General features: G+C 44.4%; 2 protein-coding genes and 1 pseudogene across 2 annotated transcripts; 1 reads left to right on the top strand and 2 right to left on the bottom strand.

Moving 5' to 3' along the window:
* Positions 1 to 1533: 1533 nt before the first annotated feature.
* Positions 1534 to 51272, top strand: MCM9 (minichromosome maintenance 9 homologous recombination repair factor). The gene is made up of 13 exons (XM_066611146.1): positions 1534 to 1621; positions 6738 to 7054; positions 11226 to 11542; positions 12797 to 12878; positions 14165 to 14365; positions 18501 to 18626; positions 21688 to 21807; positions 37932 to 38106; positions 41033 to 41235; positions 42699 to 42902; positions 43140 to 43222; positions 45597 to 45742; positions 49081 to 51272. Exons 2-13 carry the CDS (start codon positions 6745 to 6747, stop codon positions 50540 to 50542), a joined length of 3429 nt encoding a protein of 1142 aa, XP_066467243.1. The 5' UTR covers positions 1534 to 1621; positions 6738 to 6744; the 3' UTR covers positions 50543 to 51272.
* On the bottom strand, positions 24697 to 32091 carry ASF1A (anti-silencing function 1A histone chaperone). The gene is made up of 4 exons (XM_066611145.1): positions 31704 to 32091; positions 30029 to 30144; positions 27494 to 27670; positions 24697 to 25109 (listed from the first exon to the last, which is right to left on the bottom strand). Exons 1-4 carry the CDS (start codon positions 31810 to 31812, stop codon positions 24897 to 24899), a joined length of 615 nt encoding a protein of 204 aa, XP_066467242.1. The 5' UTR covers positions 31813 to 32091; the 3' UTR covers positions 24697 to 24896.
* A 23451-nt stretch (positions 51273 to 74723) lies between the features above and the next one.
* Positions 74724 to 74845, bottom strand: LOC136638129 (5S ribosomal RNA; annotated as a pseudogene).
* Positions 74846 to 106470: the final 31625 nt, after the last annotated feature.

Genomic DNA, 106470 nt, shown 5'->3' with positions numbered 1-106470 from the left:
AGACTCCTTAAAGTCAAACAGTAGCAAAACATGTATAATGTGATAGAAGGGGAAACACACTGAGATCAGGCAGGTAAACCAAAAGAGGTAATTATTATTATTAAAAGGCTTGAAAAAATGGAAAGGATAAAAATAAGGCACTGGTCAATTAGTAAAAAGAGAAAGGAGAGTAGCAAGGGGTGCCAAGGATGTTAAAAGGCAAGCAGAAAACACAAACACGGACAATTAACAGGCTACAATCCCTACCTCATTGACAATACAGGTGGAACCTTGTTATTCATGAGGGCTCCATTCCTGGATCCCTTGCAGATACCGAATTCCTCGTGAAACCAAATCACGTGGATTTCAGGGTCCACTGAGCTCTGAATATGACCATTCCTGGATCCCTTGCAGATGTCGAATTCCTCGTGAAACCAAATCATGTGGATTTCAGGGTCCACTGAGCTCTGAATGTGACCAGAGCCTTGCTCCAGTAGTGTTTGGAGCCATTCTGAGGCCCGTAGAGTTGTGTGGAGTCTCCATGGGCTTCAGAAAGGCCTCCGGAGGTCCTAGAAGAGCACTTCTGGATTTTGGCTGAAAACGAAATGTCTTTCTAGGACCTCCGGAGGCCATTCTGAGGCCCGTGGAGGCTATGTGTAGTTACGGAGGCAACCAGAGAACACCTCCTGTCTCCTCTGGAGGCTTCAGGTTGGGCTGAATCTGGCTCAACAGGGCTCTAAGAACGTGCATTGAGCCAAATTTGCAGATCCAAAATCCGTGGATAAGTAGGCTCAACCTGTACATTATTCTGAGGTCCTGGCACCCACACTTGCAGCAGGGCAGGTCCTCAGTGAAGCATCTGGCTTTCCCAGACCTGGGCAAGGGCACACAGTAAGGCAGCACAATTCTGCTTTATACATCCAAAGCGGCCATTAACCAGGTTTCACCCTTGGGATTTGGGTTAGGGGGGGGGGCGGCAAACACCTTACTTCCTGACATTTTCACTCTTGGAAATCAGGTGGGCTTAATTCAAATCCTGATCCTTTATTTGTCAGTTGGAGAGATGAACTTGCGCACATACTAAAGTGCATGGAGGGTGCCCGAAGCGCCGATGCTGAAGCATTCTAGAAGCCCCTGGGAGAATGCAAAGCTCCAAAACAGGCAAGAAGTGGGAGGAAAGCCAGGCCCAGGGATGGTCACCAACACATGCAGACTTCAGCGGAGGCTTCCCCAGCTGCATGAGGGGCCCTCCGCCTTGGGCTCCTTCCTGCTCTTTGCAGTGCCGGCCACCTCTGGGCAGCCTCTCCTCTTTCTCCGTCAGCCCCCACCCCCCTACAGGCTCCCTGGGCTTCAGCAAGCTGCCAGCCTTGCAAAGCACGCAGCCAGCGGGACTTTCCCCCGCGCGCAGCCTGCAGAAGGGACAGTGCGCAGCAGAGCTCGCCGGCCCCGCACCGCAGCCCCACTGCCGCCACGCAGCGAGGGCAATGCCCCCGGAGGGGTGGAGCCAAGCGTGGCTTGCTTCCTCCTCCTCCTCCTGCCCGCCTGGCTGGCTGGCAACTTCGCACAGCTGATGGCGCGCCGGGCGCGGGAAGCTGTCCTGGCTTCGACTAGCGCTGCAGCCCCCTGACCGTGCTGACCCGGGGTAAGTCTCCCCGCGCGGCGCGCCCTGCAGAGGTCTGCCTCTCGGCGCTGCAACGAGTGTCCTTCGCCCGCGCGCGCGCGCAGCAATCCAATCGCAGGGCTTTGGGCGCCATGAGCGCGCGGGGCGGGAACCTCCCGCCGCTGGAAGCGCGCGCCGTTCTGCACGGGGAGGGGGACGCCTCTCTCAAGACTGGGGCACTCCCAGCCGTGGGAACCTCCCCTTGCAGCTCCGCGCGCTCAGGGCGCCAAGTGCCCCTCCAGTGTGCTCGTGCTGCAGTGCGCGCTGCTCAAAGTTGGGGGTCCTCCTTTCTGAGGCTGAAAGCCTCTCCCTGCTTACCTAGGAGTAACCCCCATTGACTGTAATGTGACTGGCTTCTGAGTAGGCACACATAGGATTGGGCTCTGACCACCCACTCCTATCCAACTTTCCAGCACTGCTGCCCACTGGTGCCCATCTTGTAGTGGGGGGGGGGCAGCTATGGAGACCTCCTCAAGGTAAAGGAAGGTTCTCAAAAGTTCTCTTGCTTCAGGGCTGCATCAGCACTGGAAAGTTGGATAGGTTTGGGCCTGGAGGCTTTCAGTCAGGCTCAGTTTGTATTTGTTCCGGAAACTCTTGCTCAGACCCAGAAGCAGAGCTAGAGCTAGAGGGGGACAACACTGTACCTACAGCAAGCTCCACAACATGCTGTGCAAGCTTCTCACTCCCTTGACCTCAGAGCCGTTCGGGTCAGCAAGGGCAGACGTTAAGGTTTGTGGAGCCTTCTGTACTTACGGCGTTGTCCTCCTCCAGCTCCGCTTCTGCGCCCAGGCAAGAGTTTTCAGAATGAATACAAATCATGTGGTATTTATTGCACCACCACCACCCCTCTAGGTCAGCTTTTGCTCAGACCAGAGTCCAGCCAAGGAATGCGTGAAGGCATCTTTGACTGCACGCAATATGTCTTTCCTTCAGTGGTGGAACCGTAGTTGGCAACACCTTGCCGTGCCTTCTTCCATCATTATGGAGAAGAGGGGATTTGGACAAGTGTCACTCTTTCCATCCCTGCAGGCCCAGCTGTAGCTGCCCAGATTTTCTCGTCTGCATACTGTTAAAAGCAGAGGTGCTGCATTCTCCTTTGTGCCTGGTCCTTATAAAGTGCACATGAAGGGTGGGGGCAGTTGAGACTTCCTGGTTAGAAGGCAGTGTTTTTAGCTGAGGTTCTGTGCCTGGCAAAATGAATCTGTGCTTATTGGTCTGGTTGAGCCATATTGTAACTTGCACACATGCGCGTTAAAGCTAGGCAGCATCCCACCAACTGTAAATGATTGTTTCTCAAGGTTTGTCCTCTGCTGTACCACTTCACATGGTTCACCAATTCAAAGTACCACCAGCAGTAACTGGTGTTGACATCATCACCAGTTACTTATGGGTTAGGAGGCCAGATGCAACATAACACCAGTAAGAGGCTCAGGGTGGATGGGAGGGCTTTTTCAAGTGCAAAAAAGCATGCTTTGGAGCTCTGCCCACCAAGCCAAGCCTCTTATAGCTGTTTGTTGCATCATGTTCCTGGTCTCACTGCCAGGTGGCAGCTGTCCAGGGATCCTGCAATTACCATCAGACATCACATCTAGTACCACTGGTGGTACCCATACTAGTGGTTGAGAAACACTGCTGTAAACCAATTGCTTGTCTGTGTGCTGAGCCCCCTTTCTACATTTCCTGGCCATGCACTTTAAAACTTAAGAACCTACCTCTTAACTCACTATGTGCACTTCCCATTAGACAAGCCAAACTACTGGTACATGTTACATGGAACATGTGAGTTGGCCGAATTAAGAAAAGAACGTAAAAACAGCTCTCCTGGATCAAGCTTGAAGGTCCATCTAGTCTGCATTTAGTTTCCCACAGTGGGCCACCAGCTGCTCTGGGAACCCCACAGGTAAGAGAGGTACACCTCCCAGAGATAGTGCATGGCCATCATGAGCAGTAGCCAGTGATAGTCCTGTCCTCCTGGACCAATCCCAGGCCCAGACCAAACATGCAAAACCCCATGTGGCAAAGAGCATTTTCCACAGAACAAGCTCTCGTTAGAAAGCAGATCCCATGTGGATTTCCTGATCTGGTGGGTTTTGTGCCATGGAATATCCAAACATCTCTTCCCTGCTCTTTTCACCTCTTAATCCATAACTTTGGAACCCTCCATGCAGAAGCATAGCTGGGGGGGCATGCCTTGTAAGCAACCCCTTCACCTCGCTGATGGAGCCATTCCAGGCAGTGACAACAACATACAGGAGACACTTGGTTCCGTGAGCACCTGTGCATTGCCATTGCTTCCTGGAATGGCTATGATGGCGAGTGGGAGGGGCCACTTACATGGCAAGTTGCGGTGCCTGCCCCCTTCACTGGCTGTGTTACTGCCTGTATGGGTTTTTGAACCACCCATGTGGTACTTAGTATCCATGAGTTTGGCAAGTGAGACAGTATCCTAGACCTAGACTATCCTCCTAGGAAGCCCTTCCTTGCCACAATTCCTTCTTTGCATCTTTAAAGGGCAACCATCTCTCCCCCTTGCTTGTGGCAAGTAGGAGCGTCTGAAGTGGAAGCAGCTTTTGCTTGATGTTTTGTTCACTGTGCTTGGGATTGAAGAGAGAGCGGAGAAGGGGAAGGAAGCCAAGAGTACTTTGATCCCTGTTAGAAAGGGAAGGAGGTGCCGTTTATTGTTCCATGTGTGTCTACTCTAAAATAAGTCCCATTGTGTTCAGGGGGCATGCTCCCAGGAAAGTGTGTATAGAACAGAAGCCAAAGTCTCAGTGAAGGAGACTCACGGTTTTTCTTGCAAACCACCACTTCTTCACTTGCATTGATCTCCTTACTAAAAGCGCCTGCATTAAACACTGAGCTTCCTTCTTTTATCTGAGCAATTCGTTTTTCTTTCCCCAACTTGGTTCCCTTCAGAGAGAGAGCAAGCGTCTTCCAAAACATGGTTAAAGACATAGGACAGTGTGTGCGTTTTGCTCCTGCTCTTCAGGTTTCAGTCAGGAGCAGCACCCTGTGGTAGGAATGAGAATTGACAGAGGCATTGGGCTCCTTTGCTGCATAACAGACAAAACTGTTGCTGGACGAAACAGACAACTTCCAGCTCCTCCCCGCAACATGAAAGAAGGGACCAGAAAGAAAGTGATGGGAGTGGGCACAGAGGCAGGGAAAGGCACTTCAGACACCATCCGATCTGTGCATACTCAGAAGCAAGTTCCACTGTGTTCCTTAGGGCTCCATAAGGCGACAGCACAGGCAGAGAGAGCGAGGAGGAGGAGGTGATGGCACCTTTCCTGTTCCCATTCTCTATTTACTCTTAGCTTCCTCTGAGTCTGTGTGTGCTCTGCTCTCTCCACTGGTACTTCTGTTTGGTTCTTCTTCCAGGAGATCCACCCTGATCTCTTTGACGTGCCATGCACTTGAGTATGTTTGTGTGTTCCTCCCTTTGCTTCCCTTTTTCCCACCCAGAATTCCAACCTGATTTACAGAACAAGAGAGGTGACTTTTATCCCCAGGCAAGAAAATGGGCTTTCTGGCATGATCTTATGCATGCCTTCTTAGAAGTACAGCTGACTCTCAGTGTCCGTGGAGAATCTGTTCCAGAACCCCCTGCGGATACCGATTTTTGCAGATATAAGGGTCCCCAGAAAGCCCTCAAAGGACCTCCCAGATGCAACCGGAAGCAAGTGTTCTGAGGCTGTGCATAACCTCCCCAGGCCTCAGAAAGCTTCCCAGAGGTGGTAGAAAGGCACTTCTGGTTTTTGCCAAAGTCTAGAAGTACCTTTCTGACACTTCTAGGAGGTGTTCTGAGACCCATCAGATGCGGGCTCACACCTGCAGTGAGTCAAATCCATCGATGCCAAAGACATAGATGACAAGGGCCAACTGTAGTGTCTGCCTAGAAAGCACAGAAAAGAAGTAGCACGTGAATCCTGTCGTCACAGGCAAGAGCAGGACATTTACTGTCTGCAAAAGGGCAAATACTCAGAGGGAATCTCCCACCCATTTTTGACTGGCAAGTGCTACTGGGATACATACAGACACAGGGAGTCTGCTGAAGGATGATTGGCAGTACAGGAGGAGGAACAGGTACAGCTTTTGCCACAAAGAAAGCCCTGGATTACAATGAACGTGTGGTTGCAGACACTCCTATCTGAAGGCACCACATGTTTGGCGTAGCTAAGGAAGGAGTAGGGGGTACAGAGCACCAGGTACCCTTCTTTGAATCATGTCTGAAGGCCTCCTTGCCATTGCAGTGCAGTACCTTCTCCTGAATGCCCCCCCCATGGGCACCTGGAGAGGTTGCGAGCCGCTCTGAGTGGCCAACCCATTTTTCACTTTTTTTCTGCAAGGAAAGCATTTGGCTGCTCAGAGTGACGCACACGCACTCTGTCCATGACTCAGAATTGGTGGTGACTGCAATTACTACTGGGTTAGACACTTCTAGGGAGGGGTGGCATCGAGAGTCATGGTCCCAGATGCTGGAGGGACCAGCTATGTCACTGAATCACATGTTCTGAAATGACCTGTATAGCACTCTAAAAGTCAGCAATTTAGAAGAATCCTACAGCTTTGTTCCCTTTTGAATGGCAAAGCCATCCATCCGTCTAACCTCATTTTGAACCTGTGAAATGTAGCTGAAGACCTGGCTTAGTTATGAATTTGTCTGTATGCATATATAAATGTTTGTGAGGAAAACAGTGATAACATACCATCAGTTGTATTCACTGATGTAAATATTGACAATGTAACCCCTAACTGGGGCTGTAGCTTGTAAACTGCAGCTTGTAAAGTGGTGGCCCTCTTATATTTAACCCATTTCTGCCCAACCCACAGGTGTACACATTTGATCCCTCTTGCATATATGCAACATTGGGCAGCAATGGCTTAAGTGGAGGAGAGCAACTGACCTGGAACAGTGTCTGTCCCAGTTGCTGCTCTTACTGCTGTCTCCCTTGCATTTCTTTATAGACTGAGAGCCCTTTTGAGACAGGATACAACCTTTTCATTTATTTTGCCATGTAAACGACTTGGAGATTTTGTTGTCAACAATAAGCACTGTATAAATATTATTAATGTGTTTTTTCTTTTGTAATTGTAGCTTCACAATGCTTCTGAATACTGAACAGATAAACCTCATTGGAACGGTATTTGAGTCATATGTTTTGGAACACCACAAAAATGATCTTCTGCAGATTTTAAGAGAGAAGGATGAGGATGCCCATTACCCAGTCATTGTTGACGCCTTGACACTTTTTGAGACCAGCATGGAAATTGGAGATTATTTTAATGCATTTCCCAATGAAGTGCTCCCCATTTTTGATAATGCTTTGCGCAGGACGGCGGTGACCATTTTTCAGTCTGCTACTCAAGCTCATGACCTCACAATTAAGCAGCACCTTCATGCCAGAATAACAGGTCAGACATACTTCATGAGATTTCCTGTAGATTTTACGTAGCGTTATAGAGAACCTCTCTGTGTTGTAAATTCCTTGTTTTAAAATGTCGCTGAATTAAGAATAACAACAACAACAACAAATTAAGCAAAACTAGACCTGACTGGATTGCTGAAAAGGGCATGAAGTAGACTTATTTTCCTTCCATCTCTCTCCAAGATAATCAGGGGAAGTAAATTGTTATTTTTCCCACACTATGTTAAGGACTGTATTTTTTCTTTCCTCATAGGTGGCTCCTAATATTTATTTATTTATTTATTTATTTATTTATTAGGAGCCACCTATGAGGAAAGAAAAAATACAGTCCTTAACATAGTGTGTGTGTGTGTGTGTGTGTGTGTGTGTGTGTGTGTGTATAATTCTTAATTCTTGTGTTTTCAGCTGGCTTTTTCAAAATGTCTCTTCCTCTTCACTGCCTCTTTATATCAACTTGAAGCTTCCACTCCTCATTTAAAAGGCTCCATTCTTTTATACTGTTCTACATTTCCTCTCCTCTTCCTTGCACAGTCCTGTTCTCTTTCTATTAATGTTCTTGTTTTTAAGATTGAAGATTTCCTCTTCTGTTAACCCATTTTCTCCAGTTATGCCATACATGTGGAACTCATGTATACCATTAACTAATTGTAGGCACTTAACAAATGATGGGCACAATCCTAACCAGGACTACTCAGAAGTAAGTCCTATTGTGTTCAATGGGACTTACTCCCAGGAAAGTGAGGTTAGGATTGCAGCTGATAACAGTTATTACTGTTCAGGGTCTTCAAATTTCTCTTGTGCTTCATAACAAAGCAGTCATTCAAAAAGAAAACAACATAATTTGCTAACCCACTCTAATTTGCTCAGGGGCATGTGTGCATGTCAGAAAAATAGTTCTGCCAAAAATAATGAAACAAGGCAGATCTTCTAATTCTTCAGACTTATATTTTACTTTTGGATCCTAGCTTTCTGATGCTTTCTATGACAATCTTGCCAAAAAGATGTTCAGTAACTCACTGAAGTGCTGTGGTGCTCTCTGGCTGGAGAAATCCATGTTGTGCTCTAAGAAGGTCATATTGTTTAGGCCTATTAATAGTCAAAGAGATGCTGCATGCAAAATGATAGGGAAACAAAAAGCTTATCTTCATTTTTGTCTAGAATATTAATAGTGTATATCTAGAGTTACCTAAATTATAGGGGAGCGATATCTCCCAATTCCCAACAGTTCTTTTGAAGCGTCCCCCAAAATACTGGCTGTTGTGGGGTGTGATGCCTCTATTTTAAAATTTCTGGGTGTTAGTTGTATGTCTGAGGCATGATCTTCTCATTTTGTTTTCCCTGTTCTTAGGCTTGTACACTAACAGCATGATTTTAACTGCGCATTATGCTGCTGGAGTGCATGTTCTGGTGGTGTACGATGCTTTGTGGCTGTTGCAAATGCAACAGTGCTAGAGGGCATAACATGGCCGCTACTGCAAGTGTTGAGTGGCTAGGTCCACACAGCAACAGATGCCCACCACCTAAAGTAAGGATGAACGGGGGGGAGGGGGGGGAGAGGTGGAAAGTACAAATGCCATTCTCTAGCTAGCAACTTACCTTTTTATATTTCATTTTGATATCTTAATGAGGGCTGCTGATGCTCTAGCTCTGCAGCAGCCAGTGACAATCCTGTCAATAGCAAAGTTTCTCATTGTGGCTACCTACAGGCATCTCTACACAGGAACACAAAAAGTGCTCATCAATGGCAAAAGTCACTCCCAAGGACTGTGCATGACTCCATCTTGTTTTTTGCAAGAATCAAGGAATTGATACTTAAAGTCAAACAATTGATCTGGTGCTGCCTCACTGCTTACTGTCTTTATGTTTTTACTCCTGCTGAAGTCCTAAAGTGCTGCAAAGAGATCATTGCCACTGAGCTGCATGAAATCCTCTGCCTCTGCTGGAGAGAAGGTGGAGTACCTCAGGACATGAGGGATGCAAACATCATCACACTGTACAAGAACAAAGGCGACAGGGGTGACTGCAACAATTACTGTGGCATCTCTCTCCTTAGTGCTGTAGGAAAGCTGTTTGCCCGAGTTGCACTAAAGAGGCTCCAGGTACTTGCAGAGAGTGTTTAACCAGAATCGCAGTGCAGATTCCGAGCCAACAGGTCCACCACCGATACAGTATTCTCTCTTAGCTGCAGGAGAAATGCAGAGAACAATGACAGCCACTCTTTATAGCCTTCATAGATCTCACGAAGGCTTTCGACCTGGTCAGCAGGTACGGCCTCTTCAAGGTTCTCCCCGAGATCGGATGTCCACCCAGGCTCTTCAGCATCATCAGGTCCTTCCACAAGGACATGAAGGGCACTGTAGTCTTTGACAGCTCAACATCAGACCCCTTTGACATCCGAAGTGGAGTGAAGCAGGGCTGCGTTCTCGCACCCTCCTTGTTTGGGATTTTCTTCACTGTCCTGCTGAAGCATGCCTTTGGAACTGCAACAGAAGGCATCTATTTCCGGACCAGATCAGACGGAAAGCTCTTCAACCTCTCCAGACTAAGAGCAAAGTCCAAAGTCTAGCTGAAATGTCTGTGTGACTTCCTCTTTGCCGACAATGCAGCTGTCACTGCCCACTCTGCCAGAGATCTCCAGCAGCTCTTGAACTGTTTTAGCAAGGCCTGCCAAGACTTTGGACTGACGATCAGCCTGAAGAAAACACAGGTTATGGTTCAGGATGTGGACTCACCTCCCTGCATTGCAAGCTCTGCGCATGAGCTGGAGGTTGTCCATGACTTTGTGTACCTTGGCTCAGCGATCTCCGACACTCTTTCTCTGGATACCGAGCTAAACAAATGCATCGGTAAAGCAGCTACCACATTTTCCAGACTCACAAAGAGAGTCTGGTTCAACAAGAAGCTGACAGAACATACCAAGATCCAGGTCTACAGAGCTTGCATCTTGAGTACACTTCTGTACTGCAGCGAGTCATGGACTCTTCACTCACAACAGGAGAAGAAGCTGAATGCTTTCCACATGCGCTGCCTCCGATGCATCCTCGGTATCACCTGGCAGGACAAAATTCCAAACAACACAGTCCTGGAACGAGCTGGAATCCCCAGTATGTATACACTGCTGAAACAGAGACGCCTGCGTTGGCTTGGTCATGTCATGAGAATGGGCGATGGCCGGATCCCAAAGGATCTCCTCTATGGAGAACTCGTGCAGGGAAAGCGCCCTGCAGGTAGACCATAGCTGCGATACAAGGACATCTGCAAGAGGGATCTGAAGGCCTTAGGGATGGACCTCAACAGGTGGGAAACCCTGGCCTCTGAGCGACCCGCTTGGAGGCAGGCTGTGCAGCATGGTCTTTTCCAGTTTGAAGAGACACTATGCCAACAGACTGAGGCAAAGAGACAAAGAAGGAAGGCCCACAGCCAGGGAGACAGACCAGGGACGGATTACACTTGCTCCCAGTGTGGAAGGGATTGTCACTCCTGAATCGGCCTTTTCAGCCACACTAGACGCTGTTTCAGAACCACCATTCAAAGCACAATACCATAGTCTTTCGAGACTGAAGGTTGCCAACCTGTAATCTGGGTACTTTTATCTGCACTATTTGATTTCATATTTTACACTGCAGCTTACAATTATGAATTTTTATACCTGTTGGTTGGTGGGTGGGTTATGTATTTCATGTTTCACAGTTAAATAATTTATTACCATAAGTATCAAACCTGTTATCAATTGAATTATTGTTTTTTGTTGTTCTGTTAACGTTAATGCTTTTAAAGTAGTTCCCATTATTTGATTGTCTGTTGACCTAGTCTTTGTTGGAGGGGCAAATGCCTACCTATGAAAACTGTAAGTTCCTCTTTATAGCTGTATAGTATCTGCCCTACCTGTTTCTGTTATTAACTGTAAGACAGAGGGAATTTCCAGAAGGCTACTTTACCCTCTCTTTCATGAATGGATGTTGTAGTTTGAGGGATCAAGTGAGTGAAAGTCAGCAAATGTGAGACCCTGTCTCCTTTCTCTACTGAGAAATTACATGACTGCTGTGTACTGCTTGGATATGGAAAATTCAGCTTCACTAGCATTCATCAATTACAAAGCTGAAACCATGTCTTGTTGGAAGTTGTGAGATAAATATTTTGATGTGCTGATTTGCCAGGTCTACCTGTTTGCCCAGAGCTAACGAGAGAACACATCCCCAAAACCAGAGATGTCGGACACTTCCTGTCAGTCACTGGGACTGTTATTCGTACCAGTCTTGTGAAGGTCCTGGAGTTTGAACGGGATTACATGTGCAACAAATGCAAGCATGTTTTTGTGGTCAAGGCTGACTTTGAACAGTACTATGCTTTCTGCCGACCATCAGCTTGCCCTAACGAAGAAGGCTGCAACTCATCCAAGTTCTCTTGTTTATCTGGAACAACCCATGCTCCCAGCAGTTGCAGAGACTATCAAGAAATCAAGATTCAAGAGCAGGTTTAAAATCATTTAAATTAATTCCATTTATTTCTTGGGCCCTAATTTGCTGCAATGATTAATATATAAACTTCACTGAAGGGAAATAATTTTTAAAAAATGTTTGGCATTATCTATATATGTTTTTAATGGTTATGCACAGTTGAAGCTAAGTGGTTTCATGGATAAATTACGAAAGAGAAATGCATGCTTTTTTACACTGGAATTGTGCAGTTCTGTCCACCTATTCCACAATTAATTTCAGAGCTGCAGAACGGATCACTCACAGTTGAGTTTTCAAGTTGGCAAAATGTCTAAACAAATTTGGTGCATTAAAGGATTTCATATTTGCATTTAGTGTTACTTTGCAAGCAGAACAATGCGTTTCATAACAATTGTGGCACTTTGATGAGATTGTATTGAATTATCCCTAAAAGCAATTCTACAGTTACCAATGTACTTGCCAATACACATTTTCCCTGCTGTGTGCATTTTGATCTAATAGTTTTCCCTTTTCAAGACAGTGACATTTAGATAAAATTCTCATGATGCAGAAAAATCTAATTTCTGAATTGCTTTAAAAGTTTTTAAGCAGGCAACAACACCTGAAATAAACTGTGAGTTATCGGTTTAGGTGTGCTTGAAGTAAACCATCAATAACAGTACTATTCTGCAATACTGTTTAATTGCTGTTTTCTAGAAAATTTTCCAACAGATGTGAGAAATATGAATTGAAATGCTTAAGACCCAGAGTTAGGTTCATTGTTGTTGGTGGCCACTCTCTCGCTAAATCAGCCAAACTTTTCGGCTTTTTGGCCAAACTTTTTCTCCTCCCTCTAAAAAAGGCTGTTCCCCTGGTGTCTCATCACCAGTTTGTCTAGTGCTTATTGATCTGATTTATAAAGAAGCCTACATGGCTATAGTCTTATGGAGTAAGGCCCAAAAATATAGGGGCTTACTTCTGAGTACACTTATATAGGATCAGGTTGCACATGGCTTGAGAAAATGCCATTGTAGTGCATACTTAGGATCTGGCCAATGAAAATGTACATTGGCTTAAACCAGATTTATAAATAGGTAGTAAAGAATCCTTTCCAGATGAGCAAGCAAGAGAGCATTAGAATAGTTAGCCAAGAATGACTAACAAAGGTGTATATGAGCAGAAGGACTAGCTATTTCTGTAGATTTATTTGCAAGGCTGACAAGTATGATCTGCAGGCAAGACTTCTGAGCAATGTTTATCTTTAAATAAGAATTACACTTCTTGTTGTCTAGGTTCAAAGACTATCTGTTGGAAGTATTCCTCGTTCTATGATGGTTGTTCTTGAAGATGACTTAGTTGATAGTTGCAAATCTGGTGAGCTCTGTCTTGAATTGCCTTTTGAAAATGTCATCTTTTTGTGTATATTTAAAGTCGGAGAAAGCAGACTTGTGATTTTGTAAGGCTGTTACTGTTGAGAGCTTGTCTGAGAGCATAAATGTCTGTGTCTCATTGCTTTGTTGGTGTTAACATCATTACGGTCACATAACATGAAGATGTCATTGCCTTGTGTCAAAACATCAAGTCTTATAACTTCTGCTGTTTAAAGTTTCCAAGCCCTGAGAACCTATTCTGGGATATCTTTATATGAGAACAATGATACACCTTAGGCACTTCTGAATTTTTCCCCATTATTTGGATCCATATTCTAAGACCAATGGAGTGTTGCCTCTCTGGTCCTACAGCCATATTCTCTGTGTTCCCATATAGGATGAAAGACAAGTTAAAATGGCTTGCATGCAAATATTTTTTTATTGCTCTTAAGCAAACTCCTTGCAACATTATTTATAGGCTTATTCTGGAGTTAGGACCCATATTATAGGAATCTCTTAATTTCCTGACCTCTGCACAAGTCAAACCTCTATTGCTGGCACATGTCCTAGATATCTTGTGCCAGTGAATTCCCATGTACCAACTTATGTGCATGTCTCTAGGGCTTAAAAAACATTGGCCTTAATCTAAAGGCAAATCTGATCCTTTTAAAGAGTTTTGAAAAATAGCAGTTCTTACCACTGTATCTTTATTCTTCATTCCTTAGAATTTGGTTAATAGTTTGGACACTAGATTGCAATCCTATACTCTTACCTGGGTTTAGGTCCCACTGAACTCAATGAAACTTACTTCTGAGGAAACGTGCATAGAACTGAACTGTAATTTTGTTAATATTAAACTTTTTTAAAGGCAAGAATTGCATTTTAATTTTTGCTTGTATTTACTTCAGCCCTTTTAAATTTCTTATACACATAATTTTTTAAAGACAAATAATACGTACCTAAGGAAAAGGTGGGAAAACCGTTTTTGTTTTGAAGATTGTCTTGTTTATTTAGCTGTTAATTAGATGCCTACAAGCTTCAATGAGGAAAGGAACCAGAGCTCAGTAGTAGAGCAAAGATCCTGATTTTGGTCATTGGCATTTCCAGTTATAAAGAACTTGAGTAATCTGATGGGGATAGACCTTTGCTTGATCACTGAGGAGCTACTGCTAGTCAGAATAGCCAACATTTGGTTAGGCAGACAAATGGTCTGATGATATAATGCAACTTTCTATAATTAGTCTGTCAAAAGTTCAGAAGTATTGTGATCAGTCTGACTTTTATCGCCAGGTGATGACATCACAGTTTATGGTGTGGTAATGCAGAGGTGGAAATCTTTTCACCAAGACACGCGCTGTAATGTGGAGATAGTCCTGAAGGCCAATTACATTCAAGTGAACAATGAGCAGATGACCGGAGTTGTCATTGACGAAGATGTTCGGAAGGAATTTGAAGACTTTTGGACAAGACATAAGAGTGATCCCTTAGCAGGTTTGCAAACAAAGGCAAAATACATATGTGCACACAAATGTTGGTGGAAGAAGTACTGAATATGAACCCTCACCTGTTTAGCAGTCCCAGGCAAAAAGGAAATGCAGGAGGTTCAGCAAGCTCCTGATGGGCCACCATGCTTGATTGGTAGGCTGAGTTTAATCTGCAGGCCACAAGTTTTGTGGGCCTGGTCTACATTTAAAAGATTGTGGGCCTGATAGTATTAATAAGCATTTAGTATCTGTAAGATGTGGTTCCTGTAGCCTGTGCAACAGAAGAAAACTTGGTGCCTGAGCCTGGTTTCTAGAGATTCCCCCATCCCTCCTCCTTCCTGAGGGTTCTCTGGCTACCAGGAAAGCCTTTGGGGGAGCCCAGGAGGGTGCTTTAAGAGGACATTGACTATGGAGGAACCCTCAGATGAATGTCCTTGCACTTGTGCAAATTAGGAAGCAACCCACTGTTCTTTTTACAGAATTTTTATATTACTGAAAAAAAATGTAGTGATCCACTGATTTTCTACATTGTATAGTGTATTGTGCAGCATTGCATATTATTTTTTTCACTGCATCTTTACAACATTTTCTATGCTAAAAATGACAGGCAGTGTATCATTCTGAAATTCTGATCCCTGGTATGCATTTAGAGCCAGTACATCAGAGGCTGAGTTTATTCTGTCTTAACTCCTTGCCAGTCAAATTGGAATGATGAGACTACACAAGAAGGGACAGAGAGCGAAAGGGACTGTAAAACAAAGAAGATGACAAGATTTGTTTCGTTTTTACAGAGGCAAGCTAGTTCTGCGCTTAATGTGCAATATATGGTGTCTGGTTGATTTCGTAATAATGTTTAACTGATGGAGCAAAGATGGAGCAATGTTTAACTGATGGAGCTGTCCTGCTGAAGCAGGCCTTTGGAACTGCAACAGAAGGCATCTATCTCCGGACCAGATCAGACGGAAAGCTCTTCAACCTCTCCAGACTGAGAGCAAAGTTCAAAGTTCAGCTGAAATGTCTGCGTGACTTCCTCTTTGCCGACGATGCAGCTGTCACTACCCACTCTGCCAAAGATCTCCAGCAGCTCATGGATCATTTTAGCAAGGCCTGCCAAGATTTTGGACTGACAATCAGCCTGAAGAAAATACAGGTCATGGTTCAGGATTTGGACTCACCTCCCTGCATTACAATCTCTGCGCATGAACTGGAGGTTGTCCATGACTTTGTGTACCTTGGCTCAACGATCTCCGACACTCTTTCTCTCGATACCAAGCTAAACAAGCGCATCGGTAAAGCAGCTACCACGTTTTCCAGACTCACAAAGAGAGTCTGGTCCAACAAGAAGCTGACGGAACATACCAAGATCCAGGTCTACAGAGCTTGCGTCCTGAGTACACTTCTGTACTGCAGCGAGTCATGGACTCTTCACTCACAACAGGAGAGGAAACTGAACGCTTTCCACATGCGCTGCCTCCGATGCATACTCGGCATCACCTGGCAGGACAAAGTTCCAAACAACACAGTCCTGGAACGAGCTGGAATCCCTAGCATGTATGCACTGCTGAAACAGAGATGCCTGCGTTGGCTCGGTCATGTTGTGAGAATGGATGATGGCCAGATCCCAAAGGATCTCCTCTATGGAGAACTCGTGCAAGGAAAGCGCCCTACAGGTAGACTACAGCTGCGATACAAGGACATCTGCAAGAGGGATCTGAAGGCCTTAGGAGTGGACCTCAACAGGTGGGAAACCCTGGCCTCTGTGCGGCCCACTTGGAGGCAGGCTGTGCAGCATGGCCTTTCCCAGTTTGAAGAGACACTTGGCCAACAGTCTGAGGCAAAGAGGCAAAGAAGGAAGGCCCACAGCCAGGGAGACAGACCAGGGACAGACTGCACTTGCTCCCAGTGTGGAAGGGATTGTCACTCCCGAATCGGCCTTTTCAGCCACACTAGATGCTGTTCCAGAACCACCATTCAGAGTGCGATACCATAGTCTTTTGAGACTGAAGGTTGCCAACATGCATGGAGCAAAGATATGCCCATTCAGTTCAATGCCTAGGAGAGAGAGATTCGTCAGTTCTGCTGCTGTGTAAGAGCGAAGTAGATCTAGGTGCAGGCAAAGCAATGTTTCTTGGTCATATTTGTGTGATGGAATCCTGAATACATGATACATTAACTTTATATACTGTTGCTCCAGTTTAAAGTTCCATGTGTGTTCCAGTAGATACAAACTGCGTGCATATTCTCATTTTAAATGGAGAGACCTGATAAGTGCAAACTTTACTTCCAAGGCCAGCCCACCCATTGGACTCTGTGAAGATGATTTGAGCAGAAGGCTGGGGAGACAGCAAACTGGTGGGAATGCCCCACACCACGTCTGCCACCTTCCCCAGCCTTTTGCCTACCTGGCCACTCCACCTTGCCTTTGCCCCATTGTCTTCTGTGAGAATGTGGGGGTGGTTTGCCACCTCCTTCAGTGCCACTGCAAAAGATTGTAGCAGTGCAGTTGGAGCTGCTGAAAAGCTTCCAGAGGAAAGTTGGGAACAGGATCACTGCTGTCATCACTTCCTCTGCCACCGCCTGCTGCTGCTTTTAAATACTTTAGGCAGTGAGATTCCTGGGAGCCGTAGAGATTATGCTTCCAGAATTATCCCCATCCAGTCAGTCTGGAAAAAGTGACAGGCTGCAGAATTTGGGTAATGCTTTGACTTGAGCCAGACCTGTTCTAGCATATTCTTCCTTAATTTATGGGCTAGGATAATTAAACACCTACATCTGAGCTCCCACACCATAACAGGTCTCTGGATTCTGGGTTATAAATACTTCCTTTGGTTGTAGAAAAGGTTCCATATGCACAAGGGGGGGCAATTTTTTCATCTCTCCTTTCCTGTACAGCTGCCTGCACTGCCATCAGAAGCCCAGGGGAGTGTGAGGCCTGTGAGAGGTCATCCAAGAATTTAGAGTTGGGTGTCATCAGTTTACTCTATCTCAACTCTATTTCTCTTTTTCATGAAATATCAAGGGGATAGTCAAGGTTCAGGAGCATTGCCTGGAGGTAGTTGTGGTTAGGGATCAATAAGCTAAAATTAAATCCAGACAAGACAGAGGTCCCTCTTGTTCAGAAACCCACAGTGCAGGTACTGGACTACTGACCTGATCTGAATGGGGTTGGACTCCTTAAGTGCACAGCTTGGGAGTCCTCCTGGATCCACAGCTGCTCCTTGATTGCCAGGTGGCAGCTAATAGCCAATTGTCTTTGGTCAGCTTCAGCTGGTGCATCAGCTGCAGCCGCACCTGAGTCAGTCAGACTGGGCCATAGTGGTCCACACCTTAGTGACATCTTGGTTAGGTTACTGTAGTGTGCTCTGGACCTTGAAGATGGTCCAGAAACTGTAATCAGTGCAGCATGTGTGGCCACTTGTGTGGCCACTGGAGCTCAGCAGTTTTGATTTTTTGGGCCTCTGCTCTAGTGGCTACACTGGCTACTAATTTGTTTCCAGACCCAATTCAAGGTGCTGCTGTTATGTATGCAAGTTTAATGTATAAGTTTTGCAGGATTGAAATCCTGCATAACCAATTGGCCCAGTCTTATGACTGGCCAATCAAGAGATGGATCGAAATCCTACCCATCCGATTGGCCTTCTGGTTTAGTCTGCCAGTCAGGTGGACTGAGACTGATTCAACAGCATCAGTTGTAGGGAATCTGGGAAGAGCTAAGGGGTATAAAGCAAAGGGTGTTTGTCTTGTGTTTTTATTGCTAGGTTGTGTTCTGAAGATGGAATAAATGTGTTGAGCTGTGATCTCTTGGCCTTCATTTATTCACATGGACTTACTATTTAACAGCTGATATTAACTTTTAAAGCCCTTTATGACCTAGGACTGTGGTAGTTTAGGAACTATATGCTTCCGTGTAGTCCGTCCCATCCCCTGATAAGGGGCACTCTACTGCAGATATGTGGATTTGCATGTAGAAGGTCTGAAGTTCCTGGTACGTCCTGGTGGGACTGGGAAAGAGCCCTGTCTGAAAGTTGAGTCACTGCTAGTCAGTCTAGGGAACACCGAGCCCAAATGGACCAATGGTCTGACAAGAGCAGCTGCATATGTTCCTGTTTATCAACTAATTTGTCATTTTTCCTTCTCCTCAGGGCGGAATGAAATCTTAGCAAGCCTGTGCCCTCAGATTTTTGGGCTGTATCTTGTAAAGTTGGCTGTAGCCATGGTGCTTGCAGGAGGTGTGCAGAGAATAGATTCTTCAGGCACTCGCATAAGAGGTTAGTATATAAGTCCCGTTTCCATCTTAATGCACACCATAACAGACCTCTCCTTTCTTACTGTACTTGTAAGGCATCAGTCTCTATCGCACCACTATTCCCAAATGAAAACATTGCCATGAGGTGCCTTTTTCTCCCCTTAGTGAGAAAGTTTTTTCTCACTTGATGAAAGCAACCTTGTAAAAGGCACTCATGGTGAAGTTACATTGTCGTCGTCGCCCCCCCCCCCAAAAAAAAACTCTGTACGTCAAATATTCCATTATTGGTACTACCTTGCTTCTTCTTTTCCTTGTGAAAGCCACTACAGCGCTGAGAGCACAGCATTGAAAGTGACATACCATTTTGGATTTAAATCCACTATTTCATAGAACAGGTTCATGTTTTTTTCATAACAGTGTTGTGAAGTTTAAGTGAGAAAAGCATTTAACAATATAGCACTTTCAGAGTAAAAATACAAATTTTGAAGAGTTTCAAAGAAGAATTTAAATTTCACTTATATATTATTCAAGCACAGGAATTCTTAACCAGGGGTATCCATATCCTCTGTAAGCATGGAAACCAAATGATGGGTTGCTATGGGACTCAATCTCTGAACAATTAAAATGAAATTTTTTGTTAGATTATTATCACCATTATAAGTATGGATTGAAGCATTCTGTTTCTAGCTTGTGCAAAATAAAACCAAGCTGTTGACATCTTTTGAAGTCATAGTGGTACCTAATAGAACTGGTGGTGATGATTTTGACAATCTGGCGAAATGGACATATTGGGCAATCAGTTGGGGGCCTTTAATAATAACAAGGTTAAGAACCCCTGTTCTAGCAGTAAGTAGCATGTTAAAAGAGGTTTAACACGTATTTGGAGGGGAAAAAGCAGAATGTTAATGTTCTTACAGTCTGTAGTTTAACAGATATGTTTCCACAATGCCAACCTTTCCTTCCTGATTTGTTATCAATTTTCTCTTAAACCTGTTGAAATTATCTGATTATCAACCAACTACTTTTTTTGTTGGATGACAAAAGTGCTGCACGCCAGATGGTATGTAGTTTACTTTCTGAGTAGGTGGACATGATAATCCTAGAGCAGTGTTCTGTGTATACACATATAGACAGTTCTTATTATCGGCTAGGGTTCGGTTCCTGGAAACTCTAGTGCAGGGGTCTCCAAACCCTGGCCTGGGGGCCAGATGCGGCCTGCGACAAGCTTCTATCCCACCCGCGGCAAGTCTCTGGTCCCCGGCAAACCTCTGGCCCACTCAACTGAATGTGACCAGAGCTGCGCTCCAATTGTGTCTGGAGGGTGTTTTGAGGGTCGGGGAGGGCACGCACCTCCCCTCAGACCTTCTAAAGGTCTAAAAACACCACTTCTTGGTTTTCCTGACAAACCAGGTGATGTTTTTGGGCCATCTGAAGACCTTAGGCTTTCTAATGTATTTATTTAAATTTTATGTTTAAAATTTATTTATTTTTCTGGCCCTCGACACTGTGCCAGATATTTGATGTGGCCCTCTGGCCTAAAAGTTTAGAGACCCCTGCTCTAGTGGATAGCAAATTCAAAGCTAATGAACCACTGATCCTTTGGGGTCAGTGGGGTTAGGCGCAAGGAGTACCCTGGGGAGAAGGGGTACCTTACCTCCCATCAGAAGAATCTAGCAGAGACCTTCAGGAAGCCCACAAAGTGCAGCAGGAAGTGCCAAAAGATTTCTGAATGCTGCAGAGACTTTCCGAAGGCTGCAGGGACCTTCATAATTGTACCTGCTGCCATTTTAAAGGGGTCTGCACTGGTCACAAGGGCCATTCTGAAGGCCCCTGTAGACTCTAGAAGGTCTTTACTTAGCAGATAATGAGAACAGAGGCGCAGATAAAGGGAGGGAGGTAGCAATTCTGCCCCTCAAATAAGCGAATTCGCAGATAGCAAATTCACATATAAAAACTGAATTTGCATATAAAGAGAACTGACTTTATGCTTTAAGGGCACCAGAACAACATATCTTTGAAGTGTTGGGTATATTAAATTGGAATTATCTGAAATAAAGGGTATCCATGCTGTTCTTCCAGAAAGGCATATGTATTAGGGCCCAATCCTATCTAATTTTCCTGTGCCAGTGGGATGTGCACTCCACCCTGTGGTGGGGGGACAGTCACAGAGGCCTCCTCAAGATACATTTCCTTACCTAGGGGCTGCATTGTGGATGCACTGGTGCTGGAAAGTTGGATAGGATTGGGTCCTTAGTTTGTTGCAAAAAGAAACAGTCACTTTTAGCACCTTAAGAACTAACCAGCGTGTTTTAGTATCAGGTTTAATGAACTGCGGTATACTTTATCAAATGCGTGAAAATACTTTTATTAGCTTTCAAGATGCTGCCAGTAGTTTTTCCATTCTCTTATGTGGAGTAATAGTCTTGAGTAATGTCCATTTTCATCAGTTACTCTCCAATTACAGATGACTTTATACAAAAATATGTACATTAGGAAATAAAAATTCTAAATACTTTTGATGGAATCCCTTTTTCTTTAAACTCTTCTTTATATTATACAAGACGAATATGCAATATGTTATAGACAAGCTTAACAAGGTGTTCTTGTAATCAGAACAAAACTTACAGCCCTTACAGCAATGCATCTCAGGGCCATTTCAGTATACCTAGTAATTCCTCACCCCAAAAAGTGAGAGTTTATATAGTGCATGTGAATGAACCTGCACGTTGTATTCTATTCACACAAGAATTGCAGGCATTTGCAGTGTATGTAGGCAAGTATGATTCAGGGAACAGAATGGATAATGTGTACAGATAGGTGAATGATAGTAGGTGCCCCACTGTCTTTGAGTATACGTGCATTCCAAGTATTTATTTTTGTAAACAATTTTTATCTCTCTTTTCTCCTGGTGAGAGCAAGATGCTGCCAGACTCTTCGTTGTTTTTCTATTCTTATGCAGAGGGCAAAAAGTTCATGTGGGAAGGGTTTTAATTTGAATGAAATAATATAGATCTATAATGTTACTGCAGTTTTATTAATTTCATATATACTCTAACAACATTTTTTTTTAATTTCCCTGGAAGGTGAATCACATCTTTTATTGGTTGGAGATCCGGGAACAGGAAAGTCTCAGTTTCTGAAATATGCAGTAAAGATTACCCCACGATCTGTACTGACTGCAGGAATTGGATCTACAAGTGCAGGTAAATGGTCTTACTCAAATGTTAGGTGCATCCATAAGTTGGAGAGTCAAATTGCCCACCGAGCAGAAGCCCTAGAGCAGGGGTGTTAAACTCATTTCATGTCGAGGGCCGAATGGCATTCATGATGCCTGCTGAGGGCCGAAAGTGATGTCATTAGGCAGGAAGTGATGTCATTAAACAACTCATAACCAAAAATAAGCACTTTTTCTCACTCAGGAATTCATTAACTACAAATGACAGAAAACATGCAAATCTTTATCATATTTCAAGATATGGGAGAGCCCAATTTTCGTGGGGGCTGCCCTTTTAGCAGTAACACCTCAGCACTGCTCAGCAGCTGAGAGCCTGAGGGCCGGATCCAGCCCCCGGGCCTTATGTTTGACACCCCTGCCCTAGAGCCTTAGGCTGCAATTCTAACTACACTTTCCTGAGAGTAAACCCCATTGAACAAAATAGAACTTATTTCTGAATAGACCTGGTTAGGATTGTGCCCATACACATATTCCTACACCAAACATGTTACTTGTTTTGATGAAGAGGCTCAGTAGTTAGTGAAATATTTTTCCAGCCCTTTCAACCTCAGATTTTACCCTTCCACATCTTGACTGCCAGAATCCCTTCAGCAGAGGTACTCCTCCTCCCAGCTGCCAGCCCTCCCCCTCCATGTGTAGAGCTCACAACTCTTCTTCCCATATGCTGTGGCTAACTTTCACAATCCTTTCCCCAAACAGCTGCCCACACGCTGCCAAAACCCCTCCCATCCAGGTATCATTTCACAGACTCAAGGCCTCTTTCCCATAGTAATGACATTGTTCCCAGTTTAGTAACCTGTGTGGTGTGTGGAAATCCTCACAGGATGCAGTAGGACCCGTTTCTTAAGTTTGACGGCCGTGCTGTAAATGACTTCAAATTTACTCTTTGATCTTTTATGTTTTTGGTTAAGTTGTGTCTGTTAAGTGGTTTTGTACCTGAGTGATGCGGGTCTGCCTGGTAGTTTAGTGAGAGATTGCTGTAATAGGAAACAAGGTAAGTTGGCTTGAATCCCATCAGAGGGAGATGTTTAAATAACCTCAACTAGGCAAAACTTCCCTTCCCTCTAATCCACCACCCCCTCACAGGAAGGGGTTGTAGATCAGTAGTGGAGTACATGCTTCACTTGTGAAGGCCTCACCTTCACTTCTAATGACCTCAAACAAAAAAAGGATCTCAAACAAAAATTATGCCAAACTGGAAAAGACAGATGTCTGCCTGCAGTCCTGAAAAGCTGCTCCAGTTAGTGAGCATGGGGTTTGGGAAAACCAATGGTTTGACATGATATAAGGTAATTTATGAAAACATCAACCCTACTGCTAATCTTATTAACTCTCATGCGGTGTAGCCATGTTTGAATAGTGTGCAGTTCTAGTCATCATGCCTCAAGATATTGTAGAGATGGAGAATGTGCAGAAGGCAACCAAAATGATCAGAATGTTGGGAGTGCGTTCCTTGTGCAAAACTGCTACAATGTTTAGGGCTTTCTAACTTGGAAAACAGACGGGTACAGTTGAGACTTAAAAAATTTTGAGAGTACTTCTTCGTAACACTTGGGGTCATTGAATGAAATATTAACAAGTAATTCAGAGCAGACAAAAAAAACAGTATTCATATAACACAGCAATCTCCAAATTGGTCCCAAAAAAGCCATCCTCGTTCCAAGCAGTGCTTTCCATTCTGCTGTGTCGCTGCTTATCTTGCAAGCTGATCTTTGCACAGGTATGCTCTGGGCAGTCACATCTATTGTCCAGCGTCCCAGCCGACTATGCAGCAGGATGTCCAGGCACACGTGACTGCTCAGGGCATCATAAGAACAGCCCTGCTGGATCAGGCCCTTGGCCCATCTAGTCCAGCTTCCTGTATCTCACAGCGGCCCACCAAATGCCCCAAGTCAACTTCATTCCCAGCTAGTGATTCATTCGTTTCATGAGCAGTGAGCTTAAACTCACATAAACCAGAATGACACATTGGGATCCATTCAGTTGTTTTTTTCAGCATATTCGTGTGAGAGCTCAAACTACTTCTGTGGCTTTGTGTGTCAGCCTGTGCACAGATAGTCTTTCAAGATAAGTGGCAATGTGGCAGAATGGTAAGGGCAACTCAAGTGGAGGGCAAAGGCTTTTTCCAAACTCTGGATGCTGTCCAGGGTTTGGAGAACCCTGATATAACACATAATTTATGGAATTCATGGTTGCTAGCTTGTGACTTGGAGTCTACAGACCCAGAAGAACTTTACTACAATCTTACCAGAAGTTTGCCTACAGCAGCAAAATGACAACTTAGTGTTTTGTGTCCACCCCAAGCCTTCAAAGGCATGAATAGGGATTCTGTAAAGCTAGAACTCACTGGATTAGAAAGAATATAGAGACAGGGCTGCTTTAAAACTGGGAAAGATACTTGTCAGCACAAGCAGTGGATCTTGTCTATTGTTTTTGGACAATACTAACCTAGATAGACCAATGGTCTGGTTTGATATAAAGCAACTTCAGATGTTCATAATATAAATATTATTAGTTATTATATGTGGTTTGGTTTCTGTTTCTTGAACAGCTATTCATGCTTTTGTTTTAAGAGGGACTGCTGCTGAAAAGCTCCCAGTGCATGTATAAGAAACCACATAAGGTTTTTGAATTCTGGATTAGGTTGAGAAATGCCTTAAAGTAAAACAGATTATGCTGTACAGTCTGCTTCAGAGAAGCCATTTAGACTAATCCCATATGTATTATTGAAACAGTCTAGCAGCTGTTAATTTGCAAACACAGACTTAAATTTCTTATAGCCAACACCTCCGCTCTGCTATTTATGTTTACATAAACATACATGAAAAGTATGTTTCAGTAACAAAGCCTCAGAAAATTACTTAAAAATAGTTTTATTTATACATCCACTCAAATACTTTTTCCTTATAAACTTTCTACAGGATGTGGGTTTATTAAAACAAATTCTTCATATGTTATAGAATGTGTACTTCCAGGCAAATGGGTTCTGGTGATCATTGTGTTGTGGGTGTGTGCGGGTAGTTTACAGCATAACACATACAAAGGGGTGGTAGTCAGTCACATGCAGTCCATATGAGATTCTAACATAACATTTAGCGAATTTTCTGACGTTGACCACCCTTTTGAAGCAGAAGGCAATGCGTCCGTAGAAAGGAGTGACTGAAGGTTTGGGTTACTGCTCTCTGCATCTGTCAATTTTTCAGTATTGTCCTCCCAGTTAATGTGGAATCGTGTGACCCTGGGGTTAGATGCCAAAATATTTCTTTGGAGCTAGAAAACAAGAGTAAGAGGGAACATTTCAGATGCTTGCAACAGTCTTAAAAAAATTTCAGTACAAGATGGGGGCGATGTTATTTAGACCACTCAATTGACAGAATAGTTTAAATGCCAAACACAGAGAATTCTTCCTTAATGTTCTATATCAGAGGTGCCCAAATCCTGGCCCTGGGGCCACTTGCAGCCCTGGAGGACTCCCACTCTGGCCCTCAGAGGGACCCCAGTCTCCAATGAGCCTCTGGTCCTCTGGAGACTTGCTGAAGCCCATGCTAGCCCAACGCAACTACTCTCAGTGTGACGGTCAACCATTTGACCTCTCGCATGAGCTGTGGGATGAGGGCTCCCTCCACTGCTTGCTGTTTCACATTTGTGATGCAGCAGTAGCAGCAAAGGAAAGGCTGACCTTGCTTTGTGCATGGCCTTGAGCTATTGCAAGACATTCATTCATTCATGTAAGTTCCATCGCTAATATATTCATTTATGTAAATTTATACAAATTTGAAAGTAAATTAATTCTTTTTTTCCCTGGGCCCCCGACACAGTGTCAGAGAGATGATGTGGCCCTCCTGCCAAAAAGTTTGGACACCCCTGTTCTATATAATACAAAGCAAAGAAAGGAATCAAAAGCAAGCACTATTACCTACCAACCATTTTTCACTGAATACCCAATTTCTGGTTCAGATCTTTATACTCAAATAATTAAACTATTAGTGTTCCACAATATTACATACCAGTGTTAAAATAATGATAGGAGAACTCTGCACAGGACCTTAAAATGACTTTGTCTGAACAAATTCTGTCACTGCATAATTTGCTCTTCCCGAATTGACATAACCTTTCACAGTTCTCTTAACAGTTGAATGCAAACAGCACATTTTCACCACACAAGGGAAATATCTACATTTTGCTTAATTAAACAGGGAAAGAAAGATACTATTTGTATATAGTTTAGTAAATTACTGCTGCTGTTTTGAATGCAAACACAGGCTTCATTTTGAATAAAATTAAACCATACAACGGATGCACTCTTGCTTGGAGCAAACTGAATAAAACATAGATTTAGGAAGAGTAAGACAGGACAGGCACATTGCATGAATAAACTTTTACCAGATTTTCAAATGTTTTTATATAGACAAAGTTGGACATTTATTTCAACCAGCTAAAGTATTATGTTTTTGGAAGAGGAAGACACTGTTGGAACTGCCTTCAGTTATATTTCTGAAGTCATAAGAACCTGTGCTTAAACCTGCAAGAAAAATCACATTCTGAGCCTGGCAATACCTCCCCCCATAACCACAAATTCATGGAGACAGCTGCAAGGAAAACTTACTTTACACATGCTCAGTGGCACACATACATTCCTAGGCGGAAGCCAATGTTAAACACATGCCCTAGGGCTAGATTCTGACCACACTACTAGAATTATAATACTGATAGTGACACTTAGGATATGGAAGTGAGTGGGGGGCGGGGTGATATTAGCCTGGAGAGAAGATGCTGTGGTTCAGTGGCAGCTAGGCCATACTGCACTCAAAACATTCGTGTATATACAAACATTGTCATTCTATAAATTGAGATCCAAAATATAGCAGTGTGATGGACAAATAATAACCCGAAACTAATTCAGACTAACCGACAGAGAGCCTTTACCCAAACTGACCCCAAACACTGAATGTTGCATGTGCTCCTGGCCCACTCTCCTTTCGTTAAAACTACAGGTGAACATCATCTAGCAATGTTCCGACCAGCAACAGCCTGCATATGTGATGGTCAGCACTCATCCTGTCTCCCTCCCCAAGCCTCCAAAGCTGAAGAGAGCCACGCTCCCCTCACTTCCAGAGGCTTTTCCAAGCCCCACAGAGGCAGCACGCATCTGTGTGCTGCCTCTATGAGGCTCAAAATGGCTGAAATAGTCAATAAGATGCAACTTACGGTTTCCCCAAGGAAACTGGGAGTGACTTTTTTTACCTTATAAGATTTTTTTTTGCCTTATATTCCCAGGCCTCCAAATGCCTTATAAGGTGAAAAAACCATTATTTCCGGTTTTCCAATGGAAACCAGCAGTTGTGTCTTTTTGGCTGTTTTAGCTATTCTGAACCTTGCAGAGGCAGCGCGCACATGCACACTGGCTCTGTGGGGCTCAGAAAAACCTCCAGAAGCGAAGGGAGCACAGCGGCCCTCAGCTTTGGAGGCTTCGTTTAACGTTAAGCCTCACTTGACAACGAGGATGCTGGTCCACATCGCCATAGTTAAGTGATGCACGACTGTACTTTGTTCTTGATGCACCTAGTTTTATGTGCGTCATTATTTATTCCATTTCCCTACCATTTTAACTGATAACAAATTTAATTGCACTGCCAAGACTGAGCATATCCTACCTTAGAAAAGTCTGGTTTTACTGGAGGATTTTCTCTCAATTCTGTTTCAGTATATTCATTGTTTACATAATAGCCAACTCTAATAAATTCCTGTCCTCTGTAGGTGCAAGTGATTAAAACAACTGTTACTCCTACAGCATCTGCATCAGGAATAAGTCCTGGGTTGGGAGCATCTGCCTGCAAAAAGAAACAAAAAACATGCAATTAACAGGACTAATTAAACCTCACCCTCTCACACTTCAGCTAAAAGAGTGTAACTTTCAGATGAACAACAGTTGACATTAAATACTCACCTGGTCAACAATGGCAACCAAGAATTATATCTGGGCAAGTGAAGGTGGCAGGGATTCCACCTGAACTTTAAGACCAAACCTCTGCAGGCAAAGATGCCTTCAGCAGTACTTGAAGCACAGATTGCAAACCTGGTGGCCAGCTCCTGCAGGCTGCCATTGTTATCTTACTAGGATGACATTCCTGGTGCATCCTAGTTAAAGTTTTAAAATTTCAATTGGCAGGACCCCACTGTCAGATATACTTTACGCACTGCTGAAGTCACCACTGAATTGATACTTCAAGTTTCAATCAACACTACCCTCTTATTGTTTCAACCCTGAATCTAACTCAGTTCTCTTTCCCAGGACTTTTGGGGGGGTGTACAAAAAAAAGCAAATAAAAGCATGTGTATATTTAGCAAACATGTTATTTGAGCCCTGCCTGTCTCAATTCTTCATCTCAAAGTATTGCTGGGAATACAGTATGCGTCTACCCATTTCTCCCCACTACTCCCACCTACTTCTACATCACCTCCCAGCAGACAGACACTCAACAGATCCAGTCTGTACTGGGATCCTATGCCTCAATATGAATTTAGTTAGCCTCAATTGCCGTAAAGTCTTACAGCATTCTATGTCATGTTTTAATTTATATTTTCAACATGAATTATTACAGTGATTGTATTCTCCTTTTCATATAAATGGGGATCTTGCATTTTCTTTGTTTTATATCTTCTCAAGATAAGCAATATCACTTTTAAAGATTGTGCCTCATCATAGGTTTCAGATCAGACAAATTGTTCAATTAAGTTCTGAGTTTGCCTTAATTTGGTGCACTGGTTCCTTAAAAGCTCTTCTTGCCCCACTAAATCAGTATTTTTAAATAAGCCATAGAATAGCTGCATATGCTTTGACCAGCATGAGGGATACTGCTTCTGCAGCTGATCCTTGCTGGTAAAGGCTTCCATTCATATGGTGAATATGGTGTCATGTTTACATACGTGAACAATGTGAAGTGAGCAATGACTGGATCCTTAGGAATGGGTAGAAGCTTCCACATGCAGTTGTCTAGAGCAGTAGTTCCTAAACATTTTCAACCCTTAAACATAAAGAACCCTTTACACTTCTAGGTGCCTGTCACACATGTATATGGAGTCTTAGGGAGCCCCAGAACTCTGGTGCAGAGTGATGTAGCGCCAAGTAGGTGGCAGCCCCTGTGGCAGGGGTGTGTGTGTGGCAGGTGGCAGCAGTGTGTGCGTGGAGCCCCTGAAGGGGTCTCAGGGAGCCCCAGGGCTCCTAAGAGCACACTTTAAGAAACACTAGTCTAGAGCATTCACACATCCCTGGCTCATTCAAACCCTGTAAAGTTTTCCTTCTGAATTAGAAAGGTCTGCTGAGCTGTTACTTTTCATCAGCCACCTTTCTAGTTTGTCAGCAAGAAGCACTGCTTTTGTTCCAATTTTACTGGCGGCATGGGGAACACACATATGCACACATGGGCTAATCATGAAGCTCCGCATAAGCTATGTACAGCTAAGGTGCAAGTTGTTTGAGCAACAAATGGCTCCTGTTACTTCATACGTTTTTACTCCTCTTCTGTATAACTCTCCTTGAGTTAAAGTTTGTCTGTATCTTAGAACCATCCCAGCACAACACAGGTACATACTTCATAGCTGACCAGATGTACTGAGATGTGGCTAGAACTGACGCCAGCGGGCCCCATTAATAGACATAAGTGTGGAAGAGTCCTAAGGCTCCTCTGAAAATAGATGATAGAAGATAAGACAGTGGCTAAAATAAACACATGAAAAGCATTAAGGAAACTAACCATATAATTTTGGCTTACGCTTAGACAATGCCTGAAAAAGCACTAAAAGGAGAGTGACCATAGTTATTGCTTAAGCTTACTACTTCTACTGTTTGAAAGGGAAATGCTGTATGTCTTGAATTCCCATTGTTAAAATGATGAACATCTTTCTTAAGTAGCACCCTGTGTTCTAGTTCTAAACAGCTTATTCTTGCAGTGAGTGGCTGCATGCATACACACACTTGCACATGTACAAAAGTTCTTGGTTTAAAGCTGCATCGAGACAGAAAGAGGCCTTTCCAGTCTTTAGTTAAAAGTTTAGATTTACTAACTTCTCAAGCATATAGTAGCAGCAAGCTTCAGTATTTGTGGCTGCTTGTCATATAGGAATTTAAGAGCAGTACCTGAACACACACACAACCCTGGTGGCAGTTCCAAGGTAATTAACACACTTACCTGAAATACAAACATGTGTCTTCCTGCAGGAACAGGGCCCACCAACACGGAATCTAAAACTTGATCATACTCCTCGCTTTCTGCGGAGCCCACATATATAATTTTCCATTCCAAATCTACAACAGAAGAAAATGCAGTTTTGTTTAAAATTTTAAGTACTTCAGTTTTCCTAAAATGCACTAATAAAATTGCTTCTAACCTCCCCTCCCCCAGCCCCTGCTCATTCAGAGGAAATCAGCAGCCCAATTCTATGCATGTCTACTCAGAAGTAACTCCCACTCTGTTAATGAGACTTACTCCCAGGATAGGATTGCAGCCTCAGTCTACAATCCTAGCCACACTTATTTGAAAGTAAATCCCAATGCTTCTGCTCATTTTCAATACTTCCTTCAAATAAGTGTTTTTGCCACTGAAAGTTGTTAATTACAGTTTGCTCTTTAGTGACACCCTAGGTCAGTGGTTCTCACATTTTTAGCACCAGGACCCACTTTTTAGAATGAGAATCTGTCAGGGCCCACCAGAAGTGATGTCATGACCAGAAGTGACAAAATCAAGCAGGAAAAATTTTAACAATCCTAGGCTGTAATCTTACCCATACTTATCCAGGAGTAAGTCCCATTGACTGCCATTGTTAAAAGTATACACATAGCTGCCTGTTCAAAGTACAGATCTGTAACATTTCCCCAGATGAGATCACATACCATGGTAGCATCAAGTCTAATATATTAAAAATAAAATATTGAAATGAATGGGGACCCACCTGAAATTGGCTCATGACCCACCCAGTGGGTCCCAACCCACAGTTTGAGAAACACTGCCCTAGGAAGTTATTGTTACCTGATGATGCCATATTTCATGGTAAGTCCCTAGTCTTCCTCCACCTTACAACCTGGGTAGAGGCACTGCTAAGTGGCCAGAGCAGAAGTTCTCAGCAAACTTTCCTTCCCAGGGGTGGGACAGGCAGACCTCACTATCAGCACAAGCACATCACCCCCCCCCCCAAAAAAAAGGTTCCATGGGAAGAGAGTGAAGCTGGCCAACAATCTGCTACACCAGAGATGAACGCACTTATGAACAGTCTCCCATAAGAGTCAGCTCTGTTGCTAAAAGCAAAATATATCTTCTATAAAGGGATGTGGAAAATAACAGTTGGGCAAGCTTTAAAAAAGAAAGTAGCATCACAAATGTCTTTAAAAACCATACCCCAAAAGAATGTGCAGGGAAAATGCAGGCTCCCCCCTGGTTCTGTGCTCAGCACTTTCTCTTGTTCCAAACGCAAACCTCAGCATCATCTGCTCAGGTGCAAAGCCACTGGAGTGGCAGATGCCATTTCCTCCTGCTGGAGCATGCGAGCTGTTCCCGGGAAAGCCCTCCTCTCTACGCGCCCAGGAGCACCACAATGCTGGCAACAACATGGCTGCTACCACAGCACTCACTCACTCCCACAAGTTCCTTGCAACAACTTGCTGCTGCTTCCCCTTCTCGAATCTGGCGCCTCCTTGCACGGGGGAGGGTGGCTGGGCTTTCCCAGCGCCGGGAGCGTGCAGTGCAGCCAGCCAGCCCGGGAGAAAGTGCCCAGCAGTGGCAGCAGCAGCAGCAGGCCTTTTTGCAAAGTTTCAGCCTGGCAGGGCTCGCCCTGCGCCATCCCCACCACCCTGGGCGCAGAGCCACTCACCCTCGGAGAGGTCCTCTATGCACTCGAAGGTGATCTCGAACTGGAAGGGGTTGTAGAAGGGAGAGGGGTTGTCCAGCACCACCACGTTGTTCACCTGCACCTTTGCCATGTTGGCTGGCTGGCGGGGGGGGGGGAGACCCACAAACAATAGTCACAGCGTGTGAGCGCAGCAGCCCCACAAAGTCCCTGGGAGGCTCCCTCTTGCGCACCACCCACTCCAAGGTGGCAAAGGCTGGCACCCCTGCAGCAGGAGTTGGGAAACTTTGTTGCTCTGCCCTCCTTCCTCCCCTCCTCCTGCTGCTGCCCTCTTCCTTTTTTCCTCTTCCACCAAGAACACTCCACACTGTTTGCAGCTTTCCCCTTGCACTCAACTACAGCCCATTCTGCTCTGTTAACTGGCAGCAGCCGCGCCCGATTGGCTGCACACCGAGCTTGGACCCTCCTCCAGGAGCCGAGGCTTCCCTGCAAGAGCAAGACGGGCTTCCGTAGCTGGGATGGACTGGGAAATATGAGCTGGGGCTCCACCTGCTGGACCAGAGGAGGGCAAAGGGGGGTTCATTCATGCAGAGGGGGCTGCAAGGAGCAGAGCCCAGGAGGGAAAAGAAGTCTCAGGATGCATTTGTCTGTGCATGGCAGAAAGAAAGAAAGAAAGAAAGAAAGAAAGAAAGAAAGATGATGCAAAACTGTTTTCTCTGCTTGTTTTTTTTCTCTCTCTATGAACATATTGTGGGCTTCAGTCTATACCATATTTTCTGGATTAGAAAAATTGTATTTAAAGTGACTAGTTTTAAACAACCAAGGACCCAATCCTGTCCAACTTCCCAGTGCCGATGCAGCCCCAAGATAAGGAAACAAATGTTCTGTTACCTTGGGGTGGTCTCTGACTGTCCAACCACAGGATATAGCACATGTCCTATTGGCACAGCTGCATCCATGCTGGAAAGTTGGATATGATTCAACCCTAAGGCTACAATCCATTGCTGCCAGAATTAGCTTTCCAGCAGCATAAGGTCCTTTACTGGGGTAGTATGGGGCCGAGTGCAGCCTGGACAGGGGCAGTAGTGGTGGGGGTGGCGCTACTGATATCCTATGCCCCTGCCGAGCCTTGATCCACCTTGCCCAGGATGAGTGGATGTCATAACTACAAAAGAGGACAAGGCACCACAAAATGTAGGACATCTAAGAAAAATGTAGGATATGACAAAATAAAAGCTAAAAGCCCTTGTATATTGATTTCATATGGTTTATTTAAATCATATTATTAAACTATATTTCTTATTAAATTTAAAACTATTACTTATAACTTATTAATAAATAAATCTATATAATCATCTAATAAATATAATCTATTACCAGCAGGCTATGTGCTGCCTGCAGGTGCCTGCTCACAGAGAAAAGGAGGACATTTAAGTTCTTTAATCCTTAATTATTTCAGCTGCAAGTGTGTGAGAGGTTCCCCAAAAAGAGGGGGGCCCTCAGGGCATCATCTGGCAGGGTGCCGAGGGTTGGCTGGATGGTCTCATGGGACCCCTGGGTGGGGTGTCCACCTCCCTGGGGTTCCTTGCAGGGGAAGTCTCAGACTGGGGAGGAGGGGATCACAACACCCTTGTCCTCCCTGGAGGCAGGACCTGAGGCCCTTGGTTTTCAAGCAAGAGCTCCTGCCTTCCCTCTCCAGAACTGCCTGTCATCACAGGCCTCCCTGCTTTTATCCTCCCCAGCCACACCCTCAGCTCCTCCTCTTCTTCCCTCTCTAGGCTTAAAGGGGCCCTGACCCTGGCCTGCTTCCTTCCTCTTTGGTGGTTAATGGTGACTCGGCCCTGCTCACTGCTCAGGTCAGGTGAGCCCTGGGGGGACGGTCTCTCCCACCCAGCTGCCCTATATCTTACCTGGTTAGCTGGAGAGGTGGTGCTGGCTCTATGGCCAGGCAGTTCTGCCCCTGGTCTGCAGCCAGGTAAGGCAGGGGTCGGACAAGGGCTTGACCCCTGACAAAGTGTTTTTTGGGTTTTTAGTTTTTAGCTTGGTTTTACTTTTTAGTTTTAGCTTTTTAGGTTGAGTTCTAGTTGTTATTTTTAGTTTTCAGTTTTTAACTTAGTTTTAGTGTGGTGATAGCTAGCCTTCCCCTTTTAGGATTGGTTTAAGCTCATAAGGTAAAAAAGCTAGACCACAGCACCCAGCCCCAAAAACTGTCAAAGTTCAATAGCTGTTCAGTAAATTGGTCTGTGCTATATCCAGTGCAGGTTTGATACAGTCCAAGGTGCAACTCAGATTAAGAAGATTTCATCTCCTTATCCCAAGCAATGCCACAGGCAGTCTTATGGGGCTACTTGGATTTGTGCTCTCAATTTTGCAGGTGCAAATTCACGTGACCCAAGTAAAACCACTCGGGCCAGGGACAGGAGTTGGGATCTGGTCTGTGCTGCTGCAGCCAGCCCAACTCCCCTCCTGGGCCAATCTGCCCCCCCCCCCGGTTTCCCTACTCCTGCCCTGAAACGCCCCCTCCTTGCCTCTGTTCATCCGTCCCTCTGCCCTTTCCCACCCCTAGTTCCAATCTACTCAAACCAGCATAAACCTATCTCCTCTGGGCGCAGGGGTGGCTATCTCACACCCAAGTCATTGCAAACATGCTTTATGGCGTGTGCTTTATGGCACGTTTGCGACAGCTAGGAGCTGGCGCAAGGGACTTGTGCCAGCTCCCAGAGGGGTTAGGATTGTGCTGTTATTCTCACTCCCTTAAAACAGGACTCCCAACAAAATAACCTAGTGAGTACTAGGCCCTTCTATTAATAGTCCCTCCCCATCCTTAGCTAGGAGTACAACATTGAAGGAGCCATTATTTATTTTTATAGTTACCTCCCTTTTCAATGATGCTCCTACTCTTGTAGGCATTCTTTCTGGCTGTTGCTATCTTGCAACTTCTTTCATCTTTGCTCCACCTCAATTCTCCCTTTCCAATTCTGTTCTCCAGTTCTTATGTTCCTCTCCCAGTTCTCCTTGGTTGTGTAAGAAGCCCCTGCTGGAGGTCTTATTTGAGAAGCCAGTGGTTTTGTGCATATTGTCATCTGTTTTTCCCCAAATTTACCTAGGGCTACGGTGGCTAGGAGCTATTGTTTTGTCTGTCTGTTTTTAGATGCAGAGTTAAGAACATATGTAAGAACAGCCCCGCTGGATTAGGCCATAGGCCCATCTAATCCAGCTTCCTGTATCTCACAGTGGCCCACCAAATGCCTCAGGGAGCACACAAAACAGCAAGAGACCTGCATCCTGGTGCCCTCTCTTGCATCTGGCATTCTGATATAACCCATTTCTAAAATCAGGAGGTTGCACATACACATCATGTAACCCGTGATGGATTTTTCCTCCAGAAATTTGTCCTATCTCCTTTTAAATGCATCTAGGCCCAATGTCATCACCACATGCTGTGGCAAGGAGTTCCACAGACCAACTACCCGCTGAGTAAAGAAATATTTTCTTTTGTCTGTCCTAATTCTCCCAACACTCAGTTTTAGTGGATGTCCCCTGGTTCTGGTGTTGTGTGAAAGGGAAAAGAGCATCTCTGTATCCTCTCGATCCTTTCCGTGCATAATTTTTGTATGTCTCAATCATATCCCCCCTCAGGCGCCTCTTTTCTAGGCTGAAGAGGCCCAAACGCCGTAGCCTTTCCTCATAAGGAAGGTGACCCAGCCCAGAAATCATTGTAGTTACTCTCTTTTGCACCTTTTCCATTTCCACTATGTCCTTTTTGAGATGTGGCGACCAGAACTGGATGCAATAATCCTTACCATTGATTTGTACAACGGCATTGTAATGTTAGCTGTCTTACTGTCAATACCTTTTCTAATGATCCCAAGCATAGAACTGGCCTTCTTCACTGCTGCCGCACATTGGGTCAACACTTTCATCGAGTTGCCCACCACTCCCCCAAGATCTCTATCCTGATCTATTGTAGACATCTCAGAACCTGTTAGCCTATATGTGAAGTTTTGATTTTTTTGACCCAGTGTGCATTACTTTACACTTACTTACATTAATAATAATAATAATAATAATAATAATAACAACTTTATTTTTTATCCCGCCTTTCTCCCCGAAGGGACTCAAGGCGGCTTACAACATATTAAAAACATAATTTAAAAACAAATAAAAACATATTAATACATCATAAAAAACAGCAGTCAGAGTAAAAATAGGTAAAAAGAGCATAGAGCAGCAGCAAGTCATAAAAGAATCAGGCCTGTAAAAAATATTAAAAGATGTTAAAAAGATGTTAAAAGGCCGAGAACTCAGAAGGCCTGTTTAAACAGAAGGGTCTTCAGGCCTCGCCGAAAGGACTCAAGAGAGGGAGCCATTCTTAAGTCAGGGGGAAGGGAGTTCCATAGCGTTGGTGCCACTACTGAGAAGGCCCTATTTCTTGCAGCCGCCCCACGTACCTCCCTAAGCGGCGGCACTTGTAAAAAGGCCTTCTCTGATGACCTGAGAGGACGGGCCGGATTGTACGGGAGCAGGCGATCTCTAAGATACATTGAAATAATAATGTAAGTAAGTTAATAATGATGAAGCTGTAGAATGGAAAGTTGGACTCTGCCAATTTGAATATGCTCATAACAATATTTACTATGTGCAAAGGGACCTAAGCCTTAGCTGGTACAATCAGGCCCAGCCCAAGAACTCCCAATACCTGAGGTGATGTGTCAAATGCCCTCCCCACTTACTGGTGACATACCAGCACCCGCCTTTGCTGTTCCTTCTTATCCTGTTCTCTGAATTTGTAAAGGAAGAGAGGAACAGAATGGAAGAGGAAACAGAGAAGAAAAGAATAGTGTGCTAGAACAGTGGTTCCCAAACTTTTTAGGGGGAGCTGCCTTCTGAAGCATTTGTTGAGCTCCACATTCATCAGATTGGGACCATTCTGGTGGCCTTGTGTTCCCCTTTGCTTGGCCTTCAATAAGAGCTGAGGCACATTTGCCTACTCACAAGAAAACGTGCACATGTGTTCCCCTCGGCCAGCAATGAAAGGGGCCCAGGCATAGTCACCTACTCATGAGTAAATGCACAAGTGCAGCTCTGTTTTTATTTTCATAGGGCTCAATACCTTTTCTTTATCAGCAATCAGCTTGTCAGTTTCATGACCCACCAAAAATGAGGTCCTGACCTACAGTTTAGGAACCACTGTGCTAGAGCAGGGGTCTCCAAACCCCAGCCCGGGGGCCATATCTGGCCCACAGCCAGCCTCTTGTCCCCTGAAAGCCTCTGACCCACTCGAATGAACATGACCCGAGCTGTGCTCTGATTACATCTGGAAGGTGTTGGAGAGGCTGAGTGAATGAGCCCATTTATTCATTTATCTAAGTACCATCTCTAATTTATTTATTTAAATTTTATATTTAAATTTTTTTCCAGCCCTCAGCACTGCACCAGATATTTCATGCAGCCCTCTGGCCAAAAAGTTTGGAGACCCCTGTGCTAGAGCATCAGGGACATTCAGACTACCATGTTCACCTCCACCATATTCATCTCCACACCTGAGACAACTGCCTCATTTGGCCACATGAATGAGCTGGATATGCATCCAGTTCTAGTAGTACCATTTGCATCCCCAAGTTTGCATGTTCCATAAGTGTCCTGACTAGAAGTAGCATTGTTCAAAACCATACAAATCATTCTCTGCTACTAACTAGCAGACAGGAAGATGGTGTGGGGGGAGGTTTGAAGTCACATTGTATTAGAGATGTGAGAGTTTTTTTTGTTAAGTCTGTCTCTATCCATGTCTAATGGCACAGTCTCACATGTTCTAAGGCAGGGATGGCCAAACATGCTTACATAAAAGTCACAATAAACATACAATAAACTTAAGATGTTTGAGGGCCACAGGAGAGATGTGTGAGCCACAATATTTAAGAAGCCTTTGAATTCTTAAATATATTTCCTCACCATGAACATTAAACTTATGTTTTAGTCCAGTGGATTCTCGGTTTTATACCCAATAAATAATTATCAAGCTTGAAAACTTCTTATTTGCCTTTTCTATTAATTGTGATGCATGAAGGAGCTCAGCCAACATACTTCTGAGAGCCTCACATTATATGTCAGAGAGCCATGGTTTGATGACCCCTGTTTTAAAGCAATGACTTGGTAAGCCCTGCTCAAATGAAATTCTGAGAAAGAGTGGTATGCCTTAAGATCATTCACTACTTTATTTTCAAGCTTAAATTTTTTATTTTAATTTTACAGGTTTGACAGTGACTGCTGTGAAAGACTCTGGAGAATGGAATTTGGAGGCTGGAGCGCTGGTGCTGGCTGATGGAGGCCTTTGCTGTATTGATGAGTTTAACAGCATCAAGGAACATGATAGAACCAGTATTCATGAAGCAATGGAGCAACAAACCATCAGTGTGGCCAAAGCTGGGTAGGACTAAATGGTTTGTTTTCAGTAGGAGTGATGAACAGCTATTTCCTATTTTTTTTATCTCTTCACCCCTATACAAAACTTAAGAAAAAAAGGCCAGTCAGTAGTTTTACAGAAAAGTTTTCTGAGTCATGTTATCCCAAAGATGTTACAAATCTTATCCTTCTGCGAGTCAAAATGCACTGAAAAGCTCTCCCAGCCCGACACAGGACTGCTATAATCTACACCTGCTTAGCCGGCACAGACCTGAGTAGCCCCATTGTAGGACCTGCTCCCTTAACCGGGGGAAGGGGATGAATGGCGGCTGCCTGGCACACTCATTTTGGCGATCGCTGTGAGTGTGCCTGTGCCTCTAACAATCAATAGTCTTTAAGGCTCAAATCCTATCCAACTTTCCAGCACCAATGCAGTCACAGTGCTGTCCTGAGGTAAAACAAACATTTTCTTACATTGAAGAGGCCTCTGTGATTACCTGCTCACTGCAGGATGCTGTGTGCACCCCCATAAGCACAGATGCATCAGCACTGGAATGTTGGATAGGATTGGGCCCTAAGAGTTTGAATCATTTCATTTCCCATGATATACAGAGCACATTGGTGCTTCTGGCCAACAGGGTTTGCAGGGTTTTTTTCCCCCCACATAGTACACCCCCTGCAAAACCTGTCCGGCAGAGGCAAAAGTGGGGGGGGGGGGAATGTATGCACCATGTATGCACCATTTAATTCATCTTTTAAATCACCTTCAAATTTTTCTCTATGTGTGAATGCATGTATGCATGCACCCACAATGCATAGCATTGACAGCATAAGGCATGGCTGTTGGCAACCTTCAGTCTCGAAAGACTATGGTATTGCGCTCTGAATGGTGGTTCTGGAACAGCGTCTAGTGTGGCTGAAAAGGCCAATTCAGGAGTGACAATCCCTTCCACACTGGGAGCAAGTGTAATCCGTCCCTGGTCTGTCTCCCTAGCTATGGGCCTTCCTTCTTTGCCTCTTTGCCTCAGACTGTTGGCCAAGTGTCTCTTCAAACTGGGAAAGGCCATGCTGCACAGCCTGCCTCCAAGCGGGCTGCTCAGAGGCCAGGGTTTCCCACCTGTTGAGGTCCACTCCTAAGGCCTTCAGATCCCTCTTGCAGATGTCCTTGTATCGCAGCTGTGGTCTACCTGAAGGGTGCTTTTCCTGCACGAGTTCTCCATAGAGGAGATCCTTTGGGATCCGGCCATCATCCATTCTAACGACATGACCGAGCCAACGCAGGAGTCTCAGTTTCAGCAGTGCATAAAATGAACTCTCTGGATCATATTCTCCTTCTCTGTTCCCAGCTACCCCACATATATATTCAGCTGCCACCAGCTGTGTGTGAAGGTTTTACCTTATTGCAGTGGTAAGAAAGACCAGCATATCCTTCCAGCAGTTTCCAGATCTGCCACGGGGGAAAGACTTGTTTATTTGCCCTGCTTTGTTTCACCACCTTCCCAATATACAGCAGTGCAGAGGTGGAACTGTTACCTACAATGAAAATGCAAGAGCTAATATGCTGTGTAGTTTTTATTATTCTGAATATGATCAAGCAACATGGATGGAAACAAACCATATTATTTTATCTTCTGTGTAATGAACATAAACATGGCCTTAAAACGGGTACTTTTTGGGTACATTTTTAGTCCGGAGGGCTACAAAACAGTTGTTTTTGTATTGCAGAAAGAATGTTAGACCCTTCTTGCTTTCCAAGTTTGTGTTCTAGGATTTCAACCTTTCATTTCCATATTTAGAAATCCTTTAGGCTTTATGGGATTGGGGTCAACATGCATTTCTTTTTTGAATCTCTGTTGTTACTGGCTCAGAGTCAAAAATACTTTTCCCGTGTGACGTACTACAAATATGAAAGCTAAGATTCTTGGTGCTATACTTGTTGCCTCTCAATACATGAAGTAATCGCTAAGATGGCACCAACTAGAAATAGATCACTTATAAGTCAGATTTAGAACAGCTGTCTAGATGTCTGTGTTGAAAGGGTTATGCTATGACTCCTTGGACAAAAACACCCTTCTGGAACTCTAAAAACAAATATCAGGTCAAGGTCAAATGAATTAAGGAAGGAGGAAAAATGTACACCCTGCCAAATGTTATCACAGATACCCTTCCTCAGAGCAGGTCTGTTTGTACAGGACAATTTGTATATGTGTACCTGTGCGTTTTGAGCACATCTATATATTTGTGGATGTGTATCTGTTGGGGCAAGGGTGTAAGAGAAATTTTGCATATGTGCTTACTTTTGAAATTTAGTTACATTTATAAATATTCAATTAAAAAGTATTCAGGAGGCCAGTGAGTGAGGCCTGGGGTGTGGACCTAGTAACCTGGTGGTTATGGTGAAATAAGCATAGGGAATGATAAATTATAGGTAGGAAAGTCCCCTTCCCCCAGAGAGACTCCTGATGGCTTCCCAGAGCCCACTGGATACAGCAGTAGCCAGTTTGGTGCCACTGCTCCAGTGGGCACTAGAAAACTCAGGATTGGGCTGTAAGTCTAATTAAACTTACACTTGTAAGTGTGCATAAGATTTGCAGCCCAAGACAATTCCTCTTATGTTTAAATCAGTAATATATTGGCTAGTTGACAATTCTTGTACCAGTTTCAGACTGGCACATTCTGTTTCCAAACCATTTTCCTTGTCCTGATCTTGGCCTTTGCATAAATCAGTAGTTCTCTGCATGCATACAGACCACAGTGTACAACAGTATATTATTTACTAAAAGCCTTTCCAACTAGTTGTCATTTATTGTCTCAGCTATTCAGCCTGTATGCACTTTTTGAAGTGATTTGGGAAGTCCAAAACTGTATGCCGTGCTGCATACTTATAAGGTTCAATAATTATGCTCAGGATTTAACTCCATGGAATTAATGTTGATCATCTTTCTTTTCAGCTTAGTGTGCAAGCTGAATACAAGGACCACTATATTGGCAGCAACCAATCCAAAGGGCCAATATGACCCTAATGAATCCGTCTCAGTTAACATAGCCCTTGGCAGTCCTCTTCTTAGCAGGTTTGACCTTGTCTTGGTATTGCTGGATAAAAGAAATGAAGAATGGGATCGTATCATTTCTTCGTTCATATTGGAAAATAAAAGTAAGGGTGTTTTTGTTTATTTATGTACTAACAAGGCTGTTTCTTTGTTGTGTTCAAAGGGAACATTCTCTAAATAAGCACACCAAGCTATCAGAACTAGAGAACAGATTAAAAGCAAATTTTTATATAACCAACCAAGAAGTTCTAGTTGGCTCGCAAATGCTTAGGAATTTCCCTGAGCTATCTCTATTTTAAAATAACACTTGCTAAGAAACATATTTTAGCAACTGGCTTCTATTCCTTGGAAACAGAATACACAAGATTACATGTCCTTTTAAAGCACTCTGGTTTTCAGCTTGGTAGACTTTCTGCCATCAGTCAGTGTGCTGCCTTCTACATTTCAATAGTGAAAGAATTTCTGACAGCAAAAACTTATACAAATGTATGATTTAATTTGATTCTAAGATTTAGACCACACCAGATGATAGCTTCTAGAAGGCTCTCTTTAAGTAATTACATTGACTAACTAATTTTCCCTGCATACTCAGAAAATTGATTCGCTACTCACAGTCTGTGCTAACATTCTGAAAACAAGTTGTCAGGCTGCATAACAGTGTTTGATCTTTATAGTATTTAGAAGATATTACTTTAATTATGGACTTCAGCAAGGAGCTGCCCAACCTCACAAACAGATGTCATTGCACAGCCCACTGCTGCAGGCAAAGATCTTCTGAGCATTTGAGTGTTCACTTACAAAGAAGGGCTTCCTTTGGGCTACCAGGGGGTCTATAGTACCTGAAATACTTTTATGGATTAAAGGCCCAATCCTATCCAATTTTCCAGTGCCAGTGCAGCCATGCCAATGGGGCATGTACTACATCCTGCGCTGGGGAGGCCATCCCAGAGGCCTCCTTAAAGTATGGGAACATTTGTTCCCTTACCTTGGGGTTGCATTGTGGCTACACCAGTGCTGGAAAATTGGATAGGATTGGGCCCTTAATATGGACAAGGATTGTATTGTATCTAATCCTGTTCCCTCTCAAATTGGGCTTTAGCTCAGTGATAGAGCACATGCTTTGCATGCAGAAGACCTTAGGTTTAATAACTAGCAGCTCCAAAATGTGGCAGAGAGAAATTCTTGTCTGAAACCTTGGAGAGCTGCTACTCTTCACTGTTGACAATGTGTTATGTGGACCAGTGGTCTGACTTAGTAGAAGACAGCTTCATAAGTTCATTCACCAACAGTATCCTGTGGACCATGAAGTGCTGCACCTAGAATTCAGTACAGAATAATTGAAATATGTTTCTGACAAGACCACACCAATTTAAATTTAGGTAAAGGAAGACACTGCTAAATAGAATGTGTGTAGCTGGATTTTGGTCACATGGAACACATTGTCAGAGATTATCTAAGAAACTCTATACAGTAAAATATAATACTTATTTTTATATTGACTTACATTTTTACTTTCTTCCATGGTGTATCATTTATGTTGATGCTTTTGAAAACGGTTCTTATGCAGGCTACCCAAGTGTGTCTGAAAAGTTTTGGACCATGGAAAAAATGAAAACTTACTTCTGCCTTGTAAAAAGTCTACAGCCGACATTAACTGATGAAAGCAACCTGATCCTTGTCCGCTATTACCAGATGCAGCGGCAAAGTGATTGCAGGAATGCTGCCCGAACAACCATCCGCTTATTAGAGAGTTTGATACGGTTAGCCGAAGGTAAGGACTTGGCATTTCTGTCTTCCTCTTCCAGTGGGGTACATCACACAAAATAAATTACAAGTCGTTTAAAGAAATTGTGGAATCACAGTTCATGGAGCCCCTTGGAATTCTCTCCTAAATACAAGTTGATACAACTGAGTTTGAATGTTATGAATTCAAATATTCAATCTAATTGCATCTCAGCCAGACTCATCAACTACACTAACCTTTGTTGTTTATTTTTAATTCTGTTAGCACATGCTCGGTTGATGTTTAGGGACACTGTGACTGTAGAAGATGCAGTGACTGTTGTTTCAGTGATGGAATCTTCTATGCAAGTAAGTTTCCTTCTAGAGATTATAGTTAAATGTGGCACGTGTGACAAGAACGCCAAGTCACCATGCCGTGACTTCTTAAGATTTAATTTCCATGAATCAGACCTAATGTTTGCCTAAAGGTCCACAACTGTTGGATGATTTTGCTTGCCAGCCCTCAGGTGTGGTCATCTCCAAGGTCATTTCTCCCCCTTCCCCCGCACACCTCCCTCTTCTGCTCTGGAGATCATATATGATGGGCTCTCGTGACCTTTTTTAAAAAAAATTTAAAAGCAGCTGTGCATCACGCGAAGGATTTTGGATCAAGGAAGAAGTGCTGGCAGAAGGGTATTGCACCCTTTTGTCTCACACCCTTTTCTGATTTAAAAAAAAATTATCCTCCCTCACCCTCAAGCTGTTGCTGGCTCTCCAGGGAAAAATACAAGCACCTGTATTGTGCCTGTCTTATATTACCCACTTTAAGGGAGAGGGACTTGCTGTTCCAATGCAGGTCTAACCCCTTCCCTGTCCTGCTTCCATGCTTTTAGGATTTTTTAAAAAAATTGTCAGCTGGGTGACTGAGCTGAGAATCAAGACTTGCCCAGTTCAAATCTCAGATCTGCCATAAAACTTGCCAGTTGGCCTCTAGAGCGGTGTTTCTCAAACTGTGGTTCGCAAACCAATTTCAGGTGGATCCCCATTCATTTAAATATATTTTTTTAATATATTAGACTTGATGCTATCATGGTATGTGACTGCATTTAGGGAAATGTTACAGACCTGTACTTTGAACAAGCTACTCTGTATATGCTTTTAACAATGACAGTCAATGGGGCTTACTCCTGGGTAAGTGTGGGTAGGATTGCCACCTAGGATTGTTAAAAATTTTCCTGCTTGATGATGTCACTTCCAGTCATGACATCACTTCTGGTGGGTCCTGACAGATTCTCATTCTAAAAAGTGGGTCCTGGGGCTAAAAGTGTGAGAACCACTGCTCCAGAGAGTCCCTCCCTCTCAGCCGCAGCTGCCCAGCTCCAACATGGAACAGTAGTACTGACTTTTCTAACCAGGTTGTTGTAAGGATTACTTCAAGATAATACATATGAAGCACTTTGCCAACGGGCAGCCCAATCCTGAGCTGCCCGGGGCGCTGAGGTTCGGTGGCACCGAGAACGGCTGCCGCTGGATCCTGCGCACCCCGGGCTACCGCAAGAGGTGCCTTGGGAGAAGGGGACTTTCGTCCCCTTCCCCTGGGTAAGGTAAGCAGCCCCACAATGGGGCTACTCACTTTACCCCCGACCAAAAGGTCGGTGTGGAGCCCTCCACAAGTGCCTTGGATCCTGCAGAGCTCCATGGACCTGTCTTCCTCGCTCCCCTCGGCATGCCTACAGCCCACCCCCCTCCCCGCGTCATGCTTTCCTCCTGCCCTCTCTCTGCCCCCCGCTGGCCTCCCCCCTCCCCATCTTCGCCCCCACTCACCATGCCGTGGCTTGGCGGTCCATGAGACTGCTGAACCGCAGAGGGCTAGCACAGGCGGGAGCCCGGCAGAGAGGCTCAATAGCATGAAGCCATACTGCCCAGCACAGGATTGGGCTCTCAGAAAGCACCATATAAATGTTGAGCACTATTATTAAAAATACAGTATTTATATACTGCTTTTCAACAAAAAGTAGTTCACAAAATGGTTTACATAGCAAAATAAATCAGTAAATGGTTCTCTGTTCCCAAAGGGCTCATAGACTAAAAAAGGATGCAGAAGAGACACCAGGAACAGCCACTCTAAAAGATTCCATGCTGGGATGAAGAGGGACAGTTGCTCTTCCTTAAATATAACAGGATACTACTTTGAAAAATGCCACTTTCCCCAGCTAGTAGGGGTTAACTAATAGCAGGGCTATTATTTTTGTGTTGCTTCACCTTTAATTATTTATACCTTTTAATTCTAAATATTTTTATGTGCAAGGAATTCCTGCTAGGTTTCTTTGAAATAACATTCAAATTAGTATGCTTAGGTACATCTTAACATGTAGACAGATATTATTATCACAGCATTACAGGGAGAGAAAATTAATTACAGAAAAACATTTGATAGACAGCATAGAAACTGCCTGCCTTTCATTCCTATGATTTTGCTGAAAGCTTTTTGTAAAACATTTTCATAAAAGAGCAAGAATTTCTTCAAGGCGTTCAGAAACCTTCTGTATTAATATGTAAGCTAAAGATACAATCTCATCTTAAAACCTCATGCAATTGAATAATTTTATTCAGTGCTAGAAAACCTGCAGTTCCTCACCTTGTACAGATACTGTGCAGCTACTGAAATTAACTCATGAAGTTTACACAGATGCACCCAAAGAAATTGCTTAGCGCTGTTTTTCTTTGTTTTCTTTGTCTGTAGGGAGGGGCACTCCTTGGAGGTGTCAATGCACTGCACACTTCATTTCCTGAAACACCAATGGAGCAGTACCGAACGCAGTGTGAACTCATCCTGAAGAAACTGGAACTTCAGAGTCTTTTGCACGAAGAACTCAAAAGACTTGACAGGTGAAAAATGTTATATGGGAGGAAAAATGAGAGTTTGAGATTGAAGGGAGTCAGACAACACACACCACAGACAGTGCCACTAATCAGGATGTCCAGTTGCTGCTGACTCCGTAGTTAAGCCCAGACTGTGCCCCAGAAACACCAACAACACTGTGAGGTGGAAGAGGAGAATTCTGTTTTTAATGACAGTTTTCAGCATATGCAAAACCTGTCCAAGAGAGGGCTTGGATCCAATCCAATAATGGTACTGCCTTATCAAAACTGAATTCCTTATATCCTACACAGTCTCTTCTTGCTGTCTTGTCCCACAGCTCCTACGGCCAGCCCTGCTCAGACTACAGTCTCACAGGGTTGTTGTGCAAACACAAGAGGTAGGGGGAAATGGGGAAGGGGTGAGCAGATCAGGTCCCAGGAGGGGATCAGGGTCAGCGGTGGGTCCCCAGTCTCCTACTGTTTATTGGGATTGTGGCATGAAAAGGTTGAAGACCACTGAACTAGGGTATTTAAAGAACACTGATTTTCCTGGGTGGAGAATGAAGAGAAGGAGGAGAAAGGAAAGCTAGCGAGAGTGAAAACCACCATCAGCATTTCCACCTCTGGTGCTCCCTTAAGTTTGGGTTGTGTCCCTCCCCTCTCACAGTGGTCATAGACATACTAGCTGTTGTCTGAGGAGGAGAAGAGATGCAGCCTTTATTCCTTTACAACAGAATTTCCCATTGCTTGATTTTATATAAGCTGTTGTGGAAGTTTTGTCAGCTGAAGAGTAGGGTACAAATGCTTTTTAAATGAATAAATATTCCTCTCCTAGGAATCTACCCATTCTGGGGGATCCTGCTCTGTGCTCCTGCCCTCTGGAGTTAAACAGGGATATTATTTGCTTTACAAATTAAATCCTGCCTTTGTTCAAGAAGGACTCAAAGTGGCACCAATTTAAACTAATTAAAAGTTATAATAAACAATAATAAGCAACAAAAATTTCTAAGATAGGACATCTTTGGTAATGGCAACCTTAGTTGTGGGATGACACTGGATGCCCAATGGATGATCATGCCAGTGGCATTCAAGTCAAAACAGTTTTATTCACCTGATAATTTCGTTGATGCCGGGCAGCCCAATCCTGAGCTGCCCGGAGTGCCCAGGCTTGGCGGCACCGAGAAGGACTGCTGCAGAATCCTGCGCCTCCCGCGCTGCCTCGGGAGAAGGGGACATTCGTCCTCCCCCGAGTAAGGTAAGCAGCCCTGCAATGGGACTACTCACTTTAAAAAGGAGAAGGTGCTCGTGTAGGGCGCAGTCCTATACAAGCGCCCTGGATCCTGCGGAGCAGAGCTCTGCAGATCCTCCTCCCTCCCTTCCCCCGACATGTCTCCTGCCCGCCCCCTGGCACGCCTCTTTCTGCCCCCCACTGGCCTCCCCCCTCGCCGGAACGCCTCCTCCTCACCCCCATCCATGCCCCTGCCTCCTGTTCCATTGCTCTGCGGTCTGGGAGACCACCAAGCCGTGGAAGCTGGGCGACCGCCCTGCTGGGCTAGCACCGGTGGGAGCCCGGCAGTGAGCCCTGCAAACGTGCCTTACGGCACATTTGTGACTGTGGTCGGCGGCACAGCTCCATGCCACCGACCACAGGATTGGCCTCTTAGCTGCTTTCTGTTGTTGTTTAGGGTTTTTTTTTTTAATCTTCAGCTGTTTTTAACTGGGGGGAAAAGTGTATGTATTTTTTGATATTTATTTGATGTATTTAAGCTGCCTTCAAGACTGATAAGTTGGAAAGGGAGGATACGCATATTTAAAATAAATAATACATTTCTTACCCCTTGTCTTTTCTGAACTGAAAGAAACATTTGGTTTACACCCTGTTGTACTGGGTTAATAGAGTAATATCTGGCCAGTCCCTACATCATATCTACAATAATTATTCAATACATGCACAATTTCTAATTTACTAGCCTTCTAATACCTTATTTTTAAACAAGGTGAACAAAACTGTGACTAATTCACTTCACGTAAAAAACACTAAGGGCGCAATCCTAACTGCACCTTGGGCTGATGCAAGTTCCTTGCGCCGGCCCCGCGAGGATCGCAAATGTGCCATAAGGCACATTTGCACCTCCTTACGAGGAAGCCACGTTGGCGCAAGGAGATGCGCAGACACACGGAGGCTCCAGCCAAGTCTTGCATTGGCCCAGCTAGGCCAACGCAAGAGTAAAGGGTAGGTGGGGAGGAGGCAGGAGGGAGGCGTTCTTGGGCAGAGGTAGGGCGGGTGGTGGGCTGCCCCGGGGGCAGGCAAGCAGGGAGAGGGAGGCGGGGCTGGGATCCAGCATAACCCAACCCTCGTTCCAGGGGAGAACAGAGCAGCTTGAAGATGCTCCACTCTCCTCAGACTTGTGCCACCTACAGAGGTGGTGCAAGTCCAAGGAGGCCCATGGGGCAAGCAGCCCTTACACAGGGGTAAGTGGAAAAGTTTCCCCTTGCCTCTGGCTAAGCCACTTCTGGCCACAATCATGCGCTGGATACAGTGCAAGCCTCCTGGCTTGCCTTTTCCAGTGCAAGATAGGATCGCGCCCTTAAATACTTAATTCTATGTATGTGACATTCTGAAATACTGTACAATTAAGAACAAATATGGTAAACCTGGGTCCATAACTAAGAGGCAGCCCAATCCTGCGCTGCCTGACACCCAGGGCTGCAGCGCTGCCAAAAATGGCTGCTGCAGCATCCTGCACGCTCAGCAGGCAGCGCCAGAGGCTCCTCGGGAGAAGGGAATTGTCAGGCTGTTATTTACTTTTTATAATACAAAATGTATTATTTATTATTTGAAGTGTCTGCTGTTGACAGTTTTTGTAAGGAAGTAGCTTTCAGCCATCCATATTTCACACAGTTAAAAAAGTAAATTCATAATATTAAAGTAACTATGTAAACAATTTAGGGCGCAATCCTAACCAACTTTCCATCACTGGCATAGCTGTGCCAGTGGGGCATGTGCTGCATCCTGCAGTTGGGGGGCAGTCACAGAGGCCTCCTCAAGGTAAGGCAATGTTTGTTCCCTTACCTCAGAGTTGCACTGCCCTTCTGTCAGTGCTGGAAAGTGGGTTAGGACTGCAGCCTTAAATATGTAATTGTAACCAAAATCAACATATATAACCAAAAGAATGTTTGAGTAAGAGTTAACTCCTTTGTGCGCTTAATGTAAAACAAGCATGCTGGTTTTAACTCTCAAATGTATGAAATAATGGAGTTCCCATTTTCTGCATGTCCTAAATGCAGCATGCTCTGCATTGTGGTGGTTCTGAAAATTGCAACTTGGTTTTGTAAAAATATATCTTGTTTGTTTTTATTCATAGATTACAGAATGAAAATACCTGTCCATCTTTACAGTCCCGAGAGAGCTGCAGTAATGCTCCTGAAGGATGTTTACACCATAACACACTTGGGCAATCAGAGGAAATGTCTCAGCCACAAGTGGACAAGGAGGACAATAATGGTCATTTGCAGCTTCCCTCAGCCAAAAGCAAAACTGAAGGTAATGCATGTCCAATGGTCTTAAATAGACAAATATCTGCTGAAAACAGAGTAACTGAGCAGCACAGCAAGCACAATGAGAAGAGCAATGATGGCAGCTTGAATTGGTTTGATAGTATAGTGAGTGGCAACAGTGAAACTGAGAAGAGCATTTATTCAGGATCTCAAGAGAGTTTGAAGTTGAAAACACCAAGCAACTGTTCTAAAGAAAAAAATGAATTAAGACAAACCAAGCAACTCAAAATGGGGGAATCACTGGCAAGAATAACTCCAGGGGGTCCTGGTAGACAAGCAGTTGTTTCTGGTTTTCAGAGGCAAAGGGCAGAGAAGCCTACAAGTTCTTGTTCAGGAGCAAACAAGAAAGGCCCAAATGCACCCTGTCCTACCTCGCCTGACTCAGTGATTACTGAAAGAGCTTCTAAGAAATGGCAGAGGGAGAACATCAAAAGGGTTCATGGATTTTGTACAAGTACACCAGATCCAAAAGCTGGGGGTCCTCTGGCGTCGTTATCTCCCCATCCATCAAATCCCCCACAGTTGCCTGCAAGAGACTTGCATGCTTGTTCATCTCACAGTGAAAATTCAGCCAGGAAGCGAAGTAGAGACCAAACAAAGGAAGGAGAAATGGCAGGAAGTTCCAATGAGCCTGAAATCTTTGAGAACTCAGGACCTACAGTTCCAAAACTAGCCAAGTTTTCATTTAGGCAGAAGCCCAGACTTGCTCATTATGTTGAAAAAAATGATCATGCCAAACTTTCCAAGACTCTTTGCGTCCCTCACAGTTGTACCAGTAATATATCAAAAGGAGAAAGGACAAGGGAAGAATGTACCGAGAAAAACCAGTTAGAACAAAGTAAGAATGTAGGAAACAAGAGAAAGGAGAAGCAACCTCGGGATAACAAAGGAGAGGAGCAGCAGCAAAACCAAGTTTTATCTTCATCACCCACAAAAAAGACAAGACTGGGAGAAGAAACATTGAGCAGCCTGAACTCAGATAATGTGTGCTCCAGCACATTAGCAAAATTAGCTAGATTTTCCTTTGTGCCACGTCTTGAATCAAAACCAGACAGCCCAGCTTCCTTTAGTGTCAACAGTAAGGATGAGGAAAGGCAGGGACAACCATTGAGGACCCAGACTGAAAGCGCAGGCCGCAGAAGGAAGTGTTTTGAGCTGGGGAAAGCCAGCACAGTTACAGGGAAATCTTTGTTCTCAATAACGGAGTTTGATGATTCCATGCTAGACCTTGATTTGGATGAAGAGATCAAGAAAAAATCCAAGCCATAAAGCATACCTTCTGTTATCTTCTCAAAACAATGCTGCAAGAGTTTTATTTCCATGAATAAAATTAATCTAATTTGCCTAAAATAAGAAGCTGTATATAGAAAACATACAAATTATGAGCTGCATCCTAGGTAGTGTGAGGGCAATAGCACTTATCCAAGCAGTCTTCCCTGCCTCTCCTCCCTAGGACATTTCCTCGAGCCCTAGAGCAGAAAAAAGGTCATGTTCACCCTCTCCATTTTCCTTCAAATGTCTACTCCATCGATGCAACAAGGTCACAGTCCTTATAGGGCTCGTTTCAGTTACAGAATGTGGCTTTAAACTTGTGGCTTTAATGATTTTTTTCTTCATACTGTGTTAATATTTTGTGCTATAAATAACAACCATTTTACTTTGTCTGTTGTTGCTGTGCAGCCTTTCATTCAGAGGATGTGAGTGGGCTATGTTATGTAATGTAATGTAACCCAAGATTTCTTATTCAGGGTATTTTACCACAGAATTTCATTTTCTACTCCGAGGCCCACCCAATATAAATTATTTCTTTCTTTATTGCATTATATAAGAAAACTGATGATCCTCATATATAGATTCAGTTGAAAATGTGCATTATGTGTCCAGTCCAAAGAAATTGGACTCTTTAGGCCATTGTGGGATGTAAAATGATGGAAGGTAATGTTCTTTGCTAATCTTCATAAATTAAATGATGTGATTTTTTTTTCCTCGTCTAGTAAAATATTGGCTAGTAGGTTCTTCCATGTCCTCCATCCAGTTATTTATTGGGTGCAACTAATTTCATACTTGGGTGTGTGAGTGAAACACTAAATAAATATTACATGGGTTCATTAAAGAAAAGAGAATAACTTTTGTTTACATTAACAAACAAGTATTGCTCAAATAATTACATATGCACCTGCTTTCATTAAAATTGTGTGAGGGTCTATTCATTTTCATTACTTTGAGAACAGTAAACGGATCCTATACAGCGCTCTGTAGTGACTGCAAAGCAAGGAACACATCTGGAAGTGGGACCCAGCCACACAGTGCACTGGGTGTTATTACTTAAATAGTGGGCTGTATGCACAAAATGCTTTACACAGGGATAACATCAGCCATTTATCTATTTTTGCGGAGAAGCTGGGGAGAGGGGAATTGTGAACACCTGGGCTGAGCTTGTTGCCCCACCCCCTCAGTTCTGCAAGTACTTGAGCCTCTGCTTGCCCTTGGTTTTTAGTCCAGGTTCATGGCCCCACTAGCTCCACAGGGCAGCACCAGAGGGGCCCCTTCCCCCATCAGTTGAATCATCCATCTGCTTGTGAAGAGAAAGAAAGTCAGAGCTGGCAGCAGTAACAACTGCAGCAGTGGCACAGCTGTGGCACAGCTAGACCTGTTACTAACGGCCAAAACAGCTCCCCCCCACGCACACAGTTGGACACTGGTAGAGATCTCCAAATTCACTCTGTGCCTCTTGCTGTGGGAGGGGAGCAGTAGTACAATTTGAGTAGGAGCAATATTTGGGAGACAGTACCAGATTGTCCCCCCCCCAGCCCTTTTTGTCACTTGCAAAAGGCTTGGATTGGGCCTTCTGCCTTGCTGGGTCAGTGGTGGTGGCGGCACTGACATCTGGCTAACTAGTAACTCCTGCTCCTTGGACGATATTATTATTATTATTAACAGTATATATATACCACTTTTCAACTAAAAGTTCACAAAGCGGTTTACAGAGAAATAACTAAATGGCTCCCTGTCCCAAAAGGGCTCACAATCTAAAAAGATGCAAATGAATACCAGCAGACAGCTACTAGAACAGACAGTGCCGGGCTGAGGTGGGCCAGCTACTCTCCCCCTGCTAAAAAAAGGAGCACCCACTTGAAAAAGGGCCTCTTGCCCAATTAGCAGGGGTTATATCTTCTCAGGGTGGAATAATTTAAACCAGTCTGACCTGTGTGGCAGGTAGCCACCAGAAGGGAGTCATCCCTTCAGGCCTTTGTAAGGGCCGAGGTCACCACCATTTTCTGATCCCTCAGGGGGGTTGGGTGGTGCAGTGGTAGAGTATGTAGGATTGGAGGATAGTTGGTACCAAAATCCAAGTGAGAGCTAGACCCAGTGCAGAGTGAGGGACCTATTGTTGGGTTCTGCCTGTTTTTACTTGATTTCCTTGTTAGATCTGTTTTCCATCTGTTGGATGCGTTTGCGTCGGCCGGGCCTGGAAGAGATTCCTCAAGCGCTTGTGCAAATTCCTCCACTTTTCTCTGATCCCGGGTCTTGTTGGTATCAATGCGAGGTCTTCCTTCCTTCCTTCCTTCCTTCCTTCCTTGCGTCGGCCCGGCCGACGCAAACGCATCCAACAGATGGGAACATTTCAAGGATGCTGTTTACAACACTGCCTTGTCCATATTTGGCAAGAAGACCAACAAGACGGCAGACTGGTTTGAAGCCCACTCTGAGGAGTTGACACCAGTCATTGAGGAAAAGAGGAGAGCTCAAGCAGCATACAAGGCCTGTCCCAGTGAGCGCAACCTGCAGGTCCTCCAAGGTGCTCGCAGCAAAGTCCAACAGACTGCCAGGAGATGTGCTAACGACTACTGGCTCCAGCTCTGTTCCGAGATACAGATAGCAGCTGACACGGGCAACATCAAGGGGATGTATGATGGTATCAAGCAGGCCCTAGGTCCAACACAGAGGAAAATTGCCCCTCTGAAGTCTGCCACAGGCGAGGTCATCCAGGATCGGGCGCAGCAGATGGAACGCTGGGTGCAGCACTACTCTGAGCTATATTCCAGAGAAAATGTAGTCACCGAAGAAGCGCTGAACAACATTGAGTGCCTGCCTGTGCTGGAGGAGCTTGACAGTGAACCAACCCTAGAAGAACTTCACGTGGCCCTGGACTCCCTTGCCTTTGGCAAGGCACCTGGAAAAGACAGCATCCCTGCTGAAGTCCTAAAGTGCTGCAAAGAGATCATCATCACTGAGCTGCATGAAATCCTTTGTCTCTGCTGGAGAGAAGGTGGAGTACCTCAAGACATGAGGGATGCAAACATCATCACGCTGTACAAGAACAAAGGCGACAGGGGTGACTGCAACAACTACCGTGGCATCTCTCTCCTTAGCGTTGTAGGAAAGTTGTTTGCCCGAGTTGCACTAAAGAGGCTCCAGGTACTTGCAGAGAGCGTTTATCCAGAATCGCAGTGTGGATTCCGAGCCAACAGGTCCACCACTGATATGGTATTCACCCTTAGACAACTGCAGGAGAAATGCAGGGAACAACGACAGCCACTCTTTATAGCCTTCATAGATCTCACGAAGGCTTTCGACCTGGTCAGCAGGGATGGCCTCTTCAAGATTCTCCCCAAGATTGGATGTCCACCCAGGCTCCTCAGCATCATCAGATCCTTCCACAAGGACATGAAGGGCACTGTTGTCTTTGATGGCTCCACATCACACCCCTTTGACATCCGAAGCGGCGTGAAGCAGGGCTGTGTTCTTGCACCAACCTTGTTTGGGATCTTCTTCGCTGTCCTGCTGAAGCAGGCCTTTGGAACTACAACAGAAGGCATCTATCTCCGGACCAGATCAGACGGAAAGCTCTTCAACCTCTCCAGACTGAGAGCAAAATCCAAAGTCCAGTTGAAATGTCTGCGTGACTTCCTCTTTGCCGACGATGCAGCTATCACTACCCACTCTGCCAAAGATCTCCAGCAGCTCATGGATCGTTTTAGCAAGGCCTGCCAAGATTTTGGACTGACAATCAGCCTGAAGAAAACACAGGTCATGGTTCAGGATGTGGACTCACCTCCCTGCATTACAATCTCTGCACATGAACTGGAGGTTGTCCATGACTTTGTGTACCTTGGCTCAACGATCTCCGACACTCTTTCTCTCGATACCGAGCTAAACAAACGCATCGGTAAAGCAGCTACCACTTTTCCAGACTCACAAAGAGAGTCTGGTCCAACAAGAAGCTGACGGAACATACCAAGATCCAGGTCTACAGAGCTTGCGTCCTGAGTACACTTCTGTACTGCAGCGAGTCATGGACTCTTCACTCACAACAGGAGAGGAAACTGAATGCTTTCCACATGTGCTGCCTCCGACGTATTCTCGGCATCACCTGGCAGGACAAAGTTTCAAACAACACAGTCCTGGAACGTGTCGGAATCCCTAGCATGTATGCACTACTGAAACAGAGATGCCTGCGTTGGCTCGGTCATGTTGTGAGAATGGATGATGGCCAGATCCCAAAGGATCTCCTCTATGGAGAACTCGTGCAAGGAAAGCGCCCTACAGGTAGACCACAGCTGCGATACAAGGACATCTGCAAGAGGGATCTGAAGGCCTTAGGAGTGGACCTCAACAAGTGGGAAACTCTGGCCTCTGAGCGGTCCGCTTGGAGGCAGGCTGTGCAACTTGGCCTTTCCCTGTTTGAAGAGACACTTGGCCAACAGTCTGAGGCTAAGAGGCAAAGAAGGAAGGCCCATAGCCAGGGAGACAGGCCAGGGACAGACTGCACTTGCTCCTGGTGTGGAAGGGATTGTCACTCCCGAATCGGCCTTTTCAGCCACACTAGACGCTGTTCCAGAACCACCTTTCAGAGCGCGATACCATAGTCTTTCGAGACTGAAGGTTGCCAACTAGTACAGGTGGATCTTATATGAACAAATGAATTATACTGAACTTTATAATGCAAATACACACGAGAACTATAATACAGGCAAAACACATAAGCACTATGAACATTGAGCAATATGAACTTTTAGCAATATAAACTATGGACTTTGAGCACTAGGAACTTGCAATGAGAGTGGTGGAGCTGTTGTCTTGATCTCAATAGTTCATTGTAATCTGGTACTAGTTTGGAGGAGCCAACGATCAGTAATGACTTCAAATGCTCATCAGTTAATGTGGACCTGTATTTTGATTTTACGTATTTCATTCTTGAAAATGTCTGCTCGCAGAGGTATGTTGTCCCAAAAATAGAGAGATCCACGAGCAAATTCTTTCAAAATTGGGAATTTCTCAGGCTGCAGAGACTTATAGAAATGTGCCAGGTCTCCTTCCTTGTGCCTTGCTCTCAGCAGATCATTTGACTGCAATTCAATTATTTCCATTTGGAACCGACCTGGCAGCCTGTCCACAGTCAGAGGGATTCTGAAACATTTTTATTTCCTCTGCGTGAGCATCCAGGTCAGAGAAGCGTCCTGTGAATTGTTTGTGTAGCTCCCTGACTTTTTCTGCAGCAAATGATGGAAATGCTGCTCCACTCTCAGCATGCAATTTTGCACAGGTGGGTAAGTGCTCCAAGTTCTGGTGTTGTACATTCCTTCCAAGGAGCAGCAATTTGGATCTGAATGTCTTCACAAGTGAGAAGACATCACTGATTAGATTGCTTTCTCTTTGCATACTGATATTGAGTTGGTTCACATGGGATATCAAACCTACCAAAAAAGCCAGTCTCATAAGCCAGTCAGTGTTATACAGGACTGGTACATGGTGATTCTTCTGTAGCAGAAATAATTTTATTTCCTCTCTGAGCTGGAAAAAGCGTGAGAGGACCTTCCTGCAACTGAGCCATCTGACTGTTGTATAGAAGGGCAAGAACTCACAAAACTGGCAATGAATCAGCCTATGAAATCTTATGTAATTGATTGAATCTACCACAGGTTTCAGAATACAAGTCATGTCCACATATTTTACACACAGTGCTTGCTGATGGATGATACAATGCAGAAACATGGGCTTTGATAGTCCACTTCTTGTTATTTGTCCAACCAACCCTTTCTTCACCCCAGACATGTTCTTTCCTCCATCAATTGTCACACATTTCAGCTTACTCCAGTCCAGTTTGTATTCTAATAAAGACTTTTCTAATTCTTTGAAGATGTCTTCCCTAGTTGTTGTGCCATGCATGCTGTGCACTGATGCCAATTCTTGAGTCACATTAAATTTGCTGTCGACACCATGGAAGAACACCAGGAACTGTGAGGTGTCACACACATGTGTCAACTCGTCGAGAGCCAGAGAGTATATCTGAAAATGTCTTGCCTTGTCTACAATTTGCTGGACAATGTTGTTTCCAATATCTTCTAATCTTCGAGTTACAGTACTTCATGACAGACTCACCATGTTGAAAACACTTTCATAACCTGGGGTTATATCTTCCACCATATCCATTGCACAGCCTTTGATTAGTTCTGCATCTGTGAATGGCTTCCCCCTTCTAGACAATCTGTATGTCACCTTGTAACTGGCCTTGGTCACAGCTTCATTCTCTGTTCTCTTGTGCGTGAACACAGCATGCTGTGACTCCAATTTGTTTGAGTTGCTCCAGTTTCTCAGAACGCTGTGCTCCTGTGTACTGCGAGTATGTCCTCTCATGCTTGGTTTCATAGTGGTGGCGCAGATTATATTGCTTGAGAACAGCAATGTTCTCATTGCAGATAAGGTACAGGGCTTTCTCGTTGCAGTGTGTGAAAAAGTACTTGGTACCCCATTCTGGGTTGAAAAGAGGGCCCTCATTGTCCACTTTTCTCCTTTATATCCATACCTGAGGGAAGTAATGAGACAGCAGTATTAGTAATGTCACTGATGTGTGTGTGCGCTCTCTCTCTCTCTCTCTCTCTCTCTCTCTCTCTCTCACACACACACACACACACACACACACACACACACAAGAACCTACCTCTTGGCCAGGAAAAAGCATACAGACAAAGCCAGAGATACATGGAAACATAAGCTGACTCTGAGACAGGATGCCCCCACAGATATAACTTGTTCCGAAACAGGCAGGATGTGCCCTGAAGCACTCCTTTTGGCAAGGAAGAAAAAAGGAAAAAGTCAAGGAACACATGGAAACATCAGTGACAGAGAAGTGGAGCTAAATACACGTTTTGCTGCACAAAGCCCCACCCCAAAAGAAAAAGGAGAATTTTAAAAAAATTATAAAAGCAGATATACCTGAGGGACGAAATGGGAAACACCAGCGTGGGGTGTTGCCCACCGCACGTGGCCACAGCAACAGAGCAAGCATTTTAAAAATCAGAGGCAGACAATGCAGGGCAGGTGTGCATCTTTTTATCCAGGAAAAGGGAGGTGGGCAGAGGAGGGGGAACCACAGGAAAAGTTCCACCACAGAGCAAGCACATATTTTGGGCGGGAAGGTTGCGGGCAGCAGCAAAAAAGGAATAAAGTTTTTTTTAAATAGAGACTCACTCTTTGCTTCGCACCAAAGTTATTTAGGGAGGGAGCCTTGTAGGTGAGGGTGGTAGCTGCTGCTCTTCTATGGTGGCGCTCGCCCGCTCCCCCTGGCACGTGTTGCTGCTGTGCCGTGGTGGCGGAGCAGTCTCTCACCTGCTCTCCCCGGTACCTGCTGCTGCTGGGCAGCGGCGGTGGCAGCAGCGTTGCTTGCCCACTCTCGTGCTTTGCTCGTGCTTTGCTGGCGAAGCGACTGCCTGCCTGCTCGCACACCCGCCCAACCTCCCTCGTGGAGGTGCCAATGCAGGCGCTCTGTCTCTCCCTGCTGCTTCAGGCTCCACGTGTTGCCCGGGAGCCTGGCAGGGAAAGACTAGCCCAGCGCATGCGCACGCAAGGGCTTTCAGCAATAAGGTAACACAAGACCTGCAAGTCTCACGTTACTTTAAGGCTATAAAAGGCCCTGCATAGATGCTGGGCTGGTCTTTCCGTCGTTGCCGGCAGCAAGGGAAAGACATACCGGGAGCTCGCATGCTGGGTCAGTGCAGGCCATGGTGATTCTTCCGCGGGCTGTGTGCCCATTGCAGGCACACGACCCACTTGGGGGCCGGATGGGGACCCACCGCGGGCTGCAAGTGGCCTGCAGGCCGGGTTTGGGTACCCCTGGGCTAGATAAAAAACTTCTGAGAGCCACACAGTGGATTAGAGGATATTGGCCTCTACCAAGGGAAGGGAAGATGGTATATCAAGCAGGGAGGGTTTGGGAGAGAGGAATGGTGCCACTGGCAGCGTAATGGGTTGGGGAAGATATGTTGGGCTGCTTCCGAACAAGGATGGTGATACAGTCCCTCTTTCTGATTCTTCCAGCCTGCAGACCATGGGTGGCCCTGGCAGTAACTGCTGTATTCTAAAGCTTCTGTTGATGAATGCCATCAGTTTAAAAAAAACACCAGCCTGATCCTGGACAAAGACACTAGCTCTTGAGATGCAGGGCATCCCAGAGTTTTATCCTATCTCCTGTGTTAACTTTTATATTAAACATCAGCAGAGATCATCCAGAGTTTTTGAAGCAGGGAATTACCAGCATACAGAAGACACCAAGCTCTGTCATGGCCTGGGCCACCTGGAAGCCCTTGGGATTTTGCCCCCTGCCCCCTCTCTCCTCGGGCTTGAGCATTCACCTGTTGATGATGATGATGAAGAACAGTATTTACATACCACTTTTCAAAGTTCACAAAGCAGTTTGTGAAAAATGATGCAGAGCATTTGTGCATGCAGAGGCGATCTCACAAGCCTTCCCCCCACTTCACATGCACATACACCATCACGATATCTGTGTTTCCTGTTCTTACCAGCTTTGCTATCATTTACATCTTGAGGTTGCTGAAGCACAACCTACCAAACCCAGCTGCAAAAAAAAAACAAAACCGCCCTTTATTCACGTCAATGTCAGGACCCCATCAATGTCCTGTTGAAATGAAAGGTGCTGCAGCAAGCCCTTGGGGGATTATATACTGCTAACCAACACATTCAAGATTCTCCCCAAGATTGGATGTCCACCCAGGCTCCTCAGCATCATCAGATCCTTCCACAAGGACATGAAGGGCACTGTTGTCTTCGATGGCTCCACATCAGACCCTTTTGACATCCGAAGCGGAGTGAAGCAGGGCTGTGTTCTTGCACCAACCTTGTTTGGGATTTTCTTCGCTGTCCTGCTGAAGCAGGCCTTTGGAACTGCAACAGAAGGCATCTATCTCCGGACCAGATCAGACGGAAAGCTCTTCAACCTCTCCAGACTGAGAGCAAAATCCAAAGTCCAGCTGAAATGTCTGCGTGACTTCCTCTTTGCCGACGATGCAGCTGTCACTACCCACTCTGCCAAAGATCTCCAGCAGCTCATGGATCGTTTTAGCAAGGCCTGCCAAGATTTTGGACTGACAATCAGCCTGAAGAAAACACAGGTCATGGTTCAGGATGTGGACTCACCTCCCTGCATTACAATCTCTGAGCATGAACTGGAGGTTGTCCATGACTTTGTGTACCTTGGCTCAACGATCTCCGACACTCTTTCTCTCGATACCGAGCTAAACAAGCGCATTGGTAAAGCAGCTACCACGTTTTCCAGACTCACAAAGAGAGTCTGGTCCAACAAGAAGCTGACGGAACATACCAAGATCCAGGTCTACAGAGCTTGCATCCTGAGTACACTTCTGTACTGCAGCGAGTCATGGACTCTTCGCTCACAACAGGAGAGGAAACTGAGCGCTTTCCACATGCGCTGCCTCCGACGCATCCTCGGCATCACCTGGCAGGACAAAGTTCCAAACAACACAGTCCTGGAACGTGCTGGAATCCCTAGCATGTATGCACTGCTGAAACAGAGACGTCTGCGTTGGCTTGGTCATGTCGTGAGAATGGATGATGGCCGGATCCCAAAGGATCTCCTCTATGGAGAACTCGTGCAAGGAAAGCGCCCTACAGGTAGACCACAGCTGTGATACAAGGACATCTGCAAGAGGGATCTGAAGGCCTTAGGAGTGGACCTCAACAAGTGGGAAACCCTGGCCTCTGAGCGGCCCGCTTGGAGGCAGGCTGTGCAGCATGGCCTTTCCCAGTTTGAAGAGACACTTAGCCAACAGTCTGAGGCAAAGAGGCAAAGAAGGAAGGCCCATAGCCAGGGAGACAGACCAGGGACAGACTGCACTTGCTCCCGGTGTGGAAGGGATTGTCACTCCCGGATTGGCCTTTTCAGCCACACTAGACGCTGTGCCAGAACCACCTTTCAGAGCGCGATACCATAGTCTTTCGAGACTGAAGGTTGCCAATACAACCAACACATCCAGAGATGAAATAATTAAGGCATTAATGCACAGTAGTCTGAATATATAGCAGAACGTCTGTCTCATAAATCCTGTCAGTGTGCTTCTCGTTTGTTATTCATGCAATTCTGCTATTAATGCTAGAAACCAATGGGTGAAAACATACAACAGGATGAAGTGAAAGAGTGTCCTTGTTCCAGCAGAGAGCATGGCAAGTAAAGTTGCTCACTGCCACGAGGATGGGGTGAGCGCAATCATATTGACTGGAATGTACTTTAGAATATTGGCTTTGATTGCTAAGGCACCCAGTGCTTTAACTGGAAGCTCAGCATTTTTGGTGCTCCATCTTAAAATTCTTGGGATAGATACAGTACTTGTAAAGAATTTGCCCTTTAGAGAACTTTTAACATTTTTAGGGCAACAGAAATTAAACTTAGGGTGTAATCCTAACCCACTTTCCAGAATCGACATAAAGGCAATGCAGCTCCAACGGAATAAACATTCCCTTACTTTGAGGAGGCCTCCGTGAGTGCCCCCCAACTGCAGGATGCAGCACTCGCCCCATTGGCACCACTATGCCAGTGCTGGAAAGTGGGTTAGGATTTGGGCCGTAATGACCTTCAGCGCCCAAATAGGGCAGACGTCCCAAATACTTTACCAAGCCTGTCCTATCATTGAAAGTTTCGCCTAAATCAAATGATGACAGCACCAGAAATTCTCCTGGTTAAGCAGCTACCTGAGATAAGAAGAGCATTTGCCCTTCATACAACAAATGCACTGGAGGTGCACAAAGCAAGAAGGTATTTGTATTCCTGCTGTACTCAAAGCTATCCAGATTGAAGACCAAGAACCAGGGATAATGCATTTGTGGTAGAACAGGGTTGTGGCCTTTTGAAGAGGCAGCCTCATTAAATACTGTTAATAATAATAATAATAATAATAATAATAATAATAATAATAATAAAGTACCAGGTCATTTCATCCAGTTTCCCTTTGTTGTACTTACTTCAGGAGGTCAGCCATGTGCCTTTGTCTCCTGTTGGATATGATACCAGAAGGGACCTCAAAGTCATCTCATGTCCCACTTTCCTGACTTGAAAACATTTGCTATTAGAATTAGGGCTGCTATTTTGGAATGTTGGTCTCTTATAAGAAAGACTTTTGTAGAAGGCATCTTGGTCATTGTGATTGTTCAGAAGTTCAGACCGGGATATTGCACGAGGCAGCCCTGATAACCAAACAGAGGGAGCTGCTTCCCTCTGAGTCGAACCTTTGGTTCATTCAGGTCAGTGCTGTCAACATAGACTGGCAGGGGCTCTCCAGAGTTTCTGTAAGGCACATTTCTAGCCTCAACTACAGCTGCAAAGGACTAAACCTCAACTTTCCACTGAGCTTCAGCCCAGCCCAGTCTAAATTGGTATAACTGCTCTCCTGATACATGCACAAATATATTGCTGCCCCCTCCCCAAATGAGTTCAGTGAATCCAGGCTTTGTGACCCCACATAGTCTAGACACCTCATGAATGGCAGCATTTGCCCTTGTTCTTCTTTGACTTCCATTTGAATGCCCTGGTGGGTTTTGTGAAATACAGTATCAAAAGGTAGCCTTGTTGTTAATTACAAAATAAATCAAGACATTCTGGTTGCACCCAATGGAGTCTCAAAGCATTTGATCAGCAAGTGTTCCATTTATGAACTTGAGATGCCTGTAAATGAAGAACAGTGTGCAGCTAGCTTGCAAGGCAAAGCTAAAATTCGGAGTGGATTAATAAAACATTAACTGGGTCTCCCAAGTGATACTAAACAATATTGCGTATCACTGGAGATGCATTTAGTGATGGAACAATGAGGAATTTAAAGACTCAGGATTTGATGCCATGGAATTACTTGTTTCATTAATAATAAATACCAACTGCTTTTTTTTAACCCACTGGGAAGTGATATTACCTGCCTCCATTATCACTTTTCAGAGCCAATAACTTTCTGTTGCATGTGAGAACTGCAACTATTCTCTTTGGAGTTATCCTGTTCTAACACAAGTTTCACTCCTCGAAATGGGCTTGCTATGTCTTTGCATCCACTTTGCCAAGCAAATGCTTACCTGAGCTGTTTCTGTATCCACTGACTCTTTCTTCACGCCTTCCCCAGAACATTATTTTGAGTGTGTACCAGCACAATTAAAGCTGCAGTCCTCTGCTTGGCCATAACAAAGAAGACTTACTTTGGAGGAAATACCGATGGGATCGGGATGCACAGTTTTGGCCTAGGCTAGGGAGAACAGTGTGAGTGCATCTTTCCCTGTCATCCACCTAGGACCGCCCAAGACCTCCTGACGGCTAAGGTGGCCTGCTAAATACTCCCCATTCCATGTTTGGTCAGCCTCTGCTTCTCCCACTCTCTCAGCATTTTCCTCCCCAATTTCCTCTTCCTTTCTATCTCCCCCTTCTTTTTCCAGTCCAGGAAATGGAAGAGCAGTGGAGGCAAGTAGGTGAGCAGAGCTGGGTGCCCCCCCCTCCCAAATATGCTGCCTGAGGCGACTGCTCCAGCTGACCTCATGGATGGGCGGGCCCTGCATCCAATTCCCAAAAAGTAATGGAAAAGCATGCAAACTGATTTCTCCCTTCCATGCAGTTAAAAAAAAACACAAGAACTTTTTGGGGGTCACACAATGGCACTGTCACCCTGTCTCTGATGTTCCCTTGAGCATTCAGCAGTTAAAAATGGAAACAAACGCCTTAATCCTTCTCTCCATCCCATGACCTCACTCTCCCCATATTTCTACATAGGAGTAGACTTTTCAGCTTGCTGCGTCTTTGAAGTATAGAGGTTCTATCCCTCTAACGGTTGTATAATAGGCAGAAAACAGGAAGTGAAGTTTTTCCCCAGAATGGTGTTACAGTGCAATGCTTGGTTGCTCATTTGCAACAGTTAAAAGCATGGAGCTTCTGGACTTAAAAAAAGAGGCAGTCTTACTTCTTGTAGGCTGCAGTCCTAAACATACTTTCCTCAGAGTAAATCCCATCGACTACAATGGAAGTTTCTTCTGAGTATAGGCATGTGCTGCTAGTGACTGGGAAGAAGCAGCATAGCTTGCAGATAAGAGAATTTCAGAACATAATTTGACAAAGATGAGCCACAGCCTTTATCCCAAGCTTGGCCAAAAGCCATTCTTTATAAGTTGCTCCATTCTTAGACAAGCTGTTAACAACCATTCCTTAAATCTGACAAAAAAGAAAATATGCGGAACAAAAAATCCTGACCTATGTGACCCAATAGGACTTCACTAAGTAATATGTTCCACCAAGAAATAAATTGTTGTCACTACTGACAACTGGTACTGAACTGAGGCCACTTGCAAACTGAAATGCAAACAGGCTAAAGGAGAACTTTCAGGGCCCAATCCCACAGGTCCATAGCACCTGTGCTGAGCTCCAGAGTCGGTGCTAGGTGTCATAAACGTGCTGTAAAGCATGTTTACGGCACCATAGCAGGAGAGAGCACTGGGCCAGTATCAGTCAGTGCTGGGCCCAGAGCCAGAAGGACACCAGCCAGAGGTAAGTTTCTAGTGGAACATAAGAACATAAGAACATAAGAACATAAGAACAGCCCCACTGGATCAGGCCATAGGCCCATCTAGTCCAGCTTCCTGTATCTCACAGCGGCCCACCAAATGCCCCAGGGAGCACACCAGATAACAAGAGACCTCATCCTGGTGCTCTCCCCTACATCTGGCATTCTGACTTAACCCATTCCTAAAATCAGGAGGTTGCGCATACACATCATGGCTTGTACCCCATAAGTTTCTAAGGAACAGCATCTAGTGTGGCTGAAAAGGCCGATTCGGGAGTGACAATCACTTCCACACTGGGAGCAAGTGTAGTCTGTCCCTAGTCTGTCTCCCTGGCTATGGGCCTTCCATCTTTGCCTCTTTGCCTCAGACTGCTGGCCAAGTGTCTCTTCAAACTGGGAAAGGCCATGCTGCACAGCCTGCCTCCAAGCGGGACGCTCAGAAGCCAAGATTTCCCATCTGTTGAGGTCTGTTCCTAAGGCCTTCAGATCCCTCTTGCAGATGTCCTTGTATCACAGCTGTGGTCTACCTGTAGGGCGCTTTCCCTGCACAAGTTCTCCATAGAGGAGATCCTTTGGGATCCGGCCATCATCCATTCTCACAGCATGACCAAGCCAATGCAGGCGTCTCTGTTTCAGCAGTGTATACATACCGGGGATTCCAGCTCGTTCCAGGACTGTGTAGTTTGGAACTTTGTCCTGCCAGGTGATGCCGAGAATGTGTCGGAGGCAGCGCATGTGGAAAGCGCTGTTTCCTCTCCTGTTGTGAGCGAAGAGTCCATGACTCGCTGCAGTACAGAAGTGTACTCAAGATGCAAGCTCTGTAGACCTGGATCTTGGTATGTTCCGTCAGCTGTACAGTATTGCTTAAAAGTATTACTTTCTGGCCACCAGAGGGAGCTCTGATGTTGGCAGTTTCTCTACATTTCAGTTCCTTTAGAGTACTTGTTAAGGTGAGAAGTAGTTCATCTGTTAAATTCAAGCTGAACGTTTTGTTCATTTCTGTCCCATTCTTTTTCTTTCAAGGTTCATAATTCAATTTTTTTTCCAAAAATAGTTCCAGGCAGCCCTTCAAAGCTCATTGCTAATTTGTCTTTACAATTGTGCCAAAGTGCTGTAACATACAAAAATTGGCTCCCCCCATATCTTAGTAAGATTTTTCTGAGCTGGGTTTTATTCTGGCCACACTTATAATAGTATCTGAATACCTTCAAGTATTACCTTGTCAAAACATTTCTATCTGTAAGCTTTTAAAAAAATCTATGTTTTGCCCATGAAAATCCGCCAAAAATAAAAAAAAAAACCAAGCTGTTACCCAAATTTTGTTTCTGAGTAAGAGGCAGTAAAAGGCATGTCCTGCTTTTACAAATGGGTGACTTGTTTTCCCCCTTCAGTGGCAAATAAAGGCAGTTGACTGAGTTAGACCTCCTCCTCCCCTCCCCTCCCCTCTCTGGTTGATTCTTTATCTCTCCCCCTTAAGATATTTTGGGTTGTTCAGAACTCCTGGCAACAGCCTGCTTCTCAGACATGCTACTTAAAAGCCCACTGAGCTGCAAGAGAATGCTATTTCCAGAAGGAACATCTCAAGGCTGCCAATAAACCCAGGTATTCTCACACCATACACACCGCACAGAGAAGGCAGAGCTGCCCAACACACATAACCAACCACTGCTACTCACTCAGTCTGGAACTGGCTGACCTAGAAAGACCAGAGCCAATGAAAAGCAGTGCCCTGGTAGATATTTTAAGAATTATGATGTTTTCTTTGTTTCTACCCTGTGCCTTATAAAGGACTCATTTGTTCTAACGCTAGAGGTAAACCCAAATAACTATTTAGTGCTGCTATTTTTAGCAAAAGCACCCTTAGAATCTCGGTTGTTGCTTTGCCACAATACACTTTGGTGCAGCTTCAGATCCTTTGACCTTGCTCAAATTAGCAGAACCATCACACACTGCAAATAAGCTGTATGAACTCATATAACATTTTCCATAGTTCTTCCCCCCCTTCCCAATTTTATTGCTTGTTCAACTTCCTGCCTGAGGAAGAATTCTGTGAAACTTAGAAGCTAGTTCATTACTTTGAGACTTGATGATGGTCCTTATGAAGACACTACATTTCTGTGACGCTCTGGTTAGTGCTCCTTTAAGGACTACTACAGAGATGGCAGAGCCAAAGAGATAAAATGGAGCTTCAGCTGGTGAAATGCCAAAGAACAAAAAGAGCTCTTTGCCAATTCTGGCAGGATGTGCTGCTAGTCTCAACCATCTGATCAAGCATACAAATTAGTGGAACTTGCATCTTTCCAAGCAAAGCTGTTCAAAGACAAAAGAACCATTCTTCCCCCCTCCCCACTTTGTCAAGGAGAAAGTGTCATTGAATGGTATTTACTTTGCTAGTGTAAAAAGATCCTACTTGTTAAAGAGCAGAAACTGCTGAGGCAAGTCTTTTGTGTAGCACTTCCTCCAGCATCAGATCACTTTCAGCTCTCCTTGTATTTATGTCATCACAGACCTTGAAAAATTCCCACTCCCCAAGAAGGGAGGGAGGAATGGAGGAGGGGCACAAAAAAAAACAACTGTTGAAGGGAGGGCAATGAAAGCCAGTTTCTAGACACCTAAAGAATCCAAACTGTGGCATCAGAGGCAGTTCAAACAATGTAGCCGAGCTTCTGGCTTGATGTATGACCAGAAGGTGCCTCTTTTTCCACCGGTGCCAAACTCCTCCTTGCCCTTTCTGTATGACACTGACACTCCTTACAGATCTAGGCAGTAACAGCCCTGCACCAGCACAGATCCAAAGACACTGTCCTTGTAGTCTGTAGCCCTTGCTAACTGGACAAAGATGCTCCTCATCAGTGGTGATTCTCTGATATTTAACCAGGGGAGAACAACTCTTCCTGTTCACTTCAGTACAGTGGCTTCCTGGGGCTATTTGCTGGTCTCTTGTTTTGCATGATTTTTTAGACTGAACCTTCTTTATTTCGCTGCATCAACCTCCTTGTGAATTTTTTAATGTAGAAAAGCAGTACAGTATATAAATAAGTTTTAAACTTTCTGTCTGTCTTGATATTAATGTCTGCCTATTGGGAAAAAGAACACCATCACATCAGATTGACCCCCTTCCCTGGACAGCCACATTTCTAGCAAGTACATGCTTTTTCGTGCTAGGTCATTTTGATTTAAAAGCTATTATCAGGGCACAAACTAATGCTCACTAGAGCAAAAGCAAAGTCATTCCTTTTCATAAAGGAATACCTTCTTAGTGCCTCTGGCAGGGGGCTAGTAATGTAGCCTCGTTTTCAGGCTAGCTCTCTCTTTCCCTTTAGAAATTGAAAAGCGGAATCAAACCAGAGTTGACATGAATAAGTGCAGTAGGATAAGATGAAGCATCTCTTCTATTGTGCACAGTAAGGAAGCAATATGCTATGAGGCCTCTGGTGGGCTGCATTTCCACACACACACACACACACACCCCAATTGTCTAATTACCTAAAGGTTTTAAAGCATGCACTTTTTCACCTTTTGGGCAGTGATCCAGAAACCTTGGAGGTGTCTTTGCTCCTGATGTTGGCTTTGAGGGCTGCTTTATACATTATGACGCAAATACTTGGCAGGTCTACAGTGGCGGGTCTACAGTGAGGACTATAATGCTGAAAAACGGCTTCCTAATAATATATGCCAGTAGGAGCCACTCTTTATGCCAGTAGGAGCCACTGTTGCTAGCTGACAAGAAAAAAAATGGTCTAACAGCCCAGTCCTAACTCGAGCTAGGCTGGCTTACTCTAGTTTACAACCAAAAACAATGCATAATAAAATCAAAGAACACATAACAACATCACAAAACAATATCCAAAACAACATCATAAAAAAGCCTAAAACATAGGCCATAAGACATGTGATGAGTGAGAATTGGAACCCAGATCTCCTGATCCTAGTTTAACCATCACAGCATACTAGAATACTCTGGCTGTCATTTTTTTTTTTTCAAACTTTTGAAATATGGAATTGATACTATTTCCTATCACAATGTTCTGTATGACAAGTAGTTGATGGGAAGCAGATGATGTTAATCTAATGAATGCATGAGTTAAGGCATTTATAGCTGAATATGTAACATAAAAAAAATCACTCAACTTCCCTCACTGTCATTGCAGATCTTACATTCCTTTGAGGAAAATTTAGCTTTGCCTCTCTGATATAGTATAAATCTTAAATTCCATGCACAGCTTTATATCCCATAGACCTGCTTCCATAAAATACAGTTCCCTGTCATGCTGGCTTACTATTAGAATACATTTTGTCATAGAGCCACTTTGAGGAACTATGATATTCTGTTACTTCTGATCTGGGAGTCTTTCTTTGAAAGGAAGTTTCACTAAAATAAAGAACCAAAATGTGTTTAGGTTTAGGATCAAGGCAACAGTCAGGCACTTTTGAAATGAGCCCCCCCCCCCGCCCCACCCCCTCCAAGTCTTTCTCCATGCCAATATCTTGTATATATATATATATATTTGTCACTGACATTTAAAGCAGGCAAACAGATGGATAAAAGAAAAGGGAAGGTTTTGGAAAATACTCAGACATTATATGCTTCCTGTAGACCTCAAGCAGAAGATTCTGGGTGTAAGAAGTTGTCTTTAGCAAATATGGGCAGCTAATAATAATCCCAGAACTATTTCACTGGATCTTTACCAGAGCTCACCTGTATCCAGTTTGTTTACACAGAAAGATGAGTGGTGTCATATACTAGGGCAGTGGTTCCCAAATTTTTTGGGGGGGGAAAAAAAACAACATGTTTTAAACACTTCTGTAAATGTAGCAAAAAGATTTGCTCTGTTCCTTTAAAGACCAGAGAAACGGATTGACTGAACCCCCAGTGTGGAATTCTCTTGGCTTCTTTGCTGCAAGTGGCTTGAGTGGAGCTAGCAGCCTGGGTGTCTTGTTAGCTAGTGGTCATTGGATGGCTGCAGGATGTGTAAAGATAATTCCTCAGCTCCCACCCACTCAAATCAAACTGAGCAAGTATACTTACCTATGACTCAGCCACTGCAAACTCTGATTCAGCCTTCAAAGTGTCCTGCTGCTGAGTTTAGTTTTTATCATTTACAAAAGGACTAATTTGCATCTGATAAGGGAACCACACAAGGTTCTCCAGCCTTACTGGCTGAAATAATCTTCTCAGGCCTCCTATTTTCTAATCCAGGGCAGAAGGGCCACACAATCTCTCTGACACGATATCAGGGGCCGGGAAGAAAATTAATTTATATTTCAGAATTGAATAAATTTACATAAATCTGTGGTTTTCAAACTTGCAGGGAGTTTGAATCTCGCAGTAAGTCTTTGCGGGGGTAGGGGGAGGCACTTGCCCAACCCCCCTGCAGCCCCCCGTGGGTGTGGGGAGCCCTGAGCGACCTTCGACAGGGCTCCCTGAATCAGGGAAGGTGACAGCAGAGTGATCGTGCTCCGCCTCCGCAAAACGGGAAGCTGAGTGCGATCGCCCCACTCTCACTTTCCCTGTCCCGAGGAACCCTGCAGGCACACGCACCCGGCTCCCCACAGCATAATGTAGTGTGTGAAAACAGTCACAGAAAAGCATAAATGTAAGGGGCAGAAACAGCAAACTATTACCTGAATCTGAGCTCTGTTTCCCGCAGTAATATTAGAAACTGTCCAGCATGCTTCTTTCCGAATAGATTCCTTGGGACTACTCAGCAAATGTAAGAGACAGGGTAATGCAGAGCAATTAAGAATTACCTAAAATAATTTGAAAGATGAAAAGTTCTGCCTAAACAATGTAAAATAAAGATAGTCCATAGAGCTGAAATAAATAGGGTATTCATATGCATAGTTTATAACCTTAGTACTCTTTGTAGCTGTTATAATCCGTTTTCAACGTATGTGCAAGAATGACAACTGTATACTTCAGGGAAAAAGTTAGATCCCAATAAAAATATGAAGACACAGGAGCAAGTACACAAGTTGGGCTTCTAATGGACATGATGACATGATGAAAAAGAGGAAGGAGTGAAGTTGCTTATATATACATAAATTTAAAGGGCCAGATCCAAAGGCTGGTGAGCAAAAGGAAAGCAACTACTAGCACTATTCTACAAACACTTGCAGAAGAATTGGGCAATGCTCCATTGGTCCTTTAGCAGTTCCCACACAAGATCACCTCCTACAAGAAAATATTTGAATTTACAGGTGGGGCCTCTGTATCTGCAGATCTGGCTCAATGTGAGTCCCCCAGACCCATGTTGAGTCCAAATTTGCCCAACCTAAGTCCTCTGGAGGCAACCAGAGCTACACTCTGATCGCCTCCAGGCTTTCTTGGATGAAAAAATGCTACTTCTCAAGGGAAACCAGAAGTGACTTTTTATGCCATATAAGGCATTCTGAGGCCCTGGGAAACCCCTGGAGGCATTTTTCAGTTTTAACACAAACTGGATCAATGGTGATTAAGAATGCAATGTTTGTTTAAAAGCTGTGAGATCTACACTGGATATACATCTACTTCTCCCTTTTCATATGTGCATGCGTTGCTTGTGTGCTCGCACACAGAGCTTCACTATTGGCACTAGGTTATTGGGGATGCTGGGGAAAGGTCTGTACCGGCCCCTTATAGCATCCCCTGCTAGGCTGCCATTTACAAATTGGTACTACCACTGCCATGGATACTGAAGGTTCAGGGGTTGGCCTGGCCAGGTGGGTCTTATCAGCTCAGGCCATTGGCAAGTATTCCACCTGGGCAACCTCTGATGCCACCCCTGCACTACACCGTCGCATCATGGTGGACCTCAGGGCAGGTCCAAGACCTCTCATGCCAAACACTGCCCCCCTGACCGGATGATGTGCCAGCCTCTGCTCCTCATATTGTCCAAAGTTCTAGTTCAGCACTCTCCTCCCCTCCACATTTCTTCTTTCTCTCTGTCCCCCTCCTACTTTTCCAATCCTAGGAGTGGAAGGAGGAGGAGCAGTAAAGGTAATGGAGTGCCCCCCATCAATCAGCTGCTTGAGGACAGGGTGACCAGATACAATGGAGGACAAAGTGCCTGTACCTTTAACCATGGTACAGAAGAGGGGATTTGGGCAAGTGAAACATTTTAAACCCTTCCATGATGAGCTGCACCTGTCCAAATTCCCTCTTCTATACCATGGTTAAAGGTACAGCCAGGCTCTGTGTCCTCCATTACATCTGGTCACCCTGCCTGAGGAGACTGCTTTACTTGGCCGCACGATAGGCCAGCCCTGGTGGAAGTATCTGTGCTCATTGTTCCAGTCACGTTTCTTTGGAACGGACATAGGATTGCAGCCTTAGCTTAGTGGAGAGGAATCATTTGACAGTCTTCTTAGATCCACTATAAAAAGCTTTGGGGGTGCTTGTAAAAATCTACCAAATCCCATAGCAAAATGTACGCACTCCTACACCCTCTACTCACAGAAATCCATTTTTAATTGTAGCACCTTATGACCATCGTGTACTGGCTGGATTGCATGTTGACCGCAGCATCAAATTATCCCTGGGTTTCACAACAACAACAACAGTATTTATATACCGCTTTTCAACAAAAAGTTCACAAAGTGGTTTACAGAGAAAATCAAATATCTAATGGTTCCCTGTCCCAAAAGGGCTCACAATCTAAAAAGATGCAACACCAGCAGACAGCCACTAGAAAAGACACTGCTGGGGTGAGGAGGGCCAGTTACTCTCCCCCTGCTAAATAAAAGAGGAGCACCCACTTGAAAAAGTGCCCCTTAACCAGTTAGCAGGGGTTAAACTACAGGGTTTTGCAGTTTTCTAGTAATCTGTATGAGAAATTGATTAGAAATTACTGGTATGCAGGTTCCAAGAATACACACTGGTTCCTTCTTGGGAAAGGCAGATCTGCAATAGTGGATACTTTTGTTACCTTTCAAAAAAAGCTTTGGCTCATGAAGATGGCTGATGAACGAATTAATTCAGGTCGAGCACCAATATGTCCTGCTTCTCAGGGACGCCAAGAGTCTTCTGCCAAGGGGAAGGCAGAATGCTCTGGATTTCGTCCCTCGTTAGTTAAGGTTGCACAAAGGACACCGCAAGAGGGATGGCAATGATTTCCAAGTAGTGTAACGGCAGCAGAAGGTGCCATTTCCGTGCTTGCTTTCGCAAACCAAAGCACAACGCAGCAGGGAAGGCAAATCTGACAGGTCGCATTTGCTGTCACTTGAGTGAAAAGATTAATATTAATGGAGGAGAAATATCAAATTAGCCAGCCAGCCTTCTTTTTGTAGATGCTGGTGTGTCAAGAGCTATTCCCTCTCCTGAGGATAATGGGGCTCAGGTGGCTGAAAAACCTGTCATGACTTCATACGAAACCAAACCAAAATAACCCAGAAAACATTGGCAGTAGCATTCTCCACCCCCCCCCGCCTTTATATATATATATATATATATATATTCATGCGTGCATGCTCCGAGTATCTTCTCTTCTAAGAGAGAAATCCTCTCTCTGAGTAGCTGTTCATCCTTCACTGCAGCCAATTCCATCTGGAATGATGATCTTTCCTTTTTAATTGAACAGATTTCTTGGCCCCGATTGGGTAGTCACCTCCCAGACCGCTTCATGTGACTGTCAACAAAGAGATTTCAAAACAGCATTACAGATATTCAAATGAAACCTCTTTCGTATTCATTTTTTATTCCTTTTCAAAAGCTGCCAAGTCCCCCATGGGGAACGGGGGGGGGGGCTCAAGGACAGTCTTTGGAATGGGCAAAAAGTATTGTGCGTTTCTCATTAATATGGGGATTTATTTGTTGTGGTGGCGGCTGGCTGAAGGATCACCCTGGTTCCACTCCTAGATGTACCAGTTCTACTTTCTTTTTGTCAATTGCTGCTTCTTCGTTCAGGAAGCATTTGGCTGTATCTTTTAGTGAATTATTCTGAACTTTGCATTTTCACTGTCTCTATTTTAGATCACTTGTTGTCTCCTCAGCAATTGCTCCTTCAGAAGAATTAATGGGTTTTTCAATTGACCCCCTCCTCTCTTTCCCTGGGCTATAGCATTCCCCAGGATTTGTCAAACTGGATTAGCCTATAAATCCAGTGATCCTGCTTCTCAGTGCCTCCGGGGGAAATTGAATATTTCCTGCAATAACCACATCAGTGGATACTTTCTACACAACTGGCCCTGCCCAGGCAGGAAGCTACACCTGCCCACATGAGTATTTTTACACATGACTCTAAACAAAATCTTTTAACCCTCTTGTGCGAATGCTGTTACTGCAGGATAGTAGGTGGATAAGAGCCAGTCCAGATATATTACCTAGCTAGCTAATGAAGATTTACATTAGTGGGAGATGCAAAAATGGCCTCCCGTTCAGACCCACATGGCCCGCAGTTCCTTAAGAAAGCTGTGAAGAACCTTCCATTTCAAGGGGCCTTCCTATGATCAGCATAAGAACCCTGCTGGATCAGGCTAAGGGCACATCTAGTCCAGCTTCCTGTATCTCACATTGGCAAACCAGACACCTCAGAGAGCACACAAGAGACATACTGCATCCTGTTGCCACTCCCTTGTATTTGGCATTCAGAAATAGCCACTTCTAAAATCAGGACTATGTGTATACCATCATGGTCTGTAACTTGTGAAATGGACTTTTCATCCATAAATCTGTCCAATTCCCTTTTAAAGGCTCCTAGGCCAGACATCATCCCCACATCCTGTGGCAAGGAGTTCCACAGATTAATTACACACTGGGTAAACAAATATTTTCTTTTGTCTGTTCTAACTATCTCGTCACTCAATTGCAGTGGATGTCTCCTGGTCCTGGTGTTGTACAAGAGGGAAAAGAACATCCCTGTATCCCAGTGGTTCCCAAACTATGACCCTATTGGTGGGTCATGACCTGATTTTTGGTGGGTCACCAAAGGGTGATTAATAATTTCTTCCTAGATCTCCTTTTTTAAAAGTCTGGTAAACCTAGGTGGGTTCCAATAGGTTGCCATTTTAAAAAGTAGGTCCTGGTGCTAAAAATTTGGGAACCACTGCTCTATCCAGTCTATCCATCCCATGCATAACTGTATACATCTCAATCATATCCCATTTCTAGATAACATTACCAGATACAAAGACCCAACTAGCTTTATGAGACAAAAAAAGTTTTGCTTTACCAGTTGCTCAAGCCTCTATTTTTATCCTTATTAATGTGATGGGGGGAGCACCTTCTGGAGTGTTTGTTGAGCACCGCATTCATCAGATCGAAACCATCCTTGGCCTTTTGTTCCCATTCGTCTGGCCTTGGATAAGAGTGGACACAGTTACCTGCTCATGAAAAGGCATGCACTAGTGGCTCAGTTTTGCTTTCCTAGGGCTCAGTACATTTCCTAGTAAGCTTGGAGGGGAGGGGGACTTCTTTCTCCATAGTGTTTTGGGGCCTATGTTGATTAGATTGGGACCATTCTGGTGGTGTTGCGTTTCTTGGCTTGTCCTTCAGAGTGGACCAAAGCACAATCATCTACTCATGGGTAGACATGCACATACTGCACCTTCCAGTTTCCATAGGGCTCAATACATTTTCTTTGTCAGCTACATGGCTTGGTTGGCAACCTTCAGTCTCGAAAGACTATGGTATAAACCTACAGCACCCGGTATTCCCAGGTGGTCTCCCATCCAAGTACTAACCAGGCCTGACCCTGCTTAGCTTCCGAGATCAGATGAGATCAGGCATGTGCAGGGTAACAGCATGTCTGTTTCGTGACCCACCAAAAATTGCGACCTACTAGTGGGTCCCTGCCAAGATTTTGGACTGACAATCAGCCTGAAGAAAACACAGGTCATGGTTCAGGATGTGGATTTACCTCCCTGCATTACAATCTCTGCACATGAACTGGAGGTTGTCCATGACTTTGTGTACCTTGGTTCAACGATCTCCGACACTCTTTCTCTCGATACCGAGCTAAACAAACGCATCGGTAAAGCAGCTACCACGTTTTCCAGACTCACAAAGAGAGTCTGGTCAAACAAGAAGCTGACGGAACATACCAAGATCCAGGTCTACAGAGCTTGCGTCCTGAGTACACTTCTGTACTGCAGCGAGTCATGGACTCTTCACTCACAACAGGAGAGGAAACTGAATGCTTTCCACATGCGCTGCCTCCGACGTATTCTCGGCATCACCTGGCAGGACAAAGTTCCAAACAACACAGTCCTGGAACGTGCTGGAATCCCTAGCATGTATGCACTACTGAAACAGAGACGCCTGCGTTGGCTCGGTCATGTCGTGAGAATGGATGATGGCCGGATTCCAAAGGATCTCCTCTATGGAGAACTCGTGCAAGGAAAGCGCCCTACAGGTAGACCACAGCTGCGATACAAGGACATCTGCAAGAGGGATCTGAAGGCCTTAGGAGTGGACCTCAACAAGTGGGAAACCCTGGCCTCTGAGCGGTCCACTTGGAGGCAGGCTGTGCAACATGGCCTTTCCCAGTTTGAAGGGACACTTGGCCAACAGTCTGAGGCAAAGAGGCAAAGAAGGAAGGCCCATAGCCAGGGAGACAGGCCAGGGACAGACTGCACTTGCTCCCAGTGTGGAAGGGATTGTCACTCCCGAATCGGCCTTTTCAGCCACACTAGACACTGTTCCAGAACCACCTTTCAGAGCGCGATACCATAGTCTTTCGAGACTGAAGGTTGCCAACTAACTAACTAGTGGGTCCTGACCCACAGTTTTGGAACCACTGTTCTAATCTAGACGAAAGTGCCTCAAACACTGTAGTTCTGTTGAAGGAGCTTGGTAAAATTCTGATGAGAACACTAACATTGTACTAACTGCAGTGTCTCTCCAGTTGTATTGACTGAAAATTTCTTATTTTTGAATTTTGGTTACTTACAGGCCTAATTTGTGTCCAAATGACAAGCGAGAAATATAAAAATCGAAATCAAAATTGATGTGTACCAACGCTGCATCCAGAAGATTGGCTGCCAGGAAAGGTAAGAAATGTGCCAGGTGGCAGCAAGCGGCAGGAGTGTGAATCGGAGGCAGGGAGCAGGTGTTTCTGGGCAGAACAGGCATGGATCAGGTCCAGGAGGGGATGAGAAGAGCAAAACAAGCTCCTGGAGTATCCTAACCCTCCTCGTAGGCCTGCCTACTCTACCTGGGGCTGCTTGGACTTGCCCCTGCTATTTAGCAGGTGCAGATCTGCATAGCCCCATAGGGCATATTGGGGTATTACCAGGGATGGGAACTTGTCAAGTGACTCAAGTCTGAGTCGCAAAAACATGTGTTTTATTCAGGGTAAGGGGAATAACATTCACTTACCCCGAGGAGACGTCCAGCCTGCTCCTAAGCTGCACTGGATACAGCAGAGGCCATGCAGCCTGGCTGTGCCAGCACAGCTTACAATTGGGCTTTCTGTGGCATGTCTAAAAAAGATTTAATTCAGTTGTATCTGTCATAGATTGCAAACATCCTTAACACCTATACTCCATTTCCAGGCACTTCTCTCTAATGCGCATACCACACTGTTCAGCTATTGATTTTTATTTTCAATAAGCACTGTGAATCCCCCTCCTAAGGAGAATATTAGGCATAACACTTGCTTACTATGTGCTTATTGGCATTCCTTCTTTTGTGATCAATACAGCGCAACTGGAACAAAATTAAGCAGCAACAAATCTAATCAACAGCTGGATTCTCTCTCCCCACTACTTGTATGTGGCTCTGAACATATAAAACTTAATAGAATAAAACGTGGCCACTAGTGTCATGCTCAGCTCGCTCCCCTAAAGCTTGTTGCCTGGTGCAACTGCCACCCCCTGTACCCCGTTAGCTATGCCACTGCTCCCACCACAGCAGCGACAGTTCTCAGTAGCGCCAGGACAAGGCAGCCACACACCAGTCTCCAGCAATCTCCACCAGTCTTTAGCAATTTCCAGCAATCTTCAACAGTCTCAGTTCCTGAGTTATGTCACCCACCCCCTCAACCTACCTCTCTCCTTCTGCTCCCACACCTATCTGGCAGTTATTCTTTCATCTTTATTCCAAAGGTTCTCCTTATCTCTACAAGGTTGCAGCTGTGAACCACAGCCTTTGCAAGGCAAAAATCAGGTTTTAACTTTATACTTCCCAGACCTGTCAAAACAAAGGGCCACTGCTCCTGGGGGGCGGGGTGGGAAGGGAATCTTCAGCATTTCCACAGAGACTGATCCAGATAGAACACCCCTCCTTCCCCACTGTGGTCCCTATCCAGATTGGAATCTTACATGGCTGATAGGGATGGACATAGGGCAGGGGAAGTGTGCATCGGGTCTGGGAAGGGGCAGGTTTGGTGGTAGCGGTGGCTAACAAATACTAGCTCCCTTCCCGGATTTGATCTAGCAATGCAGGTTCATGCAGACCTGTGCCAGCAAATTTGCTAGTGCAGGCCCAAGTAGATCCCTCCATATTACAGAGGCTTACCCCCAGTAAGGGAATGAAACCCTCCCTTCTGCCCTGCAGGATGCAGTAATAGCCATTTTGTTTTTATGGCTTCAGTGGGAGGGGACAGAATAGGATTGGGCTGTTACACTAGAACAGGGGTGTCCAAACATTTTGGCAGGAGGGCCACATCATCTCTCTGACACTGTGTCGGGGGCCAGGAAAAAAGAATGAATTTACATTTAAAATTTGAATAAATTTACATAAATGAATTTATTAGAGATGGAACTTATATGAACAAATGAAGGTTTTGCAGTAGCTCAGGCCTATAAAAGGTCTTGCACAAAACAAGGTTGACCTTTCCTTCGCTGCCACTGCTGCATCACAGATATGAAACAGCAAGCAGTGGAGGGAACCCTAGTCCCACAGCTCACACAAGCGGTCAAACAGTCGCCTTCACACTGAGAGCAGCTGTGTCAGGCCAGCATGGGCTCCAGCAAGTCTCTGGAGGGCCAGAGGCTCATTGGAGACTGGGAGCTCCCCATGGGCCGGATTGGAAGCCCCTGAGGGCCGCAAGTAGCCCCAGGGCCGGTGTTTGGGCACCCCTGCACTAGAATAATCTATGTGAGCTCAAAGTTATGTACTTTTTAAGTCCCATTGTTTTTAGTGACATTAATGAGATTTAATGGTGCTTAACGTAGGCAAGAACAGCCCACAAATAAATGATCTCTAAAAAGACATCATGATGATGATTTATTTAGAACATTATTATTAAAGGTTTGCCTTTAATTTTTAATTTCAGCATTTGTTTTTGAGTATTTCTGCCATGAGGGAGCTCTCTAGCTTCTACTTCCCAGGAAGTAGTTCTTTCTACTGACCTGCACCATGGCAGAGGAAGTAAAGGGAAATTTGGAAGAAAGTTTCATAAGAAACTCATAAGACAACTGCCTTTGACTGGATGTTAGCAGAATACATTTTCGAATAATATTCTGTCAACAACCTGGTACATAGATCATTAAATATTTTCAGTCAAGTTCATTCCACAGTCTTTTCTGCACAAATACCAGTCACTGTTTCCCAGTCTAATAGCTGCTTCTACCTATATGTATTGATGTGTGTCTGGGCAGGTGAGTAGATGTACTTTCTGGGAGTAGATGCACTATTGGTCTCTTCTAGTCTTCTGATTATAGTTTAATAACTGCTTGTTTTTACTGAAGTTCAGTGTTGTATCTTGAGTTTTTCTTCTTCAAATACAAGCACTTAGCTGATCCCCCTCTTCCCTTTGTAGCCACCTACCCCCCCCCATCAGCTAGTCTGCATCTCCAAAGCAAAATAATATTTATTATGTGTTTGCACAAAGAAACCTTAGGAGGAATCAGTCATGCCCTAATAATTTCTCTGTTGTTGAATACAACCTATAGTGGATATACTGTAAGTATGGCTGGCTGGGATTCAGCAAATGGTTAACGATATGCAGAAGAGAATGGAATTCCGAGTTCCATCTGCTCTAGCTGTGGGTCAAGGCCAACAAACCCCTTTGCAGTTTTCTCATGATGGGAAATAATAGAAGCAGAGGATGATGTTAACACTTACTTCATTTATACTGTGTATATACACACTTTCATTCATTCCCACTCTCCCAGGATGAAGTCATAGCACTCTGAATCTTTGGACTTCAATCCTGTGCCGAGTTTGGTGCGTCGACACTAATTTATTTTAGGGGAATTAGGTATACCTAACTCTACTGAGGATAGAGCTACAAATGCTTGCATTATGTTGCTAACTCACAGTCTCAAGGAGCTATTGCACAATTAGCATATCCTGCAAGGAGAGTTTCTACTGTCGCATCTGGAGTGTTGTCTGTTCAATTAGTATTCCTTCAAAAAGTTGAAGAGCATCTGTTTGTACTAATTATCACATGAAAAAAAATCTTCTCACGGAAATGTTATATTGGAACAGGGATGGAGAGCTGAGCAGTGCTATAGCTAATGATCGTGTAGCCCGGTGCTTAGTTCAGAATGATGCCCCAGAAGTGATGTCACAACCAGTTGTGACATCATGCCTGGGCTTTTAAAAAAGTGAAAATTGGGGAGTAAACCTGCCTCCTCTCTCCAGCAGCTCACCACCCACTTGCTCTGCCACCTTCCCCCAGCCAGTGGCATAGCTAAGACATCTATCTGCTGCATGGGGTCAAAGAAGATTTTGTAGGGCCCTCTTCACAACACAATCAAATTTAATCAATTAAGTAACTAAATAAAAAGTGTACCCTTTAACCAATAAGGGGCACACTTTTCATTTATTTACTTAATTGATTAAGTGCGCAATCCTATCCTGCTCTGGAACAGGAAAGCCAAGAGGCTTGTGCTGAATCCAGCAAGGATAGCAGCCAGAAGCGTCTTAGCCAGAGGCAAGGGGAAACTTTTCCTAGGCCCAGGGACTCTGAGAGGAGTTTTATTAGGGGGTTATGAAGTTTCTTTTTGGCCCTTTTACAAAGGGGGAGAGGTGAAACAGAGTGTGCGTAGAGTGGTCACAAGCGAGCAGAATGTAAGCAGGGAAGGGTGAAACAGGGTGGGGGGAGGGTAAAGACAGCTGGAAAAGTCTTTGGAGCCCAGGGCCACCCACCCATATGGCATCAGCAGCTAATTGCAGTAATATGGAAAACTAAACACACTCCTAAGTCTCTCTAAAAGCTTTTAAGTATAGAAAATCATGCAGAAAATTGGCATCATCATATTTAGGCTCACACTAGAATGCAAAGTGTCCTGTGTGTCCCAAAACTTGCATCTGCACCAGCTGTGTCCCTGAACTCCTGTATATTCCTTCAGGGTAAGTTGATCCACAAGCCAAAAAGCTCCTGTAGCAGGCCAGTTTCCTCCCAGATTGAACACTGTGTTAAGGAGTGCCATATATGCATTCCTCTGCCCAACATAAATGGGTTGCCAGCAGCTGCATGCTCACAGTAATATCCCCAGCATCCCATGTGAGCAATGTCTGAGTAGATAGGCTTTTTGACCCTGGGCCTGGGTACAAATTACCCCTTTACACCCCCCGTCCTAGGTCCTGCGCTGGTCCCTATGAGTCTCCTCAGACTTGCACCATCTCTTGAGGTGGCACAAGTCCGAGGAGAGTGGAGCAGTTTGAAGGCACTCCATTCTCCCTGGGAACAGGGGTTGGGATTTGGCATAACTGCTGGATCCCAGCCCCACCTCCTGCACCTCACCTGCCTGCCGCCAAGGCCACCCATCGCCCGCCCTCCCCCCACCCAGGAACGCCTCCACCTGCCTCCTCCCCACCTCCCCCCGCCTACCTTTGCTGTTTACATTGGCCCAGGAAGCCACCACAGAGTCTGGATTGAGCCTCTGTGAGTCGGCACACCTCTGTGTCTTACAGCACATTTGTGACCCTCCTGGGCCGGCGCAAGGGACTTGCGCCAACTCATTTCTAGGATCGTGCCCTAAGTTTGATTTAGATTGATTAATTTTGACACTGTGCTAGGATGAAGAGGGATGGCTATTCTGCCCTGCTAAATATAAGAGGAGCGCCACTTGAAACAGTGCTTCTTTTTCCAGTTAGCAGGGATAACTGTATTATGAAACACAGAAATGAGAGCTCATTCATACTAACACCTTATTGGTTCCATGCAATTTCATAACAACCTCTCATTGGTTCAGAACAATCAGTCTTATAGGTCAGTTTTGAGTTAAGAAAATCCTTTTTGTTCCATAAGACAGTTTTGTTTTCATTTTCTGATTAACTGTCCATAACTTTTTAAAAATACTTTTTAGTTTTATTAAAAGCAAACACACACATATACAAAAATTAAAAAGTAAAAACATTGCAAATTATGTAGCAAGTGTGAAGATCTTGAACTACATTTCTTTGTTCTACTACAAAATCATACAAAAAATTAATTATCAAATCTTAGTCTACACTTACTATAGAGTACATTTTCCACACAAAAAGAAAAATGAGAAAAACATAAAAGTTAACTCCCCTTTCTACTCAACAAATCTACAGATTATTTGACCTGTTTTCTCCTCAATGCTCAGGAAGTCCGTTAATGGTTTCCGGTTTCCAATTCCATAACTTTCGATAAAACACAGATATTCCAATGCAGGTTGTTTCACTGCATACTACATTAAATTATCTTTCCAATGACATATAACCTGATGGTATTATTCATATATACCAATTTTGGCCACTGGTGTCAAGCTCAGTTTGTTGCCCCTCCCGAAAGCAGTGTATTTGCTACCCCTTGCACCTTCTTAACTATGCCATTGGGGCCGAGACTTTTTCCAGCACTATACTCTCTGTGTCAGAAGGAGCATATGCATGTACTGTATATGTGGCAATGTGGGCGTGACCATGGGGACACAGATTGGAAGGCTGTTAACAGTTCCCCCATCCATAACTGGTGATGGTATATTTAGTATGCACTTCTACAAGTTGAGCACAATATTGATTCCTATTTAAGTGAAAATCTTTACCTTCTGTCTCTTTAATCACATTTTCTAAAACACAGTTAGGAAATCTGGTGCCTATTGTTTATCCATGTTCTGAAACAAAAACTATGTTGTTCTTGTGAAGAAGTATCTAATATGGGTTTTTAGTTCCTTGTGCTGGAAAGTATTCTATAGCTTACCAATGGACCAATCCTATTCAGGCCTTGCACTGATGGAACTCACATTCCGTTAGCACAAGGCTGGCCCAGTGGCATCACAGACACAGAAATGGCGGGTGGACTGCAGCTGCCAACATGAATGGCCAGCAGTCCCAGGTGCACGCCAACAGAGTGCCCATCCCCCACTGGAGCAGGTAAGTTAGCGAGGGGGGGTGTTCCGGGGAGGATCAGGGTGAGAACTGGAGCCAGCTAGGGTCATGCTGAGGGCAGATATCAGCAACAATAGTACTGCCAGTATCCTATGTCTCTGGCCCAGACTTGCACCCCCTAGACCCAAATGTGTGCCAGCCAAAGACCTGGTACAGATCCAAGTAGGCCCATTGAGGGCCATGGGACAGCAGAGACTGTACTACTGCACATTATGAGTTGGCCTGGAATTGGACTGGGTTGTAAGTAAACTTCTCTGGTTGGATTCAGACAAGGCATGATGGAGAGGCACAAGACCTAGAATAAATGTGCAGTTATTGAATGGGAATTTTTTTTTCATTTGGAACTTGTTCTGTGGTGGTTCAGCACTTCAAAGAGCATTCCAACATTCAGAGAATACTACCTGTAGGAAATCTCAGTCAGGTCCCACCCCTCTCTGTGTCAATCATCCTGCAGAGGTATTCAGGTCTACTTCTTAACAAATACACAAAACAGATGGGCCGCAAGTATCAAACATTACTTGAACCAGCTGGAAAGAAATGTACTGTAATCACAGTTTGGAAGACGGTGGGGGGAAAGGAAAAGAACTCTGACTGTGGTGTGGAAAAACAAAACATGGGTTAGAAGACCCACACAAAATTGCAATCAGACAACCATCAGGACCACATGAAACCAACAAAACCATGTGATAAAAGTAACATTTGTTCTGGTTCATTCATTTGTACTGTTACCTCTTGTCTGAAGCCCAAAGATATGTTTCCCTGGTTTTGGGTGGGACTATGTGACCTCCTGGGGAAGAGAATGTGAGTTTCAAATGAAATGTAGTGAGAGGAAGCTGGACTCATTCATGCTTTCACATCATATTCCAACCATCCTCAGGCAGTGGAAACTGGAAGGGACAAGGATTTGAGGGGAGGCCATTCTGTTTCAGACAAACAGTTGTGCAAAAGATCATTTCTGAGATGAAAATCTCCTGGCGTGGACTCTCCTCCACCTGGAGTACATTTGCTGTACAAGTTGTTGTCTGTTTCTACTTTCTGCACAGCATACTATACATGAAAGAATCAACTAACATGTGATGTCATCTTAGAAAAATGCTTGGAAGCATCTTGGCCCTAAACACTGGAGTACTGAAAAGCAACTGGAGTGGGACTGGTGGCAACACATGCTTTGAGATCCTAACAAAACCCCAGTCACTATAAACAACAGAAATAGCATTTCATGGCCCTCTGTTAAGACCATGGCTCAGTTAACAAACTAATTGCCAATTCATTAGCAATTAACATAGAGTCAATTGGCTCTATGTAAGTGTTAATCAGAAAAGCAGCTGTTGCAAGTCCAAATTGTGGTCAGTCATTTCATGTGTCAGAGGGAAGGAATGTTGGGTGATAGAATCATGTACTGGGCTAGACAGACCTAAGGCCAGACCAAGGCCTCCTGATGCTTGAGGTGTCATGCCAAATGCTGCCCCCCTGACCTGGTGATGAGCCAGCTTACTGTTCTAATCTAGCCCATTGCTTTCCTCCCCTGCACATTTCTCCTCTGTACCCTTATTCCTTTCCAAATTCAGAGAGTGGGAGGAGGAGGAAGAGGATTAGTGGGAGAAAGAGCAGACAGAAGTGAGTGTTCCCTGCCAATCTACTGCCTGAAGTGACAGCTTCAGTTGGCCTCATGGATGGGCCAGCCCTGGACAGAACCATAGACTATGTAAAGGCAACATACAATTTCATGAGTACATTTTTGTCGACCCTCTCCTAACCAAGCAGACAGCGGTTAATAATCACCACCTCTTACTCCAGTGGAGTCATTCTTACAATTTAGAGTCATTTTTGCATATCTGTTAGCTAGTAAATAAGGCTAACCAGCAAGTGCTTAGATAAGTGTTTATCAGACTGTGGGTCGGGACCCACTAGGTGAGTTGTGAGCCAGTTTCAGGCGGGTCCCCATGCATTTCAATATTTTATTTTTAATATACTAGATCTGATGCTACCATATGTAACTGCATTTGGGGAAATGTCACAGATCTGTACTTTTAACATGCTACTATTAAGATGCTTTTAACAATGATAGTAAATGGAACTCCTGGGTAAGTGTGGGTAGGATTGCAGCCTGGGATTGTTAAAAAAATTTCTTGATGATGATGTCACTTCCAGTCATGACAACACTTCTGGTGGGTCCTGACAGATTCTCATTCTAAAAAGTGGGTCCCTGTGCTAAAGGAGTGAGAACCATTGGCTTAGATGGCTTCCCCATCCCAGCCTCGTAAGAGAAAAAGAAGAAAAAGAATTTGTGAAACTGCACAACTGGTTCATTTTAAGAATCTAAACATGCTTTTGGCTTTGTCCTTCTCCTTGTCCCAATACATGCTTTCAGCAAGCAACACCATATTTGCAGAAATGTGGTGGCTATGTAACTGAAGAAATATTAACCCATCCAGTCCCATGTGGTGCTATCTATATAGTGCTTGGTTCTAGGGTGGAGGAGGGGATAATAATCTCATGGTAGCATGGAAATACAGTACAGTAGTCATTTTCATATTGGGTAAAAGCAATCCTTATAACTAATTTAGAGACTTGTTTGCCTAGTGTTTAATCATCATCATCATGCTATACAGCTGTGGTTTTTGTTGTGTGCAAATACATTATTTTGAAGGAATTCTTGCAAAAAACCCTTTTAGTATATAGTATTAGTTCCATCTTGCAGATAGGGAGCTGAGGTGGCGAGGGAGTGTCTTGCCTAAAACAAGCAAGTGAGTTCATGTTACAAGAGAGATTTGAACAGAAAAGTCTTGATGTACAGGTCAGTAGTCATTACATTACACTAATTTCAATTATTCTTCTAAAGGACAGAGATTAACCTGGCTCTGTCAAACTGATGTTTGTGAGGCAGAGGAAGGGATTATAATATTTTATGGAAATATGAAAACATAGAAACTTTCAGATAAGACAGATCATAAATCCTTGTGCTTATTATCCAATAAGTGTATGATGATTTTCATATGTAGATCTCTTAGACTATAGTCTGTTAACACTGCAGACAGCTACATGTGTTGTCTCTTTTCAGTAGATTTGCATATAAATTGCAAGCAAAGCACTATAGCAGAAACTTAGTAGTTCCCCAGCTCAGCCTTGATTTGCGCCTCTAAATTGCTGGGAGTGGTTTGAACTTTTTGATGTGTTCATAACCTGCACACGCATACCACCATTTCCTGTTAATAGCATTTCAGCTAAGCATGTTCCAGAGGAAGTTATTCAGACAAGTAAGGTTCGGCCTGTATTTTGTTCTTCCCGCTTTGCTCTGTTTGTTGCAATTGATTCAAGTTTGAGTTTTTTCCTTTTGATTTGTTAAAGCTCAGATGTGGATCAAATGAATATACATTCTTGGTTTTAAATATAAAGTCCACCCCACCCCCAAAGACAGCATGACATTCTCAACATTCAGTTACATTTAAATGAGGGAAATGCTTTGGTTCACTGGTTTGGTGAAGTGGTTTTCTTAAAATTGGCTGTAAAATGTTTCTGCAGCTAGAATATTGGATAAGCAAACTGAGCTCTTTGCAGGTGGGGGATCACATTTTTGAATGCTCCTCTACATTAAAAAAAACACAACATTATTTGCAAGCAAAGAACTGGTTAGGAAGTGGGTTGGTCTAGAACCCATCTCCTTGATAAATGAGGTTTTTATTTGTTTTTTTTTTTAACTTGCAGGCAGTTATTTCCATGCAGAAGTTTTTTTTTAAAAGAGGCATTTCTATTCTCAGCCTGAAGGGAAACAAACCACACTATCTCCTCAAAATTGTAGGTGATAAAAACATCTTTATCAGCAGCAACTAAAGCATGACAAGGGGTCAAACAGCAAGTGCCCACCTAAAACGCACAGGTTCCCTTGAAGGCAAGATCAGGAAAGAACAGAGCCCTTGTATTTCAGGTGAGCACTGAAGGCTGCATTGAGTTAACTTGCAGCACTTATATTTCCAGAATGTGATGGGGAAGGGTCACACCTTTTCCCCAACTTGCTTCCTTTGTCTAAACAGACTTATGTGTGTGCTGAAACCACCTTATATGTTTCAGAGGCTGATTCAAGTCTATGTGAAAACCACTTGAACTCCTTCTTTTGATTTTACAAAGTGCCTGTTGAAGAATCCAATAGGATTCAAAAGCTTGCTGCCTGACATCTGGTGACTTTTTTGTTGGTCCTCATAAAGGCATGGCCTTGCTTTGAACTGTGGATTTTTCTACCACCTCAGTATTTTATCCTGACATTCTGCTGCTTATGTAGACCAGGCCCTAGTGAAACTCCATGACAAGAATTATTTATGCCTCTTAATGAGACCTTTAGGTGCGGTTGGAGCACAAGCCTCTCCTAACAGTAATCATAAAACAGGTCATTTAGTATGAAGACTATTATTTATTTGTAACTTTTGCTTAATGGTAATGGTTTCCTGACTTGGCAACAGGAAATGGGCTGGAGGGGAAAAGCAAGCAGGCCCGCTGTCTGACCTGTTCAGATAACCTGTTCCATATATACTGAATTATGGTGTTCTTCAGGGGAGACACTGTCAATACAACCCATTTAGAGACGGATCTCACTGCTATTGCAGTTCGATTCCATAAATGCACTTTGATGATAACCATATTTCAAAAAACAAACGGCTGAACAACAGCAGGTCAATCCAAAGAGAATGCATTTGTTTTCTTCTGTGTAAGGAAATGTTGTGAGAAAGTGTGGGTTGCCGTGCAGCTGTTTCACTGGCAAGGAGGGAGATGAGCCAAATAAGCGAGCTGTAAACGCTATTTTCCTTGGCTTTTTGTAACACAAGTCCCCAACAGTTTACTCAGCAGCACCCGTAAACTTTGAATGTCTGCACACTTTATAAATTGCAGCTCTTTCCTTGTCATACAAGTGCTAGAGGTTGAATAAAAAACCTGGTGAACAAACCAATGTCCATAGTTTCTTACTGGTAGTCTCTACTCTTCCCAGCAATATTCATTTCAAGGCCAATCTTGATCATTACATAGTTTCCTTTCCAGGTCAGATTGGATCTGTGGCATGGGCAGAGGGGGCTTAAACATTTCTCCTGTGCCACAGCTCCAATCTAAATCTCTCCTCTCCCCCCACAAGAGTTGCTCTTCGCTCTGAAGGGGAAACCATACAGGTGCAATATAGCAGTGGTTCCCTATTATTTTATTTTATTTTATTTTTTTTGAGTGGTGGCTCCCTTGACCTTCTGGATCATTGGCCATGCTCCCCTTTATGGCTATAATCCTATATATTGTGTATGGCAGCAGGTTTTTTGTGAAGGTTCTGTGACTCCCTTGACCTTCTGGATCATTGGCCATGCTCCCCTTTATGGCTATAATCCTATATATTGTGTATGGCAGCAGGTTTTTTGTGAAGGTTCTGTGACTCCCCTGGCTAGTTTCCATGGCTCCCCAGGGAGCCACAGTTTGGGAACCACTGCAGTATAGCTTTGTGTGTGTTTCACCCTCTGCACCAGAGATTAACTTTGAGGAAAGCATTTGCACAGAATGCAGAGGGGAAAAACTCTACTCCCATACTACATACTTGAATGCATTGGGAGATCCAATCAGGCTTTTCTCTCACAATGTTTTGTTTGGCCCTGAGGCTGGCAACTTTTCAACAGGTCCTTTATCTGCAGCCATTAGCAAGGTAATAGTGTTTGTCTTTGTTCAAGCTAGTTAAAATGTTCTTTAGATGTTGTTTTAAACTCTAACATAAAAAAATTTCAAAAAGCTTCAATGTTCTTTTTGCAATATCATCATTACTCAGCCTGAGCCAACTGACCTCAGGAGCCAAAAGCAGTATGTAACTTTTGCTGCTAAGGACTCCTGCACACTATAAATACTATAATAAAGCACAGCTCAACTGCATTTTTCTCCTTTGCACAAGCACACTTTTGAACACGTTTCTACCCCTATGTCCAAGTCCAGTTCTTAGACAGTCTATAAATGGATGTCTTGTTGCAAAACTTTGCCAATTTTATTTGCTATCCATTCCACAGCAAGAAGCGAGATTGATTTTTTTAATATAGGTTGAATTTATCAGACATACAGGTTTATAATAAACTAGAACCATGTGTGGGAGAAGGTAGCTTTCCTTTTTTCCTTTTCCTTTTTTGGCTGAAGCATTTGGCCTCTAAAGATTTTTTACAAGTAAACATTTAAATAAAACATAAAATGGAGCATAAAATGGCACGAGCATGGAAATAAAGAGTTGTCACTCATTCCTAGTAATGTCCCAGGCACTATCCAGTAGATGACATTGACATCGACAGGCACAGCTCATGCATCACCCTTTATTGTAAGTGAAGCATACAGGACAGGCTGTCACATTTTCCCAGCACTTTTGTTTGCATAGAAAAACATGTAATTTTTCTTATAATTTAAGAGGGTTTAAATTGGTAGAATGATAGTTGGTATTAACCAACCAGATTTTTTAAAAAAAATTTACTGCTCTAAATAAAACAATTTTGTGATTTTGAAGGCATATATAGCATAGCTAGACCAAGAAAGATGCCCTTTGTGTCACATTTTTAATTTACAATGATAATCTGGTAATAGATTGTCCATGTAATCCATGGGTTTACCTGCAGAGGGCACTATTTTGTAGATAGTGCACTTTATATAAGCAAGGTATCCACCAGTTTCATTTATTACTGCAGTTACTATTGTTATCAAAATATCTGTTAGTGATATGTGATGCTTAAAAGCTCACGCTTGTGGGTTCAAATATAGATGTCAGGGGTCAAACTATTTATTTTTTTCATTCATACAGATAACTGCTGTTCCACAAATTTCTCCAGGTCCTTTAACATGCCAAGTGTACTATGGCTGCAATTCTATACACACTTACCTGGGAGTAAGCCCACTGAACTCAATGGGACTTAATTCTGAGTAGACATGCATAGAATTAAGCTTTTTCATTCATACTGCAACTGTGGTTATAGCATAGTTAAAGGGCAGCTTTCCCCCATTTTCCAGAGCCTACCCATGGGGAGAGGAGCATTCTCATAATATCACATTTCTTATTACAAACAAATCAGACTTTGAATAATCATTATAAATTAACACTATATATTAAAATGAAAATAATCTAGTATTTATCACATTTCAAGAATTTGGAAAGTAACAAGTCATTTTTAAAGACTTGTTGCACCAGTGCATGAATGTTTAGGTTTGTATGGATAGCAATATCAGCAAACCAAAAAGGGTACAAAAGTTGTGGAAGTGTAATAATTCACCTCAGAGCAAGCGTTTGGGGTTGTAGGTTCTGCTGTCTTTTTGTCCTTGCCAAATCATCTTGACAAGATCATCTAAAATGGTGGACAAAAGATACAATATATATATTATCATGTATTACATGTTGTTGGCATCCTTCAGTCTCGGACGACTATGGTATTGTGCTCTGAATGGTGGTTCTGGAACAGAGTGTCCTTTCCAGTGCGCGAAGCCTGGGTAAAGTAGATATGGAGGATAGACTGTTTCCCATGCAGCAAATTCCCCTTCTCCACGTCGCTGAAATGGTCCAATGGAAAGGCAGAGGCCAATACGGTTGGTTCCAGCGGCGTCACAGGAGTTGCCAGAATGTGACTGTGTTCAGCCATGAACTGCCTCAGGGACTCCAGCTCCTGATTTTGCCTCGAGGTTGACTCCTGAAGCCTCTTCCTCTAACCCCTGGGGGCTGGGGGATAAGAATAGGCCCTCAGTTTGGCTGTACTTGTCGTAAGAGGCGACTAAACAGCCAACGGGTAGATGGGACTCGTTAGCCTGGGAAGGCAGCTCATCTAAGATCTCCTAACTCTGATCCCAAAGCTCCACTGCCATGTATTATAATATATCAAAATATCATATATCCATATATCATATCATATAAATGGTATTATTATAATATTACTATTATTATTATATTGCTTTTTAGCAACAACAAACAGCTCTCAAAGTAGCTTACATAGCATGAAAAGGTGGTTCTTTGTTCCAGATTGGCTCACCAATGTGAACAAAGGCACAAGGGAGTCAACAGCACATGGAAATGGTCTTGGAAAAGATGCCATGCTGGAGGGAAGAGGCTTTTGTCTGCTGAATATAAGAGAACTTCCACTTTAAAAGGAGCCCCTTCACTTATCTGTCAGGGGTGTAACATGGAAGGCTGTGATCAAATACAGTATCTGTTGTTATACTGTAGGTGGCTAAGTGGATTTTGCCATTGTGGATTTTATTTTCTTTCAGAAAAGGCAAAGCAGTGTTTTGTAAAATCCCAGTTGGGTTCATTTCTTGTCTGCTGAAACAGTATCTTATCATTTCGCTTGGCAGTTGCCTTCATGTCTCTTTAACAGGAACAACTTCCTTATTGCTACACAGAGGTGCAATTTGCATATTACATCGAGACAGTTCTCAAAATGCACCTTCTGGGTTTTGAAAGCTGCTGCACACAGATGTTTAGCCCGGTTTATGAAACTAGATGTCAGTTATTTTTGGATTGTAGCAACCTGCAAGTGAGAAATTGGTTGATTTCTTAAGACTGCACTTAAGACTTCCCTTACTTGACACTTCCTCCCTTGTATTTGTTTAAACAAGTTGGAATTAATATACTTCCCCAATACACCATAGCATTTTGTAATACCTATTTTTGGATTACATGGTAAACCAAAATCAATTACTGTTGATACACTGTGCACAATGAGCATATATACTAGAAAACACAGTGATGGTCACAAACTTACACACTTAATCCACACATGTAGCTGAAAGGACTGTTCCCTTTCAGTCTGCAGATATGGGATCCCATTTTAGGTGCTTCCTCAGATCTGCTGCTCTGAAATAACACTGCCTCACTTCTACTTCTTCTGGCTTCCTTTATTTCAAAGCATAGAAGGGCAGAGAGAGGGGGAAGAGGTCAGGAGGTAAATGGGAGCTTGGTCACATGGAAGTGTAGGAGGCCACTGCACCAATTCACTGCCTGAAGCAACCTACCTCAGCTTGCCTCATGGCTGGGCCAGCCCTGGTTCCCCTAAATAAGAATTGTCACCTCACCCCAGCAAGTTAATCCATTTCTACCTTGCCCACTGGTGTAGACATTTGAACCCTGTTGTGTATATGCAACGTTGGGCAGAAATGGCTTTTAAAAAAAAGAAAAGAAAGAAAGAAAGAACAGGGAACAGGTTGGGTTACAACTGCTTTCCCAGAGGTGCTATTGATTCCTTACAGGGAGTTTATTACTTAGGTTGCTACTTGGGGAACATTTAAAAATGATGTCCTTCAAGGTTCACCTGCCTCCCTCACTTCTCTTTCTGTTTCCCTTAAGAAGAAAGAGGAACAGAGCAAAAGTGTGGAGAAGACCATGGAGGCACTCTTGTTCACCACTCTTCTACCCTCCACACTTCCTCTTCCATTAAGTGTCAGCTTGAGTTCTGAGTGATACAGAACCACAGCTTACATGTTGGTTCAGGGAGCAGGTGCAGAGCAATGATTCAGCAGAATCAGCAAGCACCTGGGACAGGCACACCCTGAGTGTGACCAAGCCAAATACTGATTGGCTGAGCTGACTATATGAAGATAGTCAGGAGGAGCCTCAAGTGCAGCAGTAGGGGAGTTGATGGAGTAACTGTGAGACTGCTGCCAGTGACTGAAGAGGCTGGATACTGTATGTGATATTACTGACTTATGGACTGAACCTTTGACTGTGTATTATACTGGAACTGACTGCTCTCTCAGTCCAACTGACTCTTGGACTGTTAAATGACTACTCTATATGTGATATCCCTTGACCAATACAACTGCTGAAAGTACTCTGCTGTAGTTGAAGTGTTGTTCTTGCAACCTGCTCATATTGGGACAAGACTGGGAACCTACACCAATCCTCTTATAATTTTATACAAGCCCCCCTTAAACCTTAAAAGTTCCCCACTTTTAAATACAAGGAGCAGCAAGAGAAGGAGTGGTTATAGCGGATGTTGGCAGATAAGAGGAGCAGCTTTTGGCATGCCAGTTCAGGTGTCTGGGGGTCTTGGGCTGGCCTCGATCTGTTCACATGGTATGTTCTAGCAAAGTGGTTTGCTTTCTGCATATCTTTCCTACCACTGGCTGGCTGTTCCTCTTGCCTTGCCTGCTACAACACACTTCTGTTGTCTGCAGTCAGGCTGCAATCCTATAGGCACTTCCCCAGGAGTGCCCCATTGAACTCAATGGGACTTACTTCTGAGTAGACATGCATAGGTTTGTGCTTTCTGTATGTTTACTGACAGCACAAGTACAATGAAGTACATGTCTTCACTGAATTCAATGGGACTTACTCCCAGGGAAGTGCATATAGCAGAGGTTCCCAAACTGGGGCATCGAAATGCCCCAGTCAGGGAACCTCTGTTGCTGCCCCCTTAAGGAGCAGGGCAGCAATGTCAGCAGCAACATGATTGCACCACCACTGGGGACAAAGGTTTTTTTTTTTTTACATGCCTGGGGTTGCTATGGTACTCTGGAGAGTCCAGGGAGTGCACAACCCTCTCTGCAGGCCTCCTTGCACCTCTGAACTGCAGTACAAAGCAAAAAGAAACAAAAAAAAACTTGTTTCAGTTTTCATCGTGAAACTTGGATGCACCTCTGAATTGCCCCCAACCTGGCCCACTCCCCACCCCAAACTACCAACCTCTCCCATTCCACTACCCCTGCTAACTTACTTGCAGCAGTGTGGGATGGAGGAGTTTCAGTGAGCTTCTGTCACCTGTGTGCAGCCTCCAGCGCTTTGCCCTGGAGGCTGCAACCCACTGAAAAACAGAATGACTTTCACACTGTTGTTCCAGCAGTGGCATCGCTAGGGCGATGCGGAGGGGTGCGGGCCGCACCGGGTGATGCGCATGGAGGGGTGACACGCACTGGGGGGGGGTGGCATGCTAAAATCGCGGTGGTTAGGAGTAATCCCATCATATTATATGGGATTATATGGGATATGCGAAATTTTGAGCAGAATGCAATGCAAAAAAACCAGAGTGAAATATCTCCTTTCTATCAAAGGTTATGGCCAAAAAACCAGAGAACAAAAAATGCATGGAACCCTATGGAAAGTTAAAGTGAATCGTATCACGCATTTACTTGCAAGTAGGCGAACTTGCCTTAGTCCGTCAGAAACGGCAGGCTGAGAGAAATCCAACAACACCAGAATGGTCCTGATCCAATGAATGCAGCCCCCAAAAACACCTGAGAAGGAAGTCCCTCCCTCCAAGCAGATGAATGTATTGTGCCCTATCAGTGGCGTCACTAGGGTTCGCGTCACCCGGTGCAGGACACCAGCACGTCACCCCCATGCAGTGGGCAGGGCATCACCCCAGGTAGTGGGCATGGTAATGTAACATCACTCTGCCCCACTGGTTTTTTGGCTGTACCTTTTGACAGACAAAAGATAGAACACATTCTGCATGAAATTATGCATTGATTGATATATAACATGATGGTATTATTCTTCCAAATTGTGATTTTGGTCACTAGTGGTGTCACACACACACACACACACACACACACACACACCCCGGGTGTCAACTTACTAACACCTTATTACAGCTCTCAAACAGTTCTCATCAGTCCTCAAACCTTTAGCACTGGGACCCACTTTTGAGAATGACACTCTGTCCAAGACCCACCAGAAGTGATGTCGTGGTGGAAGTGACATCATCAGGCAAACTAAAATAAATCAGTATAAATAATTAAAGTAAAACAAATAATTAAATAAGTAGAAGTCAGCCCTGGTCCACCAAGTGAATTTCTTCTGTAGCCTGCCTGAAATAACACCCCCCTCCAAAACCAGTAAGGTTTTCAACCCTACCCAGTGCCCAGTTCAGTTTAACAACTTCTGTTTAAACCAGATCACTGTCAGGATCCACCTGGCTTTGCAAGTCTCAAAAAAGTTCACCTTATCAGCTGAAGTCTCTGTTTTGATCCTTTGTAGTTGGGGGGGGGGGGAAGGTTGCATTTTGGAGCATTTGTTGAGCTCCAGTCCGATCAGATCAGGACCATTCTGGTGGTTTCACATTCCCTTTGCCTAGCCTGACCACCAGCCAAGGCACGTTTGCTTACTTGCGAGTAAAGTCGATCTTCTGGCTTAGTTTCGCTTTCCATAGGGCTCAATACATTCATCTGCTTGGAGGGAGGGACTTCCTTCTTAGGTGTTTTTGGGGGCTGCATTCATTGGATCAGGACCATTCTGGTGTTGTTGGATTCCTCTGATGTTGTTGGATTACATGGCTTCTGTAAGGGTAAGTCTTGCCTCACGAACCTTATAGAATTCTTTGAAAAGGTCAACAGGCATGTGGATGTGGGAGAACCCGTGGACATTATATATCTGGACTTTCAGAAGGCATTTGACACGGTCCCTCACCAAAGGCTACTGAAAAAACTCCACAGTCAGGGAATTAGAGGACAGGTCCTCTCGTGGATTGAGAACTGGTTGGAGGCCAGGAAGCAGAGAGTGGGTGTCAATGGGCAATTTTCACAATGGAAAGAGGTGAAAAGCGGTGTGCCCCAAGGATCTGTCCTGGGACCGGTGCTTTTCAACCTCTTCATAAATGACCTGGAGACAGGGTTGAGCAGTAAAGTGGCTAAGTTTGCAGACAACACCAAACTTTTCCGAGTGGTGAAGACCAGAAGTGATTGTGAGGAGCTCCAGAAGGATCTCTCCAGACTGGCAGAATGGGCAGCAAAATGGCAGATGTGCTTCAATGTCAGTAAGTGTAAAGTCATGCACATTGGGGCAAAAAATCAAAACTTTAAATATAGGCTGATGGGTTCTGAGCTGTCTGTGACAGATCAGGAGAGAGATCTTGGGGTGGTGGTGGACAGGTCGAGGAAAGTGTCGACCCAATGTGCGGCGGCAGTGAAGAAGGCCAATTCTATGCTTGGGATCATTAGGAAGGGTATTGAGAACAAAACGGCTAGTATTATAATGCCGTTGTACAAATCGATGGTAAGGCCACACCTGGAGTATTGTGTCCAGTTCTGGTCACCACATCTCAAAAAAGACATAGTGGAAATGGAAAAGGTGCAAAAGAGAGCGACTAAGATGATTATGGGGCTGGGGCACCTTCCTTATGAGGAAAGGCTACGGCGTTTGGGCCTCTTCAGCCTAGAAAAGAGACGCCTGAGGGGGGACATGATTGAGACATACAAAATTATGCAGGGGATGGACAGAGTGGATAGGGAGATGCTCTTTACAGTCTCACATAATACCAGAACCAGGGGACATCCACTAAAATTGAGTGTTGGGCGGGTTAGGACAGACAAAAGAAAATATTTCTTTACTCAGCGTGTGGTCGGTCTGTGGAACTCCTTGCCACAGGATGTGGTGCTGGCGTCTAGCCTAGACGCCTTTAAAAGGGGATTGGACAAGTTTCTGGAGGAAAAATCCATTACGGGTTACAAGCCTTGATGTGCAGGTACAACCTCCTGATTTTAGAAATGGGCTCTGTCAGAATGCCAGATGCAAGGGAGGGCACTAGGATGAGGTCCCTTGTTATCTGGTGTGCTCCCTGGGGCATTTGGTGGGCCGCTGTGAGATACATGAAGCTGGACTAGATGGGCCTATGGCCTGATCCAGTGGGGCTGTTCTTATGTTCTTATGTTCTCTCAGCCTGCCCTTTCCAACGGACTAAGGCAAGTTCGCCTACTTGCGAGTAAACACGTGACATGGCTCACTTTCCATAGAGATCCATGCATTTTTTGTTCTCTGGTTTTTTGGCCATAACCTTTGATAGAAAGTAGATATTTCACTCTGGTTTTTTGCATTGCATTCCGCTTGAAATTCCACATCCAACTGTATATAATATAACGGGGTTACTCCTAACCACCGTGATTTTAATGCGTCACCCCAAGTGTGTGTCACCCCCCTGTGCGGGTCACCCGGTGCGGACCGCACCCCCCCACCCCTAGCAACGCCACTGCACCGTATGAAAAGCCAAACTAAACCTCACAGTTGGGTTTACTTGTGAGTAAGCAAACGTGCCTTTGCTGGTGTGGACGATCAGGTGAAGGAGAGTGCAGGGCTACCAGAATGGTCCTGATCCTATGCACCTGCAGCTAAACAAGTGCTCCAGAAGGCAGCCTCCCCCCTTACTAAAAAGGATCAAAACAGAGGCTTCAGCTGATAAGGTGAACCTTTTTGAGACTTGCAAAGCCAGGTGGATCCTGACAGTGATCTGGTTTAAATAGAAGTTCTTAAATTGAACTGGGCACCAGGTAGGGCTGAAAACCTTACTGGTTTTGGAGGGGGGGGGGATGTTATTGCAGGCAGGCTACAGAGGAAATTCACTTGGTGGACCAGGGCTGGCTTCTGCTTATTTAATTATTTGTTTTACTATAATTATTTATACTTATTTTAATTTGCTTGATGATGTCACTTCCATCATGACATCACTTCTGGTGGGTTTTGGACAGATTGTCATTCTAAAAAGTGGGTCCCAGTGCTAAAGGTTTGAGAACTGCTGCAATAAGGTGTTAGTAAGTTGACACCCGGGGTGTGTGTGTGTGTGTGTGTGACACCACTAGTGACCAAGATCACTAAAATCATAATTTGGAAGAATAACACCATCATGTTATATATCAATCAATGCATAATTTCATGCAGAATGTGTTCTATCTTTTGTCTGTCAAAAGGTACAGCCAATAAACCAGTGGGGGCAGAGTGATAGTACATCACCACGCCCACTACCTGGGGTGTTGCCCTGCCCACTGCATGGGGGGGGTGACACGCTGGCATCCTGCATTGGGTGACGCGAACCCTAGTGACGCCACTGTGTTCCAGAACTTAGGCTGACAAATTTTGAGATCCGTCAGCATAGGATTTACAGAGTTATGTTATGTACAGGACTAGTAAGTGAAGCCAGACCATAGGCTTTTGTTTCATATTTGCTTAGGATTTACAGAGTTACATACAGATCTCTGGAAGGGGATCAAGGAATGGCAGCTCTCTTGTCTAAGGAAGGAGAGGGAGGGTGGAATCTAGATGTCCTTGATCCAGTGGTGGTATTGATCAGGCTGTGCACTGGCTAAGGTCCCTTCACCAGAGGACCCACCTGGCCAGCTCAACCCCTGAATGCTCAGTACTAGTGAGAGCATAGCAACCCACGTGCCTTTAGGGCTGCCTAAAGGGTATCTTGGGGCCTTTGTGCAGAGCTTTGCCCCAGGGGCCCAGCCATCTGGTGCCAACACTAAAGGGGCACCACAATGAATTCATTGTGCCTGAATACAATATAGGCTTGACCTTTGATCCAAACTAGCAGGCTCTTTATATGTTAACCCTTCAATATGTTTCAGTTTTGTACTTTTAATAAAGTATTTTTTTTAAATAGAAGTTTTTTAAAAATAGAAGTTTTTAAAAACTGCATTAGTCTTACAGATAAGACCAAAAATGTACCAACCCATTTATTGATTTAAGAAATATATTAGCCGCATCCTTTCCACCAAGAGGCACCTGAGGTACTGTGCACTCCATCATAAAACTGTGCTAGCAATCAACTGCCTATCACATGTGCCTGAATTCTACAGAGTGGCTTGAACAGTAGACCAAATTACTCAGCCAGAAGGAACAGAGACTCACACATCCTGGGCCGTGTGCCAGGCTGCAGGGGAAAACTGCAACAGAATAGAAGCAGAGAGAGAGAGAATAATAAGCAAGTATGAAACAAAAGCCCATGGTCTCGCTTCACTTACTAGTCCTGTACATAACAATAGCTGTAAGAAAACTGTTCCAAAAATAATGGTTAAGTGTAGAAATTATAAATGGCACCTGCAATCTGGAGACCTCCCTCTGGGCTGAAGTCTATGCTCCGATGCATTTAGCTTGATGAACAATCTGGCCCTGATCCACACTAACCACTTTCATCATCACCCCTTACAATAACTTTTAATTTTCTCTGAAACGTGATTCAGTTAAAATTATTCAGTAAGCCCTGAGTGTATGATCTCTTTTGGAATGGGATGTTGGTGCTCTATGTGAGCAAGGAGCACAGAATGTTGTGTTTCATATAACCCTAAAAGAGGCAGACAAAACACAAGAACAAACTGGCAAAGAACAGTAGCATTGTTTGTTTGAGGTCCTGAGTAATTGTGTTGCAATCAAAGAAAACCATGGGGTGTGTGTGGTGAGAGACTTGGAAGGAAAAGCACCAGCCACAATAGTTCTTCCTAACAACAGAACAAGGTTTGTGTAGAGCAAAAAATAGAGCAGAGTGTTAGACTTCTGGGACATGCTGTCTTTCCTTGAGATAGTGGGGAAAATATAGTTTAAAGTAGAGTTATGTTAAGATCTGTCCACATGGGATGAGCCATGGGGAAGCACTTCCCACACTACTCCCAGCGAGGCCTTTGCAGTCATATAAAACTTGGTAAGTGCTCAGAGGCATTTTACTAATTAGTTTGCTTGTTGCCAAGACAGAGATCAGTCTTCAGAACAGCTGGGCTGAGATGCAAACTAAATCATGAACTCACAAGTCAGAAAAAGATGTTATTTTGACTCTGATCAATTATTAAACATAAGAGTACAGCTATGATTTTTTTTTTTAAAAAGCTTTATTTCAAATAAATTAGAAACTGTGCCTACTATTTTCAACCAACCCTCCAAGATGAACAGTGAAATAAAATTGGCGCATGTTGCCTTCAAATTGATCCCACTGGTTTCTTCTGTATGTTTTATTTTGGTTCTTTTATTCTGCTTCTCCCTCTGATCTTTCCTGTACATAGTTTATCTCAGATAATTGGATGTTGGGGCCATGGTACCTCTAATATTTGTATTTTTTTCCTAGAGATTGTATTTACTGCAGAGCTGATGTTAAAATCAGCCATACCCACACACGAGTGAAAATTTCTTTTCACATTTGCTTAAGCAAGTGTTTCAAGAGCCCTGCTTGGTCAGACCAACAATTCTTCCTCAGTGAAGAAGTTTCTCGGTGACTTTGGAGATGTCCCAAGCAGTTGCCAGGGTGAGGTTGACTCTGAAACAATGCACCAAATAAGTAAGCTTGTCTCTGAGTCCAGTCCATTCTTTTCTCCTGCCAACTTTGTTAGATGCAAGGAGGAGGAATCAGGCTGGATGAGCAAAAAGGATCCTATTTTCCTGTCCTTCTAGAAAGGAAAACTAGTGGAGAGACATGGGTGAGTCAGGATTACAGTACCTTAGAGAGCCCCAAGTAAGTAACTTGCCTGAGGTTCCAAGTGTGGTTCTAAGCCTAGAATACCCTTAGCAAGCTTTGCCTCCCTGCCTGGACAGTGGACTCCCTCTGTCCTGGAGTCTTGAACTTCTTGCATTTCTCCTGGCTTACTGCTTGCCCTGATGTACAGGATCAGGAGAGCATGAGGTTCTGTACACAGAAGGGGCTTGTTCATTAATGGGCTCTAACTCAGTGAGTATTGGCTCTGAAATCTCTACGTCTGAAGACTCCAGTGTCCGCACTTGGGGTTTTCCTAATGTCAGACGCTGATTCAGGGTCGGCCCTTCTGACTCAACCGCTCCCCCATCTTCAGGATTGGAGTGTGAACTCCAAGCAGGGGTTGCAACAGTTGTGCTTGCTTCCTGCTGAGCTGGAACAACTCCTCTACCAATAGAGATCCAGCACCTGCATGTTGACCCGCCAAGGTGCATGTGTGACACAGTTGTCACCTGGAGCCAATTTAAGAGGTTAAGAGGGAGGCATTAGTTATTCTGCTATTTTTCTGCAATAATAAGATATTTGGAATCCAACTGCACCCAACTTTTCAGTGTTGATGCAGCCATGCCAATGGGGCATGCACCTCATCCTGTTGTAGGATAGCAGTCACAGAGGCCTCCTCAAAATAATGGAACCCAATCAGGACTGAATTGTGCTGTAAAGTTGGCTGGGATTGGGCCCTTAGAAACCACCTCTTACTGTGTACTCTACCCCATTTAGGCCCGTGGATTGTCCACATCTCATTTTGCAAATACAGGACGTGATAGTCTCTAGCTGCATTTACTCTCATAACTTTCATGCATGGTATGACAAGTGAGGGGATATTAAATACAGGTTAGCCAATGGAAGCTCCACACCTCTTGAAGTCTTTGCCACCTCTTCCTACCAGAAAAGACTCACTATAATTAGAAAGTTGTTTACTCCCTCCAGGCCCTGCTTGTGTTTCTTGAGCGTTCCTTTGCATTGGAAGCCATGTGAAACAACACTGCCCCATGCCAAGCACATGTTGTGGAACGTGCTATGTGTGACAATCATTAATGGAGTGCAATGTGAGCTTCGCTTCGTGAAAAGGAGGGGGGGATGAGGACAGACCTTCCCCTTCTCCTGGCTTCCTTTCATGTCAGTAGCCAATTCATTTGGGATTCTAGTAAAATGAGCCTTCTCTCTCTCTCTCTCAAACACACACACACACACACACACACACACACACACACGTGTCTCAGTGCAGGCTACACAGAGGAGTTTCAGCCTATTCTTAAGATATGCTGTTTGTGCTGGCTTGGAACATGTCTGTGAGGTCTCATCTAGACAAACCTGGATTTTTCCCCTTCAAGTAATCCTAGAATGCTGGAATTGATTCGGCAGCATTTGCATGATGCTTTGCCCCTTTGTAATTAATGAAAGTGGAGTTTCGTCCTGTTGTGTGCATATAAAGTAGCCCATAAGTGGAATGGCATAGGTCACATATCCCCAACCAAAATTATTTACAAGAAAAATATTATAAAATGACAGGACAGTGTTGTGGGGGAGGGGTACCGGCATTTTGCTGCTGTTTGTCATTTTTTAAAATTCTTTTTAGAGAGTTAGAATATAGTTTTTCCCTCTTGAGTGTTACAGAAAAGGAAGTACTTATTGAAAAGGTCACAGAACGGCCTGGACATTTGTAGCAGGAGTTGTGCAATGCTTGTGACTGGTGATGTTGCAGGCACTCTTTGTCTGTGACACCAGTGTTGATTGCAAAAGCAACAGCTGTGCTATTTAGATGTAGAATTTCATTGGCTCACAGATGACATGTTATGGCTTGAATGTTGGTAAAAGGTAATTTCCTGGGTTCCAGGGATTTTTGTTTATCCCCCTCGCCGTGGGGAATAGAGTGCTGCCCCCTGGCAAGAAGGGCAAGTGAACCCCAGTTTTCTTCACTACCTTGAAATTGCAGAAGTGGGCAGAAGTCATCTGTATGGCGACCCTGGCCCCTTCCCCAGCTTCAAAGCAGGGAGGAAGTCTGGTATTATTTGGCACTGTATGTGCTACGCAAGGCCTCACAAGCAAGTGAACATGCTTCAACTTTCACTACAGTGCAAGAAAGGGAGGGATTGGAGAACGTGGCTGCACCTTGCTTGTGATGTACACTGGTGTGCCACGATTGAGCCGTGGCTAAGCAACCTGCCCCCCACCTCTTGTTCCTGCTCTTGAGTAGTAACAGGAGGTGCACAGGGGTGTATCTGTGTGTGTAGGAGTCTGGCCACTGCCCAGTCATGGGGCTCTGGAGCAGAACAACCAAGCAGCTGCCAAACAACACACACACATACACGCCTCTCATTTCTGCTCAAAAGCAGGAACAAGAGGTGCATGTGGAGACTTGTTTGGCAGGCAACCACCATTTTGTCTTGGCAACCACAAGCAAGGCACTGATATCTGTAGCTACTCCTGTTACTTAGCTCTGTGTAGTCTGCTCCTGAAATTCTCTTTTCCGCTCATACAGATTCCCCCATCCCTCTCCCATTACAGAAGTGAGCAGGACAGGCATTTGTACAACAAACATGCTTCCCCCCCATCACATGTAGCCTGATCTTGAGTCCTATGCATGCTTGCTTAAGAATAAGCCAACTGAACATAGTGGGGCTCACTTATTGCAAATAACATTAATGCTACATATTTCTGATCATAGGTACCAGGTGCATTCTGGGTTTTCATGCTAAAGAAGATCCTGCAAAACTGAGTGAGTTACAAAAAAAGAGTAAGAATTCCAAGGTGAACTGCTATCTGATCAACAGCATTCTTCTGTTCCCTCCTCAACCGCCCTTCAGTACCAGACAATATAAGCAATGGTTGAATGTGGTTCCATTTAATTCACAGAAGGTTTCAGTTAGCCTTTCTTGGGTAGGGAGCCCTGTTTTTGCCTAAGGCGTATGCGTGAATGGATCTGGGTTTATTTTTTTCAACCCCCTTGCAATTCTAGAGTTAGGGACTACAGTATTAAATTCAGAAAGCCTCATTCAGCCACACTGCCTTTCCACACGCTGACTGCTGAATACAAGTCTTAGAAAATGGGTGAAACTTTCTTGCAATGGTTTGTGCACAAAACTCCCATTGGCTGTCAAATGCCAAACGCAGCATTTATTTTCAGTGGTAAATGTCATGCACACAATAGGAATGTTGTGGGTGTGAAGGCTCATGGCCTATCATAACCGATGATACGGCAACTGAAACTATGTGTCTCAAGTGTCTTTTGTACAGGCCTTTGGGTGAGCAGAAGAAATGTGCTCAGGTCATGATTTGTTTAACTTGCTGGGAGTGAATGTACTGTACACCATTTTTTCTGCATTGGGGGGATGGTATGTTGCTTCTGCCCCTTTTATCATTACATTGTGGATCTCTTCCAATAATTTTTAACATGGTTGGTCACAATGTCTGCAAGTAACTTCAGACTCCTCAGCTGGCTGGGCGCAAACATTGGCTTTAGCTCTGTGCCTTTATGTGTGGGCATAAGTAGGACGTTTTGCAGACCACTTTTAATCTAATATCCTTGGCTTCCAAAATCCACCCAAAAGAAAGTATTTTGAAAGGCAATGTTAGTCTGTAAAACGCTGCCATTTGTTTCCTCCAAATTAAATAGCTTCTGCTTGGAGCCTTCCAAGCTTTTGTGTTGAGCTAGGTTTTTCTTTGTCACTAGCTAGCTACGTTCTGTCTTCCTCAAAACTGTTTTCTCTCTGCCTCATTAATTTCTGTCCCATTCTGGCTGGTAGCAGCAACTAACCATCAAAGGGCACTGGGGAAAATAAATCAAAAACCTGTGTTTGGCCGTTTGCCCGTCTGGAAGAAGCATTAGTTGATCATCACTGACTACAAGCAAGCCAGCGAGTACACAAAAAAGGTAGTAACTGAGGGTCCAATACTATCCAGTTTTCCAGCACCAGTGCAACCGCAATGCAGCCCCAAGGTAAGGCAACCAATGTTCCCATACCTTAATTACTCTGTAATTACTTCCCCACCACAGGATACAGTGCTTGCCCCATTGGCACAGCTGCACCGGCACTGGAAAATTGGATAGGATTGGACCCTTAGATGTTAAATATGCTGTTACATTTGAAAAATGTATGCCTCTTGTTATCCTATGAAGGGCTGGCTTTTAGGCAATTGGGCAGATTTGCCCCCAATTGGGCCCCACGCGTGGTGTGGGTCCTGCACTGCCCTTCCGCCCACTGTTGCTTCTACTTGGCCCAAAATTGAGTCACTACGGAAGCAGCTCCCACCCACCACTGCTTCCAGTCGGCCCGAAACTGGTGCCATGCACGTGGCAGCATGCGCACCTCGCTCGTTCCCTGCACCATCCTCTCCCCTGTCTCACTCCAGAGCAGGCTGCTGCAGATGGGGTAGTGACAGGTGAGAGTCAGGGAGCACTGCGGGCTGGATACACGCTCCCTCCGGTTCTGCACAACCAGTAACGGTACAGGAGTCCTAACCACTTGCACAGAAGTAACAGATTTTTTTTGGTCTGGTTTGATTCAAGCTGAAGGCAAACAAAAAAAAATTACTAGAGGGGGCCCCACAAAATTAGAGGGGGCCTCACAAAAGTGTTTCCATTTGGGCCCCGCAGCTCCTAAGGCCGGCCCTGATTCTATGCAAAGGCAGTAGAAGCTTTCCCATTTGTTGTTACCCTTTGCGTGCCACGATGTAGTGTGTAAAAAGATTTCCATTATAACACACTAATGAACTAGAAGTCTGGCAGGCAGATGTGCCAGTCTAGATTCAGTCTTCCCCCCACAAAAATAAAAGTCCAAAGCAATCTACAACTAACCCAGCCAAAGCCAGTCCCCAGTGGTCTTTCACCTAGAAGGATTCCCAACCCAATTGTGAAATGTTCAATCAGCTGGCAAGGAGGTTGTTTTTTACCCATGCAAAAAAAAGACACCCCCCCAAAAAAAAGTTGTGTAGAAAATCATATTCATATCATATTCATATTCATATCAAAATATTATATTCATGTGCTGCTGTATACCGAGCCTGACCCTTGGCCCATCTAGCTCTGATTGGCTGTAGCGCTGAAGAGTTTCAGATGTGGATCCTTCCCAGTCATATCTAGAAGTGCCAAGGCTTGAACCTGGGACCTTCTGCATGTAGAAGAGATGCTCTTGCATTGAGTTGTAGCACTACTGCCAAAGCAAAAACACTCTTGCCACCCTCCAGTCATATCCTGGCTACTGCCTGCCCATCTTCTACAGATCAGGAAGCAGATTCTGCTCCTTACATACCCAACATTTCACATTTGAATGCATTTTTCCAATCTAGCTCACAACAATGAAGCAGACGTAGATTTAGGACCACTGGCTAACCTTTGGGCAGCAGTGGCTCGAAAAAAACAGCTCCACCCATTTGTTCCATCACAATATCCTGTTTGCTCCCAGCTATCACTACAACTGAACCATTTCAGGAGAGATTCTTTTGTGCTGAACCAATTGCACAAAAACTTGGCAGTTTCTGTGGGTTACAGGCTATGGGAGGTGAGATGAAAGGCAACTTCCCTTGTGGGTTTGTCGGTCTCCTGGTACTAATCGATGGTGCCCTCTAGTTCCTTCATAATAAATAAATAATAGATGTTGGGACTGAAATGTGCTGTGCCAGACATTTTGGTCTGGAGACGCTTTCCACAACTGAGTTGTAAATGGCTGGATGTCAGTTTATAATGCACTCAGTGCCAGTCGGATCCTGAAGTGCAGTAACAAAAGTAGGTGCTATTACAATAATAATACCCAAAAGGGAAACCTCCAGCATATTTCACAGCTGGTTTTAACTGTCCCTTTTTTTTTACAACCTGCAATTAATTGCATGGAAGGAAGGGGATCAAATGCATGATATGTATAGAAGGAGAAAGGATTAGGGGCCAAGGAGGGATTCAATTGGGCAATTGAATCAGAGCCTTTTGCTTTAATCATTGTTTCTGCTGTTTCTAAGAAACAGGCACTGTAGACAGATGATAGTCAGCTGTTATGCTTTCAGCAGAATTGTGTCTTTCTTGTGACCAAAACAATGTTTTTTTAGAAAGGATGGAGGCTTGTAGGAAAAGTGAAAAACAGTCAGAAATCAAGAAGCATTTTTGAAAGAAAGAGACAGCTGAGTTTTCAACAAATCACAGAGATGGTGCTGCAAGCTGGCTTTTATGGGTCTTTTTTTTTTTCTCCCATTGCATGTGTGGTGCTTAACGTATGCCAGTGCTAGCCACATGTTCATTTATGTTTCTTGATTTGAAGTTTTGTTCTGCAAAAACTGTAGCAAGACTTTTTTTTCAGTCTGAGTCGTTTGCAGGTGGCATTCAAACTGCCAAACAGTCTCTCTACTTGCCCACACCCACATATAGGCAGAACATTTCGGCCTCTACCAAGTGGATGGTGTGTGGTTTCTAGTTAGTAGTTGTCAAAGGCCAGCGAGCAAGTGCTTCAACTACCAAACTGCACAACAGCCTTGAGACAAGCTCATTTTGTATTACCAAAGAGGGTGCTTGCAATGGTACAAATGCACAGAATCAGACGGTGTTTTTAAAATTTGAGCTTACAGTTGATCAAACCACTTCCTGCAGCCTGGCCCCCACCGCCTCCCAGCCACTAAGCATGCAACATGACCTTTGACTCACCACAGCAGACTGAATGGATTGTATCACTGTTGCCATAATCCTCATTACGCTCATCAGCTTCACGTGCTGGTGTGGGACTTGCTGTCATTGTGTGACATCACTGCACATTCTAGGGACTGGGTAAATGAATCCATTTCATGCTGGCAGGGGGAGGACAAAATCCCCCTGGGGACATGGAACCAGAGAGAAAGGGAATAAAGAAATGTGCATTTCTTTAAGCAACAGACCTATAAAGAGTGCAAGCTTAGATTTCCGAAAATGAGCCTTAACTCCACTAAGTTTTCTGAAATGGAGGAGTAAGTTACAAA

The sequence above is a fragment of the Tiliqua scincoides genome, chromosome 1, assembly GCF_035046505.1.
Source record: "Tiliqua scincoides isolate rTilSci1 chromosome 1, rTilSci1.hap2, whole genome shotgun sequence".
NCBI classification, from domain to species: domain Eukaryota; kingdom Metazoa; phylum Chordata; class Lepidosauria; order Squamata; family Scincidae; genus Tiliqua; species Tiliqua scincoides.
Note: the sequence above shows the minus strand (reverse complement) of the source record. Positions and strands in the feature narration are given on the sequence as shown.

Excerpts from the sequence above, each read along its gene's own strand:
- MCM9 (XM_066611146.1), top strand. The coding sequence starts at position 6,745 with ATGCTTCTGAATACTGAACAGATAAACCTCATTGGAACGGTATTTGAG. Across the intron at positions 7,055-11,225 it reads CCTTCATGCCAGAATAACAG|GTCTACCTGTTTGCCCAGAG; the intron begins GTCAGACATACT and ends CTGATTTGCCAG. Across the intron at positions 12,879-14,164 it reads AGTTGATAGTTGCAAATCTG|GTGATGACATCACAGTTTAT; the intron begins GTGAGCTCTGTC and ends TTTTATCGCCAG.
- ASF1A (XM_066611145.1), bottom strand. The coding sequence starts at position 31,812 with ATGGCAAAGGTGCAGGTGAACAACGTGGTGGTGCTGGACAACCCCTCT. Across the intron at positions 27,671-30,028 it reads GACACATGTTTGTATTTCAG|GCAGATGCTCCCAACCCAGG; the intron begins GTAAGTGTGTTA and ends TTCTTTTTGCAG. Across the intron at positions 25,110-27,493 it reads TAAAACCAGACTTTTCTAAG|CTCCAAAGAAATATTTTGGC; the intron begins GTAGGATATGCT and ends CTTGTTTTCTAG.